Below are 120526 nucleotides of genomic sequence, written 5' to 3'. Positions count from 1 at the left end.
CAACTTTTAAATTCAGTCACTTTTCAGAGGAGGTGTTGCACGAAAATATTTGCGATCAATTGCAAATTTAAATTGATACGTACATTTATATCAATTGCAAGTATAGCAAAATTTACTTTTACTTTTTGGTGACACAAAAGTGCCTCATAAATCTGTGACACTCTCTGACTGTTGCAGACCTTTTAATATGCAATGCTCGAACAAGGCTTGATCCATTGATTCAACCCATTATGCATATGCCAGAGATAACCCGGTAGGGTCTATGTAAAATATGCATTATTTTGAAATCAAGTCATATTCAATGAGTTGATATGAGCGAATAGAGACATACAGCTAACTTCATAGCATTATCAATTTTGATTGTATTTAGAAATCTAACTTTTTCTTACAAATTGTTAACAATTTGATTGATATTGATTGTTTTATGTTATAAAAGAATGGTGTATGATTAGGTATTTTGTATATGTGGTAATGAATGATGAAATCAATTCTAGTTTAATATTGTATGTTAGAATTCATGTCATGAATCTTTGTTCGTAAATGGTGTGACAAAAATCAGCAACAAAGATCGGGATTTGTATATGTGGTAATGAATGATGAAATCACAAGTTACAAGTGTTTAACAGACCTGCCAACCAGTATGTTTTTGGTGTATTTAGTACGTTTTTGCAACCAAAGTACTTTTTTTCCTTAAAAAATATGTTTTTGTAAAAAATTACAAAATCGTAATTTATTGAGAAAAATCATCTCTATAATCTCTATATGTCTCTATTTCATAAAACTTACACAAATATGGTTATTAGATCAATGTAATTTTAGGTAACTTTTTTTTTTTTCAATCATTTTGTTAAAACCAGGGTGAGATATACACATGTTTAAATGTTGTTGTTTTTTTCATCTGCAAGAGCAGTGCGCATTTTAGCTTGCATGCAGCTTGAGCGCCTCGATGAGCGAGTGCGCCACACATTTTATTATGAAATATATGAAATACACTTTTTTGGGGGAAAATACACTTTTTGTTATCACAGAATATACTTTTTCATTCCCAGAGGTTGGCAAGTCTGGTTTAAACGTAGTGCTAAAGAGCCCACCTCTGCTAATAAATGTGTATTATCATTATTGATTAGACTGTTTTAGCACTACAGTTGATTGCTGACCTTGCATCATTATTGCTGTTAAAGAATATGGCCCATGTTCTCAAGTCCGATTCGACTTATGCCATGGTCTAACTCTGTGTTAAAAGTATGGGAAGCCAAATATTTAAAAATTGCATTTACATTAATTTTTTCCTGTCTTATCATATCTTGGCTCTTTCCTAATATTTTAATGTTGATGAGAATCATTTCAGTAATTATTCTCAGTCAGATATGAATGGTTTTAATGTCAAATGAGCTGACAGATTGAACTTGTCCTGTATATGTTAAAGATGACTGTCACAATTGGCTTTCCATAGCTTTAGACCAGAGATCATATTAAACCAAAGTTCAGAGTGTGGGCCTCTTCAACTGACTCTTCCACAGCTGCTCTCCAGGGGAGCGTTTCATCAACATTTTTGTCCGACAAGTTGTCAGATCTGGGGAGTGTTTCATTAACATTTTCATCCGACAAGTTGTCAGATCTGACATCTTTCTCTGATGTTGATTGGCTGAGAGGTACTGTTACTATGGTAACTGTCGGATAAAATGGGACTTGTCGGATAAAACGTCCGACAAGTCCTTTCATGAAACGCCCCCCTGACCATTTCCTCGATCTGAATTTGATAGGCTGAGAAGCAGTGTTACTATGGTACCTGTCGGATAAAACGTCCGATTTTTCTCCCCTCTTCACCTTTTGTGTACTCGAAAGGGAGTTGTTGAGTTTTGTCATGTCATGTCTGCCGTTTCTATTACTGAATAGTAATGTAGGGTAGACCCTATTCATTCAATTCTAAATATGTAGTATACTATATGCAATGTGATAAAAGGGTATATAGAAATAAATTAAAATCCCACCCTAGACAATTGTTTTGGTTTTCTGAATATATTTCTGTCATGGGCAGCACAGGGGAGGGGGACTGGGCTGTTTTCCAACAAAGTTTTCCAACAAATTTACAACTGGTTAGATCAGGCTGGCATGTCCCCCTGGCTGTGAAAGAAATCTCAAGGAATCTGATTTCAATGACCAGGTCTCCTGAATATTTTACTGGTTTAGAGAAAAAAAACTTCACCAATTTATTCCTAGACAAGAAAAATAATTTTGTTGTAATGCTATTTGTAGCTTCCCTAGCGACTACAGTTAAGCCTGTCTGTCAAGTCCACACAAGGGAAACAGATAAAGTGGTCACTGTAGACAAGTGGCCTTTATAGAAAGGTTCTTTAGCAAATGAGAGGCAATATAGATGGCCACTGAAGACAGGTTCTCACTAAAGAGAGAAGTTAGACTGTATATCAAACTAAAACCAGGGTGCTACATAAGCACTTGCCTGATTGCCCTGGGCAAATGAAAGTTAGAGTCGGGCAAGTGTTTTGAGGTAAAGACCAAAACTACTTGCCCAAATTGGGCAAGAAAAATTCTCTCAGTAGAATGATCAAAAGTAGGGTCGATATGATGTATTGACCCTAATTTGGTCATGGCAGGCAAGATAAAATCACTTTGGAAAAAGAAAGAAAAAAAGAGAGAGAGAGAAAGAAAGAAAGAAGCAAAGAAAGAAAGGAAGGGAGAAAAGAAATGACAGGAAGAAAAAAGAAAGAAACCAAGAAAGGAGGGAAGAAAAAAGAAAGAAACAATGATAAAAAAATTCCAATCAGAACTAAAATGAAATAAATTTTATTCTGCGCACATTTATTTTTATTCTATCCATTCAATACTTTCATAAATACAAAGAAGGTATGCCAAAGGAAAAATTAGCGCACGTACGAAATAAAAAATATTTGAGAACCAAAATTGAACCCGTTATAAAATCCAATCTTTATAAAGTCACATATATATTCATGCTTATTTTTCATATTGATCTTAAGATATTAGAGAAGATGTATTAAATAAACATGAACATCCGCAAATTAACATCCTTAAATAAACGCCCACATCTGGCCTACATATCTAATTATAGTGTTATTGCTTTCCAAATTATATGACCTTTGTAATAATAATAATTTTGATAAATGGGTGTTATGGCTAAATTAGTAGGCCCGATATTTGTGCTCACGGGTACTGTAGAAATGTATTATTGAATGGTAGCATAACTGAAATGTAGCACATATCTTATTTTATTATTTTTCCTTTTTTCATATATTCATATTCCACAAATCCTCAAAGTACATTTCATAATAAATCATTTACAATGAAAAGATACGTCAACATATGCAGGGTTGAAACGTACCAATGAAATGAAGAAAAAAAACTCGGAAGGGGCCAACTGAAATATCTGTCATTCTCCGATGAGGTTTTTTTTAAATTCTTTTTTTAGATTAAAAGAAATAGTAGGCCTATTTGCAAGGGCTATTAACAAGGTACATGTATAGTGACTACATATGAAAAAGAGTTTGTAACTCTAAAATTCTCTGTATTCCGGTTATCATGATCACACTTTAAACATTAAGGTACCCTTTGTAGCTATAAAGGCCACCGCACACCTTACGACTGGTCTGCGACCCGATTTCAGAATAAAATGTAATAGAATTTGATGCTAATATTGAGACTTGGAATATCTTACTGTGTAATGTTCTAAATCATCGTACGAATACCTATGATAAAATTCGTGACTATGCTGTCATCCTTCTTAGAATAAAAGCGAATTTAATATCTAGTCGTAATGACGTCATAGCAGTCGTACGATTGGCTACGATTTGAAACTAATTTGGACTTTACTCCAAAATAAGGACTTGCAATCTTTCAAAATTGTTATAATATTACTATTTCAATTGATTTAACCTCAAATGAAATGATATGTTCCATTCACATCTTCAGAAAATGAGCAAAATGCGATTTGTTCCAAAATCGGGTCGCAGACCAGTCGTAAGGTGTGCGGTCGCCTTAATACGCACTTAAAATTGTTTCCGAATCACAATGCAGCCAAGTCGTTAGTCTACTATAGTAGTATCTTCTTTTTCAAACTAAAAAAAAACAGAGATTCACTCAATAAAGATAATTTGGCATGCATTCATGTTTATATTTCATGCTTTCCTAAATTCTGACCTTGACAGGTGGGAGCGGGGTACTACTACTGGGCGTGGCCATTAGTTTAACCCTCGATGGGGATGAATCTTTGAAGTCTGACGCCACCTCTGCAATTGACACCTGTTCAAAGAGAATGGTACCCTTTCTTGGTCTTAATTTGCATATTGCGATCGTTCATCGGGTATCCAAATATATGGCTTCATTTGAGTGGGCTCTTTGAAAACAAGATCAATTTACCGAATCGGGCTAATTATCGGTGAGGAATTAACATATTTTAACTCTTGTTTTCTCCGTTATAACTTCTTAAATAGCTTATTGTCGTGTGTGATTAGGATGATATGTAAATTGTAGTTTGGGTGTGTTGGTTCAAGAACGTTAAACAGCTCATTTGAGGTGTTTTTATGATGATTTAGAGTAGATCCACCTGTTGGAAGTTGGTTTGTGTATGTTGGTATCGTCTGCCTGCGCTGCCGAGTAAGATTGCCCAGTGGGATTCCGTTGCGAACGGAGTTAGCGTCGGTCACGTATGTTCACGGCCTCAACTCAGTGGAGCGCGCCATTGAAAGGCCTTTTCGCCTAGCAATATTGTTAGCGACGTTTGTTAGCATCACTTTGCTCACTCTCCAAAATGTCTGCGACATTAAAATTCTAAAAACAATGGATTTGTTCAATTTTAGTGAGGCTATGAATGTTTATCATTTACATTGACTATCAGTGTACCAACATATACCGAATTTACAAGCAAGTGTGGGTAAGACTTTGAATTATCAGTCATTTCGATGCAATCCCAAAATTGATGAAAATATAACAGAAATTTGATATAGCATTGCACAATCCTTATTTTCATATCCCCTTAATTTTTAATCATTTGCAAAAGCATCTTAGTACGTTTCCTAGAATTTTTCACAACTGATAACGGTGGTGGCTTATTGATTCTAGTTTTTTTTTAGAAATGGCAGGCATTTGAAATCAGGTAAATTGTTATATTTTTAAAAGAAAATCGTTAGATTCGAACAACTTACTAATAGTTCTCCAAAAGAAGGGTTATATTCAATTATCTGTGTGTAAATGATACATGACGACAAATTTTACGAGTATATCATTGCATGTTGGATAACCTTTTCCACGATGAGTTTCGTAATTGAGAGAAATATCAAGTTCATTCCTAGCACGCGAGCCGCAGAATGATAAATTTTAGCGTGCGCACACGGGCTGATCGCCGTGTCTGCGGGGACGGATATCTAGTCCCATACTGGTGTAAGGTGGTATTTTCCACGTACCTTTTCCCCTTGTAATGACCACTTCGCACTTTAATACTTAATTTTGACACTTAATCTGTGAAATTAATGGTTTAACGATTTTGGAAAATGTTCGGAATATACCTAACACATAAATGATTTCATTTTCTAGAATTATTATTTCTTTCCTGAATTACCAAAAGGCAAATTTAGGTCAAGATTGCATATACTCACATTGACTGTTTAGCATAGCGCATATCTATTACAATTTCTATTATGTGTGTCTATATTAAATAAATTGTCCTGATGTAAATATATGTTATAGAATCATATTGGATACAAAAATCATGACAGGTGTCATGGTCTGAGTTTTCTTTGTGTATAACAAACAAAATACTGCATGATTCCAATTTTATTTGAACATGTCATCGTATGCAACGGCAATTTCAATCAGTTTATAATTTTCTTTTGCTTATATAGTCAGCGTTTATTTTTCAATGTGCAGAATTGGTTCGCAAGCGGTTTTTACACCAAAGAGCTTGCCAAAGAGCTCATTCCTGGCACTTCGACTAAAGATGGATATGATTATTTTGTTTCTCATGGTTATCCATTTTTTAAAACAATATTTATTTACTGCAGCCAACGAGTTCCTGACACAATTTATTTTTTGACTAAAAACTACATTATGAATGTCCCCCGAGCGGTCTTAAAATAAAAAAGAAATACCCTTTTTCGCAAATGAATCATAGTTGTAGCTGTAAAATTACTTTGTCTTAATTCCTTTCCTCTTAATTTAATATTTTAGTATTTCATTTACATAACCTAAATGAAGGAGGATTCGGAACGATTATTGTTTGATGATTATGGGTGTGAAAGGACCCCTCCCCAAAAATAATAATGAGTAAGAATAAATAAATAAATGAATAAATTAATTAAATTAAATTAAATTAAAATAAAAGTCAGTAATCTTTAACAGGATAGTTCGAAAGCTTATTTTCAGTGGGGTCCTCAACACGTATAGAATTGTAATTATAAAAGGTAAAATCTGTTTACACTATAAATATGAATGTGAACTACTATTAAAAATAAATAAGATCTTGAGATGGTATGTACAAGAAATATATAAAAAAGAGAACGAAGAAGAAAGTTGAAGGTATAATGTTGTCTCAAGCGGATCGGGAGAAGGGGGTGCTCCTTTCCCTCTCTTTTCCAATACACCGGGTGAGTTATGTATATCTCAATATTGATTTTATAACAAACTACTTAAAATCCCCATTTCATGACAGATTATAAAAAATTCGGCTTACGATTTGTGCTCGCATTGATTGTTGAAAATATATTAAATCGTGCATCATAATTACAAAAGTGCTTTAAATGTCAATTTTTCAAGCCATAATATTAACAGATTACGCGCTCTCATTAGGCTTATTAGACTAATAAATAAGATATTAATTTAGTAATCACTATGTCCTTGTTTTCAGAATGGAATATCGACAAGTTCTATTTCGTGCTTAGGAAGAGAAATAGGAAGACAGTCATCATTTTCATTTGATGACATAATGTTCTTAGGATGTCCCGGTCCTAGGTCAAAACTCAAAGGAATAATATTGAAACATATCGGCTTTTTTAAAACTGTGATCCAAATCCACCTCACAATTGTCCTACAAAGTGCTTGAAATACAGAGATTAAATTGTCCCTTTTTCAGATCGGAATATCAAATACTTTAAGCTCGCGCTTTTTGCGCTCGCTTTATTGATTTTCATGATGTAAAAGGTATTTAGAATGCCCAGATTCTAGGTCGCGCATGTTTATTCAGATACGCAGCTTGTTCACTATTTAAATCATCCAAATATCAAACATTTTGTGCTCGCATTATAAGATTTCCAATTATCATTTTCATGATTTACACAAAATGAACAAAGTGTCCCATTTTTGGGTGTAAATCTCGATTTTTTTTCCGCACGCGCTTCGCGCTCGCATCAATTGTTTAGTCATTTACTTATTATTATCACGATTACAAAAAGTGCTTAGAATTTCCGTACTTCGTCTAGAAATGTCAAAATTTTCAGCCCACGCTTTTCGCTCGCATTATTTGATTGTTGAAAAATGTAAGGTAGTTGCGGTGGATACACATCTGTCTTAGGATCACAAACATTGCCCAGAATATTTAGATTTTAGGACAAAATACTTTGCACTCGCACTAATCAAATAAGGCTTATGAGATTATTATATATTTATGTTGATTTATAAGAATAAAGCTTAGACTATTATAATAAAAGACTACCCCTTCAAAGATACAAACAAAAATCAACTCCGAGTGGCCGATCGGGAAAATGTGGCTAAAAAAATTCGGCTCCCCCCCCCCATATTGGCAAAGGCTGGATCCGCCCCTGTCTACTGATATCTCTTGAAGGGGGGGGGGGATGAGTTACCCTTGAATATTATTGTTGAATATTCAGCTCAATATATTGCTTTGACCCCCATCCCTTCACACACGTTTTGTATATCCCCGTCTACTAACAGCTCTGGGGGGGACCATTTTTTTTTTAACTCAACATAATTATTGCTCTCACACCCCCCCCCCCCCCGATCAGATGAATTACGCCACTTGACGTGCGTGATTTCAATTGCAATATAGCCCCAAGATCCACTGACTATTTATTTAGCTTACACATTAAAAAAACTGGAGAGTTGTCAAACTCAATACAAATATACAATAAAATAACAACAAAATAACATACTATAGAAAGAAAGTATTAAAAAAATTGAGAACTTAGTACAATAAAGATAATAAAATGTTGAAATTTTTTACCCCCGTCTCCCACACTCGATCTATTACGTATTAGACAATGATATGAAATTATGCTGATCTGCCTTTATTTGCGCACGATATTCTTAACTAAAGTCATGATATGACCATTGATATAATGGATTATAAATTTTCATAGTTTGATCACACCATATCCACTTTAAATCCCTGGAAATTCCAGCAACAATACATGTTGTCATGGTACGACACACATTTTCTTTATTGAAAAGTATCACGACACCAACGTTGAAACTGTGCAAAGGCCTTTAATGGCGAACTCCACTGGGTTGATACATAGCCTATGGGTGATGAACATACGTGCGGTGGTTGCAGTCAATCTAGACAGTGTGTAGGTGCAACCTAATGTAGGCTAGTGCCTGTGTGGTTTATGTTGTGTCTGGCTTTTTGATAATTTGCTCCAACGATATTTTCTAAAAACATGGTCAAAGCCAATCCTGCCAATAGGCAATATAATGCAAAAGACTAGACAGAAGAATCAGACTCTAGTCTTGGCATATTTATAGTCGAGATGAGACACATTCCTACTTTGGACTTCCAATTACCCCCCCCCCCCTCCTTTCTTTTTTTTTCCGAACTCCAGTTACACCAGATCTGTTAAAACAAACAATTTGAATTTCCAATTTCTATTGCAATTGCAATAGAAATTGGAAATTGCAATAGAAATTGGAAATTCTAATTGTAGCTTATTTAGAATGCTCCTTTCATGTTACTGTTATTTTTTTACTATGTTATGTTTCTACATTTTTGCAGTGCATGTAATTTTTTTTTCTAAATGTATCTCATGACCTATCTATTTAATTATTTTTTTTCCCCCTTTCATTAATTTGCATTCCCCTTTTTTTTCAACGTGTAATATTTTGTGTAAGAGTATTTATATATTTTATTTATATGTCTTGGGAGCCGCATGTGTGGGGGTACATGCCTTCGGGCAGTGCTAAATTTCGCTTTTGTGCCCCCTGACCCACATGCCATTCCTGCATTTCTTTGCATGTTCATGTACTGTAATTGTTTTTTTCTGATGTAATGTGTATGTACTTTTTTTATATTGGTCGAATAAATAATAAGAAGAAATCAAAATAGGCCTAATACTATTTTTTACTGTATGTGGCATTGAAAAAGTCTATATCATTATGTCAGTACAACGACACATCATGCTAACTTGTGTATATAGTACCTAGATCGATCTATATTTATTATATTATTTTTATTGTAAACTTACTCTTATTATTAAATTATTATTATTATTATTATTGTACCTTTTAATATTTATAGTAACTTATTTTCATCTTTATTTATATACATGTGCCAAATAGATTGTGGAAGATGTATTGTAGGCTCATATTGGCTCACTCACATGCTTGGTCATATACTTTTTAAGCCAAATGTTGCACTGTTTATCCAAACTTCAGCAGAGTTTGGACCTTCATAATTTTGTCTCATTGTGTGACTACATGTAAGTTAAAGTGGTTCTCGGGATGGAAATGAAATTATTTAAATCAATAAATTAAAAATACATCATACATGTAATGTAGGTACCACTTTTCCAATAGAGTCATTAGCAGTCAGAGTTGAAAAGTATAATGATTCTGGAACCATTTCTTGAAATTTGGACTAAAGATGATCATTGTCACTTATTATTTGCCTTAATGTATATGCGACATAATCAAGACCATAAATTCTTAACAGATCTATGACCATGATGTGATATGAAATAACAACTTAAACCAAGATTATGATTCAGAATTTTTGAGGTGATTTTGAAGGTATTTAAGTCCAAAATGGGCAAATTTATGTTATAATTTCAGGTCACTAGGCCAATGTTAAATTTCATTTTGGGTTAGGAAAGCAGTAGGCCTATCAACTCTAAGCTTTATAACCATAGGTATTCTGTTCAAATACATGTATAAATATTATCAGGCATCAGCATTAAACAGGTTTAAATCCAGGATCTTTTTGAAGGGATACCATTCAAGCCCCCCCCTAAATAAAGGTATCACCAATAACTAGCATTTGGTCTGCAAACAAAAATTGACAAGTAAGAAAAAAGGTTACTTGGTCAACAGATGGGGGCCAAAGAATCTCCAATATGGTCATTTTACGGGGCGCCCCATTCTTTTTTCAAAATTTTAAGGGGTGCGCATCTTCCACCACCTGCTCGCCCCCCCCCCCCTGCCTGAATTACAATGTGAGTAGGCAGCTTTAATAGTATTTGGTAACTGGATGAGGCCTAAGATTAGATTTATTTCAGATTTATTTTGATAATTAATTTACATTTTTGTTCGATATTTCATTAAATGAAATGAAACTGGTATTTTTCATATCACAAATGATATGAAATGAATAATGCATTTACAAATGAAGGTCAAAGGTTATACAAGGTCAAAGAACTTAGATGCTTATTACAAACCAAATGAATTTTCTCAAATTTTGAAAAAAAATATTAGCCTGTTAACGTGGGCACGTCATGGTCTAGTGGTTCTGACTCTCGCCTTTCAAACAGAGGGTCGTGGATTCGAATCCTAGCCATGGTGTGTGTTCCTTCAGCAAGAAATTTATCCACACTGTGCAGCACTCGACCCAGGTCAGGTAAATGGGTACCGGCAGGAAGAAATTCCTCAAAAAGCTGTGTGCACCAGAATCAGTAGACTAGCTAAGCCGGGGTAATATAGGAGCACCTTGAGCACCTAGCAAGGTGGTTACGTGCGCTATACAAAGTATATTATTTATTTATTTTTTTTATGTTCCATGAAGCTTGTCAGGAGGAGTGTCATGCTTTAGCAGTTTAGCTATTATGTCCATGAGTAAAATTTTAGATCAATGGACGACTAGAGCAAGGTCAAAAGGTCATTCAAAAGTAGATGGTTATAACATTGGCATACCGATGAGTGGGGGCTCTCTAACATTTTCATGACCAAGAAAAAATAAGGAGAAAACAAAAGGAAAGTAAAGGATGAAGTTCAATATATGATTTTCTGCATATTACGGCAAAATTATCACAAATTAGAATTTTGGATTAAAAAGTTAAAAAAATATGCCCTTTCACAGCTTTTTAAAAGATTTGCTTCATGGACCATTTCTGGGCCTCTCAAATTTTTGGCCCATTTTGCCACTGGGTTATATTCATGTATTTTCCATATTTTTTTAACTTTTCAAGAAAATTCTTTGTTTTCATTCAGGTAATAAGGCCACTTTGATATTGGCATATACATTTCTGTATTCCAGTACAAATGGAGAAAATGCAAGCAAAAAACTTCTAAGGCTAATAATATGGGGCATGTGACCAGTCAATAGGACACCATAAAGCATTGGCCCTTTTTAAACTTTATTATTTATTTATTTGGCTTTATTATTAAGTATAAATTCAACAGGTTAAAGAGAAATAGAAAATATTTTATTTTGGAATGTCACAAAGAAAAATTACTATACAGTGCGTATAAAAAAAAACGGGACAGTTTTGAAAAGTCTATAAAAAATTTGTTTCAAATTATAATATCTATATTTGGATGTTAATAGATGCTCTGAAATCTTATCTTTGAAATGCAATTTAAATTAAAACAATAAATTTTGTTCGTGCTTGAGCGAACATGGGACTTTTTGTCGAGGGTTCAAAAAGAGGCTTGCACCAGAATGGCAGAATATGAGTAATATGATGATCACTGAGACTTCTTGCTAATCAGCAGACTTCCTCTTAACCTTTTCATTATATGTGCCATAATTTTTGAATTATGCTGTCAAATTTTATTTACAAATTTATGTATTTACTTGAATTATTTTGTTTTTTCATTTAAACTTCTTTAACCTTTGAATTTTCCTTCATAAGTAAGAAAAGAAGACTTTTTGTCAACCCGAGCAAGAAGATTTGCATTATTAATTGGGAAAACTTGTAATTATTCAAATCTCCTTTTATTATGTGAAACAAATTATGTTATGGTACCTTTAAAAGACATGAATCCATTTTTCAAGGGGTTATTGATTCCTTGACCAAGTTTAATTATAAGCTTGATAGGTCAAACATGAAGGGATTCATGTCTTTCAATAGCAATGATGGTGTATTGAGTCAATTTTGAAGGAGCTAGATATGGCAGATCAGGTAAAATGTATTGAAAAGTTGTGAGCGAGTGAAGTGAGCGAGCACGCAAATATTCCCACTTTTTTATTACAATATCAAATTTTGTGATAGATTTTGACATATTCAGAAAATAATATATTTTGGTTTCTATCTTTCCTTTTATTTCCTTTCCACTTTTTTTCTTGGTCATTATTTTTTTTTATTGAGGGGGGGGGGAGCATCCCCGAGCCCCTGCCCATCTATATGGCACTGTTCAAAAGGCACCATAACCTTTGTAGCACACAATAAAAGGTATTGAAAAAAAAGATACACGCTCTCCCATGCTTTGGTCGAAAAAAATTGTTTTTGCTTGAAGAAGGAATATTCAAAGCTAAAAGAGAACATATTAAAAAGAAACAACAGAACAATTCAAGCATATAAATAGATTTGAAAATGAATTTTGACCACATAATTTGAAAATTATGGCAAAGATAATGAAATGGTTAAGAGGAAGTCTGCTGATTAGCAAGAAGTCCGATCATCATATTTATCATTTTATGCCATTTTGGCGCAAGCCTCCTTTTTAACCCCAGACAAAAAACATTCCGTGTTCGCTCAAGCATGAACGAAACTAATTCTTTTTAATAACATTTGAAAGATAAGACTTCAGAGCACCTTTTAACACCAAAATATGGACATCATAATTTGAAACAAAAATTTTATAGATTTTTCAAATCTGTCCGGTTTTTTTTTATACGCACTGTGTAAGCGTAATACAAGAGAAACTGCCAGGGGGGTTTCACATTTCACCTGCAAAACTTTACTTTTTTCCGGGTCACGAGGTGTTATGGTTGGTCTACAGTACATGATTATAGGCCTCTGGATGTGTGTTTTGCAAGAGGGCAAAACATAAAATTACCTTACAACTGAAACTGAGAAACAAAGAAATATGTATGAATTATTTTAACTGAAAGTGTTCTAAATTGCGCTCTATAAATATATGCCTTTTATTATTGCTATTATTATCATTATGTTATTATTTCTACTATTTTGATTATTATTATTATTATGATGATGATGATGATGATTATTATTATTTTATTTTTATTATTGCTATTATTATTATTGTTATTATTATCATTATTATTATTATCAATATTATTATTATTATTGTCATTATTATTATTATTTCAATCAAGTCAGGAAATTCATATTTTGAAAATGCATACCTGTAAATGTTGAGTTTGTGTGAATATGTGGGAGCACTTTATGATGATGAATTACAGTTTACTGACTCTACCATACGGTGTCTTGTCATTCTTTATGTGGCAGGTCTTGTTTGTTGCATTTTATTTACAATATACCTCTCAAAACTCCACAAAATTACTATTGGGGTGTTGCTATATTGGGGGTGTTGTTTGCAATTAATTGCAAGTCTGTTTTGGTCCCAAAATCGATCATAAGAATTGGCGTTAATTGCAAATTTGCTCTTGATTTCTGATTGATTACTTCATACAACAATGAGTGTAACCTGATTAAAATTGAAATAAAATCAAATTGATTGCAAATATATTCATACTCTTTTCTTAGTGTAGCAGGAGGCTCTTAACATTAGTTAAAACCACTTTCACGGTAGAGGTTAACAAAGTTCTACATGTACATGTATGGCAGTGACACTTGCCTTTTTCATATACTGATTGTAACATTAACTGATCAACTATTATATTTTTTTAATTGCAAGAGATCTTTTTAGTGTACATTCTATTAGCTTTTTGCTACATGTACATGCACATGTAGTCCAGGATAGAAGAGGCATAACCTTGTTTTTTGTCTCGCCTGCATAGCAGAGCGAGACTATAGGCGCCGCTTTTCCGACAGCGACGGCGGCGGCGGCGGCGGCGGCGTCAACATCAAATCTTAACCTAAGGTTAAGTTTTTGAAATGACATCATAACTTAGAAAGTATATGGACCTAGTTCATGAAAATTGGACATAAGGTTAATCAAGTATTACTGAACATCCTGCCCGAGTTTCAGGTCACATGACCAAGGTCAAAGGTCATTTAGGGTCAATGAACTTAGACCATGTTGGGAAAATTATTTTCAAAATCTTAACCGAAGGTTAACTTTTTGAAATGACATAACTTAGAAAGTATATGGACCTAGTTCATGAAACTTGAGCATAAGGTTAATCAAGTATAAGAAAACATCCTGCTCGAGTTTCAGGTCACGTGACCAAGGTCAAAGGTCATTTAGGGTCAATGAACTTTGGCCAAGTTGGGGGTATTTGTTGAATTACCATCATAACTTTGAAAATTTATGGATTTAGTTCATGAAACTTGGACATTAGGTTAATCAAGTACCACTGAATATCCTGTGCGAGTTTCAGGTCACATGACCATGGTCAATGGTCATTTAAGGTCAATGAACTTTGGCCGTGTTGGGGGTATATGTTAAAATACCATCCTAACTCTGAAAGTTTATGGATCTAGTTCATAAAACTTGGACATAAGAGTAATCAAGTATCACTGAACATCCTGTACGAGTTTCAGGTCACATGACCATGGTCAAAGGTCATTAAAGGTCAATGAACTTTGGCTGTGTTGGGGGTATTTGTTGAATTACCATCCTAACTCTGAAGTTTATGGATCTACCGGTAGTTCATAAAACTTGGGATATAAGAGTAATCAAGCATCACTGAACATCCCCTGTGAGTTTCAGGTCACAAAACCAAGTCAAAGGTCAGTTAAGGTCAATAAACTTAGGCCATGTTGGGGTAATTGTTGAAGTGCCATCATAACTTTGAAAGTTTATGGATAGAGTGAATGAAATGTGGATATGGGTGTAGTTGACAGTCTTAAGTCTCCGTTCAAATGTCATTTATGGTCAATGAACGTGGTATTATGTCATTATATGAATGGTGTTTTTGTGAATGATTATTTTATAGTAGTTATCAAAGTTAACACTGCTGCTATATTAAATTGCGTAATGCAGGCGAGACTGCCAGAGGCGTTCCACTTGTTTATATATACAATAGTTTTTTATGGTTACTTGTCAATTCGAGTGTGCTGATTACGAATCTGGATGATGCCACTCGTGTAACCTTGAGCATTTTCCGCAAATTGGCAAAATCAAATATGGCCGCCAAAATATGCAAATTACCCATAAAAATCCTAAAATTGTCCGCACATTGGCTATGAAATGCATGAAATCGTGTAGCAGGAGTGAAATACTCTCTGAAAAAAATAATTTTTGACAAAATATTTATTTTCCTGATATTCAAAATGGCCGCCAAAGGCCCTTGTATATTCTATTATGTACAATATGAATAGGGAAAACTAATTTTCACAAAAATGAGCACTAAAGTGCAAAAATCGCAATGTATGAACGAAGTAATATATGCAAATCATCATTACTAACGAGATATATCGTTTATTATGTCATATATGGGAACATTTCTGTATTTTGATATCTAAAATAGCTGCCACTGGCCCAAACAGTATTGCGTACAATGGCAATGGGGGCCAAAAAATTCACAAGAGTGATCACTAGAATGCATATTATTAAGATTAAACGAGTGGAATACTGACTAAAAACATAATTGTTAACGAAATATATTATTAATATGCCATATATGTGATGAATGATTTATTTTGATATTCAAAATGGCTGCCAAAGGCCCTAAAAGTATTATGCACAATGAGAAAGAGGAGCAAAGAAATCACAAGAGAGAGCACTAAAATGCATATATATGTGATAAATTAATGGGATACTGTCTAAAAACATATTTTCTAACGAAATATATCATTCAGGTTTCAAGTTTGTGTTAAATACTGTATTTTTATTTTCAAAATGGCCGCCATAGGCATTAACAGTATCATGTACAATGCAAAGTGGGAAACCAATATTCACAAGAGTGAGCACCATAAATGCACGTAATAGTGATCTATGAGTAAAATATTGTCTGAAAGCATAATTTCTATTAAGATATATCATTTATTCTGCCAGTTAGGTGATAAATACTGTTATTAAAAAGTCAAAATGGCCGCTACAGGCCCTTATGATACTATGCACAATGTGAATGGGAACAAATTATTTCAACGGAATTTGGCTTTGCTTGGCCAAATGGTGATGTATGAGGGAAATATTGTCTGAAAACATGATTTATAACAAAATATATCATATCCTATGTAATTTAGGTGATAAATACTGTATTTCAACATTCAAAATGGCTGCCATATGCCCTTTTTGTGAACATTATTTGTCTCCACTCATATTGTATATTATACGTTAAGGGCCTATGGTGGCCATTTTCAATTTTAAAATGCAGCATTTATCAACTTAATTACACATGATATGATATATCTCGGTAGAAACCATGGTTTTAGACAATATTTCACCCTTTCACAATTCACAATTATATGCAATATTTAGAGTCAAGCAAAGCCAAATTCTGTCAAAATTATATGTCCCATGTTACAATGTACACAATACTTTTAGGACCTATGGCAATCATTTTGGATTTCAAAGTACTGCATTTATTACCTCCACGACCAATATGTGATCTATTCACTTAGAAATCATATTTAAGACAATATTTTTACTCGTATATCACAGTTATATGCATTTTATGATTCTCACTCTTGTGAAAATTAGTTTCTCCTTTCGCATTGTACATGATAAATATAGGGCCTATGGCGGCCATTTTGAATGTCAAAATACAGCATTTATCACATAAATGGTATATTAATGGCAATGATGGCAATTATGCTTTTAGTCAGTATTCCACTCGTTTATCTTAATAATATGCATTTTAGTGCTCACTCTTGTCATTTTTTTGGACCCCGGTCATTGCCATTGTACATAATACTCTTGGGCCAGTGGGGGCTTTTAGATATCAAAATACAGCAATATCCCCATATATGACATAATAAATGATATATCTTGTTAGTAATGATGATTTGCATATATTACTTCGTTCATACATCACAATTTTTTTGCGGTTTAGTGCTCATTTTTGTGAAAATTAGTTTTCCCTATTCATATTGTACATAATAGAGTATACAAGGGCCTATGGCGGCCACTTTGAATATCAGAAAATAAATATTTTGTCAAAAATTATTTTTTTCAGAGAGTATTTCACTCCTGCTACACGATTTCATGCATTTCATAGCCAATGTGCGGACAATTTTAGGATTTTTATGGGTAATTTGCATATTTTGGCGGCCATATTTGATTTCGCCAATTTGCGGAAAATGCTCAAGGTTACACGAGTGGCATCATCCAGATTCGTAATCAGCACCCTCGAATTGACAAGAAACCATTAAAAAATATTGTATATATAAGAAAACAAGGTTTGGTCAAGTTTCTACGGGGCCTATCCTGGACTAATGTTTCTCAGCATAATAGTAAGCTTGAATTTATACAGTTTCAACTATTTCAGCAATTTTACATCTGGGCCCTGTTTCAAATAGACATGTTATAACAACAAATTCACCTGTAGTTTCTATTACAAATTTACTGTCATCAGTCAGCCAATCAAATTTCAGTATTTCAGTAGCTTTTGACTGTTATCGCAAATATGAAACAGGCCCATGATGCTTCAGTCTGGCAGCACATCAACTTAGTCTAATCATGTTTTGCATTCGATGATACGAGGCAGATATTATGAAGATGTTTAGAATGATGATCATCCTATCTGAGATAAATAAAAACTGTGCAAAGTTCACCCGGTGCAAAACTGCCTCGCCTCTTTCACAGTTTACTTCTAGTCTTGCACTTCAGACTCTGTTTTATTGTTGACTACTGCTTCGTCATTGAAATTCTTGTTTTGGTCCGTAAAATATACTTCAGAATTTCAGGATCAATGCAAAATGTTTTATCCTTAGTGATTTCATTAAGTTACATTTATTTCCTTCCTTCATAAGCGTCTATCAAATTTGCAAACTATAATCATTTGTAAGTTTTCGCTTTAAATATCCTAATCATGGGAAAAATAATTTTCAAGCCAGAAAAATCACAAGAATATCATTTCCTCCCTCCCTACAGGTGTATGCATTATTTTCATATATTAAACTTTAGAATGACTCTGGAAGTCACCTTTATTGCCCATGACCCAGTAATATTTGTTAAGTTTTAAAGTTGAACAATAAAAAGAATCTTATCAACTTTAACTTAAGTCAGCATTTGTTTTATATAACTTACTTCCAATTCTCAGTTTTGAAGCTATAATTATTTCAGTGGCATACTACATGTACTTGTTATAACATTTCGTATCGAGTGTTAACAAGTTGAATGTGTCTTATCTTAGGGAGATGTAGACTTACTATACATATATCTATTATCTCACACTCCAAGTCTGAAAAAAAATTGTTTTGAACTTGGCTTTTATATATTTATGCCCTAATGTTTTAATATGTTTTCAAGCAAGGGTGGGCCCTGGATTTATTTAATAGGGTACTTCCATTTTGTGTGGGATTAAAAAAAAAAAAGAACAAAAAAGGTTCTTGTTGGCAAGAACTTGTGTCATCGTCACCTCTCCCATAAAGATTACAAGCAAAAATGATAGAATAAAAAGAGAAATCAAGTCCATTGTTGTTTGTCTCCCAGATCGACACTCAGGGCACATTATGCTAACCGATACTTTTATCTAAAGTTCCAAAAAAAAAAGAATTCATAACAACTTTATTGTTAACAACTTAACATTAGTGGATGGAGATGAGTTTAACGATATAAACTTTACAACCATTTGGATGATAATTATATAATAACATGACGGTCTGATTCCGGAGACTATTCTCGCCCTATGCCCACTGAACTGTGTCCCTTGTGTAGTGAGTCACATATATTTGTGTTGAGCTCTCCTATTGTCATATAGGTATGCCGCCTATTGTTCCCCTCACCCTCGCTCTTATTACGCATACACCCCTGTTCTTGGTTGTGTGCCCAGCCCAAAGCTTGGGCAGCACCCCTCAGAGTACATACCAAGTGTGCTCGCTCCAATGGCAATGCATGAAATACATGAACCTTCTACCACTAAACCAAAGGGGGGAAGCCGGGGAGTATCGTGCGCTGCAATATAGGAGGATCCATTCTTGCATAGAATAGAACTATTGTGTATTCTTTGAGAACTTAGCCATAGTGGTCCAGCTGCATGTTTTCTTAGTGGTGTGTGTGTGTCTATCTCTGTATTAAGAAAGAGAGAGATTTGTTCAGTCAGTTCAGCACTGCCACATTGGCAAAAGACCGACACCGACAACAACTAACCGGCTGGTATTGAACTTTAAGCGGAAGGGGGAGTGTTTGTTAATTTGGTCATCGGAGAGAGATAACATCGGATTTAATTACGTGAGTGACTGGGCTACTGGGCTTAATTGACCACCTTTAATGGCAAGTAATAACTCTAAGTGGGTTGATGATTGTCAATGTTTAGTTTACCTTTTAGTGTATTGTTGTTAATACTTATTTTGAGTAAATTGGAAAAGATAAATTGGAAAAGATAGCTTGGTGATACATATAGCTACAGAGGTTGTATGTATAGTAAAAGTAGAGATCAGAGTTTTAAGCAGAAATAATGAAAATATTGGCCATCTGGAAACAGGTACCTTCTCCGTTTTCTTTCATTATAGCATATAATTGATTAATCTATTCTGTTAAATTAAGTACTACTACTACTACAGATATTGTAAATAATTATGTACATGTAATGAAACAACATGCATTTTTGTAATTTCCCATCAAAGTTTACTGTGTTATCACCTGGTAATATTATTCATGAAAAAAAGACATTCCACTCAAATTCTATCACATTTTAGTATTTTACCACAGTAGACATTACAATACAAAGTATTTATATTCAATTGCACAGGTATTTGATTTTTAAACTTAGTATTTAAACAAAATACTTTGATCTTCACTTTTCAAGTTTTTTATCAGTGATAAGAATTAAGTTTTAAATGCGTTCCTACCAGGGATATAATGTACTTTCAACGTATAAGTGAATCAGAACATTCATGATGTATTTATGGATGTAATATACTTTTGATACATTTCCCATTTGGTATAGCATAATATATTCATATATAAAGTTATAAATTTATTTATTTAGAGGGTGGTATGTGTGGTTTTACCACTATCTAAAGTAAACTAAACAAACTTCACTGAACTCTTTGATCAGTACAATCTTCATCGCATCGTTCATATGCAAACAAATTCACCATTAATTGGCATATTCTGTATAATGTGTTAGTTATGTGTTCTAAGTTCAGAAGGGTAATTGTATCTCATTTCATGCTGAGAAATTCAAGGAATTGATCAATCTTGCCTTGTCTTGCTTTTCTGCTGATGCCCAGTATTTGATAAAAATTTATGTCACATTTGAAAATTGACCTGCAAATTTTTCTATGATATCCTACTGGACTGTTGAAACTCTTTTTTTCCCTTCTGGCATAATAAAAAGAATACTTTCCAAGGTTTTATCATGAGTGTGTGAAGAATTTTGATATTGATATAGCCTTTTTTTGTTCATCATGATTTAAAAAGAATACAATCAACAAGGCAAATAGCTGTAATTTCAAAAACTTCTGCACACTACCCCAAAATGTTTGCCATGTTCATTCATATTTTCCCCTCAAAAGCTCCCTTTTTATCGTTTCCTCTCTTCTTGGTTCACTTTCATAATGAACCAAAGAACCAAATGTTGCATTTTAGTCACTGTACATGTCAAAGTTTATTGTATAGGCCTATTATAATTGATATGCCAACATTTTCCAGAGGACTGACAGCCTAGCAGATACAAAATTGTTAGTTTAATGAGCACTACAAAATAAGAATATTGGAAACCAATTGTTTAGTATTTGCAACTGTACGGTATAATAATTGACCGACACTTGGTTTTAGGGAAAATGAACTTATTGCTGCTAACGTTTGGACTGCCCCCATAGCGATTTAGGATATATGATTCTCTTTTGCAGGCAATTATTTGATAATTATTTGATGTTCCTGTCAAGACCAGTTAATTTCATATCTAGATATTTCAATATCACTATTACATTTGTACATTTCCGTTTGTACCAGTGTACAGTAGCAACACAGATAATTAAAAATCTAATTATCTTACCGTACGTGTTTGTCTCGTACATGTATATCTGATTAAGTCATTATTATTGTGTTATTATTGCTTTATTAGTCCCATGTGAACAAGGTGTCAAATTTGTTTTTATTACAGATCTACCTTGCAATCCAACAAGTACAAAATGTACAATACATTTATTTTTAAAAGAATGAATATGCAGAGCTGCCAAGTAGTACGTTATTTATTTTTTTTACAAAATAAAAATTTATTGAGAAAAATCATCTCTATATGTCTCTATTTCATAAAACGTACACAAATATGGTTATTAGATCAATGTAATTTCAGGTAACTTCTTTTTTTTTTTTCAATCATTTTGTAAAAACCAGGGTGAGATATACACAAGTTTCAATGTTTTTTTTTTTCATCTGCAAGAGCAGTGCACATTTTAGCTTGCATGCAGCTTGAGCGCCGTGATGGGCGAGTGCGCCAAGCATTTTATTATGAAATACACTTTTGGGGGGAAAAATACAAAATATTTATCTCACACGGTAAATTTTTTTGTCAAAATTTTGTCAAATTTTTTTGTCAAAATACTGATTTTGGGGGATAAGAATAATGAAAATGCAAAATACAACTTGGCAGCTCTGAATATGTGTAGGCCTACTTTATTATGTCCAATATTTCTTTTTTCCACATCTATGCATGGCCATTTTATTTGAGTATAATAAAATCCCACAGGAATTGGTAGTTTCTTCTGGGGACTGAAAACAATATGGCCCGTATTCTGAACTCGGGTTTATTAAAACTGAACCCTGGTTTAAAGTTGTGGTTTAAGTATGGAGAGCCAAATGGGGCAAAAATCCCTAACAGTACACATTCAATTTATGAACTTATTGGACACTCAAATTATTCATAATTGTCTGGGAATGATAATTGAAATATTTTTCTTCATTATGAAAGCAAAAGGAAAAACAATTCAAATTCATATGACTTTGTTCTTCTAATTTCTTTTTGCTATATTTACAATAACTTTTGTATTGCAATACAATGATATTTCAACTATTATACATGAATATAACTAAGGTGAAAGTACCTTAAGAAATTAATATTTTAGTCATTAGATTACAGTGATATAACTTTCATTCAAGCTCCACATATGTTTTCAGTATTGCATAATAAACAAAATCATTTTCATCTAAAAACAAACTTCTATTTCTTTGTAGAGAACAAAGTACAAAATATAACAGTTTTTTTCGCAAAGAACTGGGAAGTTATCCCCTCAACATGACATGGCTATTTCCATGAATAAAAGCTAATTGTTTACTCAAGAAAAGAGGACAGCCCATCTAGTTTATATATCAAACAAAATCGTAGACCTTTGAGCTTTCAAAGTACATGAATATGGTGGATAAAAAATGCAATGAATTGAATGGATAGCCGTTATAATGGATTGAATGAATATTAATTACTTTAGATATACTCATTCTCTTTGTACAATTCTAGAATTTCTTTCTTGAAACATTTGTCAGAATTTGTGACAGAAATAACACACACAGTTTCATTAGTTGTACAGTACACACACTGTAAGTACTAAGGACCTTAAATTTATTACTGTTTTTGTCTTTTTATGGGTGTTATTACATATGTACAGTATGTGGAAAAGTTATGAATCGGCTGAGTAAATTATTGAAAAGATTTTGTAATATGACTCACAATGTACTTCCTTCTATTTTAACCCCCATCCCCCAAGAATTATTCAATTATTCATCCTGGTCATCCTAAAAATAATTCTTTTTGAATAATTGGAAATCAGTGAATATTTTTCATATTATAATGTACTTATGAGAAAATGTTCAGTTTAAAGGGGAAGTTCAACCTGGCATCACAAATCAAGAATTTAAAATTCTGATAACTTTGATGAATTTTCCTCAAACCTTTACCAATAGTTATTTTTATTTTTTTCTGGTATTCTTGCAACAAACCTTTCGTCAGGGTGAACTTCCCCTTTAAATCTAGTCTTTGTAAATGACACAAACTTGTGCACTTCTTACATGTACCTTCATTCAAACCAAAGGGATCACTCAACTTTACTCAGGAGCTATTTATTTCTTCTTCGACTCTGCAAACCTTTACACTGACAGGAATCACCTGAGATGTTTTAAAAAGCTCCTCTAATCACATCATAAAGGTTAATTGCTGTGATAACGATGACTACAATCGTAAGCATCCATTTGGATGCCTAACACTGTAAGCCATGAAGGGAAAATAATCACTTTTTTTGCCATTATTTCAAAGCATGTAAAGGTGCTTGTGGAATGACATTTTCAGGGATTCCTCTTGAAATATTGTTGCATGCATATTGCACTTAAAGGTCAAGTCCACCCCAGAAAAATATTGATTGGAATAAATTATAGAGAAAAATCAAACTAGCAAAACAGTGAAAATTTCATTGAAATCGGATATAAAATAAGAAAGTTAGGACATTTTAAAGTTTCACTTATTTTTTTTTTACAAAACAGTGATATGCACGACTCAGCGACATGCAATTGAGACAGCTATGATGTCCCTCACTCACTATTTCTTTTGTTTTTCATTGTTTGAATTATACAATATTTAAATTTTTACAGATTTGACAATGATAACCAACTTGACTGAACCATAAAATGTTAAAACAATGGTAATTCCACTTGTTCAGGGAGGAATTAATCATTGTTTCACTTGACAATGAGGAGAAAAATAGAATATTCCCTATTTCATATAATAAAAGAAATAGCTATGAGTGGATGATGTCATCAGTCTCCTCATTTGCATACCCACCAGGATGTGCATATAACTGTTCTGTGAAATTAAGCAAAACTTAAATGTCATAACTTTCTTATTTTACATCAGATTTTGATGAAATTTTCAGTGTTATGCTTATTGGATTTTTCTCTTTTTATTCAAATCAACTTTTTGTTGGAGTGGACTTGTCCTTTACAATTAAAAAGAAAGCCTATAGAGTTAACCCCTTTAAAACAGAGAACTTTATGAATACTGTTAAGGATCCTGAAAAGGGGAAAATAGTATTAAAAAAAATCTTTCATTTTTTGTGAATGGTTCTTGTGTAGATACAATAGTTTTAGAATGACTATTGATTGAACAATTCATGCAATTCTTTCATTCACCTTTTGTCGAAATGTATGGCTCTAGGCAAGAGTCGGTCTAATCTTTGAAAGAAATTCTATCATAAAAAATGTGTGCAATTTTAATACCTCAAATTCTTGTTAAATAGAGCATATAGCCATGTGGGGAATGCCTTTTCTCAATATATGATTTTAATTTTTTTAGATTTTACAACTTTAGATGTTTGATTTAATCTCATTACTTGTCATAACAGAATTTTTAGATCCTTTGCAGGATTGGATGTCACTCTTTCTTCAGCAAGTGAATCAGTGATAACTCCATTTGGAGTGGAATTCCTCACTGATCAGTGATCACTGGCTTGAAATCAATACTTTTAAGAATAATGTAAATTCTACATATAATGTGATATTTTGTAAGAATGTGTGCTATTTGGTAATAAGATTGTCCATTTGATTATATCCTGATTGTATGAAAGTTTCTCTTATACATGTATTTGAATAAATCACATACAATGTAACATTCAATGGATTTAATATCTCTTTAGAAAAAGAAGTTCTGTCTTTACCACACTAAAACAAATGTTTACTTTTAACTTTGAAATTAAGATAACCCTTTTTTCATTCCATTTGTAGGTGCATACTATTAACTTTTCAAATAATGGAATCCTTTTTTTCATCTTTTGTTTTTCAGATCTGATGGTCGGATGTAGCCCCCTGAATGAATAAATAATTAGGATTAATTTCTTGTCAGATTTGAACCCGACACACAGCCACCATGGTCATCCTCGTAAAGGTATGAAAACTTAACAAGATGTTTCTTGTCGGGGGAATTTTCTTGATTTTGTTTGTATCTGAATGTTTAAGTAAGTGAAATGATTTTATTTGAGTTTCTTCTTGTTTATAGTGAAAGTCCTCGTTTGGTTTCATGTTTTTTTTTAGTTACTTGAAAAATCAAATGTGTTAAGAGAAACTTAGGACAAATATTCAACTCATATTTTGACATAAATATATAAGATCACTTGTACTCCTATAACGTCTTCTACAGTGTATTTTAAAAGAAATTCAGGTTTAGCTTAATGAGAAATGTATCAGCATTTTTATGAACTTTGTACTTTAATTATCCATTTGGCTTTGAATATAGCAAGATCTTCAAACAACTTCAAAAAATGTCAACTTAACAATAACTTGTTAATATGATTCATGACATATGCATGTGTGTACCGTCTGCTCCATATAATTAAAATCCCACGCAACACACACCCCACAAATGGAATATTTACGTGCTAGATGGTTTTCAATTGAGGACTGGATCGTGTCATTGTAGAGCAAAACTCTCCACACAGGCACACAATACAGATCTGTGACGTTGCTATAAAAAAGTGTGACTCTTTTGCCCATGGATGATTTCATATTCCATTTCTTTTAATAAATGCTTTTTGTTATTCTTTCTCATTGAGCTCTTCCTTTTTACAAATCGTGGGAGAGAGGCAAATGTACACATGTAGAAGGAAGTGAAAAATAGTTATTTTTTCACTCTTTTAGGGAAAAATCAAGTTCAAGATAAAAGAGAGGATCCAATAAGTTGTATTTTTCTATAAAGTGTTTTTGTCTGTTGTGATCTTTGTCCCAGCTATATCTTATGTACTTATGTACAAAATTAAATAGAAATTGAAACATATTTATTTTTTAACTATTTGGGGGAAAATTCAAGTTTATATTATATAGAGAGGATCCAAAAACTTGCATTTTTCTATAAAGTATTTTTGTCTGTTGTGATCTATGTCCCAGCTATAGTTTATTTACAAAATTGAATAAAAAGTTAGCATATTTATTTCTGAACTCTTGGGGAAAATGAAAATTTTAAAGAAAAGCTAGTTTACAGAAAGTTGTATTTTTTAAAACAAAATATTAGATACTTGGCTCTGTTGTAACCTGTGCTTAATTTCCAGCTATCTTTTATTCATGAAATGAAAAAGAGTTAATATTTCTTTTGTAAGTACTGCAAGCATTTTTTGTGTGCATTAGTAGGTAGTTTTCTAAAACAAAACTTAGACCTATTAATTGGTTTTCTAGTTAAAGGGATGGTCCGGGCTGAAAGTATTTATAGCTTAATAAATAGAGTAGAATTCACTGAGCAAAATGCCAAATTTCATCAAAATTGGATAACAAATAACAAAGTTATTGAATGTTAAAGTTTAGCAATATTTTTTTTAAACAGTTGAAATGAATATTTATTAGATGGGCTGATGATGTCACATCCCCACTTGTTCTTTTGTATTTTATTATATGAAATTAGGTTTATTCAAATTTTTTCCTCCAAGAACTAGAACAATTGGATTGACAATTGATTTAGTGCATTAGATATTCATTGCTGCAACTTATTTCATTATAAGGGAGACATATTATTCACACAAGTATGAAATATTGAAAAAATTATGATTCTATGTAATAACATAAGAAAACGGAAAGTGGGGATGTGACATCATCAGCCCACCTAATGAATATTCATGACGACTGTTTTCACAAAATATTGCTAAACTTTAAACTTCAATAACTCTATTATTTGTTATCTGATTTTGATGAAATTTTTGGCATTTGCTCAGTGAATTCTACTCTATGTATTAAGATATAAATATTTTCAGCCCGGACCATCCCTTTAAATGCAAGCATCAATAGATATTAAAATATTGACAATTATTTGGTGAAACATGGATGTGCTGATGAGGTCATCACACTATGCTTTCTGAACATAGGTGGTTTCAAACCGCCTCGATCACAAGAATCCCCGTTAAATTACGAGAACTTTTTTAGGCTGAAAAATACCCATTAATTATTCCTGCATTCACACCGCCCTGAAACATACCCTTCGGGATAAGTTCCTGAAGTTACGAGCATGCGCAGTATGGTCTGATAAGCAGCAAGGCGCGAAATTCAAAATCACTAGCCCAGCAGCAACCCATGCACGGCGCCGCACCCAACGACACGCTGGGCTAAAAGTTCCCGTAATTTGCTTTCAGACCGCCAAAATACCCACGACTTTGGAAAAATCCCCGCGAAAGTTCTCGTAATTTCGCCAAGTACCTACTATTTATCGGGTATTTTCTTTCGGGGATATTACGCATAGTTTGCTTTCACACCGCCAAAATACCTGGTATTTTCTGATCGGGGTAAATTTCCCGATCAGAGAATACCTGGAACTGGCGAACTTCGAGGCGGTCTGAAACCACCTTTTGAAGAAGTAACGGCTACATGTGATCAAGTTTTCCTTTGTGAATTATGGTCATTGATCTGTACATACATGTAACATATTTTGTGAGAAGGAATATATTTTTTATAGAAAATAAAATAATTCAAATTTCATGTGTCATCATTAGCTCATTGATTTCCTAAATTCGTGGTGACAAGCATTTATCAAGACATTCATCAAATCTTTTCACTATATAGTGTAAACTTATAAATGCAAGAACTTTTATTATTTTTCATCCAATTTGATGAAATTTTCAGTGTTTTCCTTGTTTAATTATGTTCATTCAAATTACAGTATTTTAGCCCAAAAGTCATTCAAAAGCTTTCAGACCTTTACAATGCTCTGTTTTCAATTGGGTCTTTTCAGTGATCCTTCTTTGTGCATACTGCATGTAATATGTGGCTTACATACATGTATATGCCATGTACATGTAGGCCTACTTTCTCCCCCAAAATGTCAATTTGCTATATATCTGAAGTGAAATGAAAATACAGGAGAGGGCTATCAATATTTACCAGTGAATGGGTTCGTGTACATGCTGTACTGTACGTGCAGCTTCATGTCAATCAATAGTGTTGTGCAAGATCATTGGAGATCTGGGTGTGGGGGTGGGGGTAACATTTGGGGGTCTTTTTAATAGTTTGGACAATTTCCTGTAGATCACATTAGTTTACTTGAAAATTTTCATTTCAATTTGAAATAGATTTGGCACTCAAATTTAGGACTTGGTGTTTTGGCCAAGGTAAATTACATGTACTTGAAAGTTGGTAGAGAGTCAATGAAATTTATTCGCCAGCTAAGTTACATGTAGCTAGAAAGCTTTTCTGTAGGGGTTCGCATAGATCACTGTTTAGGCCACCCCTTGCCTGGGCGAAGGCGGAGGAGAGAAAGAGAGAGATGGACTGGAAGCGCGGGGCAGAATGCTCTTGGGTGTGTGTCATCCTATACAATGAAGAAGGCCAATAAATTATGTACCTGAGCACCGTCTGCCCGGCACACGCCCACTGTTTAAACTTCTAAAGTGCTATATGCACAGTGTCAAAAAAAATGTTTAATGTACATGATGAAGTCTGTTTGGTCGAATGTATGTATACACACAGAAATATACAGAATGTATAAACAGCATTCTCTTTGCTGAAAGATAATTTATGATGGAGCTTCATGTATATTGCAAAATGTAAGATTCTGGATTTATGATGAACAATTTAAATGAATTGATAAACTTCTGTAAAACCTAAGTATGGGATGAGTTGCAAAGAGCTCTTTGTGAAAATGAAACTTTCATTTTCGTGGTAAGGTTACCAATGTATTTTTATTACTCTTTAAAAAAAAAGGCAAAACCATTTCAGATTTGTAAGTTTTCTTAAATTCTTTTTCCCCCTTGAATAGATTTATGCTAGTTAGGACCTAGTTCATGTATCCATGATACATGTATATTACTGGAATAACTTCCATCTCTTGTCCAAATTGAGTTGCTTGCCAATACAGGGGTCCATCTTTAATGTGTAATTTATATACCAGATTTCAATCCAAAAGTGCCCAAAATGAGTGAAAACTGATATTGGACATACACAAAAGTTGATTTGTTTGTTCTTGATTTACTGAAAAAATAAATCATCATGGGTTTTTGTATTCATTTGTTATAATATAGTTTAGGGCATTGGGTAGGTTACAAAATGTTCAATGAAGGAGAAAACCAAAATAAACATTATTCCCAATCCGTGAGAATGAAATGATCTACACCATCACTAATTGTCTGCACACAGAATGAAATGAGGAAGTTAAACCCTGCAGGTCTTAAAGGGATACTCTAGGCAGAAATTAATTTAATTTTGAACAGATAAAGAAAAGTCAGACAAACAAAACACTGAAAATTTGATCAATATCTGACAAGGAATATAAACAAGGTTATGACATTTTGAATTATTACATTATTTTGTTGTCTTGTTGAATCAAATTAGCAAACTGATGATGTCATATCCCCATAATTGTTCTTTTGTATTTTATTACATGAAATTAGTTTATTCAAATTTTGTCTTCCATGAAGTAAAAAATAAGTGGATTGACAACTTACATGTACATGCATTTAATGCAACTTATGTTATATCATGCACACATGTATGGAAATATTAAATAAAGATTTCATGTAATATCATAAGAAAAAGGAGAGTTGGGCTGTGACTTCGACAGCCCTCGTAATTCATGGCAACGTGCATATAAAGGTATTCACTTGTAAAATATTGTTAAACTTTAAAATTTGTTTTTAATATCTGTTATCAGATTTTGATAAATTTTTCAGCATTTTGCTTGGTAAATTTCACTCTAGTTATTAGATGTAATTATTTTCAGCATGCTATTCAGTACCCCTTTAAGGTTAAGTGAAGGTTTGATAACCCAGAAGGCTCACTTCCATTAATAACAGACCTGTGGATATCATTTGTGTCCAAAATCTATTTCATATCATCATCACCACCACCACCATCATCAACATCATCATCATCTTTATATACTTTCATTGTTAATATTGATATTTTTAATAATTATTATCATTATCGTTGTGATTATTGTTACCATTAATATTATTATTTTTGTTATTATTAGTAGTAATAGTATTATTTTTATCACTTGATATTGTTGTCATTTATAGGGAGACTTTGTGTGGCTTGAGGACCCCAGGAAAGATGGCCTGAAGGTTCCAATCGGAGCAGAGGTTAAAATTGCGGATTCTGGTCAACTTCAACTGACCGACGATGAAGGCAAAGTAAGTTTAATATCTGACCAAATGTGATATTTATATTTTAATCATTCACAAGCGTGCATTTGAGGCATGTACATGTATTTCATTTTTAATGTTCTGTTTAAACGCATCTCTCTCAGGAAGGGGACCAGGGCCAAAAGAAAACTAAACGTGATATTTATATTTTAATCATTCACAAGCTCGCATTTGAGGCATGTATTTCATTTTTGTTGTTGTGTTTAAACGCATCTCTCTCAGGAAGGGGACCAGGGCCAAAAGAAAACTAAACGTGATATTTAGATTTTAATCATTCACAAGCTCGCATTTGAGGCATGTATTTCATTTTTGTTGTTGTGTTTAAACGCATCTCTCTCAGGAAGGGGACCAGGGCCAAAAGAAAACTAAACGTGATATTTAGATTTTAATCATTCACAAGCTCGCATTTGAGGCATGTATTTCATTTTTGTTGTTGTGTTTAAACGCATCTCTCTCAGGAAGGGGACCAGGGCCAAAAGAAAACTAAACGTGATATTTAGATTTTAATCATTCACAAGCTCGCATTTGAGGCATGTATTTCATTTTTGTTGTTGTGTTTAAATGCATCTCTCTCAGGAAGGGGACCAGGGCCAAATGAAAACTTTTCTTATTTTTATATTATTGCAGATATTTTGCCAAGTATTAAAAGTAGATTCTGTTTTTGCTTACATGTAGATAGAAGATTCAAGTTATTTAAAAACAAAGGGTTTTGCAGAGATAAAAAAAAAGTATGAAAATTTTAAGTGATAAATATTGTGTTTATGCATATAATATTACAAATTCAAAACTGACATCTACATGTAAAACACAACTGGTGCCTAATGACATTTCAATATTTAGCATAGATGAAAACCATTGGGCATGGATTTGATGTGTAATTAACAAGTGCATGTACATGTATTGTGTATTTATTGTGTTGTAAAAGAATTAATAATTGTGTTGAGATAATATATTTTGTGTTTCAAATTATTCAATCTTAAAAAAATTATTTCCTTTAAGTCTATTCTCATTTAAAGTTATTTCCTTTAAGTCTATTCTCATTTAAACCTAAGCGATATAAAACATCAGTAATGCACAGCCTGTAGATTTTATGTATTAGATCATAGCTATGGATATATACAATGGGTTGCATACATACATGTATATATGAAATTATATAATTTTCCAGTTGAGAACAGTGTTGACTGTCTTTGTACTTTGATTGTGTCTTGGCCATTTAGTTTGCCAACTCTCAAGGCAGCTCTATTCACGAAATGAAAAGAAAACCTTTGAGGCATTAAATTGAATTCAAAAGTACACAGTTAAGACTGCATTGATTGCACACTGAACTAACATATCCACAATCCAGCTATGATGAAATATGGAAATTTGTGACTGTGAACATTTGTAATTGATATACTGTGAGCAGTGAAGAGATAGGTGCAGGGAAATATATTTTTTTCCGGTTCTAGTTTTGGGGGCTCACAAGCCTAATTTTACTCCATGTACATAGTATTACAGTTTACGTTGGACGCTATCGGTGTTTCAGGGGCTTTTATTCATTTTCCAGGGCTCTGTTGGGCGGTTCAGGAGCAAATTCTCACCAGTCACTGTGTGGTCGTATGCCAACATATGGGTTAGGTGGGAGGGATGGGGGGGGGGGGGGGTGTTGGTGCTGGTATGTTTCTTTTAAAGTGGATGGGTATAGTGCCATTGGCATATAAACCTTCATGACCAAAGAAGTAAAAAGGAGGAAGAGAATGAAAACGTAAAGGAAAAGGGGTGTAATATTTTATTATGTCTATTAAAATCTATCACAAAAATTATTAGATATTTATTTCAAAAGGGGTATGAATTTTCGCTCGCACGCTTCAATCACTTGCGACCAAGTACATGTGGTATGTACCCTGTAAAAAATGTTGCCTTAATTATGCATTTCAGTAGTGAAACTACAATTTGCATAAATGATTGTATCTGTCTTTGATAACTCATGTCAATCTTTGAATTCTGTATCTGTTTACGATTACAGTATTTTGAAGAAGAAAAAATGTTTTTATTCAGGTATATCCTTTTTCGTTAATGATTATTTATAATTTCTATATATGAATCCTTAAGTTTTGGAAAATCTCTATTTTTCTTGGTGTTTTTTTATTTCATCTGCATTAATAAATATGGCATTTTATACTTGATTATCTATTAAAGGTTCTCATTTTCAAGGGATCACTTTGGTGTATAAACATAATCAAAATGACAATGTACGTGTAAATGAAGATGATTATATTCGGCACTGCGAAAAGTGTACATGTATATATTTCATTCCTCCCTTTCAATTTTTGGTGAATCCTTTAATATTGTACTGTTTATGTTAATCTACATTCATCATGATGTGAATGTGTTAACTGTATCATAATTAAAATTAAAAACTGAATTGAATTGAATTGCATTTGTGATGTCTATTGTTCTCTTTGATTTCATTTCTTTCAGGAGCATTGGTTGTCGGACAATGTGGCGCAGAAGCTGCGTACCATGCACACATCTTCCATTGGTGGTGTGGAAGACATGATTTTACTGGGTGACCTCCACGAGGCTGGCATCTTGAGGAATCTACACATGAGATATAAGGCCAATTTCATTTATGTAAGTTTCAATTTCATTTATGGGAGTAAATTCCATATGTAAATTCCGATTTCATTTATGTAAGTTTCAATTTCATTTATGTAAGTTTTCAATTTCATTTATGCAAGTTCACTCACTCAAATCCTGCATTTTAGTTACTCAGACTGGGGACATATCTCGGATTTCATAGATGAGGGACATAAGACTTCTGATTAGCATTAAAAAGTGAGAAAAAAAGTTTTATCATTTAAAAACAATGGGGTGGACTTCAAGGGTTCCCAGCCCATCAGTGAAATCAGGAAAAAGTATTTTACTTTTTTCCAGTCAGGGAAAAATCAAAGAATTTGATTAAAAAAACACCTCAAATCAGGGGAAAATGCCTCAAATGAGGGAAAAATCAGGGAATTTTGATCGGCCCAAAAGTCGAAAGCACGGTAGTCAGTCAGACTCTGTAATATTTTGTTGCCTTGAACAAACCTCTTTCTGTATAAGGTGAGGAAAGGATGGCTGTATGGGGAGAAGGGAGGCCATTACATGCCTGCGTAATACATGTAGTACCGTAAATAGTTTTACATTATTGTTTTATACTTAAAATACATGTAATTCACTGCAACAACTTTGAAAAAATGTGAAAGTGGAAATGGGTATAAATAATTATCAGGGAATTTTCAAACTTCATCAGGCTAAAATCAGGGAATTTTGTTTCCTTGTAAAGCTGGGAACCCTGACTTCTAACTGAGCATACGTGGCGTACGCCTGTAATAAAAGTTATGTGGAGGAAGTTATACAAATTGATGCAGAGGTTTGAAGTTGATTCAAACCCTGGTCATGTCTTTCGGACGGTGAAGCAAAGTTTTGTCTCAGACTTAACAAATCTGTTCTGATTGATTCACGTCTGTAAAAAAATAAATAAATGACACACACAAGCTCTCAGAAAAGCACATTTATTGTAAAATTGGGGGAGGGATCACATGCCCCTATATGCCCCCGTCTCAATATATGCCTGGATAGAAATATTGCAACTAAGTCTATGTTTTTATGTTTCCATGATTGATGATGCAGTATAATAATGCTTGGTTGCATAGTGATTAACATCTTTCAAGTTTTAACCCTTTGAACCCGATAGGCCTACTAGTGAACGCGTATATATCCGATAGTCCAGAAAACCGGCCTGAAGCCAGGTGACTTAAAAAACATGGGTTCTAAATGTCAGGTGATCTTTTAAAAATGACGTCATCTTTCTAGTACATGCACATAGGGATAATTAGTCAATAATTTCAGTCAAGGTTGTTATTGATTTCGGAACGTTTTAGCATTAAAAATGGCCAAAATATGCCACTCTACTGTGGTGGCTTGTGTGGCATGTGTGGTAATGCACGGTGTAATACGCGGCAAGTCACGTGCTGACTATGAAGAAGCTATTGATAAATCTGACTTTAGTCAAAACAGTGAATTTGAGCCTAAAACAGGTCTACGAGAAGCTAAACGACTTCATGCAGCCGGCCAGGTCCGGGTACTACCGGGGGGAAGATGCTGTTTGGGCTTGAATCATGGGAGTTTGTGAATATGGTTGGTACATGCAAATAATTCAGGGTATGGGTCACCGCCGCCCCTAATAATTTAGGGTCCAAAGGGTTAAGCATTCAGATATTGTCAAACATTTTTAGGAGGACTATACTATGTTGGATAGTTTCATCCTGATTCATTCCATTATTGATTATAATTTCATTTTGTAGACGTACACTGGAACGATCCTTGTAGCTGTCAACCCGTATCAAGTCTTACCCATCTACATGAGGGAACAGATTGAGTTGTACCGGGATAGAAGAATAGGAGAATTACCACCTCACATCTTCGCCATCGCCGACAATGCTTACTATCGCATGTTACGAGGGCTTAAGGATCAGTGTGTCATCATCAGGTACCAAAACTTCTTTTTCCATTATTTTTATTATTATTATCATTTGTTTGGCGTCACCTGTGCCTGAAGGCAAAAAGCAAACTGAATCACTATGACGCGCAGGTCTCTCCTGATATAACTGATTGGGGGGAGTGCAGGTGGACCACTACACCGGGGTTTCCCCCTACTCTTATACGGATAGTGCAGTCGGTTCTTAACGTGCAAAGGTGGTGACTCTCCTCTACAGGGGGCCTCCATTTAACGTCCTATCCGAGGGACGGAGTGTTTTCCATTGTAACATAGCCTGCATCAATGAAACATGGGAGAGACGTTTACACACAATGCACTCGCTTCAGTCATCCGCCCGGGGTGGACTCGAACCCACGATCTTTGGTTCAACGGGCAGACGCGTTACCAACTGAGCCAACAACTTGTTTTAATATACTGACACATGTGAATATCTGTGCCACCTAAATCGTCCAACGTTTGAAAGGATTATGAGCAGGTGTGGGTCCAGACTCGGACTTTACCGGGGTGCAAATTTGAATTTGCCGGAAAAGTTTGACAAGCACAAAAACACCTGGGCCCTGTTGCATAAGTACCATGGTAACAATTATCACCAGCCAATCGGAATCAAGGATTCCATGCAAGTTACCATTGGATGGCACAGTTACCATAATGGTAACTTTTATGCAACAGGGCCCTGAAGTGTTCCAGAACCTGTCTATAAAGGCCATCTGTCTTCAGTGGCTACTTTTTCTGTTCCCCTTGAGACACCTTAATCAACAGGATTATTTACAATATTTGTTTGAGTATCCTGAAGCATTTTTCTGTTTGTAATATTTAAGGGGCTGTTATATTAGGTTTTATTATCTTTGGAATGGATGTTCAGACAGCTGATCACAGCCCTATTAGTTTATATGCACCATTTGTTTATTTAGCTTAAATTGTTTTATTTGTTTATTTTTGGTTTCTGTTCATATCTTTAAGCTTCCATAAATGCTTTTTGTTATTTGTTGTTTTTTGCTCACTGTTCGTACTTATTTTGTGCTTTAAATGAGAAGTGCACTTGAAAAAAAAGCTTTGTCGATTTATTGTTATTTAAAAGTACTGCCAAATCTGCTTTATAGTGAGTCTGTATAAAAGGCACACCCTGACCCTGTAAAATTACAACAAATAAAAGAGAAAGGAAAGAAAAGACTTCAAAATGCCTTCATTTGGGAGTGATGCTGTGTGTTGTATTTTTTTTTTGGGGGGGGGGGTGGCTTGTCATTTTTTTTCAGGAGACAACATGTGCTTCGTTTGTGAGCGATGACCTTTTTTCTTTGATATCTAATTTTTGGGAAAAAGCACATCACCTTAAAAATATCTGGGACCCATCTGAAATTGGTGTAACCATTTGCTTTCTGGAACTTGGTGGCCTTTGTATAGTCTGCAGGCACAGACCCTGATTGAAACTTTGATCAGCAAGTGTGTCTCCACTAGACTAGCACATACAAAACTTGCTGTTTCAAATCCCTGAGCGAGAGGGCCTTCAGTACACAAGGCATGAGTAGGCTGCACATTCAGACCCATAAATCGAGTGAAGGGTTTGCACAGCAGACTAGCCTTTGTATATAAGTTCTTTGTAAATTACAAAATATAGCTGTCACTCTGTTGTATGATTGTATCATGGAAGAGTTACATGTATATAAAGAGCTAAAAAAGAAATGAAAAATGTCTGTTGAATATTGACAATATAAACAAATTAAAGAAAAAAAATTGGAAGTATTTTTAAACATGTTGAACTTATGATACTGTCTTCAGACAAAATAAGAGTTGATGTTTTATTTCAGCATTATTAGAGAGATATATTTTATTTCTCATTTTAAGACTGCATTTTCTCAGTTTATTTCTAATAAAGTAAGGTCTGTATTGAAATGGTTAGAAGTACTTTATGCCTACCATTCATTTTACCACAGCTGCTTTAATAATCCAGGGTCCCGTAACACAAAGGTTAGTGATTGATCGTATGCATAATTTTCACGATTGATTGTACGTTGTAGTCAATGCAATCAATCATAGAAAAATGTTCTACGATCATTGCTAGGCTTTGTGTTACAGGCCCTGATCTCGATATCTCAAAGCTCTTCATATACATGTACATGGCTATTGATGTGTGCCGATATTAGGATTGTATGGGAAACCCTTGCGTGGAAGAAAATCAATATTGTTCTATTGATGTGGTATGATAATATCAATAACATCGGAATCACATGTGCACTGCAGCAGCAGTGTGTCCCCAGGCAGAAGGGTCACAGTGACCTTGTACTGGTTGTGGTTTCAGGAGCTAATTAGTAGACTGTTTTCAGAGCTTTCTAGTTCTAGTCATTCAAAGATTATCACAAACATATTAGTCATTGAAAATATAAATGTATTGGAATTGAACTGAATTGAATTTAACATGTTATGTAAATGTTTTGAGGTTTCATATATAGTTACTATACATGTAGCAAGTACCTCTATCTCTGAGGATGTTTCTAGAGTTTCTGTATATTTTTTAGTTACAACTGGGGTTATTGAATACATTATTACCATACAAAATTATAAAGATGTGGTTGCCATATAATATGAAATTAATGATACTGTTTTAATAGTTTTTAAGCCTGAATCAGATACAGTGTATACTCAGAGAAAATATCACTCTTTTTAAATTCGTTTAAAGGTTGAAAAAAACTTGTCCATCAGGAATTGAATACTACATGGACACAAATCTTGTGGAATCAGAATTTGAAGTGAAAATTATTCCTATCATAATATTGCACTTTTTTTGCTATTATTAATATGATCTCAAAGATTCACTGTGAAAAATAGTCAATTGAAGACAGAATTGATAATTTGATTTACTAAAATGATTAAAGTAACAGTATTTTTTATATAAAAATCATATATTGTTCCTAATTCTTGATCTTAGTGGTGAAAGTGGAGCAGGAAAGACTGAGAGTGCTAAGCTGATCCTTCAATTCTTAGCAGCAGTGAGTGGCCAGCATTCATGGATTGAACAACAGATTATAGAATCAAATCCCATCATGGAAGGTAAATACTTATGTTATTTGTTTACATTTCGTTAATTTATTTCAAATTGATTTTATTTCATTTTGTCTGCATTCATATCCTTCATAGAATTATTTTTTGTTCATAACATAACGAAACATAATTTCGCAAGAAATCAGTGATTGATATTTGTTTTCATTATTTTCTGTAATTTTGCCTACACGTTTGGTGGTGGTGATTTTTTACCTGATTGCTAAGAAAGTATGAATGCTTGTAAGCAAGCAACCAGAGGACCGACGGCTTAAGGTCCCCTCCGAAGGACCTGGTACTGAGGATTAATGCCTTACCAAAGGGCACTAGCGCACCAAGTGGGAATCGAACCCGGGTCACCGGAATACGAGTCCCCCGCTCTACTGACTGAGCTATCGCGCCTCCTATCCTTAGGAAGCTTATTAATTTTGAAAGTGAATATATTCAATGTTTTTTGAAAAGTTACAAATAAAATGAATACAATTTGTCCATCTGTTGTTAGTTTATTTTTCTTACATTTATTGCTCTGAAGTTTATACTCAAACAATGCTTTGCTCTTGTGAAAAGTATGAAAAATACATTTTTTAATACGGAAAAAAGCATACATGTACATCGCAATATAAAACCAAACATATATCAAACATTGCTTGTAAATATAATTATGTTGAAGGTCCCATTAAAATGAAAAGGTCCCTTGGTGTCTTATTCTGAGCGATCAGCTATTATGCTGTCCCTTGTATACTTCACTCATATAATCTGGATACAAGATACAAGTCCAAATATTTTACTTTCACTTGTGAGAAAAGTTTGCCAATTCATTTGTAAACAATCCTCTACCCAACAAATACTATACTCATCGGCCTCGCCATTCCAGACATAGCGTCAAATTACATGTTGTTCCACACCCCCCAGGTCAACATCACGACCTTTGACCCCATGTTGCTATGTAACTGGATGCCATCAGTAGTTGTTCATTGAGTGGCTCGTGTTTCTTACCTACCCCAAACAAACATGGGCCGCAGTGAGTGGTAAATTGATGCTGCTGAGCGCAGTGTGAATAGGGAATACTTGTTTTGAGATGGTAGCAGTAGGAGGTATTTAGCAGAATTAGTCTTTATTTTAGTCTGAAAGGTTTCCTGAAAAGTAAATGATTTGGCCAGAAAAAGTATTGATTTTCAATGTGTTTCTGATTCATGCTTTCAATGCAATTCAATTTACTTGATGTATACCTTGAAAAGGTAATGTTTTCAACATAAATACAGTTGAGAAAATAAAAGAAGTCGGTATTTTCTTGTTTTCTTATTTTCATGTAGTAGTTACTTTCTGTGTTTTCATATCCCATTCCAAAAGTGTAAAGAACTTTATTTTCAAATGTGCATGTATATGAAGCTGCATCTTTGGTTGCTGCAAGTTAATTAAGCTTTTATATTCTGAGGTTCGTAGGTAGAGAAAGCTAGAGATGTAATGAATCAGATATATCATCAATTTGTTCATGAATGAAGTAATAGCAGTTAAGTAATTTCAAGAAATTTACAAAAGATTCTAAGATTTCACTTGGGTCATGTACATGTACTATCTCTGATGTGCATTTAAACAAAAACTTCAAATTTAGAAGGCTATATACATTGACATTTTGAAAAGATAATTTTGTGCAAGAATGCTTTATCTGCACTAAATAGGATCATTATAAATTGTATGATGTCTTTGTACAATTAATGTACATGTAGGTGTTCAGAATTTCATATACATTCCACTGTCTTTGCAGCCTTTGGGAATGCCAAGACGATCAGGAATGACAACTCAAGTCGATTTGGAAAGTACATTGACATTCACTTTCAAGAGAGGGGTGTCATTGAAGGTGCAAAGATTGACCAGTATCTTCTAGAGAAATCAAGACTTGTTGGTCAGGTAGGGGAAACAGGATGATGATGATGGTGATAATGATGATGATGGAAATGGAGATGACAAAATGTACAATGATAATGATTATAGTGATGATAATGATGACAAGGACGACAATGATAATGATGATGATGATGATGATGATGATGATGGTGGTTGTGGTGTTGGTGGTGGAGAAGATGATCATGATGATGATTTGTCATGACGATGATGGTGATAATGATGATGATGATGGAGATGACAAAATGTGATGATGATGTTGAATGTAGCTGTTGAATTGTCTTTTTAACTCTTAACATGCCATACACACTACTAACCCAACGCCACAGTGCAAATCCGATGCTAATCCGATGCTAATCCCCTGTGCCAGCCACAAAACCCCCCTGTGCCACATTGATTTTGGGATCGCGAGTCGTATTCACTCCTTTCAATAGTCATGATTACAATTGCTTGTAACTCTCTAACGATTAGTTTATCCACAAAATATTGTGTAGTAAAGTTGTAGGAAATTTCATACCCCTTATAATGGTGTCCTCATTATATGGATTGGTTATTATCTTTACCGCTAAAATATGAGTTGTATCAAGTAGTTCCATTTTGTGGAGTGTTTTGTATGGATAAAAAAACCTAGGTCTCTTCCCTCTCGGAGGCGGAGCCATATCTTGTAAAAAATGTAGAAATACTCGAAAAAGTCGAATGTAAACAGCGTGAGTAAGTTGATCTGTCAGAAAGCAGAGTTCGCACTGCACACAATAGTGCTAATTACGGCGTGCATGCGATGCGCAATACAATGCAAAACGGCGTAACAATGATTGTAATTACGAATGTGCGCAGTCATGCACGAAGCAGGCGAGGGTAGGAAACAATGCAAGCACAAAGCAATCAATAGTAGGCGTGCGAGCACGAGTGTGGCATGTTATAGTAGGATACCTAGCGTGCACGAAGCACTCAATGAGTTAAGAATACTGTAGAAAATGTTAACACTTTAACAGTGCATTGATGTTACTGCGTAAAAAAAATAATTTAGCAAGATTTATACTGGTACCTGAGATAATATATGATATAAAGACTATTGATATAAATAATATTTATTAAATTATACTAGGTTATTGAACATAAATTTTGTAATCTCATTGTTTCCTTACAAACAGCTCAATGATGAGAGGAACTATCACATCTTCTACTGTATCTTGGCTGGTATGCCTGATCAAGAGAAGAATGAACTCGAACTCACCAAGGCAACGGATTACCATTACCTCACACAGGTATGTATAATACAGTAACGCGGCATTTGCTACTGCAACAACTGCTCTGGGCTTTATTTAATCTAAGATGTAGTGTTAGGAGTATAGGGTTGCAATGAGGTTTTATGTTAGAATTAGGGGTGGGTATAGTGTTAAAACCAGGGTTGAAGTTAGTAACTTGATTTGTGTGTGGAATTCATCATGGAGTAATTGTCGCCAGAGCAATCGTGGAATCGTATATCAGACTAACATAACATAGAGCAACACCAGATACTGGCACGCAATCAATGAAAGTGTGAGATTTGGGGGCATTGTGTGATATGCTCTGGTTCAGCATAGGCAAATAATGCAGACAAAATTCCATCAATGATAATAATCTTTATTTCTATCTGAATCTGTAGGGCAACTGCATCGAATGCCCCGGCAGAAACGACCGTGAGGACTTCTCCACCATCCGGGCTGCCATGAAGGTCCTGAACTTCACCGACGACGAAATCTGGGATATCTTCAAGCTCCTGGCGTCCATCCTGCACCTTGGTAACATCAAGTACACTGCCATTGAGAAGTCCAACCTGGATGCTACGGGATTCAAAGACCACACACAGACAGCCAAGGTGGCCAAGCTCCTAGCTGTAAGTTGACCTTGGCCTTGACAGAAGATGGCATAAGTTCTTTCCTTTTACCTTGTCAAAGTTTGTAAATAGTCGTAGGTTTGATTCCCTGTAACAGCACTTATTCTCCACTGTAAGAATTTCATCAATACCATGCTGCACTCAACCCGGGTTAGGTAAAGGGGTACTGGCAGGAAGGAATTTCTCCTATAACTGTGAGCACCGTAGTTGGTAGCCTTGCTTAGCTGGGGTTATAAAAGGAGTGTTTTGAGCACCTTATATGCAATATGAATACTCTATATTATTATTTTGAAGTTAGCAATAGAGAGATATCTATAGAATCCACCTGTAACTTTTAGATTAAGAGAGAATTTTACCTTGCCATTAAATTGGCTTTAATAAAGGCAAAAACATATAGAAAAATAATGAAGGTTTGACGATAATCCATCAAAGAATAAGAACGAGTGATTTTTGAGAATTTTATTTCTTTTAGAAAAATATCTTTAGGATACAATTTGAATATAATGTATATATGTTTCTTTTGAATATTCATGAAATGTTTGTCAAATTCTGACAGAACCACAGATAAAATTCTTTCACCAGTATTAATTAAACCAATGATTGCCATCATGATTGACCCCTTTCTACAGGTTAACCAGAAGGCCCTGGAAGAAGTCTTGACCACCAAGTCAACGACAGCATCCGGTGAGGTGATCATCTCACCGGTCAGTCACGCCAAGGCCATTGACATGAGGGACGCCTTCGTCAAGGCTATCTACGGCCGGCTCTTCGTCTGGATCGTCAACAAGCTCAACGTGGCCACCTTCAAGGAGCACGACAGGAGTACGGGGAAGAGGGTCAGCATCGGCCTCCTGGATATCTTTGGCTTTGAGAACTTTGGCAAGAATAGGTGAGATGTGTTGTCAAGGGTGGGGAAATTGACTGAAGTACCTTCCTCTAATAGACCTTATGCTTTGACATCATTGTTCCACCATCTTTGAGTTCAGTGCCATTGCCTTGCGTGTATTGGTCATCTGCAGCTGGCGCATCTCTGACAACTCCTTTTACATATAATGATATAGCCTCTGAGGAAGGGCACTATGAGATTATGAAGTCACATGCATAAGGTTTATATGAAATATAAAAGTACTACCTTCCATAAGTAAAAAATTAGGCTCGCCCAAGTTGAAGCGTTTTTTTCAAACCAGGGTCCTAAGTCGTAAAGACTTGTGATAATAACAAACACCAATGTCATATGATGTTTTGGTTAATCGTATTTTAAATCATGTGTTATCAATATCTAGATGCAATTCAGCCTCCTGTAAGCACAACACGTAACCTTAACTCTGTCTTATTATTGCCTTTTATTATTTTAATTTGTCTGTTGTGGTGGCAGCGGTGGGATGTAACCCACTACATCAGATTGACTGGTGTCTCTGTAACATGTTTACTATCAGCCAATCAAATTGAATGATTTCAGTAGATTTCATTTGTTACTTGCAAATTTGTTATAACAAGTTTTGTGAATTGACACCCAAATTATCCACAGCATGTATACCTCTCCAAGTTCATTTTCTCCCACGTCGAATGTATGTTTGTGGTCCCAATAGATTTGACTAAGGCAAAGCTAAAAACTATTAAATGAATATACTTGAGACAAACAGCGACCGAATTCTGAACGTTTACAAGTCTAAGAGTTATAGATTTTGTGAGGTGATATTACTCAAGTGCGTTTTGTTGAACCATAAACAAACTATCAGAAATTCTATCTGTGATATTGTAGCTCATCCCTCATTATATCTTCCCCGCAACTACATGTAACATACATTTCTCAAATATTGTTTCACAGCTTTGAACAGATGTGCATCAACTACGCAAATGAAAATCTTCAACAGTTCTTCGTCAGGCATATATTCAAGCTTGAACAGGTATGAAGTTCATTATATTTCGTAATAAATTGTTGATAATGTCTGGAGGGATGTCCCTACAGGTTGGGAAGGGGTATCGACCATCCCCACATGATAAGTACATGCACTGATATAAAGAAAGATGATAGACCTTTAAGATTTGTTGTGCCTTTCTTTTCTTTTTTCAATTTGTTCTATTTGTAACATAGAAATGTGGTTTGTAGAAAAGGTTACGTTGCCTAATATCAAAATTTGAGGCCTGCATTTGTCTTTGTGATACATATTACAGTCGACCCTGTCTTAGTGGTCACCTGTCTATAGAGAAATGTGTCTCTACTGGCCACCAACATTGTATCCCATTTAAATGAATATGTGTAAAGAACCTGTCTAAAAAAAGCCACCTTTATACAGTGGCCACTTTTTCTATTTCCTTCAGATGGCCTTAAAGGTATGGTCCGGGCTGAAAATATTTATATCTAAATAAATAGCGTAAAATTCACAGAGCAAAATGCTGAAAATTTAATCAAAATCGGATAACAAATAACGCAGTTATTGAATTTTAAAGTTTATCAATATTTTGTGAAAACAGTTATATGCATATCGTCATGAATATTCATTAGGTGGGCTGACAATGTCACATCCCCACTTTCCTTTTATGTTATTACATGAAATATTAAACGTTTCATTTTTTCATACATGTGTAGATGCAAATCTTTAAAATTCAAGAACTTCGTTATTTGTTATCCATTTTGATCAAATTTTCAGCATTTTGCTTTGTGAATTTTACTCTATTTATTGAGATATAAATATCTCCATTCTGGACCATCCCTTTAAAGAACAGGTTTGAGTGTCTTATTACAAATTACATTCATCTATTTATTTACTTTTGTATTTGATATCATTTTTGCAGGAGGAATATGACAGGGAAGGAATCAAATGGCAGCATATTAAGTTTGTGGATAATCAAGAAACCTTGGACCTGATTGCTGTCAAACCCATGAACATCATCGCCCTCGTTGATGAGGAGTCTCGCTTCCCCAAGGTAATCTTTGATTCCTCGACATTTAGACCTTACCTTAGACCTAATGTAGCCCAAAAGACCTGTACAGGCCGCACAAAAATGTTGTTAGCACTAACAGAAAAGCACAGTCTTATCTTTTGGATTGTGATGTCAAGCATTGATCCAAGATGTGAATAACGTGTTGTTGTGCCCTCGGGCATGTAACAGGGCCTCTGTTAGCGCATTGTTTACAGCGTTTCTGAGCAGCCAGGACAGATGACTTCAAATAGGAAGGCCGTGCATTGTGCCAAGTTCTTGCGAAATATCTGACATTTATTTGATACCTGTAGATGACGGACACAAAAGAACAAGTTTCTTCTATATTTCCATTTCAGAATTCTATTCCAAACAATTGAATATAGATTTTGATTTTGATTTTTTATTTTACAGGGATCAGATGAGACCATGTTGGCCAAGCTCAACAAGCAACACCGCAAGAACAAGCTCTACATCAGTGGTGCCTCAGCGAAGGGCACCCTCTTTGGTATCAAGCACTTCGCAGGAACCGTTTACTATGAAGCAACAGGTATGTGTACTTAACCCTTCCTTGATATCAGCCCCCCCCCCACTGCAGGCAGTAAAGAGGGGGGGGGGGCATTGCAGAAAGACTTGTGTTTAAATGCAATGCAAACAATCAAGTGCAAGTTCCAAACAAGCAGTTTTTATCGGTGTCTGTTCCAGGGTTGCCATTTTTCAGACTAAATTCTGAATTCAGAATTTTTCAACGTATTTTTCTACGCCCGTCCTACGAGACGTATTATTGGCCATAGAAAAAACAAGTCTTTAGTGGCATCCCTGATAACCCAACATTGATGACAGGCACTGATCATAAGGGATGTAGTCGATACCGGTACTTCTGAGTCACGAGACCGCTGGAGAGTAGACTTTGTGCTTTGCCCAAGACTTTGCCCTAGGCCAGCCAAAGCCAAAGGCCAAGGCTGGCAAGATCTGGCCTCAAGGCTGGCCTCCACTACATTCCTGCTGATCATGAATCTCCATTCTCGCCACCAGGTTTCCTGGACAAGAACCGAGACACCTTCAGCCCGGACTTCATCCAGCTCATCCGCACCAGTCAGAACGGCTACCTCAAGACCCTCTTTGCCAACGACCTCTCCTCCACCACCGAGATGCGCAAGAAGTCACCGACGCTGGGAGCGCAGTTCAAGAAGTCTCTGGACCTTCTGATGAACACCCTTGGACAATGCCAGCCTTTCTTCGTCCGTTGCATCAAACCTAATGAGCATAAACAACCCAATGTAAGTTCATCCGGAGTTGATTTACCTGCATTGTATTGAAATATACTTGTTGGAAAGATATTATATTGCTAGGATTGATTCACGAACACTGTTTCATGTATGTCGGGGTCGTAAGGCAATGATTAGATCTGTGTATTGTCTATAAGTGGTAAGAATACTAAATATGATAGAACATTCGTCACCAGTCCATGCACCTGATTTGCAACCTGCATTGTAATCTATTGGTACCATACATGTCACTTTGTGTCTGAGTTGATTGTACAGAATGAGTCTTTTAAATTATTGTATCATATTTCTCTGCTTCATGACAGGACTTTGAGAGAGAACTGGTAGTAAGACAGCTGCGATACTCTGGCATGATGGAAACGATCAGGTGAGATGCCCTTTCTCCCTTATCATTATTGCATTAATGATAAAATCCAGTAGGTTTTAATAGGTTAGGTTAGGTCATGGCAAGGTTTATTAATCCTAATCTGAATTGTATTTTTTTTTCTTTCAGAATCCGACGAGCAGGATACCCGATCCGCCATACCTTTTCGGAGTTTGTGGATCGCTACAGGATGCTTGTACCGGGTATCAAACCATCTCAGAAGGAGGATTGCCTCGCCGCTTGCAAGAAGATTGGCCAAGCATTCCTTCAAGGTGAAGACTGGCAACTTGGACACAAGAAGGTCTTCCTAAAGGTAAGAAACGCTGTATGTTGCCCTTAAGGCCTTGCACCTTATGACTGGTTCATGATCCCATTTTGGAACAAATCATGTTTTCCTTTAATATTTTCTGAAAATGTGAATGAAAAGTATCTTTTTACTTTAGGTTCAAATTGAATGTACATGTACATGTAATAATACAAATATAACACATATCTTTGGATGATTGCGAGGCTTTACTTTGGATTAAAGACCCAATTTATTTCAAATCATTGAGTGTTATTACTAGTTATTCCAAATTCGGATCACAGACCAATCTAAGATTTGCTTTGGCCTTTGTTGGAACCACATAAACCCAACTTGGGTTATCCCACCGCTGCCACCAATAAATCATTCTTAACATGAATCTTGGTCCTGTTTCACAAAGATTTGCTGTAGTTGCCAATACCAAATCTCTATGACAAATCTACCACCAGCAAATCAATTACAAATATCTTGCTGATTTTGTTCCCCCTACAGGATGCACAAGACTTGTACCTTGAGAGCGAGAGAGACAAGGCTCTCACCGCGAGGTGCGTTATCATCCAGAAGGTCTTCCGAGGGTGGTTCTACAGGCGGCGCTTCCTCCAGATGCGCAATGCAGCCATCACCATCAGCAAGGCATGGCGTAAATATGCCCAGAGAATCCGTTACCTCAAGGTTGGTTAATTTCATTTCTTGAGAGTGATAACGAAAAAAATTAACAAATACAATAATAATAATGATAATTTTAATCAATATTTTATTGTTCCAAATATAAATCCTCCTAAAATTCATTTTTGCCCAATCAATTGTTGGCCAGAGCCACACCAGATCGACATTGCTCTATCCCTTAAAATCATTGAATGCCAAACAGGGTAGCAGTAACTCCCATGTTTTAACGTCTTTTGATCTGATTGTAATTTCTTTTCATGTTTTGATTGATATACAAAACAATTGCAGGAAGAATGCAACAAGTACAGATTCGGTCATGATTTCTGATGTTTGGAAAATAGCATTATACTCAGACATACTGAAGCTTTTTGACATGCACTTATCAGAGTAAAAGCACAGGAATGAACAAAAGGATAGAAATAAAATAATGTAAGATAGAAACAATGAGGATTGTATTCCACATGGAACGTTAAACTCTTTTATATGTATAAGCCAGTTCACGGTTAGCTCATGATCAACTTTTCTCAAATGACCTTTGTGATTTTTCATTAGGATAAGCACTATCAATTTCAAATGTAGATGTTGCGTAAGCTTTACTGGTAGAGTATTCAAATTCTAAGAACAAAAGGCATTGTATAGACCAGGTGACTAGAATAGTACATCAGGGATAAAGTTTGGAAATCTGTTTTATTGTCTGCCTTTGGCACATTTGACTATTGTTTAGGCTACTGTCAAATACCAGTGATTATGAAGGCTCTATTTATTACTCTTCAGCTTGGATGTGATAAATATTTTGAAAGGAATCAAATCACAAATGCTTATGTCAGTGAATTTGAAAGCCACCTTCATGGTTGTCTCCAATGACCTTTTTCTGCTCGTGCGCAGTTTACAACAGTGAACAGGCTTATTCTTCATACTCCCCAGTCAAGCAAAGTGTCATATGTTATGTTATATTGATCATTTATTACCATGATATTTCAGAATCTACCATGTGGTTGATTCCTTGCCAGCACCTGTAAAATTGAATGCATTAGATATATATGAATACCAATTGTGGTAACGATCTCAAAATTAGTTCGAACAGAATCCAACAAAATAATCACCAAAGTATTTGTATGAATAAAAAATACATGCCAAATACATGTAGCTCTGGAAGAAAATGCGTAATTACTGAGAAAAATAAGCACGGAATTCCATCAAATGTCGGGTAATTTTCAAAGCAATATTAATACACTGTCCTATATATGCTTTTCTGTATTAGTGATCATCAGAATTATCAATTTTGAACTGAGATTTCATGATTTTACAAAGATAAGTTTAGATTAATTTATGATATCTAGATGTATGATAATATTTTTGACAATAAACCTTGATTTAAAATACTTGCTCATGAAATAATTGTTTACTGCAACTACTGTCTTTTACCTTATTTCAAAGTCTCTTAACAACATGTTGAGTAAAGCAATAACAGATAAAAAATTAATGTTATGTCGTCTTTCTTTCTGCTTGTGTAGATGAAACGAGGATACCTCAGACTTCAGGCTGTTATACGGGCGAGGATCCTGGCTTATAGATATGAGTTTACAAGGAGGAGAATTAGAGGTTTTCAGGTATGATTAGTCTGCTCCATGTATTAGAACACTAGCCCTGAAAATATATTTCATTCAAATGTCATTTCTTTTAAAGATAAATGCCAGTTGTAGATATGATTTCAAAATGAGTTCATACAGAATCCAATAAAATGGCCACCCAAGTGTCTGTTTGCATGAATAAAAAATATGTGCGAAAGGATTCTTGAAGAAAATTGTTTACTTGCTGAGGAATTAGCAAAATAAGCATGTGATTCGAGGCGAATGTTGAGTAATTTTTCAAGCAATGATAATACACTGTCCCATATGTACCTATCTGTGTTTGCGATCTAGAGTGTGATCGTTTTCAGCTTAGATTTCAGGGTTTCACCAAGTTTAGTTTATGGTAACTGTTACAGGTATAGAAAAAAACATAGCTTTATTTGTCTTCTTGTGTTTGTAAGAGATAGCTATCGCTGTTAAGAACAAGTGAATTTATCAAGACAATCTTTTCAACAGGCTCATGCCAGGGGATTCCTGATCCGTCAGACAACCAGGAAATATCGTAGCAGCATCCTCAAGATTCAAGCTGGTTTCAGAATGGTATTAGCCCGGAGAAAATACAAGAAATTAGTGGCAGAGGTAAGCCCTTTTGGTTTTAGATGACACTCTTAGGGCATTTTCGCAATAACTTTGCAGACGCTTTTTATGATGCAAATAATCTGTTGTATAAAGCTCTTCATAACGAAGTAGCCTTTATTGAAAATCGAGGTACATGTACCTTTGTAATAGTTATCATGCCTGATTTTTCACTGTAGGCATTTGAACTGTTTTAAAGGTAACATGTGTGTAGTTATTCTAATGCCCGTTCAAAATTCTGTGTATTATTTGTTTTATATAGTGATGTGGATCCTTGTTCTTGGTTAAATCATCCTCTTAAACCCTGAAAGCAATGACTGGTCAATAGAATTAGTCATTTAGTACCAGGTGATAGCAACTTTCCTTTCAGTGAACATAAATGCTTGGTCATACTATTGATTTCTTCAGTTCATCGTTTGATTTGGATTAATAGCACCTTTTTATAATTGCTAATGAACTACACCCCTTCATGTGTAATTCTAATTCTTGTAAAAATTGTTAATGAAAAATTAATACTTTTCTCGTATATTTGCTAATGAATTTGAAGTATTGCTGCATTTATATTTAAGTCAAACGACAATGAGTATATGGGCTATTCCACGGTTACTCACGTTACATTTGGAGACACCTTGACTCATACTTGGAGCTGTAACTCCATTATTATTGATAGGAACTAAACATCTCTTTATCACAACATAGTACGCAGTCTGACTATCCTTTGTATAAAAACAAAACTTGGGAAATTTCATTATGCTCCTGGCAAATCTTTGAAATGTGTCGGTTACTCATGTTACATGATTTGGACATGCATAAAATGAAAAGTGGACATAAGTGAAAAGTGTCCTCATGCAAGGCTTTTATGAAAGTTGATTATATCCATTTCAAAGAAGTATATTAGGGAGACGAATTTGTATATAATTAAAAAAATAAAGAACACATGGTTTTCACAAGGGGTGCAGATAAAGTGGTTACTCACGTTACAGTTCAGATGGGCTATACAGTACAAAGACACACTGAGCTCATGTCCACCAACCTATGGAATTGCCCATACATGTATGCTGTTTTTCACCATTGTTGTGATATGTCTTTGGTCAATTTTTTTTTATAAATGAGTTGAGGTTAAATTCAAACCAACAACGCAAAATATATGTACTTTCTAATTCTTAATCTGTTATCCTTTAAATATTTTTGATGGTTTTGAATTTAATCTTTAAGTTTGTAATTAAATCCTTATCTTGAAATGAAACAAAATTTACAGCACCTTCCTCCATAAAACACGTGATTTTTATGTTTATGACTTAAAATTGAACTACATGACAGCAGTAAGTCACTTAGTGTCATGTTGCATCTTATGTTTGAATCTCTAATCTCCCCCCCCCCAAAAAAAAGGGAAAAAAACAAATAAAAGAATAATGATAGATATATAAAGCACATTAGAACAGTAATAAGAACAGTAAAAAACACAAGTGTAGGTACATGTACTTATTTCTTATTGTGATCAAATTTTTACCATTCAATACATGTAGGCCTATATTTATGTTATCATCAATACACATGATGAATTTTTGTGAATATATTTAGACCTATGTTTAGTCTTTACCGTAGTGCTTTCTTTTTTGTCCAGTATGTTGATTAATATTAAATTTAAAAAATTCTTTATATCCATGTCATGATTCATGACCAATGAAAATGTTAACATTATTGATTTTTTTATTGAAATATAAGTATGAAATGTGAAGCAACCATGTGAATTGCCCCTAGGTCTGTGTTTATAGTCTCATGTTTATCAATAAAACGTTTCATTGATATGTAGGAAAGATGAATATTATCCCTATAAATATAGGATTATGAGGTGTCTATGTAAATAAGTGGCGGCTGAAATAAGCCTATAAGCTGGTGCAAAGTCTAACATAACTTTATTCAGGCCAGGTTTAACAGAGTGATATAGTTGCCATGGGTGTGATACAGTAATAATTATTGCCTGCTCCCTATATGTGGGATATCATTGTTATTCACCTTAAAATCTTCTTTGTATGTCGTGTTATTGTGTAGCACCGTCGTCGTCTGGAAGCAGAGAGAGTTCGGAAGGAGGAAGAGGAGAAGCTGAAACGGAAGCTGGGAGCGAAGAAGGCTAAACAAGAGGCTGAAAGAAGAGCTCAGGTAAACCTGTAAACAAATATACCATGAGGCTCGAGGATCTGGCTAAAACTATTCCACATCGAAGGAACTTCAATAGTACCGAGGGAGGGTGGTACTATTGATGTTCCCGAGTGTGAATAGTTTTAGCCCCGTTTCGAGAATGAGTCTTTGCATATTTGTTTAATGTCCTTCCATCTGTATCACTCCTCATCACATAGAATAAGGGAAAATAAAGAAAGAAAAATTGATAACAAAGGAAAAATTTAATCAAACTTTTCGGATATGCTGATTGCTTGGCATGCAAACCCACGCTAGGCGCACCAAATAATAAATGTGCACAGTGGCTTGAACTGTCATATCCATGCGCGGCTGTGTGCACGTCTAAAGCGCAGTGCAATATAACTCTTAATCGCTAGAGGGTATTCATTTGTCTCGCAATCTACTATGGTCAACAAGGAAATTCGTGATCACTCTCGCAAAAAGTGTTCACTAGCTTTCTAGGAAATTCGTGATCACTCTCGCAAAAAGTGTTCACTAGCTTTCTAGGAAATTCGTGATCACTCTCGCAAAAAGCGTTCACTAGCTTTCTAGGAAATTCGTGATCACTCTCGCAAAAAGTGTTCACTAGCTTACAAGTTCACGAGCTTTCGAGTGCCGCTGCAACTCTTTATCAAGTGACGAAAATTATCTGATACGGTAGACTACCGTATCAGATAATTTTCGATCACGAATTTCCTAGAAAGCTAGTGAACGCTTTTTGCGAGAGTGATCACGAATTTCCTTGTTGACCATAGTAGATTGCGAGACAAATGAATACCCTCTAGCGATTATTTCATTCCGCAATAATGAACCTATTTAGTAATATAACTCTTCTATGCCGATGACCATGGCATGATTCCCCCCAAAATAAACTTCTAAATCATCCAAGCATTTGCATACTCTAGACTTTGGATTGATTAATTTTACTATGAATATGAATAGAATACATGCCTAGCCCCTAGCTGAATGATAATTTATTATGAATAAATGAAGAGCTCAATTGAAAAAGGGGTTAGAACCATTTTTCATCAAATTTGATTTTTTTTTTGGTCTCAATGTATAGACTTTTAGACTTTGATACCAAAGAAAAGTTGAATTTCCCATTAAAAACTGAACAAAAATGACAAAGAAAAATAATGTGAGTAAAAGTTGGAAAGAAAAATCACTTTTTTATTCAAAATTGATTGGATCCATTTCAGTCTGCTTGCAAAAGGGGTTAGATCCACACTGGTAATTTTTTGAAAAAAAATATTTTAAAAATTGAAGACAGGTAGATTTCTTTTATACCCAATTTTATGTTCACACGACAGGGTAGTACATCATAACAATTTAGTTTCTCAGAAGAATATTGCAATATGAGAATAAAAAACATGATATTTCTCGGAATGGTCCAAAGTTGATCTAACGTAACCCTTTTGCAACCAAACTCTTCAAATAATTTTGTTTTTTGTTTCCAGGCTCTTCTCCTAGAGCAGGAGAGATTGGAAAGAGAACAAGAAGAACAGGAGAAGCGAGAGAGGATGGAGAAGGTCGCTGCCATCGAGAAGGCCGAACTCCGTCGCAATCAACCTCGGACGGACGTGGAGGTGGTGGACGAGCTCTTCGGCAACATCGAAGGGAATGATGAGGAAGGACAAGGTCCAAAAGGATTCGAGGTAAAGCTATAGGTAGAGTCATGAAATTAAGCTTGGGAAATTAAAGGCACTATGCCACAGCAATCTTGAACAGCGCCATCTCATGGCCTAAACTACCTCATTACATGCCCGCATCCTTATCCATGGTGCAACACCTTGATAGTCTATGATATATAATAATTTATAAAAATGTCTATTACATTCATACTGCAATATTTTTCCAAGAACTACAATTTTTTTAGTATGCTTCCTTGTGTTGATGTTCTTCAGTAGAAATCATATGACCATCATGTTATTTTTTTGTTTGTTTGACAACTTACCTTGATTTGGATTGACATAGAAGCACAAATACCTGACTGTTGCTATGATAACTCCGGGATAGAACAGACTTTGTCAGATAAAACATTGGTCAAGTCCTTTCATGGTATCCCCCAGTGACAAATAGTGATCATTATGATCCATTCTCTACTGGCCTCAAGCCTATTGGGCTATCTGTACTAAGACTCAAAATATGAAGGTGTTGGTGAAAAGAGGAGTGTATCTAAATCCACACATAGGTTATGACAGTAGACCAACTCAATACTCAGTTTTCAATTTTCTATTTCTTTCTTTTCCATGCTTCCTGAAAGCTGACTAATGCATCCAACTCTCTGTACTACTCTCAGTGAATTTATAGAAATAATCTAAAACAGTATTAGAAAAAAAAAGATTTATCCAATAAATAGAATTCAATAAGATATTTACTCATTAAGCTTTCACATTTTTACCACTCCCCTTAATTGAAACTAAAATTCTCCTTCCATTCAATACTTAATCAAATCAGCAGTTCGTGAAATGCAGTGACCACAGAGAATTGTAAGTTTCTATTTCACAATTTTTACCTATTTCAGTAAAAAGATTACTGGATTAATTTTAATATTCCTGGATTTACTTAATCCAATCTCTTCAGGATCTGGAGGCTTCGCACATGAGAGCGGTCAGTACGGGTGATTTTGACGCCATGAAACCTCACGTGCCGGATGCGGATGAAGACATCTCAGAGTATCGGTTTGAGAAGTTCGCTGCAACGTACTTTGAAGCCGGCCACACCCAGTACCACATACGCAAACCTATCCATGAGCCCTTGCTTGACCTCAAGAATGAGAATGACAGACAGGTGGGGTTTCTTTTACTACAAGTGTTCGTGGGATTTTTATTGAAATCTACTAATCCCACAAGAAATGCAAACATTTTTCACTGTTTTTTTTTTTTTTTTTCCATTTTAAGTTGAACCCTGTTCGATTTATGTTTGTTTGTTTTTACATAATATTGCTGATCAAAGCAAATAATTAGTACTGAATCACCATAAAACCTCCAAGTCTCAAGATTGGCTTTCATTTTGCCAAACTTTTCCCAATTTTCATGCCATTTAGCTTAAATTCACTACTTTCTTCTTATTTTTCAATTACGTAAAGATGTGTATTGATGATCATGTTCTATGTGCTGCTTTTGCTGTCTTATAGGTTTATGTAATTACTAATGTTAATGTATTGTTGAAATTCAAAATAAAGATTGATACTGAAAAAATAATTAAACTTAATTTTTCCTAGGCATGTGCTTGACAATGGTCTTATATTGAAATCTAAGGTATGACTGAAGTGTACGTACGTGTGAGTTCATGAATTTAGATTTACACCATGCAGTTTTGTCATATAATGAATCTAATATTGAAGATGTTGATCATCGTGGTAGTAGAATTCGCTAAAGGAGTTGTCTCACGATAAAGCAAACTGTCATTGCGACGTTTCGACTGCATCTGCTAGTCTTCATCAGGCAATGTGGACATTGCCGCGCCTTTTATAGCGTCACAAATGAATCCGTTGCCCACTTGAAAGTGCTGGTCCCTGAATAAAGACTATGGGAGTGGCAGAAGTGAACAAGGTTAGATAATCTTGGGTGTAAAGAATGTCTGCAGGATCTAAGTATACGTATAACATGACCCCTTGCCCCTCAACTCAATGCTGAATATATTCATGATAATAATTGTACACCCCATGCATACCTTGATCCTTAGCTTATTCATATTATGATCTGTATTTTCTGTCAAATTATCTTTGTATTTCCCAGGCTGCATTAGCTGTTTGGATTATGATCCTGAGGTTTATGGGAGATCTTCCAGAGCCAAAGGCATCTGCGTCAATCGCTGACAGGGTATGATATCTCATTGCTCTCTCATTCTCTGAAGGATATTTCATAACGCTGTTCATATGTTATGACTGACATTACGCATGACTGCCGACCCGGGGAGCATTTCATGAAAGGACTTGTCTTTTATCCAACAAGACCTGTTTTAGATTAGTTTCCATAGTAACAGTGCTTCTAAGCCAATCAGAACCAAGAAAAGTTTTCAGATCTGACAACTTGTCAGAAAAAAATGTTCATGAAATGCTCCCCTGTTCTTGTCCTGATTGATATATCACTATGAAGCCGACTTAGCACCTAAGATCATGTTCCTGTTGTACGTAACTTCATGCTTAAAACAGCATGGAGGTGTTTGATAAAGCAGTTTTTAAGTTTGATTTTGCAAACCTGATATCCTTTGTATTCTGATTATGAGACACATAATTCAATTGCCTACAAGTTAATGATTATATGAAGCTTTTTTTTCTAAAATTAACTGCTCTATTCTTAATTTTAAAGCTTACAGGAAAAATGAAAATGTATCACTCTTGATTGAAACTTTCAGAAATTTAATTTGCGTCATCAGTATACTTGTAACTAATGTTAGGTCAAGGCAAGATGGAGAAATTAATTATCATGAAAAATTAGGTGTTCCATAGCTTTACATACAATTAGTAAGAATTCTGTAAGACACTTAAGGCAAGAGAGCTTGAGGCTATTGTGAAAGTTGTCTGTTTATCAAGATTTGTCAGTAATTTACCGCTTTTTTTTCTTCTTCATCATGATAAAACACTTGATCAATCTAGAGTGAGTAGAGTGGAGTATGCAGTAGAATATTCAGGTGTATTGCACCAAGTGTTTTTTTTTTCTTCTTCTTCTTCAGGATGGAAAGTCAGTGATGACTAAGATCTACAATACATTAGGAAGATCAAAGGGAAAAGCTACAGCTGAGCAGATGATGATTGGAGATGATATGATTGTAAGTTATTACCTTCTTCACCCATTTCTCCTCTCTTCCTCCTCCTCCTCTCTTCCTCCTCCTCCTCTCTTCCTCCTCCTCCTCCACTTTTTTCCTCCCTTCTTCATCTACTTATTATCCTTCTCCCTTTCTCAATTTCACCACCCAGATCTCGTCCTATTTTTGTTTTCTCTTCATCTTTTTATTCTTCTTTTCTTTGGTCTTTCATTATTCTTCATTTCCCATCCCTCCCTTCCTTCCTTTCTTCTGTTTTACAGTTGGCTTACTTTTTAAAAATCCTGAGTGCTCCTCTTTATTATTGAAATTCTGAGATACATGATATAAAACGTCTTTATTAAGTATTTTTCTTTATATATTCCCAGAATATAGTCTTGTTTATTGAGCTATGTATGCATTTATCTCTTGTTAAATCATTCCCCTAATTATACAGATAGAGGCTACCAAGCATTTTAGATTTTTCATGATGCTGAGGAAATTGTTATTTAAGTGACCTATAAACATTTGAATAGAGGTCTACAATCCATGTTTTGATCACTTGGAAAGATCCAATATAGCAACTACCATGACAGCATCTCTTGACAAATGATAACAGTTTTCTTCCTTGTCTTTGCACTGTGCAGCCTACCGATGCGCCCAACTCTGGCATCGGTGGTCGCAACAAGAACACGATGAGACGCAAGCTGGTTTCCATGACGCTCAGGAAGAAGTCTAAGATCAGTCAGGAGATGGCTCAGAGGATACAGGACGGCAACGAAGGTGACGTCGGGAATAGCATGTTGATTGATAGACCGACCTCTAACCTGGAGAAGCTTCATTTTATCACCGGCCATGGACTTCTCCGCCCAGAGCTCAGGTATGTAATGTTATATTGGTGGGGATTTTTTTTACCTGATTGCTAAGAAAGCATGAATGCTTGTAAGCAAGCAACCAGAGGACCGACGGCTTAAGGTCCTCTCCGAAGGACCTGGTAATGAGGATTAATGCCTTACCAAAGGGCACTAGCGCACCAAGTGGGAATCGAACCCGAGTCACCGGAATACAAATCCCCCGCTCTACCGACTGAGCTATCGCGCCTCCCTTATTCATATACCTTGTCTTCAAATTTTTACATTTACGATGAACGCAAGAAGAGAAAATGCTGTGAAATAGTTTTTTTCCCTGGCTGACATCATGAATAGCTCATTTTCTCTGCAGGGAAAAGTTAAACTGATCATTCTTCCGACCCTCCATATGCACATCACGCTCAAGACGTGCACTGCCCCTGCCAGCTCACGCCACTGCGTGCATCTGTACCCATTGGGTGTGCCTGGCTGCTTATCAAACTAGCTAGTAGCATGTCTGAAACATAATAGATGAACATCTTCCTAAGTTAATGACCCTCTCTCTTTTTTTTTCTCACATGTTCGTGATGTTACTATGAATGTTATGATATTATGAATGGAAGTGATATATTTACATTAATCAGGGTAACATGGATTATCAATCAAGCATAGATATGCATGTTTATTAATACAAATTTGCTCTTAGTCGTAAGTCTATCAAATGCCATTATTTCTAAAGCTTTTAACATCACTTTTGTAACCAGTTTTCCGTCTGTTCCCTCTATCAATCCATTGCCTACCGAATGCTTGCTAATGTTGCCCGTGAATTACCATGTCTCAGTAAGCAGTGGGTTAACCATCTTGTTTGTATTTTTGATTACAGGGATGAGATCTATTGTATGATCTGTAAACAGCTGACTAACAATCCTTCTCAGACCAGTCTACCTCGAGGTTGGATCCTCCTCTCTCTATGCGTCGGATGCTTTGCACCTACCGACAGGGTAAGTAAGGCCCTTGATTATTCCATTTCTCATTATTGATTTATATATTTTCAAGAAGAATTTATTTTCTTTTCCTTATTGTGTAATATAATTGGATCTTGGACTCGGGGTACATCACTACAGATATGATTAGATTAGATTAGATTAGATTTAGATAGATTGAGATACAGATACAGATTCAGATTTCATTCATTCATCCTAACAGTTCCCCCCCCCCTTGACTCTGTGGCATACCAGTTTGACTTGTATATGCTCATCTGTATAGATTCAACCTGTCCTTGTCTTATGCTTTTCTTTTCTTTATTGCTTTGTTGTTTTTCCATTGTATGTAAAGAGCCTAAGACAGTTTATCCAGATAGAAGATTGCCCACCCCAGTATGCAAGATATACCAGTTAGACTAGCGTAGTGATATTTGTATTTGAGTCAACCTATCTTGGTCTTATGCTTTTTTTTTTCTTTCCTAGTCTTATGCTTTTCTTTTCTTATGTATTTGCTTTCCACCTTGTTTGTGAAGTACCTTGGGTTTTCCATCTTGATAGACTGTCCCCATAAGTATGTAAGATATTACGGTTTGACTTAAATAATGTTAAACTTTCTTTTCTTATGCTTTGTTTATGCTATTATTTGTGAAGTACCAGAATGTTTCAATATGATATAGGGTTCTTCCGAGTATGCAACATATAACAGTTTGACTTACATAATGTTATCTGTATTGAGTCAATCTGTCCCAGCTTTTCTTTTCTTATGCCTTTTTGTTTCTCCTATAGTTTGTGAAGTACCCGAATGTTTCAATCTGATATAGGGTTCGTCTGAGTATGCAACATATAATGGTTTGACTTGCATAAGGATATCTGTATTTGAGTCAACCCCTCTGAGTCTTATGATTTTGTTTTCTTATACTATGCTTTTCTTATTCTTTGTTTATTTCCTATAGTTTGTGAAGTATCTGAGGTGTTTCATCATGACCGAAGGTCCGCCTGGCTATGCAGCTTACTGTGAAGAGAGACTAAGGAGAACACTAGCCAATGGAACGAGGAGTCAACCGCCAAGCTGGCTGGAACTTCAGGTATGGCATAAGTCCAATGTTGCAAACTGTTGTTGTCCATATGCGATACATGTTTAAGATGGAATCTTTGCAATCGTACGAGTTCATGTGAGATATTTCAATGTAATTTGATATTTTGCCATTTTTAGCTGCTATAAGAAGCATCTTTGGTAAAAATCATTGCAAACTACCTAAGTTCATGTTAGATTTGCCAGAAAATGTTGATTTTCTGCAAACTTTTTCTGGAAATTTTTGTAAATGTTTCTTTTGACACTAAATGTCATCTGCATATAGGCAGAGCCGCCAAATTGTCACAGAGACTTGCTGAAAAGTGTATCCAGGGGCCTATCTTACAATAAGTTGTGATGGTCTCTCATCCAATTTATGATTGTGATTGATCTAATCGGTGAAATTAAGAGAGAGGAATTTTATGTCAATCACAATTTGACTTTCATTTAAATCTATTGCAACGCTCTGCAACTGTCTGTAACTCAGTCGCAACCCTTTACAAGACTTGTTCTCGTTTTATCTCTCCATTGTGCAATTAATGCCTATATACTCACTAATAATCAACCATCCATCATATTCTTCTCCAGGCTACCAAGACCAAGAACCCTCTGATGCTGCCCATTACCTTCATGGATGGAACGACCCGTACCCTTCTCGCTGATTCTGCTACCACTGCCAGGGAGCTGTGTCAGCTCCTAGCCCAGAAGATCGGTCTCAAAGACCAGTTTGGTTTCTCACTCTACATTGCCCTCTTTGAGAAGGTACTATGCTTTACATTGTTCTTTGTAGCAATATACAGTGGTGCTGAAGAGTTAGTGAACCCCACCAGAAAATGCACTCCTTCATGTCTGGAGAGCCCAAAGAAACAAACTATATTGAATATAATATTATATCACCTGACTTCACAATTAAATATCCAAAAGATGGCAGAATTTGAACACTTTTAAATATGTGCATTTTCTGGTGGGGTTCACTTACTTCTTAGCAGCACTGTATATGCTCTATTTTGGATAATTTGTGAAGTAAATTACTCAAAGGTTTTTGTTTTTGGCAGAAAAACTTGCAGCTGTCTGAGTGCAATTTATGCAATCAGGCATTTCATGTTTGAGACATGATATTTCATATATCAGGAGACATGGGGGGAGGGTCATACTGATCCCCTTTGAAAAATATTATCTGAAAATGCCCTGTTAAAATAGGGCTAGTGTACTAACTAGATATTAATAAGGCCTCTATTCAATTCATTTGAAAATTATAATAGATATAGCTGGATTTATATAAAACACTCTTTTCATAGAGGATACACAACATTTATTACCTTAGCTTTACTAGCTGGAGCTACCACTATATTAGCTGCACTAGGGTATTCAAGGACTTAATCGTATCAGGCACCCATCACTTCCCCTGGATCAAGTGCAGTGCAGTGATGATGAATTTCTTGCTGAAGGAAAACATGCCGATATGTTCTACATTAGGAACTATCCAAAATGGAAAGTGGTCAGTGGTAGAAGACCACTCCTCTTTTCTTCCCTTGGGTGGTGTTCATATTCATCAGGGATATAGTCAAGACTGGTCTCGAGGCCAGATTTTGCCGGCCTTGTCCTTTTCACGTGTACAAAGTTTGTGGTAGAAGGCTTTCTCCTGCGGCCTTGTAACTCGGAAGTACGGGCCTTGACTACATTCCAGGTGGGTGTTTCATAAAGTTGTTCTTAAGATAAGAACGACTGGTGATCCTTTTTTTTTGGTAAATGGTATACACCATAGGCGATGGTTTAGCGCGTAAGAAAGGATCACCAGTCGCTCTTAACTTATGAACAGCTTTACGAAACACCCACCTGATATTCATCTAGTGTCTCTTGTGAATCGTTTCTTTCGATACCACTTTCAGGTGTCATCCTTAGGAAGCGGTGGAGACCATGTCATGGATGCCATCTCACAGTGCGAACAGTACGCCAAAGAGAAAGGAGCGCAGGAGAGGAACGCTCCCTGGAGGTTGTTCTTCAGGAAGGAGATCTTCGCCCCGTGGCACGACCCTACTGCTGACCCCGTCGGAACCAACCTGATCTACCAACAGATCGTCAGAGGTGTCAAATTTGGAGAATACCGGTGTGATAAGGTATGAGTGAATGTGGAAGGCATTGGTGGAGATGGGGATGTTGATGATGACGAGGAGGATGATGATGGTGATGATGATGGTGACAATAATGACAATGGTGATGATGATTGTGATCATGATGGTGATCATGATGATGGTGATGATGGTGATGATGATGATGATGAAGATGCAGACCTGCCAACCAGTATGTTTTTGGCGTATTTAGTACGTTTTTGCAACCAAATTACGGCAGTAGATTTTTTTTGTTATATATTTTTTTACAAAATTGTCAATTATTGAAAAAAAATGATCGCTATATGTCTCTATCTCTATTTCATAAAACTTAGACAAATATGGTTATTAGATAAAAGTAATTTCAGGTAACTTTTTTTTTTTTCAATCATTTTGTTAAAACCAGGGTGAGATATACACATGTTTCAATGTTTTTGTTTTTCATCTGCAAGAGCAGTGCGCATTTTAGCTTGCATGCAGCTTGAGCGAGTGCGCCACGCATTTTATTATGAAATACACTTTTTTTTTATCACAGAATACAATTTTCCATTCCCAGAGGTTGGCAGGTCTCATGATGATGATGATGGTGATGATGATGATGATGATGATGATGATGATGATGATGATGAAGATGATGATGATGATGATGATGATGATGATGAAGATGATGAGGATGATGATGGTGGTGGTGGTGGTGATGACGATGATAAATATGATGATGACGATGATGATGGTGAACATGATGATGGTGGTGGTGATGACGATGACCACGATGATGATGATAATGGTGATGATGTTGATAATAGTAATTGCAATTACTTGTAGGTTGGTGACAAGTGACATGGCCAATACTATTACTAATGTTATCAAGTTTTTTTCTTTCGTGCTCTTATAAAGTTGATCTTATATATTTTTATATCATGCTGATAATTACTGTTTTTTATTCTCGCTAATTACTTCAGTCATTGATGCTCATTGTTTGCTCCCTCCCTACCGTAGGATGAAGATTTAGCAGCCATTGCTGCTCAGCAATACTATGTGGAATACAAGAGTGATATGTCCTACGATCGTCTTCTAAAGCTCGTCCCATCCTACATTCCTGATAACGCTATGACAGGAGCAAGAACGGCTGAGAGATGGGCACAGATGATCAGTAGACAACACACTAGTGTAAGTGAATTTTGACCTCGGAAGTGATCTAGGAAAAAGTTCTTTGAACTTAACCCTTCACCTGTAACCTATTAAAACAGATCTCACAATTATTATGAATTTGATTTGAAGGAGTGTCAATATGACAATTGACCATTTTACTACACAATCCGTTTGAAATGTATTTTCCCCTAGTTTTGAAAACAATAATTGCATTTTATAGACACAAATGTTGGAAAGTCTACTGCCATTACTTTGAAGGTGGTCAATTCTTTGTAAGGATATTCTAGGAAAACAAAACTCTGAACACTTGGGTAAAATGGCTTACATGGACTCGTTATGTCTATAGAACATGTATTATCAACCACATGTCATTCGCTCTCTACTCCATTAGTTTAATGAAAGAAAGATGTAGGTAATTGCAGTTGTCTTTGCTTTGGCATTAACCAAACTACTGCCACTTTTCTCCTTCATGGACAGATATGCTTATACATATATATTATGGAATTGGAATTTTTCTTCCAGATTTTCATCTGGTTTTCATCTATGGTTCTCTGAATGCTTTGAAATATTTCCGTTTTGCAATTGCATTTGCCACACTACCATGAACTACCTACCCTCTATTAACAGACAAACTTTTACTATATACCTACATATTATGGAATTTAAGTGTTTTCACTTACATGTAGTTTTCAGGTATAGTTCTTTGAATACTTTGAAATGTTTCCCTCTTTTCTTGGCATTTGCCACGCAACTGCAAGTTTTCCCCTCCATGAATAGATACACTTACTCCATATCATACAATGGAGTTTGAATCTTACTCTTCCTGTTGTTCATGTCATTTTCATCTATACGTATCTTTGAAATATTTCTCTTCTAGAGCTACTACGTCAAGGATCGTGAGAACCCGGTACGAGTCAAGGAGGACGTTGTGCGATACGCCCAGCTCCGGTGGCCACTTCTTTTCTCGCGATTCTACGAGGCCTTCAAGTTCTCCGGTCCAAGCCTCCCTAAGAACGAGGTGATCATTGCTGTGAACTGGACAGGAGTGTATGTGGTGGATGACCTAGAGCAGGTGCTCCTGGAGCTCTCCTTCCCAGAGATCACCCAGGTTTCAAGCAGCAGGTAACCATCTTCTCTCCTCTCTGGACCTTGTTTTATGAAATAAATTGCAACTTATAATTGATAATGATACAAATTAGAAAACGTGGGAATTATAGCTGGATTTGTATTGTGTTTTTTTTTTTGCCAGAGGATACAAAGCGCAAATATTATTACCCCAGCTATCGCTCGAGCTACCACTTAATCAGTATCACTCAGTACATTCAAGGAATTGATCTTACCGGGTAACCGTTTACCTCACCTGGGCCAAGTGCAGCATAAATGTGTTTAAATTTCAGTTTGAAGGAAATAAAGTGTGGCTGAGATTTGAACCCTCTGTTTAAAAGTCTGTTTAAAAGTCTGAAGATTAATGCACTGGGCCACCATGCTACAGATTACCTCCATCATCTAGTAATGTTTTTTCGTTCCCACCAGGGCTCCGTAACTCAAAGGTTTGCAATCAATCGCTAAATACCAATGACCAATCAAGATCATCGTTTCATGCGCACTCTGTTTAAAATACTGGCCGGGAACCAATCCATCGCAAACCTTTGTGTTACAGCTCCCAGGACGGGGTAAGCTTCGTGGTCGAGCTTCACCCAGCTGTAAGTGTTCATGTAAATCATGACCACATTTTGCTCTTGAATAGGCAATTACACTTTTGTTCCTTCCTTTTGTCAAAGTAGGACAGTAGTTCACAATCCAGTATATTTCTTTGTCCCTACCAGGACGGGTAAGCTCCATGGTCAGAGTTTCACCCTGCTGACCGTCAAGGGGGAAGAGTTCACCTTCACGTCCTCCAACGCCGAAGACATCAGGGATCTCATCGTCTACTTCCTGGATGGACTCAAGAAGAGATCCAGATACGTGGTAGCGCTCGAGGACTGTCCACAGCACAGTGAGTCACACCTGGGTTCCGTCTTACAAAGAATTGTGATGGATCTGGGCTCCGTAACACAAAGGTTTGGGATGAATTGCAAATATGAAAGAATCGCACTGATTGGTTCCTGGTCAGTATTTGAAACCAAATGCACATGTAACATTGATAGTGATTGGTCAGTTCATTTAGCGATTGATCGCTAATCTTTGTGTTACGGAGCCCTGATTAACCTCAACCATATGGAAATCCATCTTTGTCATGATTTTTCCAACACGAAAGTGGCACCAAGTCATTTTTAAACAAAGTGAAAGCACACTGAATTGTTGGGAAAACAATGAATGTATGAGTATTCATCATTTCTAGAAATTTTTTTTAACAGACATGCATTTTTGAAGTTGGAGTTTTTGGCTTTCCATAGTTGGGGTTAATTGGATCAATCGCAACTCTTTGTAAGACTGGGCCCTGTTCATGTCAGCCTAGGCCATGTTACACAAAGCTTATTAATTGGTCATAGAATAAATTTTCATGATTGATTGCAATGGACCACTGTGTACAATCAATCCTAAAAATCAATCACATGATCAGTTGATCAGATTTGTGGAATGGGTCCCTAACAGAAAGTTTCTTTCCTAATATAAGGACTGATCATACAGCTGATTTGGAAAGATTGATTGTACATACATGTGATGCTCCAAAAACTTGTGATATAGGACTGCGGTCAAAAACTTCTTTCCTCATTCAGGAACCCGATGCAGAAAGATTTTCAAATCAGTGAAACCGTACAAATCAAACGCCACTTCATTTCCAACCAATCAGAAGCCTGTATTTTGGGATTGCACATTACTATTCTTGACAATTAAAGGAATTGTCAAGGATGGTATGCTTGCTACACTGTAATAGACTTACACCCACCCCCTCCCTCCATTTGAAAAAAAATGGCTAGCTTGTAAAACTATGTTCTTTTCAAAGCATTTTTGTCTCAGAGTGAGACTATAGGTGCCGCTTTTCCGATGGCGGCGTCAACACCAAATCTTAACCGAAGGTTAAGTTTTTGAAATGACAGCATAACTTAGAAAGTATATGGACCTAGTTCATGAAAATTGGCCATAAGGTTAATCAAGTATTACTTAACATCCTGCCTTAGTTTCAGGCCACATGACCAAGGTCAAAGGTCATTTAGGGTCAATGAACTTAGACCATGTTGGGAGAATCAACACCAAATCTTAACCTAAGGTTAAGTTTTTAAAATGTCATCATAACTTAGAAAATATATGGACCTAGTTCATGAACCTTAGACATAAGGTTAATCAAGTATTACTGAACATCCTGCTTGAGTTTTACGTCACATGACCAAGGTCAAAGGTCATTTAGGGTCAATGAACTTTGGCCATGTTGGGGGTATCTGTTGAATTACCATGATCATAACTTTGAAAGTTTATGGATCTGATTCATGAAACTTGGACATAATAGTAATCAAGTATCACTGAACATCCTGTGCGAATTTCAGGTCACATGACCAACGCCAGAGGTCAGTGAACTTTGGCCATAATGGGGGTATTTGTTGAATTACCATCATAACTCTGTAAGTATATTGGTCTAGTTCATAAAACTTGGACATAAGAGTCATCAAGTATCACTGAGCATCTCATGCGAGTTTCAGGTCACATGACGAAAGTCAAAGGTCATTTATGGTCATTGAACTTTGGCCATTTTAGAGGTAATTACTAGATTGCGGTCATAACTTTCAAAGTCAATAGATATAGCGTATAAAATGTGGATATAGGGGTAATCAAGTATCACTGACAAGTTTTAGGTCACATGATCAAGGTCAAATATCAATGAACGTAGTATTGTATCATATGAATAATATTTTGTGAATAATTATTTTATAGTAGTTTTAAAAGTCAGCACTGCTGCTAAATTGAATCGCATGATGCAGGTGAGACTGCCAGAGGCATTCCACTTGTTAATAATATCCTGTTTCTGACTGTCATCCTGATCAGGTCAAGGGTCATCATACCTGAACTTCAAGCGTGGAGATCTGATAATCCTTGAGCAGGAGAACGGTGACCAGGGGATGAACCAAGGCTGGTGCTACGGTCAGAACGACAGCACTGGACAGAAAGGAGACTTCCCGGCTGAATGCGTCTATGTTCTCCCAACTAAGACAAAACCACCCAACGAGGTCGTGGTAAGTCAACAGAAGATTAATTGTAATTGAAGCATGGAAGCGTTGTGGTTTAGCTTTTGTGACTCTCACCTTGTAATCAGAGGGTCATGTTTATTAATGATGGTAGTAGTTGTAATGGTGGAACTTGATGTTGTAGTCACAGTGAACAATGCAAGTGCAAAATGAACAAAGTTCCCTGTTTTCTAGTTGCTTTTCAAAAGACCAATTAACAACAAAACGGCTGTCAAAGAGATAAATGACCGAACTGCTACGAAATGGCAAGTGATTGGTGCTATGCTAGTGGTAGTAGTGGTAGTGTTTTAAATGATATTGGTGTTCGTGGTTGAAGTGGTAATGATGGTAATAGTAATGATTGGAATGAGGACAATGAAATCATGATGATAATGATGATGATTGTGCTAAATATTATGTAATTTACAATAAAAGGGGCTAGGTTTACGATTTAGGCAATATCAACATATTTGTTGATATGATCTTTCCCTTCATTTTGAGAATTGTTTTAAATTTCTCTCTCTTCTGTAATTGTTATCATTACAGGCTTTGTTCACAAAGCACCCCACAGATCATGACCGTACGATTGGACCAGCCGATATTGCCATGAATCAGGATATACCAAACAAACAACATACGCTGGAAGAATTCTCCATCGATCACTTCAGGTAGTTTTCTATTGTTTCTGCTATTTACCGACTGCCCATTTCTCATTCTGAGGAAGTTGTCCCAACCAGACATTTAAGATGTCACATATTGTGCAATGTGGCCTCATAATTTAGCACTTTGATTAAATTGAATTTTAGAATTTGAAGAGAGCTAAAACATCTCTTGAACAAAGATGGAAAATGATAATAAAAAGGATTTTATGCGAAGTATCACACACAAAATCAGTTATGTGGATATTTGAGTTGTATCAATGAAAAATGGAAAAAAATAGATTCCGACTTTGAAATTAAGAGACAAAAAATTAAAGGAAAGAGTTAGAGACGGAAGATAAAGAAGAATGTTCCAATCGCAGACTGTGTCATAATCTTTAAGTAAAAGACAATTAAAGATAAATAGACAATGAGAGATCTACCAAGATACAACAAGGGTAGCAAATATGGAAACAAGAAAACTATTGCTGTCATTGGATCGTCTTTTCAGACCACCTCCCAAGCGCACCATAGGAAAGGCCATGCGGCGCACCAAAGAGACCATATGGAACCATGCTAAGGAGCCCATGAGACAACCTCTCCTCAAGAAACTTCTTCAGAACTCTGAACTTTCCATGGAGGCCTGCAGAATATTTGAAGATATCCTTTACCTATAAACTATATTCAGTAACTGCAGAAAGAGCTCTTGCAGAGATGCTAGTCTCCAGGCTTTTTGTGTGATTTCAGGCAATCACAACTGCAAGCCTTTCATTTTTATATTGTACAGTAATTATGGGTCTTTGCCATGATCCAGCTTCTTTTCAGGCCCAATTGTAAAACTGACTGGTATCCCTGGGGAGCATTTCATGTAAGGACTTGTCAGCATTCTATCTAACAAGTCCTGATTTATCCGACAGTTTCCTTGATAACAGTGCCTCTCAATCAAAATCTAGGAAAGTTGTCAGATCTGACAACTTGTTGTATAACAAATGTTTATGAAATGCTCCCCTGTTCCTGTGAGATTTTATCTAGAGTTCAAGTCTCACAATTCTATGTACTCTATATAACGGTAAGACCTAACATGTCATATCTAGTTGTTGGTATATGAAATAAATCATTATTTAACTTACAGCAATTAGCCGTTAAATATATCCTATTCTAGTTTTTCACTGAAACATAAATACTCTCCGCATTTAGGTATCGTAATTGCATTTTTTTCAGTAGCATAATATATCCTTGACTTCTGTGCACCTATTTTGAGATATATGGGAGATTTTCCAGGCAAGAGGGTTACCCGACATGGCAATGATCTAACGGACAGGATCTTTGAGCCAGCATTGAAGGCCGAGCCTCTGAAGGATGAGGTTTATTGTCAAGTCATCAAACAACTCACAGATACCAAGAATAAGTAAGTTCTTTTAATTTGAGTATTTGTTTTGTGGATTTGTATATAAATATATATATATATATATATATATGGGAAAGCTGCCAGGAGCAATATGTTAGAATAGAATATATTTCATGACTTAGTAGCTCAGTAGTTTTGTAAATTTTATACCTTGGATTCTTATGGATTTTTTTATCCCGCTGCGGCCATCAGTTATTTTGATGGCATTGTTTCACATCCCACTGCTGCCACCAGTCATTTTGATGGCATTGGTTCATATCCCACTGCTACCACCAGTCATTTTGATGACATTGGTTAATATCCCATTACTGCCATCAGTAATTTTGATGGCATTGGTCAATATCCCACTGCTGCCACCAGTCATTTTGATGGCATTGTTTCATATCTTCTCTCTGCCACCAGTAATTTTGATGACGTTGGTTCATATCCCACTGCTGCCAACCGTCATTTTGATGGTATGGGTTCATATCCCACTGCTGCCACCAGTCATTTTTTTATGGCATTGGATCATATCCCACTGCTGCCACCAGTCATTTTTTTATGGCATTGGATCATATCCCACTGCTGCCACCAGTCAATTTGATGGCATTGGATCATATCCCACTGCTGCCACCAGTCATTTTTTTTTATGGCATTGATTCATATCCTACTGCTGCCACCAGTCATTTTGATGGCATGGGTTCATGTCTCTCTGCTGCCACCAGTCATTTTGATGACATTGGTTTATATCCCCTGCTGCCATCAGTCATTTTGATGGCATTGGTTCATATCCCGCAGCTGCCACCAGTCATTTTGATGGCAGGGGTTCATATCCCAATGCTGTCATCAGTCATTTTGATGACATTGGTTTACATCCTACTGCTGCCACCAGTCATTTTGATGGCACTGATTCATATCCCACTGCTGCTACCAGTCATTTTGATTACATTGTTTTATATCCCACTGCTGACACTAGTCATTTTGATGGCATTGGTTTATATCCCACTGCTGCCACCTGTCAATTCTAATGAGCTTTTATATTTATCATGTGGTTTCATTAGATTATGATTTGATTTGACTGAATGCAAGTCATTCCCTATTTCTAGTAATTTAATAAAATGCAACAGTGTTATATGAATTTCTGTTAAATAGTGACACCTGCAAATGAAAAAAAGAAGAAGAGATTGTGACATGGTGTAAATTTGAAATTTTATGCAACAATTGATGCAATGATGAGATGAGGGGGAACTTAAATGATGAATACAATAATAATACAACATAATCATAAACCATACAAACAAAGTAAATCATGCATTAAAGAAATATGACTTCAGGTGCTTCTTAAACGTAGGGGTATTGGCAATTTCACGAATGCTTTTTGGTATGTTATTTCAAATATTGGGTGCTGCTATTCCAAAGCGTTTGCCGACGAGTGTGAAGAGGAATCTTGGTTTTAATAATTGGGTCTTGTCATCTGATGATCGGAGTGTGCGTCTGGGTGTGTAGACTGATAGATTGTTGTTGAAATAAGATGGAGTTTGATTGGTGAAAAATTTATGGACATATAGACAAAGTTTGAAATCAATTCTACGAGCAATAGGCAGCCAGTGTAATTGTCTTAAATAAGAAGAAGTTTGTGCTCGCCGTCCTAACTTAAAAATAAGTCTGGCTGCCTGATTTTGGACACCTTGTAGGTACTTTACATCTTTGGCAGACAAGAGAGAAAACAGACCATTACAGTAATCGAGTCTAGAAATTATCAGAGCTTGAACAGCATGATGACATGTCTTCTGATCTATAAAACGTCTTATTCGCCACATGTTTCTTATATGATAATTGCATGTGCGTACTACATTGCTAATATGGTTGGTCAAAGAAAAGGATGAATCTCGAGTAACACCAAGATTGACTACACTGCGTGACAATGGAATGACATCATTACCTACTTTTAGAGTAAGATTAGTTGTGGATAATGGAGTACGTGTGAAGGCAATGAAATCAGTCTTTTGGACATTGAGAATTAGAAAGTTGGCAGACATCCATGTTCTTATTTCATTAATACAGGCAGCAATATTTGACAAGACATTATTATGATTAACATTATCAAAATGAGTAAAGAGTTGGATATCATCAGCATATACAGTATAATGAAGGTTATAACATTTAATTATATCTGAAATTGGTGTAATATAATTTTGTAAACAAGATGGGACCAAGCACCGACCCCTGAGGGACACCAAATTGTAATGGTAGAGATTCAGATTGATGGCCCTCAATTACAACTTGGGATGACCATCCTGACAAATAAGATCTCATCCACTTTAGCACAGTGTCCTATACACATAATTTAGATTCAAGTCTATCAAGTAAGAGTTCATGATCGACATTATCAAATGCAGCACTTAAATCAAGAAGAACAAGAAAAACCCCACGTCGTTAATCAAAAGCAGATAAAACAAAGTCCTGAAGCCTCAAAAGGGCTGTTTCTGTGCTAAAGTTTGTCTTGTATGCTGATTGCATTTCATCATTCAAACCATTACTTGCTAGATGATCAGTGAATTGAACTGCTGCCAACTTCTCAATAATCTTTGCAACATTACTTAGATTGCTAACAGGCCTATAGTTCTTCAGCTCTTCCTTGTTGAGAGAGGGCTTCTTGAGGATTGGAGTAATTACATAATAATAATTGTGGACATCTGTGGGAAATATACCAGCTCGCAAAGACGTATTTACAATTTTAGTTAGAGAAGAAACATTAGCCGATGCATACTTCTTTAGGAACCAAGTAGGTTGAGAGTCCGATAAACAGGATGCTGAAGACATGTTGGAGATATCAGATCTTACATTGTCCTCAGAGATTACATCAAACTCAGAGAATGACACAGTTTCAGGTGATATTAAAGCTAATATTGTCATCAAAATTTACAGGGCTATTATCTACCAAACTCTTGCGGATGTTTTTAATCTTAGAGTGAAAAAACGATGAGAAACAGTTTGCTAACTTCATTGGACAGTCAAATATTGGAAGAACTCTCTCATTTCGTCAGAGAAGATTATTAACTGTTTTAAATACAGTCTTAGTGTTGGCATTCTCCAGAGTTCCAATCAGATAGTTTTGCTTGGCTAAGTTAATTGTATCATTAACATGTTTGATACTATCGCTGAGAACCTTACGATTAGCTGTAGATGGGTGCTTTCTCCATTTCCGCTCTGCTCTTCTCCTAACTCTGCGAGCAATTAAGATGTCCTCATTAAACCAAGGATTCCTAGATCGGGATGACTTTCATCGTTTATTTTTAGGAGCAAACCTATCAAGAGTCCCAAGAACAGTTCCATTATAGAACGCAACAAGAGTGGTTCACTGCCAATGTGTCAGGAATCGCAGACAGATTTCTTTGCAGGGAATCAACATATTTGTTACCATCAATCTGATTAAAGTTCCTCACAAAGTATTCAGATTTTGGTTTGACCGGTAACGGTTAACACAACCGGAACCGTAGAAAGTGATGATCGGAGATGAAACTATCATGAATCACAAGATATTGTATAAAAGTCATATCATCCATTGGTCTGCAGATACCATATGACAGTGCATTAGATGAGAGATCAGTTCTTGTCAGAACCAGGTCAAGAGTATGGCCCATGGTGTGAGTTTGGCCTTTTACATGCTGAACAAGATTAGATGACTCAATGATGGACAGGAATCTTGCCACCTCTGGTTTGGTGGGTAAATCAAGATGAAAATTAAAATCACCTGGTAGAATTACGTGTCCAGGAAGTCTCGTCATTTCATTCGCGAACGATTCAAATTCTGACATGAAATCAGTGACTCGTAAACCATTGGTAGACGAAGGCGATGGGCGATAGATAACCAAGAAATGGAGTAAACCAGAATTGGTCACAAGATGAACATGTTTAAAAGTTCGACACGGTGACAGAACATCCATTTTCCGAAAGAGCTTGATGGATGATCTGAATATTACAGCTAAACCTCCTCCACGGCTGTCATTTGGTCGATGAACGCTCACTGAAGAATATCCTGGCGGTGTGAACTCACCCACGATTACTTTGTCATCTTCTTGTAACCAGGTTTCAGTGATGAACATGCAATCAATGCTGTGTTCAAGGATGTAATCATGCAGGAGTGCAGTTTTATTTCTCACTGAGTGTGCATTCCATAGACACATCTTAGAATCTGATAAGGAATTGAGACTATTGATATGTTCCACCTGCTTCAAATTGGTATAAGAGTTCTCGGTATTGGCAAAAGAACGATGGCATCTAGAAGAAATTCTAACAGGAATGGTGTTACGAGAGACATCATCAGAATTAGAAGAGGCGTGGATAACTAACGAATCCTTGGCATGATGAGGAATACCACAGAACCTAGGAGTGGCATTGTTATTTGAGTTCGAAAAGAGGGATTTCTCTGTTGCTTTCCGCTTAGCTTCAACTCCACCCTTCTTCCTGTGTTTAGTAGGCTTTGATCCAAGTTCAAGGTTACATATTGATGACCAGACATCTTTTGGAAGATATGCCTTGCTGAGAGGATTACTTCGAAGCTTGAGTAATGAATCCCTGGCATATGTAATACGACAGTGGTGAGTAGTTTCATCATGGAATTCATCAGGTCTACTACCGGTACCATCTCCTGGACCAGGATTAGGGTGGACATCTCCAGAGATCAAAATAATCGAAACCCGGAAAGCAGAACAGGAGTTATACTGTAGTAACTGACATGCTTTCCAATGTACTTCACACTCTCCAAATAAACTTGTGTAGAATTAAGGATGCACAGATTCGATGTGAGTTCAGCAAAATTCTTGCTTTGAACTGCCAATAGAAGAATGAAGATTAAGCTGATAATCTTCATTGTGTGTAATCCAGTAAACTTCCCCAGTCCAATAGAAAAGCTCTTTAATAGACTAAGGATCAATGGTCTCATCACATTTAAAGGAGAATGAAACCCTTGAAACCAGCTGAATCCATATCAAAGAGAAAAACCAAAGAAACATATTGTTGAAAGTTTGAGGAAGATTGAATGAATAATAAGAAAGTTATGAGCATTTGAATATTGAGATCACTAATGCCATGTAGATCCTCCCATTGGCAATACGACCAAGATCTGTGATGTCACACACGTACAACTCCCTCATTACTTTAGTACTTATTTCACTTATATTCTCACTTTTATAGAGTCTATCACAAGGTGAGGTGTTCTCTTTATGAGAGGACAAGTACAGAGGTTTCACAACATTATATCATTGATGAATCGTTTGTCATATGATTAGAATGAGGCAAAAGAGTTGTTTTTGGGGTATATTTTCAGTGTCCAAAAGGGGAGAGTTGTTCATATGTGACATCATAGATCTTGGTCGCATTGCCAATGGGAGGATCTCCATGGCATTAGTGATCTCGACATTCAAATGCTCATAACTCTTCTATTGCTAGTCCTATTTTACTCAAACTTTTGTTGATCTTATTCTTTGATTTTTCTGCTTTCACAAAAGCTAACTTGCTCCAAGAGTTTCATTCTCCTTTAAGTGCCCTTGTAATTGGACCATGTAGACCATGTTGAAAATGTCTACCTTGGTAGTGTAGAAAAACCAAGACCTACAAAAACTTTGAAGTAAAAATACTCCACAGGTATTCCAAAACGAAGACTCAATTTTTGAATACAAGCCATAGACTTTTAGTCTGGCATAGTACATCTAAAATCTATCATTTTAGGATTGCTTTTACATTTTGTCATCCATCTTTTTCAGATGGCTTCATTATACGTTAGGGTGAGTTGGTTGAAGTGGAAGGGCTGTTTTATTCTTTTATGTATCGAGTGTTGATTCTTGATCAGTTTGGGTATTTTCTTTGTGATCTTTTGGGGATAAATTGCTCATGATGAAAACATATACTTGATGTTAACCGTATAATCCTAGAATGTGAATTTGAACTTCTTCATCGGTAGAATTTTCATCAAATACATTTTACCTGAGAGGGGGCTCTTCTATCAAGATGCTGATGATGCCTCTTTGGGGACAGGAACAGGATGAAAAATATCCTCATATTTATGAAGCATATATCTCATATTCCTTACAATCATCTAACTTCTAATTATGGAAAGCTTATCATATTTTCTTGTTCCGTGACATATTGAGACAGGAATCACAATATGAGTTTCTTTTTTTGATTAAATTTATTGAAATATTTAGGAGATATTAGTAATTACTTCTTTAGTGTTGATCTACATATTGTACCATTTATGAATGCTCTAAACAACATTTTTAATTGATAATCATTTTGCTAGTATTGTAAAAGTATGTATAGGTATGTATCAAATACCTCTTCACAAGTATAACCTTTCTTTTAATTATTATAATAAAGAGAATGCAAAATGACATGAAATAGGAAGAAGTGCGACTTCATAATTTTTCTCATGCATTGATGTGAACAGCAAAATATAAATGAAATTGAAAGAAATGGATTTTTGTGACATTTTTCTTGTAAAAGAAACTCTAAAAGGTTGGATTTGAAGGACCCTCGAAGATATACGAGGTGAGATCTACACAGATACATCCCTTGTTTTGATATGATCCTTTCTTTGAAATGACACAATGTTGCATAGGAAGTGATAAAGCAAGGCATTTGGATGTGATGGGGGAGATTTTTGTGATGCTGTGTCAGGAAAGGTTTAGCACGAGGTATATTTTAAAGCAATTATCACAAGCTTGAAGTCCTGAAGTTCACACCATATCTTCCCATTTTTCATGAAGTGATGGGTGAGAGCATATTTGTCAAAGTATTCAATATTCATGTAGGGGGTATCATGGTCTAGTGGTTACAACCCTTCAATCAGAGGGACATGGGTTCGAATCTCAGTCATGGTGCGTTTTCCTTCAGCGAGAAAATTATCCACATTGTGCTGCACTCAATCCAGGTGAGGTGAATGGGTACCTGGCAGGATCAAGTCCTGGAATGCACTGAGCACTGGAAGGCAGCTCGAGCTAAAGCTGGGGTAATAATAATAGTAATAATGGAGGCCCCGTGTAGAGGAGAGTCACCACCTTTGCACGTTAAGAACCCACTGCACTATTCGTATAAGAGTAGGGGGAAACCCCGGTGTAGTGGTCCACCTGCATTCCCCCAATCAGTTATATCGGGAGGAGAGACCTGCGGGTCATAGTGATTCAGTTCGCTTTTCGCCTCCCAGGCACAGGTAACGCCAAAACAAAATAATGAAAATTAAAAAAAATAATAATAATAATGCACCTCTCAGTAGATTATTTCTAGATCTAGATGAAGCTATTGAGAAACATTTCGTGCCTTGATACAGGTCATTATTCCTGAGTTTTAGGTTATGTATTTGTGCATTTGTGGAGAAAGTGAACTTTGATTTCAGCATCCTGCAAAGTGTGGTTCAGTTGCCAAGTGGCTACTGGGATGAACAAAATAAGTTCTCTCAACATTGAAGTCAAGGGTGACAAATATCACCTCTGAGCCAGTGGCGTACCTGGGATTTTTCACAGGGGGGGCAAAACCGTCCGTCCAAAAAAAAGAATTTGACAAGCAAAAAAAAAAGGAAAAAAAAGAAGGGTCTTCAAGCTCGTCAGGGGGGGGCAATAAAGGTCTTCAAGCACATCAGGGGGGGCAGGGATACGTCCTTTGCATGGGTTGTGGCTCGTCAGACTGCCCCCTCTGCCCCCCCCCATTATTTTAGAGGGGAAAGTGTAATATTAATTTTGGTTATAGCGTTAGAGAATGGGATAAGGATCGATATCCATTTCACTGTTGCAGTAGGGGCTTGCTCTGCAGACTTTTATGACATTTTGTAGCAGTTTGTTGTACATGTACATGAGAAATTGCAAAATACATTTTGTGAGACAAATTGTTTGAAATGTATTGAATAGCCTCTTTGCCATATTTTGTGCCATTGTTTTTGTCCATACCGTATTGTATTTCAGTGATACTGTTATAGGAACTATACCATATGTTAATGGTAGTTATGCATATAACACTAACAGCCAATCAAAATCAAGGATTGCATGGCAGTATAGCTGCCATTGGATAGCAAAGTTACTGAAATAGTAACTGTCTTTGCAACAGGACTCCGTTTATTATTGATACATTGTAGCTACATTTATTGTTGGATTTTACAAGTACATTTAGCACAGATCTTGTCCCTACACACACACACACACTTTCTTTATACACCATGCAGTGTGTGTGGAAAATGTTAGGGATATGATGTTTTGAGTGATCGTTGAATTATCATTTTTTGATGGAATGCTCACCACACAGTAAACATGTTATATCTTAACAAACTTTAACAAGCATCTGTAAACTTATAATTCATGGAAAAGTTTTGGTCCCTAAAATTTGTGGAAATTCAGAAGCCCCCCCCCCATGTCCCACATTTTTCTTGTGCTATCTGATGTCTTGCATTCAAAGGAACATGTTGAAGAGATGTTTGTTGTTGTATAGTCGTTGCACTACCTTCAAATGTTTATTTACAAGAGATTCATAAGCCTAATGCTCTTGAAAGTGAATACACATTTTGTCTTTCATGTCCGCAGTCAAAATCCAGGACAGAAATTAAAGGACAAGTCCACCCCAACAAAAAGATGAATTGAATAGAAAGAGAAAAATCCAACAAGATGAAAATTTCATCAAAATCGGATGAAAAATAAGAAAGCTATGGCATTTTAAAGTTTCGCATAATTTCACAAAACAGTTATATTCACATCCTTGTCCGTATGCAAATGAGGAGACTGATGACATCACTCACTCGCTATTTCTTTTGCATTTTGTTACGTGAAATATGAAATATTTTAATTTTCTCCCTGTTTTCATGTGAAACAACAATTAATTCCTCCCTGAACATGTGCAATTAGCATTGTTTAATACTATGTGGTTCAATCAAGTTGGTCCTTCTTGTCAAATTTGTAAAAAATGAAATATTGTATAATTCAAACAATAAAAAACAAAAGAAATAGTGAGTGAGGGACATCATCAACTGTCTCATTTGCATGTCACTGAGTTTTGCATATCACTGTTTTTTGAAAAATAAGCAAAACTATAAAATGTCATAACTTTCTTATTTTACATCTGATTTTGATGAAATTTTCAGCATAATGCTTGTTTGATTTTTCTTTATTTATTCAAATTAACATTTTTCTGGGGTGGACTTGCCATCTAGAACCCTGACTTCTATTGGTTTCGGAATGCAAATCAGGGTTCAAGATTCAAGGTTTCAATATAAAGCAGTAATTAAAACAATTTGCAATCATCATCCATTTTGATTCATGCATGAATATTCTTTGTTGTGTTATTTGATATAGAACATTTAATTGTTGCCAAATTTCACAGGAAAATGGGACTAATTTGCAATCATCCATTATGATTCATGAGTATTTTTTATGTTATTTGAAAATCTTAACTGTTAATGAGTTTAAGAGTAAAATGGGATTGATTTGCAATCATCATCCATTTTGATTTATGCATGAATATTTTTAATGTTATTTGGAAACCTGTATTGTTGTCAAGTTTAATAACAGTAAAATGGGATAAGTATAGACCTAAGGAAATCATGTTCCTGTGTGGGTTAAAAATAATCAGTTTGTCACTGCTCTCTTCCAGACTGAGTGAGGAACGAGGCTGGGAGCTGATGTGGCTACTCACCGGAATCTTTGCCTGCAGTCAAACCCTGCTACCGGAGGTCACCAAGTTCCTACGCTCAACCCGCCACCAGCTGGCCCTCAACTGCCTCAACCGGCTGCAGAAGACGATGAGGTTCGGCCAGCGCAAGTACCCTCCTCACCTGGTGGAGGTAGAGGCCATCCAGCACAAGACCACTCAGATCTTCCACAAGGTCTACTTCCCGGACGATACTGATGAGGTTAGTTTGGAATGTTGATGATGATGGTGTATTATGATGGTGATGGTGATGATGATGATGATGATGATGATGATGATGATGATGATGACGGTGGTGATGATGATGACGGTGATGATGAAGATGATGATGATGATGATGGTGATGATGATGATTATGATGATTAGGATTATGATGATGACGGTGGTGATGATGATGGTGATGATGAAGATGATGATGATGATGATGACGGTGGTGATGATGACGACGGTGGTGATGAAGATGATGATGATGATGATGATGGTGGTGACGGTGGTGATGATGATGATGGTGATGATGAAGATGATGATGATGGTGTTGATAGTAGTGATGGTGAAGATAAGGAGGAGGATGGTGGTGACGATGATGGTGGTGGTGATGATTATGATGATGATGAAGATTACGATCATGATGGTTGTGATGGTGATGATCGTAGTGTTGATGACGATACTATGACAATTATTTTGATTTGGTGATGAAGATAATGATGATGATGATGATAATAATGATAAATAATAATGATAATTATTATAAAGAATGGAGTAGCTATTGTAACATTAAGGACTTTGATTTCTATTAGTCGCTCTACCTAGATCTTTGTTAGTTATTACATTATCTTTATCTTTACATTGATTATCATTTGTCTAGGCCTTTGAGGTGGACTCTGGAACCAGGGCAAAGGATTTCTGCCGTAGCATCAGTCAAAGATTACGACTTGTCTCACCAGAAGGATTCAGTCTCTTTGTCAAGATCGTTGATAAGGGTAAGCACAGACTATCAATAGACTAAATGCTGACGGAGTGTGTTGTGGTAAAAGGTATGAAAATATCCAGCAAGGAGCTTAGAATGTTTCTTAAGTGCTGCATACTGTTACCCCACCTTTAGCACAGCTACCCTGATCAGGCACTCCAGCATTCAATGGATTTCTTCCTACTGGGTACCCATTTACTGCACCTCCAGGTGGAAAGTGGCAGATGCAGATAGACACCTTGCCAACTGAAGAGCTGTGGTGGGAATTGAAGTTTGAAGACTTTGACCACTGATCAACAACGCATCAGCATGAGATGTAAAACAAATAAATGAAAATATTAGGGGGAGACTTCATTGGTTTCTAGGTGTCACAGACTTGATAATGTGTGATAAAAAGAGGCTATGTCAAACTTATAGATATATATGTATATACAATTATCATGAAATTAGAGTCTTGTGGAAAAAAAGTGATGGATAATTACTTCCAAATCTTTGATAAGGCATTTTATGTGTAGATGTGTATTCACAGCCAGTAAATATTTGAAATGCTCCTCACTTAAATCATTATCAATATTACAAAATGAAATCATTTGAAGTTAATTATAATACTTCACCTCTCAAAAAAAAAAATGATTGTATATTGGTAATGTCTGCAGAAAACATTGCCCATCTGGTTACCAATCCACATGTGTGAGATATATTACCACATCAGTTTAAAGGAGAATGAAACTCTTGGAGCAAGTTAGCTTTTGTGAAAGCAGAAAGATCAACAAAAGTTTGAGTAAAATAGGACTAGCAATAGAAGAGTTATGAGCATTTGAATGTCGAGATCACTAATGCTATGGAGATCCTCCTATTGGCAATGCGACCAAGATCTATGATGTCACAGATGAACAACTGTCCCCTTTTGGACACTGAAAATATACCCCAAAACATCTCTTTTTGCTCATTCTAATCATATGACAAACGATTCATCAATGATATAATGTTGTGAAACCTCTGTACTTGTCCTCTCATAAAGAGAACACCTCACCTTGTGATAGACTCTATAAAAGTGAGAATATAAGTGAAATAAGTACTAAAGTAATGAGGGAGTTGTACGTGTGTGACATCACAGATCTTGGTCGCATTGCCAATGGGAGGATCTACATGGCATTAGTGATCTCAATATTCAAATGCTCATAACTTTCTTATTATTCATTCAATCTTCCTCAAACTTTCAACAATATGTTTCTTTGATTTTTCTCTTTGATATGGATTCAGCTGGTTTCAAGGGTTTCATTCTCCTTTAATTACAGTATAGATTTTTTGAATTCCTTGTCCTTATGATTTCATCTTATTTATCTTGCAGTAATCAGTGTACCAGAGGGAGATTTCTTCTTTGATTTCGTTCGTCATCTGACGGACTGGATCCGAAAAGCTCGGCCAAATAGAGATGGTAAGTGGATGATGATAGTGATAATTGTGGTGGTGATTTTGATGATAATGATGGGGTTGTGGTGATGGTGGTAGTGTTGACGAAAATGGCGGTATTCATGATTATGATTGTGAAGATGATGTTGGAGGTCATGTTGATGAAGAGGAAGAGGACGATAGTGATAAGGAGAATAATTGTGATTGATGATGATAATGAAGGTAATGATGTTATAGTCTTTAAAAAACTAGCCTTTTTGTAATATCTTTCAATTTCAACTAATAGAAATTATAAAATTGTTTTATAATCATTTATTCTTATTATTCAGTTGTCTAAATTTTTCTTTAATAATCTCTTTCATAAATTATCAACTAAGGTGGTGTGCCTTTGACCTACCAAGTATTCTTCATGAAGAAACTCTGGACCAACACCGTCCCGGGCAAGGACCGCAACGCCGACATCATTTTCCACTACCACCAGGAGTTGCCCAAGTTGCTGCGTGGCTACCACAAGTGTAGCAAGGAGGAGGCGGCGCAATTGGCAGCTCTCCAGTACCGGGTCCGCTTTGACAACGACAAGACAGAGTTTCAGAGCATCCCGCGGCTGCTGAAGGAGTTGGTTCCTGCCGACCTGCAGAGGGTGCAGTCTCCAGAGGAATGGAAACGGGTGAGTGTGAAAAAAACCGAGGTTGCCGGTTCATATCTATCTACTTTAAATACCGGTGAGTTGACTCAGTTGTTAAAGCATCCGTCTCACAACCAGGAGGTCGGGAGTTCCAGCCCCAGCCATGTCAGACCAAGAGACGCTAAAAGATGGGAGTTGCTGCTCCCTTTTTTGGCATTCAACAATTCAAGGGATAGAGCTATGTCGATCTGCTGCTGCACAGTGGCTGCCGGTCCCATGATTAATTGGGCCAAAATAATTTTTGAAGTATGTCAATGTCAGATTTCATTTCAAACAATGAAATATGGATTTTCATTTTCATTTTTCAATTTTATTATGTAATCTGTGACAGTCCATCGTTGGAGCGTACAACAAGCATGCTGGGAAGTCACAGGATGATGCCAAGATAGCCTTCTTGAAGATCATCTACAGATGGCAGACCTTTGGATCAGCTTTCTTTGAAGTCAGGGTAAGGATCGCAGTGATGAGGATAGGGATGGTAAAAACATGGTGATGGTGGCTGTGGTGGTGGTGGTAGTGGCAATGGTGGGGCTGATGGTGGTGGTGGTGGTAGTGGTGGTGGTAGGGGTGGTAGTGGGGGTGGTAGTGGGGATGGTGGTGGGAGTGATGGTGTTGGTGATAGTGGCAATGTGGGGCTGATGGTGGTGGTGGTGGTAGTGGTGGTAGGGGTGGTAGTGGGGATGGTGGTGGGAGTGATAGTTGTGGTGATGGTGGTGGTGGTGGCAATGGTGGTTCTAGTGGTACTAATGACAATATATTATCTTGATTAAGTGCTTTATATAAAAGTTTCTTATCACGTGAGAATACAACAAGGAAGTATGAATGATAAAGACATCTTTTGAATGTGCCAGTTAACAACAGAGAATATGAATGGCAAAAGCATTTACTGCAGTTACTTAGAAATAATGGTGTCATGACGGTAAGGATAATGGTTATGCAGATGAGGAGGATGAAGAGCGGAGGAGGAGAAGAAGGAGGTGGGGAAGGGGGGAAGGAAGAAAGAAAAAAGAAAAGGAGGAAGGGAGGAGAAGGAAAAGTAGGTGGTGGTGGAAATGAAGAGGAGAATGATGAGGATGAAGTCCATGTGGTGATGATGGTGATGGTAATAAAGATACGATGGTACTGGGACAAAAGTATCTGCAATTGTAGAAATCAAATATCTTTAGGCCCGATTTTAAACAAAGTCTTATAAATATTGTTAACAATAGTTTCCAGTTTTCTCTTCCTTTACCTTTTGTAATCTATCGCATCAATGTGGTGTTTCATTCTCATAAAGCTGTTCATAAATATTAACAACTTTACACACAACTGGTAGCCTGTGTTGGTAGGCCCAATCCTTTCAGTGTTGCTGAATTAGATTTTTAATCATTTTGATTCCCTTCAGCTGCAGGTGAAATTCTGTCTTTTTCTTAGATTAAAATCCTCACTTCTAATAAGCATCTAAGTAAATGGACAGCTCCATGTTTGTCAAAGTTTTACTAGGGTGATAGAAAATGCCCTCCATTATTTTAAATTGAGGAAATTTGGGAGAGCTCATTGAGAAAGAGAAAGGATCATTAGTTGTTTGTAAAGTCATGCATTATGAACTGCTTTATGAAACAAGCCTACAGATAAACAAACTCTTTTGCATTTCTCAATCATCTATGCCCTGTATACTCTTCGGATTTGTATTTTCACTATTTCGTTCTCTCTATTAGACTTGTCCCACATGTACTTCAGTCAATTCCATTCCTTCATTCTTGCATCTCTCTTTCAATATGTGGGACTACAGTGTAGAATCTCTATTTCTTTTCCTCAGTCTACTATGTTAGAGTCAAGCATGTATCCTATTCAGTCTCCTCAATCTAACAATACTGAGGTGACGGTGAGTATATTCTCTTCTCTGCGTGTGCATGGTTTCTCTATATCTTGCCTGATGTACTATACAGTGCGTCCCACAAAAACGAAACTGAGATTCAGCGATGATTTATCATAACTTAATCATAAATACAATTGACAAATGACCAGGGGTGTGAGAGTTCAGATTTTTATCTGATTTCAGATTTTTTTTCGATTTTCAGCTTAATTTCAGCTTATTTTTGGCCTTCCTCTGTACAAAAAGTATGGGAGCTCTTTCTATTTCAGACTTTTTCAACACTCTTCAGCTTTTTTCAGATCTTTTTATTTGTGACCACTCACACCCCTGCGAATGACCTACCAATTTAAAGCTTAGAATCTCCTCTTTCATCTGAAATTACTTAGATTATTGAGTGAGCAAAAACAATTTGAAGAAAGGATACCAAAAACTCATTTGGCATCTGAATTTAAAAAAGAAAACCACATGCCTAAAAAGTTCAATATCTGCTCTTTTACTTGAGACCTTAATCACAGAAAATGGTCAAGAAGTAAACAAGTTCTTTTCCCTCGAAACAATGCTTGTATTTCCATAATTTCATTAAATAAGCATGTTTTCACCAGTTTCCCACAGGAGCTACCGCACAGTTAACAAAAATACTTCATATATGGCTGATAGTCAACAAAACTGAGTGTCGAGTGAGTCTGAACGCTTGCCTGTAAAACCTCTTCATTTTATGAATTATTGAAATTCAAGCCTTATTTCAAATAACCAGAACTTTGTTATTTCTTGACCATTTTCTGTAATTGAGGAATCATATTAAAGAGCAGATATTGAACTTTTAAAAAATGTGGTTTTCTTTTTGAAACCCAGATACAGCCCGCCAAGTGACTTTTTTGGTATCCCCTCTTCAAATTGTTTTTGCTCACTCATGCGTGAATGAGAAATAATCTAAATAATTTCAGATGAAAGGGGAGATTCTAAGATTTATAATGGTATGTCATTTGTCTGTTTTATGTGTGATTAAGTTATGATAAATCATCAATAAATCTCGGTTTCGTTTTTTTGTGGGACGCACTGTATATATCTATGACCCTGTTCTCATCTATATCCTAAAACCAGATTAGTGGGAATCAGTTTAACGTGTAATTGGGATGCTCAAAGTGATTTTGGAAGCGGTTTGAAGTTTTCTTCCAAACCAATTTTGAAAACCACCTTGAGATTTTGTTTTCATGATTGCTTTGCCTTCTTAAACTGGTTTAACTCTTATTAAACGGGGGGGGGTGTCAATTTGAACCCCCCTCGACAAATTTTGTTGCTACGCCGCAATGCAAAATTCTTTGACCGCGCCGCTCACTGACTTTTTACCTTCAAGTCTTGCGCATGATTGCTTTGCCTTCTTAAACTGGTTTAACCCTTATTAAACGGGGGGGGGGGGGTCAATTTGAACCCCCCTTGACAAATTTTGTTGCTACGCCGCAATGCAAAATTCTTTGACCGCGCCGCTCACTGACTTTTTACCTTCAAGTCTTGCGCATATTTTTAGACCAAATTTGCGACGCCCGGGTACGCAATTCTGCAATTACGCAAAATTTTGTAAGCGCATGTCGGTCCCAAAATTGCTCAAAAACGTGATTCCGTGTACAAAGTCAATGCAAATTGTGTTTTTCAACCAAATCATAAATGTATGATTATTTTATTACCGGTATTTTACTTTTGTTGTTTTAGATGGATTTATTTTATGTTAATTATGATTGCAAGAGAGTCCTTGAAAAATTTAATCCAAAAAACAAAGGTTTGAAAAACAAAGAAATACATAAGAATTTAAAAAAAAACAATAAAATACATAGGAAATTAATTACTTTGGAGGAATTTTTTTGGTAGATTTTTGTTATAAATGTTAAAATTGATATGTTCATCAAACATTAGCCTTCTACTTGCTATATAAAGGGAGTTAAAGGCAAAAAAAATTTAGGGCAAATTTCAAACGTTTATTTGCATAATTAATTAATAAAAAAAATATAAGCGATCAATTTTTTTTTAAATTTTACTATACAGTCTTAGAGTTTACATCCGGCTCTATGTGCATGCAAAATTTCGCGGCAATCGCGGAGCCCCCCCCCCCCCCCCCCCCCCGTATATGTTGTCCAAAATAGCCCAGTTAAGATACGGTTAAGCATAGGTGAGGACGCAACCGTTCTTCAGGAAGCGATCTTTGCACGGAAGTATGAGAATGTGTGCACCCTACTCAGTACACACTGTTGGTAAAATGCCAACGCTGCGGTTTCAAATTTTGTGCAAAATAATTCCAATGAGAGCGTTTGCATGGCAACAGAACCACTTTACATGAAGTGGTTCTGTCAGGAAATGGTGATGAGGATGATAGCGAAGCGATCTTCTAACTGGTTTCCCAGACTGGTTTAAGGGAAACCAGTTTTAAAATGTAGATGTGAATGGGGTCTATGACAAAATCATGTCAAAGCTGCACAAATATTTGTGTTGAAATCACTGAATTTGAAAAAAAAATGAATTGTGTGCATGGCGATGAATTATGGCATTGAAGGTGAGCCATTGTTATGTGATGATAAGACATATCTCACATATTCAATAATATATCAATACATAATCAATACTTAATCAATGCTTCTGCAGGAAGTATAACAGGAAATCATATGTTTACCAATTCCAACTTTCTTAAGAAAGTATTACTCATTCTTCTTCCAGCTAAACTTCTGACGCACACACATTTTATGGGTTTCTTATTCACTACATTTCATGTTCTCCCTAAAATGTCAACTCCCCCAATTCAGAGTGAAGTTATATTCACTACATTTCTTGTTCTCCCTAAAAGTTCAACTCCCCCAATTCAGAGTAGACTTATGACGTACAGATTGTTTTGGTCAAGCGTCCAAGGTTGACCAACACCTGTTTGGTTGTGAAGAGTCTTGAGCAGACCAATATAAAAGGGGTTCGCTTCTGAACCAAAGGAGAATGGTTAGAGATTGCAGTTTTAGAGAATAGAGAGTTACAGAATAGAGATTGGAGTTTAGAGCTACAGAAAGTATACTACATCAGTTTGCAGCATTTATATTATCTTCATCTTCAGAGTACAGTCACCATCAGACTTACTCATGTATTTGTCATCATCATCAACTTATTTATAATCTTCAATAAATGTATATATGAACTGTACAGGCTTTGTATTGCTTCGTTTCATTTAAGTCTGGTTTAAAGTTAAAGTGCAATATCGATCCGGCGACAACACAACATGGTGGAGAAGCCGTATTTCAACCAGCAATGGTAAAGAACCGCATAATACTGGTAATCATGCCATACATATATGACAAGAGATGGAGGATTGCTTTGAAGGCTATCTGAAACATTTTACCAACTGCCTCTACCTCCTCCTAAATCGAGTCGGCCCGAAATGTTTTTGAATGGAGCCGGATAACAAGGATGACAATGAATACCCCCAGTGATGACGAGGACGACGATGACGACAACAGAAATCATGAAAAGATACAGACAGAAAGACGTACCTTTCAGACGGAAGATCAGACGGAAGAAACAGATGGACGAACGAGGATAGCGACATGCCAACAACAAAGTAGACAAAACCTGATGGGACAAAGGACATCGACAACGGTAACGACAACAACAACGATAGACTGGACAGTATGAACATGGAGATAGCAGAGAGACTGCAACCAACTATTGTGACCTCAATAATCTTAACCATGTTAATGCCAAGACTGAACAGAAGGAAGACCATGACAGATTTGTTGACTGTAAAGACTGTGTTCTGACAGAGGACAATTTCTATTTCTATTTCTTTGGACATTTCATGCCTGTTTAATATTCTTTTTTATTCGAAGTTTACTTCTGATATTTAGATGGCTCTGGAAAGTCAGACCACTTTTCGTACTACATGTATTTTGTGATAGTGCGTGTATAATCATGTTTGAAAAAATATATATAGAGAGAGAGAATTTCACGTATTTAAGATATTTCAAGTTGTATTAATTGATAGAATTTCAACATAATTTTTTTGAGCATATTAGTGTACATTAGAAAGCAAAATTGATAACAAATTTTCTATATATCGCTATTATTTTATTAATAATTGATTCAGTTATAAGTATCATACATTTATTTCAATTACAAGCAGATTTAGTATTGATGATATCTCATCTCTTATATGTCACTGTTATAGTCGATGTATGATTATCCAAAATGTTCAGAGAGAACATAAATCAAGGTGTTGAAGGATTTACAAGAGAGATACTTGTGAACTCCCATATAGGGGAAATTTGAATCCATTGATGAAAATAATGCTAAGACGCATAACCTTGAATTAATCTTGTCATATGATTTATGTTTCATTTGAGTTTATAATTCAGGACAAAATTACATTATGGTAGGCTATTGTCAAAGGAGATGTTACTACCGGTAATCAGTAACTTATGTATTTCAGTCGAATCTATATAATGTCAAATGGTTAACATGTAAAGCAAAGTATTTTTTCCAGTGAGAATGATACTGGACTACACTATTAATGTGTAAGGAATACCATAATTACATTGTGCGCTCCAATGTTAGAGTATTTCACCGCTTTGTGTATAGCATGAAAATAGATCAAGTTTGGAAGTACTTGAAAAGTTGAAATGACCAATTGAACACATAATCCGAGCAAATTAGGAGTGAAACTCGTACAAAGTAAGATGATTTGGTTAGTGCGTAAAACTATTGTTTATATACTAAAGAATTGGAAGTGGAAATAGATTCACATCTTTCTAAGTTAGCTCGAAAATGATTGATTTATATGATATTATCGTTGAGTAAATAGCTGTTATCATAATGTATACTGATACTGTTTTGAGACATCTTAAAATTGCCCAATTCGTACTGACGAAATAGACATTGTTTGTAAGAACAAAATATCGTTTTATAAGAACATTTTGTTTCCAGTTAATATTCAAACATTTCATTGATTATGATCTGAATATAGGATATATATTTTTTTCAATTTATTTTAGGTTTACTAAGGTAAAAATTGATATGACTAAAGTTATTTTTGTGTGTAATATTTTTCATCTTTTATTTCTCATACTAATTTAATTTTAGGTTTTAGTATAGGTTAATCATTGCTACTGTCGGAGTGTTAAGGAATTTATAGTTAGGTAGAAGGTAAATTAAAAAGTTTCACAATGTTTATTTTGTTTTATATGAATTTTGATTAACTCTATTGGACCATTATTTTCAATATATTTTGTAACGAATGTGGGAAAGCCACATTTTCTAATAAAAGGGGATGTTATGTGATGATAAGACATATCTCACATATTCAATAATATATCAATACTTAATCAATACTTCTACAGGAAGTACAACAGGAAATCATATGTTTACCATTCCAACTTACTTAAGAAAGTATTACTCATTCTTCTTCCAGCTAAACTTCTGACGCACACACATTTTATGGGTTTCTTATTCACTACATTTGAACCAAATGAGATTGCAGAATAGAGTTTTACAGAAAAGTATACTACATCAGTTTGCAGCATTTACATTATCTTCATCTTCAGAGTATAGTCACCATCAGACTTACTCATGTATTTGTCATTATCATCAAGTAATCATCTTTAATAAATATGTATGAACTGTACATCCTGCATCGATTCATCTCATTTAAGTCTGGTTGAAAGCAAACGTGCAATATCGATCCAGCGGCAACACAACACCATATTCTGTTTGCCTATGATCTTTTCTCAAAAGACTACATGTACATTTTTACAAATGGCTTTGTTTGTTTTTTGCTTGAATGAATATGATGAGAAAAACCCAGACTGGCAAATAAACACATTCCTTATGTTTGAAAAGCATGACATTGAATGATGTGATGATAAAAAGCTTGTATTGTTATTACTTGTTAAAGTCAGAGATTGTTAAATGCATGATTGAATGTGCTGTATCAAAGTAAGTATTTGATTTGTATCGCCTACGTTATATCAGAAATCAAGTTCTGAACTCTGTTTTTCAACTGTATTCACCTGAATATCAATTGTTATATTTGATGGCTCAGATTATGTATCAATTAACAGGGAAATGAATACCTTTGCTTTATTTAGGTAGTGTAGTGTTGTGATTGGAAATGATTAGAAAAATTCAGCATCCATAAAATGCTTGTCTTGTTTTCTTAACAACCTCAGGAGTCTATGGTTTGTTTCATATAACTATTTCATGCACATATACCCAGCCGACCATATATAATGCATGTTTGCTTTCTTCAATAAACCAACCAATTATACACAGTTGATTGTTGTGATATTTGGAATGGAATCTATTGCTTTTGACATTTTTACTATATTATTCATTCCACCTATATTACACTGGAAATTTTTAAAATTACATGATATTGTAAGTTTCACCTTTCCCACGCCAGAGGCATAATGAAACAAAAATTTTGAGGGGTCATAATGGCATATTGGGCCAAACTTCTAAAAAAGCTGTGAGCAAAAATTGTTGACTTTTTAAATACAAAAATCTAATTTCAAGATAGATTTTGACATAGTATTAACAAAAATGATATTATATTTCGCCCTTTATTATTAATTCTCATGAAATTTGGCTCACACATAGGTCTTACGGTAAAGATGGGCAGGACATATTTTTTTTCTCCATGTGTTGCAAACTGTTGCCATGGAAACGGCATAGGGCGGGAGGTTTTAATCACCTTCAGTGATAGTTCTTGTTTTCTTTCCTTTTCTCCTTTTTTTATTTGTTCATGAAAATGTTGGGGTTCCATGGCCCCCATGCCAACCCTCCGTCATCTGTATGCCAGTATCCCATGCCTCACTTTCTCTTTAAATGCTGGGCTTTTTACTAATCTCGAGTGATTCTTTTTTATTTATGTAGTATAATAAGGTGACATCTGTACCAATCATCTTCAGATCTGCATAAATTGCTAATGATATTCGTATCATGATTCTTAATAATAATGTTAAGCAGGGCTCGTTAGGAGAACAGTTTTCACAACTGAAGTGGCTACCCTGGTTAAAATATGACATTATTTTTTTATTTTTTCATCTTCCAGCAAACATCAGCTAATCATCTACCTGACATCCTGTTGATTGCTATTAACAAACATGGAGTCAATCTCATTGATCCAAGGAACAAGGTAAGAAATGATTTCTTTTATAAGCTATCAAGTAAATACTTATTGTGGTATTCATGAAGGTATAACAAAAAATGCCACCCTTTGTAATGATTGAAGGTCAATTTTTGAGTGACAAAAAATAGTGAAGGTTTTGTTGAAGTTTTATCTTTGTCCCTTGGGTAGTTCTTGCAAAGAGTAGCACCCCTGGAACAGGACAGAAATGTTTCTTTTGTTAAGCCTGACCCATGTGCTAATTTATCCTGAATCTTTCCTCTCATATTTATATTTTGTATATCTTGTCTTTTTTATATTAATAATAATAATAAAAAATAATGATCAAATAATTATTAATGAATAATAATAGTAATTAATATACATAGAAAAGAACTGTTACTGTGCTAACGCCAAGAGAGTTGTTGGACGGTGTGTGTGTGTTCTACAAAACATCACCATTCGTATTATTGATAACGATGGTAATTAGTGATGATACATGTACATGTAATTATCATTGATACTGACAATGATTATTGATAGAAATAAATGATAAATGATGTTGAACCAAAAATGATTATTTAACATCAATCATTAATTATTGCTTTGTTTTGTAGGAGCCATTGGCAACTTATCCATTCACCAAGATCTCCAACTGGAGCTCTGGAAACACCTACTTCCACATGACTATCGGCAATCTAGTCGGTGGAACCAAGCTTCTCTGTGAAACATCACTGGTGAGTTCAGGAGATTTTTCTGAGGGGTCCCACAGGGCTACATCTTTGGGACAGTGCTGTTCGAATGCAGCCTCTCAGATATGCCAGGTGTATTGCCGGAGGGAGGGGTAGAGAAAGGAGCAGTCCCCCCCCCAAAAAAAAAAAAAAAAAAAAGAGGGGATAAAAGAGAAAAGGAAAAAGTATCTAAGTTTGATTACTCCATGCCATGCTATTGTTGCAATTATGTTCATTCGTACAATCAAATTCAACAATTGTAATGATTAATTTTTCCTCTTATTTTATACCAGAGAAGCTAATGAAATAGCTACAAACCTTTGGTAGCGTCTATACAATATATATCAATACCAAAGATGCAATATGGAACACTAGATTCATAGAAAATTCATGAAAACAATCGTCATTAGTATTCCCCCAGAATTAATTCAGTGTGCAAAGACTTACAAGTGTATTGTTTTCTAGAGCCATATGTAACAGGGGCCGCGGAACCGGGGGGGCTGGGGGGGCTTTAGCCCCCCCACTTTTTTCCAAAACCGTGTACAAAAACTTAAAAATGACCATATGATTGTGATTTTTAGCATGGTCAGCCCCCCCACTTTGAAAACCGTTCCGCGGCCCCTGTGTAAGATTGAGATTTTTATGGGATATTTTTTTTCTCGATGACATTGCAGGGCTACAAGATGGATGACCTTTTGACCTCTTACATCAGTCAGATGCTGACCAACATGAATAAACAACACATGAGGTGAGCGGGTGGTCAGAGATGGACAAGTGGTCAATTCTGCTTGATGATTAATCATAACGTAGTCACTCCGTTCCACACATTTTCACAGTTGCATGCTGGGTAATTGTGAGGTAAACAACAGTACAGAATAGGGCTGAAATTTATCAAGGCAAGTTGGAGATCATTATTCATGTAGGTCTACTAATGGTGGAAAACGTGATCTGATGTAATGAGGTTGGACACTGATTCGATGTCCAGCTTGGGATATAATTATTAGATCATATCATATGGGAGCGTGGTAGGAGAGTGGTCTAACAATATACAACATTGTGGTCAAGGTACAAAAAGGGACATTCAACTTATTCTTGATCACGGTTTACTTTATATTTCAAAGTGAAATTTTGTGATTTCTATATCTATCTGTTTGCCTGAAATATGGCATATTTCAATCCAGCTGATAAAGGCTGAAAATGTGACTTATCATGAAATGTAATTTATCATTGACTTTATAGTAATTATTATAGTGGTTATAATAGAAAGTACATACAGTCTCAAATTGTTCGGATAGATCTGTTTTACTTGTACTTTTCATTCTAAAAAGAAATGAAATGTCTATTGACTATTAGTATTTTGAGGGATTATTTATTATTTTTTTGCAAGTGATTTCTATTTTATAGTAAAAGGGTATGCCCCATAGATGATTCAATGTTAACAAATTTCTGAAAGTTGACATTTCTATTAATTTTCACTTTTGTAAAAGATATATTGTTACATATTTTTGCACAAATTTGATCATGGATATACTTGTATTGATGTAAAATATTCACATGAAAAATTATATCTATTGAGAAGTACATATACTATAACTAGACACTGTAGAGCATCGGTCCATGTGTTTTTGTGAAAATATGTCATTACTATAAAGTCAGTAGTATGCTTTTAAATCTAGACCCTCAACAGTAACTAATTGCATGTAGTCTAACCATTGAAACCATAAGTGAACTACTGCACCAGACCTGCCAACCAGTACGTTTTAGCCGTATTTAGTACGTTTTTGCAACCAAAATACGGCAGTACGTTTTTTCTTTGAAAAATACGTTTTTTGTAAAAAATATAAAAAAAACGTGCACAAATATGGTTATTAGATCAATGTAATTTCAGGTAACTTGTTTTTTTTTTCAATCATTTTGTTCAAACGAAGGTGAAGATATACACATGTTTTAATGTTTTTTTTTTTCATCTGCAAGAGCAGTGCGCATTTTAGCTTGCATGCAGCTTGAGCGCCGCGATGAGCGAGTGCGCCAAGCATTTTATTATGAAATACACTTTTGGGGGGAAAAATACATTTTTTTTAATTACAGAATACAGTTTTTCATTCCCAGAGGTTGGCAGGTCTGCTGCACAGGGAGGTTAATGTGGAATAACTTCTCACAATACATCTCGCATAGAGACTACATATTTCACATGATTATACACCTCTCATCGCATTGCTATAGTCTTGGTAAGGAGACTACCAAATTCAAGGAGTCCATCATTTAAAATAGTGCTTAATGTAAATCGACACTATAAAAAGGAAAATGTGAACTACATGTATAACCATATAATACCAAGTACTGTTGATACAAGGAGATGTATTTTCCTGCTCAATATGTAAATCAGCTCTATAAAGAGTGAATTATAAGCATAACACAAAGTACTGCCGTTGCAAGGGGATACAATTTCCTGATCAGTACACGTTTTCAACAAATGATACGATTCTGAAGCCTTAGACTAACGGGTATTTACTCATTGTTCTGTAATTATGATGTGAAATAACAGATGCGTATCCAGCATCAGATACTACAAAGCATTTCATGGGGACAATAGTGACTCTTATTATGCTTGAGCATGGGCCCATACATTTCTTTCTCATAGTTAATACTGGATATGCCAGTGAATAATGCCGTGTATCATCATTCACCCATTACAAATGCCTTCCAACGGAATCAGTACATCTAATCTTGCAGTATATAGATACATATATTTGCAAGATTAGAAATTAATATTCACAATTGTATTCAGAGTAATAGTACTACATTGATTTTAGAATCTGTAACCTTGAATTGCTAACTCATCTGTCTTTCATCATCTTATTGCTGCCTTGATTTTACAATAGAATATCTTCCAGCTGTATATGTGTCAAAATTGTATAACTTACTAGATGTCATAAATGAGTTAAGAATGCCATATTTAGTATGGCTATAAAATGTTCAGGCTTAAAACAATATAGGGATACAATTTGATTCGCAAGATTATTATTTTAGGTTCAGAAATTGTTTCAGTTAAGGTTTTATAGAATCTTCAAATTACAGCAAAGCATACTGCACTGAATTCAGTTCCTGGCTTTGGAGATGAAAGATGTTAGATTATTTCTGTGGCTTTTAGTTTTATCAGATGATGTACTATATTAAATGGTTCAGGCTCAAATAGTCGGTGATTTCTGCACTCTTTTTATACGCACAACAATTTGAAAATTCAGTATCCGATTTCTATCTTAGCATATTATTGTGCAAAGTTGCTTAGATTGTGTTTTTGTTTGGGGGGGGGGGTCCACAAAAGCGTTTCTACTTCAAACATCTTTTGTGAGAAAGCCTTGGTGATGTGAGATGGTGACATACTCGCAACCCCTGCTGAATATGCTCTGTGAAAACCTATTTTTTAGAAACGAGAACATTGTCATAGCAGGTCAAAGGTGACAAAAGTCTTTGTAATGCCATTGTAGAGAGACAAAGTGTTGGAAGTGATGGATCAAATAATGCAGCAATAAAACAAAAATGTTGCATGTTTTGGGATGTAAAGCAACTTCTTAGAAATTACTTTCATGATTTTTAGTTTATTTCATGAGTAATAAACACTGCAGTTAAGGACTTATTGTTTGTAAGTGGATCAATCTCCATTGAGTTTTAATTAACACTTTAATTTTTTGCAAACTTTTTTTTTTGTTTCATAATACCTTGTATTCATCAACGTTATTGCTTGGGGAAACATTCACAGGAGTGTGAGTGGTCACAAATAAAAAGATCTGAAAAAAGCTGAAGAGTATTGAAAAAGTCTGAAATAGAAAGAGCTCCCATACTTTTTGTACAGAGGAAAGCCAAATATAAGCTGAAATTCAGCTGAAAATCAAAACAAAAAAATCTGAAATTAGATAAAAATCTGAACTCTCACACCCCTGCATTCAATATTTTATATCTGAGCTCAGATAGGTGTATGGTATATATTATTTTAAACATTGATGATAAGTTATAAAAGGAAGAGTTAAGGGCATGGATATGTTAGTTAGGTATTCATTTTAGATTTAAAAGGGAATATGAGCGAGGAAAGATAAATTTGCTAGTCTTGGAATAATAAACATCTGCCTGTGTGTACAAAATAAGTAATTAGAGGACTTTAAAAATATGAATTTGTAAGTCTTTCTAATGGAAATTTATTTATATGAACATTGCCTGCAATCATGAGAAAAACTGTTTGTTCTTTAAATTGATACTAGTGTACTGAGCTAGTATGTGCCTAGTTATATACATAGACATCACATATTATTTATATTAAGGCTTTAGTTCAAGTTTTTTCCCTCATAATACTTAATCTTCAGTTGTTATATGTATGTCAAAAAATATGTGTGTACACAGTATGTGTTATTTGCAATACTAACAGTTATTATCAGAAGAGACATTACATTCCTACAGCCATGAACCAGTAGAAGTAGTAGTAGCAGCAGCAGCAGCAGTAAGTAGTAATAGTTGACATAAGATTGAAGTCTTGAACCATTATAGAAATAATATTAAAAGAGATTTTTAAATAAACGTTTTGGAATCTGCTCGAAGGATATTCATGGGTTTTTCAATGCCCTTGGAGAAATTTTCAATCTTTTTCATGTATGGATACAAATTATGAATTTCTCAAAACAAGAAAGGTATCATATATATATATATATATATATATATATATATTGCTATATAGAATACTATGAAGTTATCTTGAACCAGTAAGTACTTCAATACTGTATTTATATCACTGTTTATGTCATAGATAGATAACTTCATTACGTGGTTGTACATATTTTTGAATAATTATTTTAGAGGGAAAAAAAAAGAGATGAAATGTTCGATTTCGTGAATTTGTTTGATAATTGGAACATCAAGAATGATATATATTCTGATATGATTGAGTTCTTATGTTTTTTTATTGTAATTTTGTTCCCGTCTTTCTCTAGCTCAATGTTGGGGCAAGTATGAATATAGATTAATCAAATACAAAACAAATCTGGGAGATCAATCTATAATATCTTATGCATAGAAGTGTAATCATTCATACGCTAAATGTCTTTCATACTATAATGCTCTAGATTCACAGAATACTAACACAAAGATATAGTATAGTAATGATCTCTAATAAGGAATACAATATATCTTATCTATATATTTACAATAAAGAGGTCAAATAGATTCATAACATATGTCTAGAAGAATTTGTTATTCACTACAGTATTTAGATATCATATTGATGCAATGACCAGATTCATCGCTAATGATTATATAATTGCTGATTACTACTTAAACATATATATATTTCGAAAGCTTAGGCATGCCTTCTTTTTTATTCTTGGTTTCACTTTTGTGTTCCTTTATGTTTGTAGTTTTCTCTATATACCTTTATGAATGATAATAAATTATTGTAGATGTAGATATAGCTGAAATGGCTGATTTAATCATCTGATCATCAAATACAATTTTCATGTTTTGAATTTTAAATCTCTTGCATAAAATGTCATAGTTGGTTACTTTAAATTAAAAAAATAATAATGATGTGTATAATGTGACTAGAAGAAAGTATAGTAACATGTTTGTTTATTATTGTGAAGACTATTTATATGTATTCAAGGATTCAGGTTGTATAGCTTTTGCCTATTGTAATTACTGTGGAAGGACTTCACAAAGATTTTCTTGAAAAACCAACTAGTGGCCAATTTCGTTACCAAGGTATCGTCGTGTGAGACAAGAAAGTTTGACGATGTGGCCATGCTATTGGTTATCGCTCATTTCTCATTCAATGTAGCTGGTTTACAATCGCAGCAAAAAAGTAAGGTGTTAAGTGTATAACACCAAGCTCCGGGTATATTTCTGTTGGTGTCGTAGTAATGTCCGGAATACCATATCAAAATCTAATAAGTTTTTTTAAGGGGTCGATTTGTTCCTGATTCTTGTCGGTGTTAAAGCTTGGAGAACAAGACATTTCTGTTTTTCATCAACTTTGCTGATGGAGGATTTTGTGAATACATTAACACCAAAGTAACACCAAGTCAGAGTTACACCATTTAAGTTACCCCAGCTATGCCAAATCAACACCAAGTAGTGTATCATTGTTGTCAGAATATCACCAGCTGCGGTGTCAAATTAACACTTAGGAGTGTCAGTAGACATAGTTGTTTCTTGTCAACACCATCACACTGTAGTTTCAACACCTATCCTTTATTGCAGCTTAATGGTGTTGAACTGAAACACCATGCACAGTGCTGTGATGTTGGTGACAACTTTGGCTTACATTGGTGTCTTGACAGAGTCTGTGATTATTTCCTTTGTATTGATAAATTGGTAGAAGTGATGAGAGATGACAGATTTGATGATAGTGATACAGGCCAATAATGAAGATTGTTCTGTTTGTCAGTCCAAAATAAAGTGTACTTACATTATTTGCTGATTGTATTGCTTTTCTTTTGATTTGATTTTATTCTTTTCATATATATGCATCATTGTCGACATTACATAACATGTATCAGTGGTATACTCATTTAGAGAATATATATACATGTGAGGATCATCCTGAACTTTAAGAACGATGTCTAAATATGAAAAGAAAACATTATACAGTGGCTTTATATTGGAGTACAACTAAAACCTCTATTCCACAGAGAGCAAGACCTCTTAAAGACTGCTGTAAGACCAGGAAACTTGCTTGATCTTCCAAAGGTCTTTCAATCAACTTACAAAGATCTTCAAGGTCTTTCACGATTCCTGATAAATCTTTCAATGGTCTTCATCGTCCTCGTGAGTCCCAAAACTTTTTGAAACGATTTTCTTTCGGCGGTCTTTCAGAAAAATGGTCTTTTGGTGGTCTTTCAGCAGTCTTTCAGCGGTCTTTCTATGAACTTTCAAGTCTCTCAAGATTTTTGCGGAGATCACTGTAAGACTCGTGAGAGATCATTGAAAGACCAGGGAGAGTCCATGGAAAGAATTCTGAAAGATTGCTTGTTGCATAAAAGATCTCTGAAAGACGATTGAAAGGTATTTATAGGACTTGTCTAAGTCCAGTAAGACAAGAAGTACCAATCGATCTTTTGCAGTTCTTTGAGGACTTTTTCTGAGCCATTCCACAGAATTGACAAATTTCAGTAATCTTGGAGACTGCTGTAAGACCTTGCCAATTTTTTGGTCTTTCAAAGGTGCATGTGGAATGGGAGCTTAATGAGGCAAGCATCGAAGGGTGGAAGGGGAACTAGAGAAGGGGGGTGGTGAAACGGGGGGGGGGGGCAGGGGAGGAGAAAAGTGAAAAGAATGAGAAACATGAAGAGAGGATGAAGTACACTACATAGTCATAAAATACAAAAAACTGTGCAAGAAATATGACTCATTGCTGAAAATATACGTGGTTTGTGTGTATGGCAATCATGAACAATCAAACATTCAAAGATAATTATAGTGGTATATTATATAACCATGCAATTCAAATCAGGCAAATATTTTATTTAAAAAATGATTTTCAGGGGCTTCATTTGTCAGCCTACTGCCTAAATATGTAACAATGTATAAGCTTTAACAGTGAATGGGGATTTACAAAGGCTCTGTGTTAATTTTTCAGGGCTCTTGAGCATTTTGGGGGCAAAATCTCCCCAGCCCCGGTGTATATTTCCCCCAGTGTAAATATGACATATCAGCCTTGTGTATCATATTTAGAAAGAGGTGCATTTTTTACTTCTAATTTAAAATATACACTGTTAAAAAAACGTGATTTTACAGGAAAAAAGAAGATTTTGCAGAAAGCAATAACAGAATCATACTGTAAATTCATAAAACAGGAATTTTCTGCAATTAAACAGAACAGGTCTGTTCAAAAAGGGAAAGGATGTTTTATTCAAGAAAATCTGTATTAAAGATTCCATACACCAAATACCAATTTCCTGTAAGATTATGCAATCTGGTAAGATTACAGGTGTTCTGCAGGAACTTCTTTTATTTTAAGGATAACATTTGTAACAGTGTATATATATATATATACAGTGCGTCTCAATAAAAACTATACACTTTTGAAAGGGCTACCAAACAAAAAATATGTCACTTTGGGGGAATATACCTATATACAGTGCGTCCCAAAAAAAACTATACACTTTTGAAATGGCTGCCAAATAAAAAAATGTACCACTTTGGGGGAAAAGACTTATAGATATGGAAAGCCTATAAAGTCAACTTTCAAATGACACCAAAAAGTTGGAAAACTATTCATGCTTGAGCGAGCACTGCCCACTGAAACAAAGGGTATGAAAATTAGGGTGGGCTGGAATTAGCCTTCCAATTTCTTTCAGTTTTTTTTGTTTGGTACTTGCAAAGTTGATGGTTATTTGGTGAATTAATGATCAGTTGTGATCAGTTTGTTGTTTGTGAAAATTTAATGCGTTATTAAATTGAAATTTAATGCATGAGTGATCATGAATTGGGTGCAGCATTTTGTCTTATCATGTGGGTCTCAACAATGTGTTCACGACAGTCAGGAGAAGAGGGGGTAATATGACTTAGGTAGGTGAAGTACGTTGATGGGATAAAGGTCAACAGAACATTTAGCAACCCCTCTCTCAATCTCACCCCCCCCCCCCCGCTTATCTCCTCCTGAGAGACTAAGCTCAGCTAAAGTAGGATGGGCAGGAATTAGCCTTACAGTTTTTTTGAGTGGTTAGTCCTTTGGAACTTGTTAAGCTAAATTAATGAGTGAGATAAGTTTTGGTTTCTTAGGCAAATTTCATGAGTTACTAAATTGAAATTTAATGCATGAGTGAACAGGAATTGTAATTTTATTGTTGCATATTCATCTTGTGAACCTCAGAAGTGTGTTCGTGAGGGTCAGAGTAATGTGATGGTACCCGTTACAAGCAAGAGGGCGAGATATGCTAAGACTTGGTTAAAAGGGCATTCCTCTTCTTTTTTTTCCTTTTACAATTTAAAAGTCATATGTACCCTCCCCTCTCCACCTCCATTTCCCAGCCCCCCCTCTCTCTGTCTCACTTCCTGCATCATTTGTAGCCTATTCAAAACTTAACTGCCAAGTGACCGGTGGCTGATGGTCAGTTTTTTTTTTCAATGATTACCAAGAAATTTAATGATTATGATGATTAATGAAATAATTAATTGAAAAAAAAACTGAATGTTTGATTGATCACATTGCACATTGAATAAGTTGATTTACTGATAAATTGTTGATTAAATGATTGATAGGAAAAAGTTGATGTCCCAATTCAGAATTAATCATTAAATCAACATTCTGCTCTGGACTTCACGCGTACATGACAATAGCCATCAGTCTCTCAACAGGAGGGAGGGCGGGAGAGAGGGAGGGGGCGGGGGCTGAATGTTCTGTTGACCCTTATTCCATCAACCTACTTCTCTGACTTAAGTCCTATCTCACCCCCTATTCTCCCGACGCCCATGAACACATTGCTGAGATCCACATGATAAATTTGAAATGCTGCCCAAAAAGAGATCCAAATGATAAAGTTTAAATGCTCCCCAAAAAGTGTAACTTGTGTTCACTCATGCATTAAAGTTCAATTTAATAATTTATAAAATTTGCTTAAGCAACCAAAACTGGTCATGGTTGATCATTAATTTATCACATCGCCCTTAACTTTGCAAGTTCGAAAGGATTTGCCTCTCAAAAACTTACATAAATCGGAAGGCTAATTCCAGCCCACCCTAATTTTCATACCCTTTGTTTCAGTGGGCAGTGCTCGCTCAAGCATGAATAGTTTTCCAACTTTTTGGTGTCATTTGAAAGTTGACTTTATTGGCTTTCCATATATGTAAGTCTTTTTCCCCAAAGTGCTACATTTTTTATTTGGCAGCCATTTCAAAAGTGTATAGTTTTTTTTGGGACGCACTGTATATATGGAAAGCCAATGAAGTCAACTTTCAGATGACACCAAAAAGTTGGTCCTTTCCCCCCACCTGTTGAGATTGATAATGATTGCTATTAAATGCACGCATTAAGTCCAGAGAGGACTGTCAATTTGATAATAATTTCTGAAAATTAGGTCATCAACTTTCACTTATCAATCATTCAATCAAACATTCAGCTTTTTCAATAAATTATTTCATAAATCACCATAATTAGTCAAGTTCTTAATAATCATTCAATGGAAAAGAAAGACCCATCAACCATGATAAGTCACGAGGCATTTAAGTTTTTAATACCATCCAGGAGAAAGAAAGGGGTGGAGGGCGGGGGTGAGTACATGACATGTAATTTGTAAGAGAACACAAAGAAGAATGCCCCTTTAACCCAGTCTTACCCTATCTCACCCCCCCTTGCATGTATGAGGTACAATCACATTACTCTGACTCTCACAAGCACACTTGCTAAGATCCACATAATAAACTAAAAATTACACTAAAATTAAAATTCCTGTCATGTATTCCATTTCAATTTTGTAACTCATGAAATTTGCGTAAGAAACCAAAACTGATCTTAATTCGTCAGTAATTTAGCATAACACCCTACACTTAACTTTGCAAGTTCCAAAGGACTCACCTCTACAAAAAACCTGGAAGGCTAATTCCTGCTCCCCCTAGCAAAGGCTTGTCTCTCAGGAGGGGTGAAAGGGGTAGAGAGAGGGAGGGGGGTTAAGTGATTTGTTGACCCTTATCCCATCCACCTACTTCTCCCACCTAAGTCCTATCCCTTCCATGATCACATTGCTGAGATCCACGTGAAAAACTTAAAAATTGTATTTCATGTTCTCTCATGCATTAATTTCAATTTAATTATTCTTGAAATTTGCTCTAAAAACCTAAATTGATAAATGCTTGATCATTGATTTATCAGAACACCCTGAACTTTGCAAGTTCCAAGGGACTCGCATCTCAAAAACTGAAAGAAATTGGAAGGCAAATTTCTGCCCAGCCTAATTTCCATACCCTTTGTTTAAGTGGGTAGTGCTCACTCAAGCATGAATAGTTTTCCAACTTTTTGGTATCATCTGAAAATTTACTTTAATGGCTTTCCATATATATAGGTATTTTCCCCCATAGTGACATATTTTGTATTTGGTAGCCATTTCAAAAGTGTATAGTTTTTTTTAGATGCACATATATATATATATATATATATAGGCATCTTGGTTTTCCACGTATTGGCAATAATAATAATAAGACATCAGAAATGCGAAACAAATTCACGAGTAATGCAGTTTTTGAAGTGCCAACAATTAAGTTCTTTTATTCACTCTCCAAATTTTCGGTAGACATCTACCTTCTTCAGGGAAGATTCACGAATTCACGAATCTTCCCTGAAGAAGGTAGATGTCTACCGAAAATTTGGACATCAGAAATGATGTATATATATATATATATATATATATATATATATATATATATATATATATATATATATATATATATATATTTATAAATATAATTGTGATGAGCAAGGACCTAAACATTGCGTGGGTGCTTTGAGTAATATACTGTATTGGCGAAGAAGCTCAAAAAGCATTGAAGCTATATAGACGTAGCCTTCTTCAGGTATCTGAATTAAGTAGGCCGAACTAAACGGCCGAAAGCTTGTACTAATAAAAGTTGAAGAAATCCAGGCTACGTCTCTAGCTTCAATGCTTTTTGAGCTTCTTCGCCAATATATATATATATTATATATATATATATATATAATTGTGATGAGCAAGGACCTAAACATTGCGTGGGTGCTTCAGTGAGTAATATATTGGCGAAGAAGCTCAAAAAGCATTGAAGCTAGAGACGTAGCCTGGATTTCTTCAACTTTTATTCGTACAAGCTTTCGGCCATTTAGCCGAATATATATATATATATATATATATATATATAGCATCCTAAAGAAGTATTTTCCATATTCGGAAAATGCACTCCAACATGTATTGACGCGTCTTGGAAACAAAACGGTACTTGACAAGTATTCCCTCAATTGACCCCCCCCCCCCAAATAAGTACAGCGTAACAGCGATATTGTAATTGCTATGTTACGGACTTCGGCTTTACCTTACCTTTAGTTAGATCTTCATTGGGTTTAGAACCGCCCTGGCCACCTCCCACATCTTTCTCAAACCTCCCTAAACACGGAGTGTTGGGGCAAAAAGTACATCCTTTGCATGTATAAAGCATTTTTGTCTTTTTTTTATACTCTTGACCGAAAACACGGTGGCAGTATTGAAGATAAAAATAAAGTGGGAAGATGAAACTATCTGCTCCCTCATCCATGAAGACTACTTTGCACAGAACTGATTTTAGGAGAAAATATTCATGAGAAAAGGTAATTGATTGATCAGTTTTTAAGAACACAACATAATGTCATCATCAACCCATGTATATTGTATACCCAATGGCTTATCTAGGGAGGGGCACGTTAGGGGGCACAAAAAAGGAAAAGGAGCGCAAATATAAAAGGAAAGGAAAACACAAAATGAACAGAAATGGTAAACTTTTTAGTGTATACAGAGAATTCAAACTGAAGGAATTAAGTCGCAGAAAAGACCACCGAAGGTGATTAACCCCGTCCTATGCTATTACCATCGTAATGCAGTTTCGAACCCATGTGGAAAAAGAATCTTGCATGTTTTTACCCAAGGATGAATACACCGTATCCTATATAGCTAATCTTTGATTAGTGATATACTTATTCTTTCCACGAATTCCAACAAACAGTCCTTGAAATATTTTATTTTCAAACGCATATCATATAATTTTTCATCTCTAGGTGCGGGTAAGCATTTCGATATGTTACTCTTCATTAATTCTTACAAACCGTTCTGAAATACATTTTTTTTTCTTGTTTAATCAACAAAGACTTATAATCACGCTCTGATTTGATAAGGTAGATACAAACCCTCTTCACTAATTGTTACAATTTTCGCTTTTTAGGAGAGGATATACCAACAAAATCAGCTCGCGCTTCGCGCACACATTACGCCGAAAAGATACGTATAGGAAGTTCATGAATTCATAAGAATACTCCTTAAAATTGCCCCCTTTCAGTTTCTCGTGCCTGCATTAATTTCTTAGTTGTAGATCCGCTTCGTGTGATTACTTTTCCCTAAAAGGTCCCGATTTCAGGTCTAAATATTGATAATTTTCGGCTCGCGCACTTCGCGCTCGCATCAATTGTTTAGAATATTCAGTCTTAAGATCTTAATGTTGAATAAAAACACAGGCTCCCGCTTCGCCGTCGTATTAGGTCAATTTATCTAATGATATCCCTGATTCCTTGTCATAATTTATCAATTATTAATGCTCCTTTTTCAGATCAGAAGATCACTCATTTTCAGCTCGCGCTTTGCGCCCGCATTCATTGTTAAGTTAGATAATAATATGCCTTTATATAGCGCGAAAACTATTTCTATATATTCTATTACGTTGCAAGAGCTTCCCAGATGCTGTACATACTATTGGAATAGAAAGGTTTTTATTTTTAATTTGAAATCATGTAAAGTTGTTGAATTCCTAATGTCGAGGGGAAGGGGCTGTTATAAGAAATGGCATATCTCCTAGTGTTTTGTCTTGTGTGGGGGCACTTGCAGTGTGAGTGTATCTTGTGAGCTACGAATGTGATGGTCATGAGATCGGGATTTTAATTTCAAGAGATCTGAGATATAGCTTGGGGCCTGACCATTAAGATATTTAAAGACAATCATACGAATCACATTTATGATTACAAAAAAAATCAAAAAATATTCCGTCTTAACGTCTATTGAAAAATGTTTGCACTCGTATTGATATTTTTTATAAGAAACAAGTCCACACCGAGTTTCCAAGAATGCATATAACATTTCCATTTATTTTAAAGCAGGATAAAAGAGCACTGTCGATTAAATGCCTTGCTCACAGGCATAGGTGTGGTGGCCGGGGATTGAACCCCGGACTTCCAAATGTCTTGTCAGCGCCTTAGACCACTCGGCCACGGCACCTCCGTATACATATGTATCTCGATATGTACATTTATATAATACACTTTGAAAAGGGCGCGATTTAAACACTTGCCCCGGGCGTCGATTATCCTAGATACGCCACTGCATATACTAGTCAAACAGTTATTCTAAAAATATTTACACATTCACTACAAATCTCCTCTTATTTATCACAACATCAAAATAATAAGAAGAGAAAATTGAAGAGAAAGATCTTAAGTGGAGAGGGAAAGAGAGAGAGGAAAACGGAAGATGTCAGGGAGAGAGAGGGGATTACCAATTTTCAAAGCTTATATAATTATTCATATTAATGTACAACTTTCTTTCTTCACATGTAATTTTCCGTGGAGTGGGAGATAGCAGCGGCAGATAATAGTCCAACTTTGGTTTGCAGTCGTGGTTAACGTCAATTCCAATATTGCTTTTCTTCCATGAGTTTTTGCAACTGCAACGAGGACGAATTCAAGAACACAGTAAATGTATTGACAATACCCGTCAGATGATAATGAACAGCTGAAAGGCCTTTGTCAAGAATGGGTGAACTGGTACAGCAATTTCGTCATAAGTCTTGGAGCTGACAAAAAATTGCAAGTATTTCGTTTGTCCAGAGTCCAGGACGAATCTGCTACTTCGATTCGCCAATTTTCGACAAAGCCTTCTCGGTTGTACTTTGTCATTGAGGGGCATTTGACAATATATTTTTCTATGTTCTTAATTCCGTCATGCGTCATAGAACGAATAGTCTCTGATCTTGAGTGGATCAGTCACTGGTTGAACTTCAGCTCATAATTGCCACTCTTTCATCCGTCAATGTTGCGTTCCTGCAACCTGTCTAGGATTACGGAAAGAAGCATCAGACAGAATACAAGGAAATCGGTCGCTGCGATGAACATAAAAGAAGCGTTGGCGGTTCCTGCCACATCAGCAACATAACCTGCGTGTGAAATCAATAATAAAATGGGTGCTAAGACAAACAAACACCATTCTCAAGACATTCAATATTCAAAAGGAAACGATTTCCAATATGAAACAAATTATCCTTCCACAAAAGTTTGTCGTCTATAATTATCCCTAGAAGTTTTTTACTTAAAGTCTAGCATGTTATTGATTTTGAAAATCATGTTACCTGGGAGTTAATCTATAATTTAAGCATGTTTGTTTGTTTGTTTGAGCAATAATTAATTGGACTTTATCCATTCTGAGACTTGTCTCAATTCTTGGTTGATTGTGTTAAGTGAATATTTTGGGTCCTTATGGGAAAATGATATATTTGAGTCGTCTGCAAATAAGATTAATTGATAAAATGTTTGATGATTTACTATTAATATAGATAATAAAAGGTAGTGGACCCAAGACTGAGCCTTGTGGAATTTCAAATGAAATCAATTTGGTAGTAGAATTTACATTTGCTATCGAAACATATTGGTATTACTATCATTATTATGAATAATATTCTTTCATTAACGATCATTTTTTTCTATTTTGTATTATCTTCATCATAGCTTTAATTATCGTCAGCATTTTAATTACTTATTAACGCTTGTATTTGTTGGTTCTCGAATACACTTAATCAATATACTGTAGTCAATACTTTTTCTAGTACTACCATAATCGTCGTCGTCATAGTCGACCATTTCATCATCGTTAAACAAAATATCCGCGAACATGATGATGATAATAATTTCAATTCGATTCATTTCCAATCCAAACATAATACAAAGTAATGTAAATCGGATACAAATTATCGCACTGATATTTAAAGAAAACCAGTATGAAAACAGAGCATATGGGAATGGAAACAAGGGGAGTGTTTCATGAAAGGATTTTATCCGACAAGTCCTGTTTTATCCCACAATTACCATAGTAACAGTATCTCTCACCCAATCAGAATCAGGGAAGGTTGTCAGATCTGACAACTTGTCGGACAAAAATGTTGATGAAACGCTCCCCAGATGATCATAACGATGTAATCGTAGTTTGGTGTAATTAGAAACTTTTCACTCTGCAACGTACGGGGACGGATTCAAGAGCGCAGTAAACGTATTGAAAATACCCGTAAAATGACAATGAACAACGGGGAGGTCTTTGTCGATTGTTGGCGAACCAGAACGGCGGTTTCGTCCTAAATTTAGGAGCTGACGAAAAATTAAAAGTAATATGTCGTTTGTCCAGAGGGGTCCAGAGTCCAGGACGAAACTGCTGTTTGATTTGCCAATTTTCGACAAAGACTTCTCAGTTGCTCATTATCCTGAAGGGCATTTTACAATACATTTTCTACGTTCCTGAAAGCATTCTGCGTCCCGCAGTGAAAACTCTCGATTATAAGAGCTTAGGTCAACCTCCACTAGTGGATGTGCAAAATCGATTATAAGCCCCTTTGAATCAGGGGGTCGGGTCTTACCAGCAAACGAAGATCCGAGGAACGTCCCGACTCCAAACGCAATCTGATAAGAAGCTAGTATGACTGGGAAGTGGGACTGATGAGCTCTGTCCTTACAAATCACCAATAAGAGAACGTTCCTCTCAGCAATCATCAGTGACGTAATAAATGACGTCACAATCATTACGGGAATTTTCGGTACAAAGATATCTACAAGAAGTGACGCGATGTTGAGTAAAGTAAAGAAAAGAAACAAGTATTTCCCATCGCATAGTTTGGACCCGACGAGTATTCCGCTGGAGCAGCGGCCGACGAAGGTTGCAACAGCTCCGGAGTAAGCAATACATAATGCTTTGGATGGTTTATCGATCAGTGCAACTGCACGTGGGATGAGGAAGGAGTACCAACCACCATTTATAATTGCGTACACCGCAGAGAGGAACATTAAAAGGATCATCAGACGGTCTTGATTATAGATCGAGTCCTGGACGATTCGGCAACCAAAGGCGTAAAGATCGGAACAAATCGTTTGACTATAACGCCCTTTCCCGGCATGCACATTGTACTTGTTAGAAACGTCCTTATCCCATTTACCAGTGGACGAACCCTGTATTAAAGATGTATCTTCGCTTGTCTCTGAACTGAATTCCTCCAGCGAGGCGGTGTTATCAACGTCTTTTGTTTCTGCTTGTGCTTTATTCAAATGATGAAGTGGCGCTGTCTGAATCCCTGAAGTGCAAGGGCTTGTTTCTTCGGCGATGGTATCAAAGGGCTCGTCAGTCGTTCGTTCATTGGGATGTGAATTGTCAAGTTCAATATTTGAAACACCCTCTATGTCGAGGCCCACCATCAAGGTCAAAGGTATCAGGTGTCCCATGATGCCTCCAATGACCAGTAAGGACCCTCTCCAGCCGTAGATTCCCATCAGGTAGTCAGCAAGTGGTGGCACAAGGGCCATCCCAAAGGCATATCCTGAATTGCCAATGCCGTAGAAGATTCCAAAGTCATCACCGGACTGGTTGTTCATGGTGATTATTAACGATATCGACAGAATGTTGGAGCCAAGTCCTGCATGAGGCAAAGTTATACAACCAAGCCAAATTATTTCAACCTGAGTCAGGCATCCATTGTTGTCACATGGTGTCCAATGTCATTTTGTGATCGATATTGCCCCAAGGGCAGAGATCAGGCAATATATATGTTTAGTCTTTTTATTCGGTAATTACTATTGCTTTTACAAATTTATTATTTGCGTCATTATAATTATATCATCAACATCATCATCGTTAAAAGGATTCTTTTCGCTATCATTTTTATTGTTATTATCACTACTACAATTAGGCCTATCTTCAACGTCTTCATCATCATCATCATCGTCTCCATCATCATCATAATCACTCTCATCAACACTATCACCACCACCATCGTCATCAACGATGCTCCTTACAACATTATACTTTTATCGCTACCATGAAAATGTCCATACCTGCAAGAGAAAGGCAAAGAGCTAGTCCTACACCATTGTTGACGAACGATGCCAGTACGAGTCCTGATGTTGCTAACACTGCCCCAGTCATCACAAGACACCTTCGAAAGCCGCCACGGAGTCTTTGATAAAAGTATGCTCCCACTGGTCCTGTAAAACAAAACGATTATATTTTAGATTTATGCAATTGTGACAGTAGTTGAAGTAGCAGTAGTATTGCTAAAAGTAGTAATAGCTGGCATGGTCGTACGCAGCAAAGGGGTCAGAGGGCAGTTGCACCCCCCCCCCCACACAAAAAATGAAAACTTGAATTTTTCAACAAAAAATGCAATATAATTCACCAAAACTGTGCACGAAATCGTTCAGTTTCACTTTTACAAATGTAAACCTCAGACAAGCTCCAATGCTTCGCTCTCTCGCTTTTGATTGTTTTTATTTGTTCATGCGTCCCCCCCCCCCCCCCAACCAGGGGGGAAATATGTGTAAAGCCATGGTGGTGGAGGTTGTCGTAGAAGTAGCAGCAGCAGGTACAGCATATATCAAAAATTGATCCACGTGATACAAAGTAATTATGTTTCATACTTCAAACAAAGAAATCAGTGGGAATGCAAGCGCCAACGAGCTTTAGATGAATATAAAACGTACAAATATCTGTGATAAATCATCTCTCTCTCTGTATGGATTTTAATATGCGATAATAAATTTCTCGAACAAAAATGTATGTGAAAATGGAAGAAAAATGTGAAATTGTCGGGCGCGCCCCTTATCATAACAGCCTCTTTCATAATAACTAAATAATTTGGAATGAATAAAAAAGCGGACGTATTATTAGGTTTTGGAAGTCTTGGTCACACGCTCGATGCTTTATTGAATAAAATGAATGGAGAAAAAAAAATCGCTATTGTATTCCGTAAGCAGATTAGTAGGTTTTAGGTAATGTTTTTGCCTCAAGTGTGTCAACGTGAACTCTTTAGCAATATGAATTCATCTGTTCGTAAACGTGACTTTATGTAAGACCTAACCACTAACATAATATGAAAACTGCACCATTTATCTTTTTTCAACAGAAATTTTCAGCACTCGCTAATCGATCCTTTGGCATGGGTGGCGACGGAAGGCGCCTTGCCACCCCCACCCCCCCCCCAAAAAGGAGAAAAACCAAAGGATAAGGGAAAGGAAGGGAAAGAAAAGGATAGGAAGAGAGGGAAGAAAAAAAGAAAGGAAGAAAGGAGAAAGAACGAAAGAGAAGGAGAGGGGAAAGAAAAGGGAGGGGGAGGCAAGAAGGCAAAAAAAGTGGGAAAATAAAACCATAAAGTGAGAGGGAATAGAAAAGCAAAGAGGGCAATATAGAGTAAAAAGGGTTATGTCAGAGAGAAAGACAGAAGATAAAGAATCAAGAAGAAAAATAAGAAGAAGGAGAAAAAGAAGAAGAAGAAAGTGTGAAGAATAAGGAGAGGAGGAGGAGGCAAGAGTAAATCAGTCAGATTAAGAGAGAGAAATAGGAAAGGAAATGCGTGAGAGAGAGGGGAGTGGAAAGAAAGTGAAGGGGGAGAGACGACAACATTGCGGAGAACGAGCGCAGACGCGTTAGGGAAAGAGCGCAAGGTTCCGTTGATTCCGTTTGGTTGGAGACATCCTATAAGCGGTGGATCATGCGCATTCTTCTCGGATTTTCTTCTCCTCATCTGTAGCTCAGAACATCCCATGACATCACAGAACCCGGGGTGCCCCGGAAGATTGAAATGATGAGCAACTGAAAGTCCTGCGGTGTGCAGTCGGATTGAACGTAGATGTTCATTGGTACGATCGGGCATCCTCCGCTTAGCCTAACCGACGTAGAACATTTTACATGCGGTGCAGACTATCACATAGATCAGGTTAGTGGTTGTGCATGTAAAATGTTCCTTGATAACCCAGGTAGACAGGGCCCTTGGTGTATAGTGGCGTGCAATATGAAGTTGCAGGTATTGCATCTGATTCTTCCACAAATTCTGACAGTCACCTGATTCTCTTCACTAGGCGCGATGGTAAGCTGGAGCGCACAAGTAAATTGTGGAGGCTCGATCTGGTCCTTCTTATAGGCTACCATCGGAAGATTACTGAATATCTCCCTGCTTTTCTCATCTCCCTTCAGAGAGGTCGTGTTTTTCATGATGGTAGATCTTAGTTCCTAGGGAACTCGGTCCGTGTTTTGTTGTAGTCGTGGTTCCAAAATGATCTGGAGTCCTGGAGGATAATTAGCCTTGAAGCTTTCCAAGATGCTTTGCGGATGACTTGTTCTGGATAGTCTCTTTGGCGAAAGAAATATGTCATTTCTTCAGATCGCTGTTTGAAATCATGGTCATCACTGCAAAGACGCCGGAGCCGGGTAAGCTGTAAGAAAGGGATAGATTGCTTGCACCTGGGTGGGTGAGAAGACGAATAACTGAGGTAGCAGTGAGCATCAGTCGGCTCGTAGTGTACACTGGTTTTGATCTGCTGGCCATCTATTCGGAGTTGAATGTCCATGCAGGAACTGGAGTGAATCCTCGGATATCATTATGGGTAAACTTGAAAGACGGATGAAAATTGTTGAAGGTTGCCATCAGCTCATTAAGATTCTCCAACGGACAAGATGCGACTCCCACGTAATCACCGATGTACCTCTTCAAGAGAAGAGGCTGGGACTTGGTAGCTCTTCAAGATAGGCCTATCCTGTTCGATGAAACCTACAAAGAGGCAGGAGTACGAAGGCTCCATTTTCGTTCCCATCGCAACTCCTTTTTTTCGGTGATAGAAATCTCCATCGAATAAAAAGAAGCGAGTCTGAGTACCAACTCAGTGAGCCGAAGAACAGTAGTGTCATCTGGCCGGTCAGGAGAAGGGAACTTTTGTAGGAAGTACCTGATAGCTCGAAGACCTTCATTCATGGGATTGTTAGTGAAGAGGGATGAGACATCCATCGTGAAGAGGAATCGTGGCCCATCTGATGGTAGTTGCATATAGCTTCGAAGATCTTATGAGCATCCGATGAATTCTTCACATACGTGTCGAGTTTGGCAACAATTAAAGGGGAGTGAATATCCCATCCAAGTACTAGCTGATCATTTTTTTCATATTGAGTTTATATATACATAATTAATGAGGCAAAGTGGTAATGCATTGTACTCAGTTCCAACAGTTTATTTTGAAGTCCAAATTTTCGACGTTCAACACACGTCTTCTTCAGGGATACAAAAGCTCAAAGTCATATATATTTATATTTATATATTTATTTATATACACTGTTGGTCATAAAGGTGGAATATTTTTTTTTCACCAAATTTTCACAGCGTAATTATTACAACATGATTTGAATATGGCATTTATGGTGCATGATAACCACTTTACTTTATTATTCTGCCTTTCACACACGTTTGACAGTGATATTTTACAAGTTTATGTCCTAAGCGATGGATGTCATGAGCATAGAACAACAATCAAGACAATGACGACAATATACAGTAAATTAAAGGATCATGAGATATTTAATTTCAATCTCTCTCAGTTTTCCAGATGACTTCTTTTTTGTGATTTCAAATTTGCATCAAACTTGAGTCATTGTTCTTACTCAGTCACTAGTATCGGGTATGTCCACCCCTGGCACGAACCAGCGCATGCAGACGTCGTGGCATGCTGTCCACTAGCTTGTTGATGACGTCGACAGCCATAGCGTCCCATTCTTCCCTCAGAGTATCTGCCAACTCCTGCAGATTTTCAGGAATGACCTCTCTGTCGTTGATGGCTCGGCCTAGGGCATCCCATACATGCTCTATGGGGTTCATATCCGGCGAACAAGCTGGCAATGGCAACTGTACGACGCCCTCTGTCTCCATGAATTCCCTTACTGCAGCGGCCCTGTGCGGTCTAGCGTTGTCATCCTGCAGTCGGAAATTGTGCCCATACACTCGTCTTGCATATGGAAGACAGTGGAACTCCAAGATATCCCTGTAGGCGGCGGCGTTGACGTTTCCGTCCGGAACCACCAGTGGCGTTTTCCCTCCATAATGGATGCCGGCCCATATCATCACTGAGCCGCCTCCGCCTTGAGTCGTCTCTTGGATACATTCTTCGCGAAGGTTTTCCCCGTCTAATCGACGAACTCGTTGTCTCCCATCCTTTCGGTCAAGGATGAACCGGCTCTCGTCCGTGAAGACCACATGTTGCCAATGTCCTGGATGAAGCCTTCTGTGCTCCCTAGCCCAAAGAAGACCAGCTACTCTGTGGCGAACAGACAGGCGTGGACATTTGGTCAACCGTCGTGCTCGGTAACCATGTTGGAGCAATCTGCGATTAACGGTTGACCGGGAAACGTTGATCCCATGATATCTCCTCCACAAGCGACGAAGACGGCTCGTAGGCAATTTCCAGTTTCTGCGGCTGAAATTCAACAATTGGCGATCATCTCTTCTTGTGGTCAATCTGGGACGTCCTGGAGATTTCCGTGGCCGCACATTCCCCGCCTCACGTTGACGTTTCAGGATCTTAGAGACTGCACTCTGTGATATCCCTAGGACTTCTGCGATATCAGTCTGCTTGTAGCCCTCCTGTCGCAGTGCTACCACTCTCTCGCGTGTTGCTGTTGCCGTTGGACCAGGCATAGTCCAGGGAACGTCTCTACCGATTTTTATTTCAAACGGTACAAGGAACTCGAAAAAATGCAACCTTCTTAATATACACAGTGCTAAATCAGGGAAAGGGACAGAATATCATATGCATAGGATTTTATAGTCTACAAAAAATAATTTATTACGTAATCCAAATTTCTCATGTTATAATGTCACATGTGTAATGGGGAAACATTATGTAATCACTCAATTACCATTTTGACTACGCGTAGCCTTTCAAATACCAACAAAACTGTCGATTTTTATTCAAAAATATTTTATTCCACCTTTATGACCAACAGTCTATATATATATAGTGTGTGAAAGAAATGGATGAAGAGAACAATGGTAGGCGTAGCTTAAATCAAGGTTCCCCAGAGCTATCTACCCTTTTTGGAAAAATTGGTGATGCCGAAAAAATGTCTCTGCCGGGAATCGAACCCGGGCCCCCAGCTTTGAACGCCGGTGCCTTAGCCACTAGACCACAGAGACGGGTTAGTGGCTAAGGCGACCCCGATCCAATTGACCGTCAGATAGACAGATTTTCGACACCATACCAATTATAATTTCCTTTGTCGGGTGAAGGTGGGTTTTGAACAATGACAAGCCGCCATGCCTCAGCTGGATCAAAGCTATTGCTTTGATACAGTACACGTATGGGAGAAAGTATACAAATGTGTGAAGTTATACATGTACTACAGCTTTGGCAACTCTTTTATATTTAAATATTGTGTGAAAGAAATGGATGAAGAGAACAATGGTGGGCGTAGCTTAAATCAAGGTTCCCCAGAGCTATCTACCCTTTTTGGAAAAATTGGTGATGCCGAAAAAATGTCTCTGCCGGGAATCGAACCCGGGCCCCCAGCTTTGAACGCCGGTGCCTTAGCCACTAGACCACAGAGATGGGTTAGTGGCTAGGGCGACCCCGATCCAATTGACCGTCAGATAGACAGATTTTCGACACCATACCAATTATAATTTCCTTTGTCGGGTGAAGGTGGGTTTTGAACAATGACAAGCCGCCATGCCTCAGCTGGATCAAAGCTATTGCTTTGATACAGTACACGTATGGGAGAAAGTATACAGATGTGTGAAGTTATACATGTACTACAGCTTTGGCAACTCTTTTATATTTAAATATTGTGTGAAAGAAATGGATGAAGAGAACAATGGTGGGCGTAGCTTAAATCAAGGTTCCCCAGAGCTATCTACCCTTTTTGGAAAAATTGGTGATGCCGAAAAAATGTCTCAGCCGGGAATCGAACCCGGGCCTCCAGCTTTGAACGCCGGTGCCTTAACCACTAGACCACAGAGACGGGTTAGTGGCTAGGGCGACCCCGATCCGATTGACCGTCAGATAGACAGATTTTCGACACTATACCAATTATAATTTTCTTTGTCGGGTGAAGGTGGGTTTTGAACAATGACAAGCCGCCAAGCCGTGGTTATAAGCCGTGGACATTTTTTCGGCATCACCAATTTTCCCAAAGAGTAGATAGCTCTGGGGAACCTTGATTTAAGCTACGCCTACCATTGCTCTCTCTCTCTCTCTCTCTATATATATATATGTAGTATACGTGTTTTATATATATACAAAACAGTATACTACACTACACTGCAAATCGGACGCATCCGAGAATGATCAACAATGGGACGCCAGGCTTCGCGATCACGTAAATCATGTAACACAATCATTATTATCCCTACACAAAAAATATCAGAAATAACTTCCTTCTCACTACGGAAACAGTAACCAGCAAACCGTAGTGGAGATAGATGGAAGATCTCCATAAATTTCATCTTTTGTTTTGTGACATTTCCAACTAACAGTTTGTATCCTCATTAAAAGTCGAGTAAAAAATTATTATTATTATTATACCTATATATATATATATATATATATATATATATATATATATATATATATATATATATATATATATATACAGTGCGTCCCACAAAAAACGAAACCGAGATTTATCGATGATTTATCATAACTTGATCATAAATACAATAGACAAATGACCTATCAATGTAAAGCTTAGAATCTCCTCTTTCACCTGATATTACTTAGATTATTCCTCATTCACGCATGAGTGAGCAAAAACAATTTGAAGAAAAGGTACCAAAAACTCATTTGGCGGGGGGTATCTGAATTTCAAAACGAAAATCACATGCCTAAAAAGTTCAATATCTGCCCTGATTTTCTTTTTGAAACCCAGATACAGCCCGCCAAATGACTTTTTGGTATCCCCTCTTCAAATTGTTTTTGCTCACTCATGCGGAAATGAGAAATAATCAGTAATTTCAGATGAAAGAGGAGATTCTAAGCTTTACAATGGTAGGTCATTTGTCTAAGTTGTATTTGTGATTAAGTTATGATAAATCATCGATAAATCTCGGTTTCGTTTTTTGTGGGACGCACTGTATATATATATATATATATATATATATATATATATATATATATATATATATATATATATATATGTGTGTGTGTGTGTGTGTGTGAGTGTGCGTGTGTGTTGCTCGTTCGTGACACTCGATTGCAGCTTCTTCTTTTTTCCCAAAATTTTTGTACACAATTTTCTTCTGTATGCATTCTTCTGTTCTGTACATCATAATTTTGAAATATTTTGGCTTTCTTTGGGTATTGAAGCCTAGACCTTGAGAGTTTGGGCCTTGATTGTCTTGCATAATGTGATTTAATGTTATTACATCTGGGTCTAAGACTACACCTCACCAGAAAGGAGACTGCATGGTACCCCTTTCATAAACCCAATTATGCGGCTAATAGCAGCATAATTTGGTCGTAAAATCGGAGGAGGACCAGAGTTATCCGCATTATTTTGATGCTGCAATTATCCGCATAATAGCGGCATCGGGACCAGATTTTTACTTTATGAACGCATTTCCAAATAATGCGGATAATTGCCATGGTGCGGTCACAAGGTCACCCTTTTCCAACACAACCGCATCGGAGGGGGCGTGTGTCATGACGATTATCCGCCTTTTTCAGGACGGGCGCTCGTAAAAATAGTGCGGATTATTTTCGGAGTTTGTGAACGCAATTTTTATTGAATTATCCGCATTACTCTTAGGCGGTGCTAATTGGAGGATGGGTTTATGAAAGGGGTATGGGTTGTTTGGTGATAAAATGGTTTCACGTATAACAGTCCTCATTGTGTCTTTTGTTGGCTTATCAAGTTTACAGTGAAAGAAATGACGTTCACCCAATTCTATAGATTGCAACACTGGTTGCATGTCGTCAACATTTTGAATATAGTGTGCACCCTTTTGGCCCCGGTCCTCCCAAAAGAAGTTCTGGATCAGCAACTGTATTATATCTGAACCACTTTGGTCATAATATAGCTTGTAGGGGGCAACAGAAACTGAAAATATCAAAATTGTTAAATTGAATAGACTATAAAAATTGCAACATTCTTGTGAAAATAGTTAGCAATTAATGTATATCAAGCAGTACGACGTCCACTCACCTGGACCATATGCAAACGCGTTGAATAAACCAAGACAGATGCCGATACCTGTCGAGGTAAGTCCTAAATCCCGTTCCAGGACCGGTAGATAGACTCCGATAGACTTGATCGTTCCTAAGGCATAGCAGGTCTGCAGAAACAACGCCGAGGTCGATTTCAAGGCATCGACATTTCGGAAGGTAGCACAAGTCAGCATTTTCACTTCAGCATCCTAGGCGCAGGTACATATATATTTTTTTATCTGTCATGTCTGTCTTGTCTTTTCGTTAATGCCTACAATCATTATAATGATTATTATGACAAATACACGTCAAGATTGACTTGACCTGAATTTTTGCCGGGACTAGCTGGCAAGTACAATACATCGGGCGGGTGAACACCCTGCTCTTGGCCGAGTACTGTATACGTGTTTTGGTTTTAACGTGCGTTTTGGATGTGACCTTTGGATGTGACTCTCCTATATATACACAGGCCGACCAACAATTGCGTCCATTCAAAAAGTGCAGTGATGTAAATTTTGTATTGCGCCAAAAAATTAGGACGCACACCACTGATGGGATCCCGCAATTTCTGGAATCCCCTTTAGACCCGTACGTAATATAATAAAAAAAATATTCATATAAAATCAACGGGGGAGCCTGATGGGGGATGTGCCCCCCACCCCCCCCCCCCCCCTCAGATGCTAAAAGATTTTTTTTTAAGATTTAAAGATATTTGCACTGTAAAAAATACACATTTTGGATAATAGACAGGCCGCTGTGCCTTAGTTTCTATAACTTGCAGGTAGTCGTCAGAAAATATAGCTCCACAAATTTTTGTTTGATCCGCTACCGTATCTGAGGTTGCTCAGGTTGGCATTTTGGTGCAAACGGATATTTTGACCATGAGATTATCATTTGTGTGAAGTAGTTGCGTGCTTTGTAGTAATTGAGCAAAGCCCTTTTAAAGTGATTTCTGATGATAAAATATATATTTAGGCCTGGGCTTTATTTTTTGGAAAAAAACTTTCAAACCTGAAGTTGTGAAACTCGCTTTTTGGTAATTAGGCCTACTGTTAAAAGGGCATCCCGGCTCGCGAGATGTTGCGAGCGCGAATCGCAATCTCAAACTTTTTGACATTTCATTTAATAAGACATGAAAATTAAACATTCCAAGCAGGTTTTGTTATTATGAAGAAGTTTTGTATCTAACTAAAGATGCGACCGCGAAGCTCGAGCTAGCTGAAACTTTTAACATACTGACCAGAAAAGGGACCTGATAAGGATTGCATTTAGTGACTGATTAATAGGATACATATCTCACCAATCAAAAATTGCGGGCGCGAGCTGAAATTTTTGATATACTGACCAGAAAAGGGACCTGTTAAGGACTGCATTTAGTAACTGATTAATAGGATATACATCTCACCAATCGAATAATGCAAGCGCGAAACGCGAGCTGAAAATCTGTGATATTCCTACCTGAAAACTGGACATTCTCAGCAGTTTTTGTAACCAAGAAAAAAATGAGTACCTTATTAAACAATAATTGATGCGAGCCAAAAATATGTGATATTCTAACCTGAAAACTGGACATCCGACATTCTAAGCATATTTGTAACCATGGACCTATGAAGAGATGGACATTCATCGCTTAGATAATAAATTCACTAACAGGTGACTGTAATTGTCATCTGAATAGCATTCTCTTCATACTAGTTCATACTTCATACTATACTTCTTTGGTCCTATGATCGTCACCGTGAGAAGGGAATGAAGCAGTTCGTGATTGGAGATTTATATTTCACAAATTGTATGCGCAGTTGATAACAAATCAATGAAATAATGGAAAATCGATGTGCAGTTTTTGTTTACCTTTGTTAATCTTAGTTCCATGTGTTTTATTTGGGGAAATGTCTGCATATTTTAATATAGAGGCAATATTGTGATTGATTGTTTACCATTTTAAATTAAATTTTCCCAGGTTTCTCCATAATTTTCCAGATATACGTTAAACATAACATGTATAGATCGTGTATCTCTCAATGTTAATGAGGTCCTTATGTGTGAGCGGTAGTTAGCGGATCGAATAATATCATATTTTATATCATAAAATCGTCTGCTTCTCAAGTTTGCTGCTCTACATATGAAGCATGTTGACTGAGAGGCACATGCTGAAACAGGGTATCAGCCAACAAAAATCAAGACCGCTTGATCAAGATCACTCTTTGAGTGATCAGATACGCCTTGGTAGTTGCTATGGTAATTGCTATTGTTACAACACATGTATGTTCTCATTAAGATGCGCACAACCAGGTGACGGTGACTATCATTGGATCAAAGAAATGCTCGCGTTAATCGTCCATCTTTTCATAGGTCCATGTGGTAACCAAAGACGGAGTGAGTACCTTAGTAAACAATAACTGATGAAATAGTGATTTTCTAACCTAGATTTTTTTTTTTACTTCTAAAAGGGTAATTAGTTGAAAAAGGTAATATTTGGTTTTGAAAAAAGGACACTTTCCATTAAAAAAAATGATTTTTTTTTTTTCCTTTGAGCAATTTCTGGCCGGTAAGTGCCCCTGCCCACCCCCGTCGATTCTGCCGTCCCTGCAAACCTGTTTCAACTTTCAAGATCACAATCAAACAATATTAACAGTAACTATTAAGATGAATCAAGGCAGGTAATTGGCAGCATGGAGGCTAGCTAAATATAGTACCAGACTCTATTGATGATGGGGAAAGCATGGTGTCGTTTCATAATGACTAATTATGGGAAAACATTATTCTGAGTATGTTTAAACATGATTTTAACATACTAAATTTGATTTTGTATAGTGGATTTATTTTTATGACTGTTCTGGGGATAAAATGCTTTCAAACAGCACGTTGGAAGCCTGGATTGCACCAATGACTTGACTGCAACCCAAACCTATCCCAACTCCCACCCATCCCAACCCCAAGCACATTCTGACTCCATAAAATTAAAAACCGGCTAAATATAGTTTAAAATGTTATCCTACTATTAACTTAGGACATGTTTTGTGTTTTTGCCAACTGCAAACTTGTTGACTTGTCGTCATGAATTTGCCAACTGCAGATTACACGGCTGAACATGAGCTACCAGTCTTTAAGTCTTGCGTTCTGTTCTTTTCAGATCTGAAGTTTGCCGACTGGCCAGTAATTGTACAGCACTTTACCGACTAGTAGAGCCTACAGTGTTTTGCCACTTAAATACTCCATGACTTGCCAACTATACTATGGCCAGTGGCGGACCGTGACCCGGAGGAGAC

The 120526-nt window shown here is 36.2% G+C and overlaps 2 protein-coding genes across 3 annotated transcripts; one reads left to right on the top strand and one right to left on the bottom strand.

Annotated features, from left to right (window-relative positions):
- Positions 1–19170: 19170 nt before the first annotated feature.
- On the top strand, positions 19171–95187 carry LOC129278832 (myosin-VIIa-like). 2 transcript variants are annotated; one of them, XM_064111533.1, is made up of 44 exons: positions 19171–19617; positions 25157–25258; positions 30360–30473; positions 32949–33101; positions 34817–35001; positions 37934–38055; positions 39809–39951; positions 41097–41210; positions 41591–41821; positions 42451–42710; positions 43650–43728; positions 44618–44749; positions 45158–45293; positions 45779–46023; positions 46335–46396; positions 46523–46706; positions 47190–47369; positions 48878–48973; positions 49451–49573; positions 51623–51730; positions 53206–53403; positions 54332–54538; positions 55489–55572; positions 56426–56521; positions 57142–57374; positions 58226–58343; positions 59279–59410; positions 59986–60159; positions 61287–61514; positions 62505–62675; positions 63535–63779; positions 64484–64653; positions 66639–66826; positions 67364–67485; positions 67967–68115; positions 68707–68863; positions 78473–78731; positions 79395–79509; positions 80848–80934; positions 81287–81576; positions 81926–82042; positions 90522–90605; positions 91193–91312; positions 91981–95187. In XM_064111533.1, the coding sequence occupies exons 2-44, from the start codon at positions 25241–25243 to the stop codon at positions 92056–92058; spliced, it is 6507 nt and encodes a 2168-aa protein (XP_063967603.1). In that variant the 5' UTR covers positions 19171–19617; positions 25157–25240; the 3' UTR covers positions 92059–95187. The 2 variants fall into 2 exon arrangements, with proteins under 2 accessions (XP_063967603.1, XP_063967604.1); XM_064111534.1 differs by having other exon boundaries at positions 19249–19659.
- An 8841-nt stretch (positions 95188–104028) lies between these two features.
- Positions 104029–117757, bottom strand: LOC129278525 (uncharacterized). Its single transcript, XM_054914677.2, has 4 exons — positions 117256–117757; positions 109134–109283; positions 107669–108715; positions 104029–106201 (listed from the first exon to the last, which is right to left on the bottom strand). Exons 1-4 carry the CDS (start codon positions 117449–117451, stop codon positions 106068–106070), a joined length of 1527 nt encoding a protein of 508 aa, XP_054770652.2. The 5' UTR covers positions 117452–117757; the 3' UTR covers positions 104029–106067.
- Between the last annotated feature and the right edge of the window lie 2769 nt (positions 117758–120526).

The sequence above is a fragment of the Lytechinus pictus genome, chromosome 16 (genome assembly GCF_037042905.1).
Source record: "Lytechinus pictus isolate F3 Inbred chromosome 16, Lp3.0, whole genome shotgun sequence".
Taxonomy (NCBI): Eukaryota; Metazoa; Echinodermata; class Echinoidea; order Temnopleuroida; family Toxopneustidae; genus Lytechinus; species Lytechinus pictus.
The sequence above is the reverse complement of the archived record's forward strand: the minus strand, read 5'-3'. Positions and strand labels throughout refer to the sequence as shown.

What these genes read in the sequence shown, in the direction of transcription:
- LOC129278832 (XM_064111533.1), top strand. An exon ending in ACAAGAAATTAGTGGCAGAG is followed by an intron (nt 49,574 to 51,622) that starts GTAAGCCCTTTT and finishes GTTATTGTGTAG; the next exon opens with CACCGTCGTCGTCTGGAAGC. An exon ending in TTCTCTGTGAAACATCACTG is followed by an intron (nt 91,313 to 91,980) that starts GTGAGTTCAGGA and finishes ATGACATTGCAG; the next exon opens with GGCTACAAGATGGATGACCT.
- LOC129278525 (XM_054914677.2), bottom strand. Translation starts at nt 117,451, where the DNA reads ATGCTGACTTGTGCTACCTTCCGAAATGTCGATGCCTTGAAATCGACC. An exon ending in CGCGTTTGCATATGGTCCAG is followed by an intron (nt 109,284 to 117,255) that starts GTGAGTGGACGT and finishes TTTGTTTTACAG; the next exon opens with GACCAGTGGGAGCATACTTT. An exon ending in CCTCGGATCTTCGTTTGCTG is followed by an intron (nt 106,202 to 107,668) that starts GTAAGACCCGAC and finishes TTTCACACGCAG; the next exon opens with GTTATGTTGCTGATGTGGCA.